Source organism: Sus scrofa, chromosome 11 (genome assembly GCF_000003025.6).
Source record: "Sus scrofa isolate TJ Tabasco breed Duroc chromosome 11, Sscrofa11.1, whole genome shotgun sequence".
NCBI lineage: Eukaryota > Metazoa > Chordata > Mammalia > Artiodactyla > Suidae > Sus > Sus scrofa.
The window spans coordinates 5,024,375-5,168,553 of NC_010453.5; the positions used below are offsets into that span (position 1 = coordinate 5,024,375).

Sequence of the window (144,179 nt, forward strand, 5' to 3'; positions counted from 1 at the left end):
AATCTCACAGGAGTTTCTCAAAATTTCGTATTTCCATTTTAATTTTTACTGTGATAAAACGAAGACCTCAAAACTGACATTCCTTTTTATGTTTGCAAAATGCAAATAACTTTGTGCTTCTGCATTCAGATAGGAATTAATTTGAGGAGTTCCTGCCGTGGCTCAGTGGTTAACAAACCCAACTAGCATCCATGAGGACTCAGGTTCGAGCCCTGGCCTTGCTCAGTAGGTTAAGGATCCAGCGTTGCCGTGAGCTGTGGTCTAGGTCGCAGACATGGCTCAGATCCCTGAGTGGCTGTGGCTCTGGCATAGGCAGGCAGCTGCAGCTCTGACTGGACCTCTAGCCCGGAAACCTCCATATGCTGCGGGTGCAGCCCTTAAAAAAAAAAAAAAAAAAAAAAATTACTTTGAATAAATGTAGAACCATGTGACATTGCAATTTTTGAGCTGCCCATCAATCTCTCTAAAACCTTCTTGGAAAACATTCACTTATATTTTATGGGACATAAAATTTTACAAAGCTCTGAATGCAACTTGCACGTGTAAAGGGTAGACAATCGGCCCTCTGCATAGGCAGATCTGGATGGAGACCAACCAATGTCAGATGGAGACCAACCAATGTCAGATGGAGAATATCTAGGAAAAATAATTCCAGAAAGTTCTAAAAAGCAAAACTGAATTTGCTACAAGGCGGTGACTATTTACATGGCATCTACATTGTATCAGGTATTGTAAGTGATCTAGAGATGACAAAGTATACGGGAAACCTGTGTGGGTTATCCGCAAACACTATGCCGTTTCATTTGTTTGTTTGATTTGGCTGTGCCCGTGGCATGCAGAAGATCCCAGGCCAGGGATCAAACCTGCATCACCGCAGTAGCCTGAGCCACTGCAAGGACAATGCTCGATCCTTAACCCACTGCGCCACCAGGGAGGTCCCACCCTATGCTCTTTTGTATCAGGGACTTGAACATTCCCAGATTTTCATATCCTTGGGGATCCTGGAATCAATTCTGGGCAGAGTTGAGAAGGTACTGTAGAGAAGTTCTCACCAGGTTTAAAGAGTTCTTCCTAAGCCTTCGAGGTGCAGAAGGAGACTCTGTGTTCTTCACTGGCATCCAAGGCCAGCTACTGAGAACTTGTCTACTAATGTCTCAAGACGGTCTCACCTGTTTTTCTCTTGCCAGAGGCTCTGGGTTAGAACTGCCTCTATTCCTACTAACTCTCAGTGCAACCTGAATTTAAACTCCTATTAAGAGACGTTCCCCTACATGACAGTCAATATAATTATGTTCTAACAATGTAAAGGTCAATTAGTTATGCTTATTTACAAAGCGTTCCTTAGCAAGGAAAATAAATAAGAGACAGATAATACAAATGAAAATAAACAACAGTATTTAGTAGAAACAGAACAGCCCTCGTGCTTTAGCAACTCTTTTGTTCTCCAGCTAACTATTTGAACAGAAAGGAAAAACTTCAAAGGACTATCAGGGAAAAAGTAAATATTTAACAATTTCCCATCCACTTAAAATTTTACACTTTGGATTTCAAGCTTGAGAAACATAGGTCTAAATATTTAAATTTCTGGGTCTTGGTTAATAATGGCAGCAAACATCACCCGGCAACTAGTACAGCAACCCAGATAATCTTTCGGTTGCCGTTTCCATGGTAGTGGATTTTAAAGGAAGAACACCTAACAGTAAAACATAATGTATTTAAGAAGAAGACAACAAAAAAACCCTTCATCTTGTTGACCCCTTTCAGTTTACTAAACATGGCACGTAACAGGTACATAAGCACCAGAAAATTCACAATTCACTCACTCCACAAATATTTGTCAATCATAAGCTGCATGCCAGGCACCAGGCCCTCACAGAGCTTGTCTAGTACAAAGGCACTAAAACAGCCAGTGACACAATTATATACAAACCAAGAAGAGTACATAGTACATTATTAAGAAAGCACAACAAGGAGGCTGAAAGTAAGCTTCCCTGAGAACAGCTGTTTTAGCTGAGACTTGAAGGTCAAGGAAGTGGAACGCAAGCTCATCACTGAGCTTGAGGGCAAGCTGGGGAGTCTGCAGGGTGAGATTAATTCACAAAGTGCCACGGACAATGCTAAGAATCTGGGTCTTTACAAACAAAACGAAGCAACTGAAGGGTTTTAGGAAGGAGCATGACAAGATGAGATGTGGCTTTCAAAAACTTACTCTGGCTATATTGAATTAAGAATGAAAGAGAAGTTTGAAAGAAGGGGGGAATCCAGTTAAAAAGGCAGGAGAGTCACAGGGAAGAAAAAGGTAAGTGGAGCCAGGACAGTGGCAGCGCGGAGGGGGGGACTTGACAGACTGAGAAGGTGAGATGGATGAACCGGAGACTCTGATGGCCGCATATCCCCGGGCTTTTTTTTTTTTTTTTTTTTTTTTTTTTTTTTGCTATTTTAGGGCTGCACTCACGGCACATGGAGATTCCCAGGCTAGGGACTGAACAGGAGCTGCAGGTGCTGGCCTACACCACAGCCACAGCCACGCCAGATCCAAGCCTCGTTATCGACCCACACCACAGCTCACGGCAATCATTAGCCGGATCCTTAACCCACTGAGCAAGGCCAGGGATTGAACCTGTGTCCCCAGGGATACTAGTTGGGCTCATTAACTGCTGAGCCACGAAGGGAACTCCTCTCCCAGGCTTTTAAAACACAGAGCTGGCAGTGCCATTCCCTAGGGTTTGGTGGGGAGGGATGAGGAGTCTGCATTTGGACACACTGAATGTGATGTGACGTCTGTGCAAAGAGGGGCGAACGCCTGCTGATGAGAGGGCAAGTCTGCCCAGGGATCCGTGCCTGGGAGCTCTTAGTCTCAGGAGGCCCTGAGACTATGAGAAGTCGGTACGAGGTCCCCTAGGGAGAGAATCCAGCGAGAGAAGAGGGCCAAGGACCAGGAAACATCAGTACTTACTGAATCCACATTCTGACTTGCACTTTGTAACAGACACTCAATGTGGTCTGCTAAACAGAGCTCCAGAGCAGCACAGAACAGAACTCATCTTGATCTTATTCAACCGACCAGTCTAAACATTTTGCTAGAGAAACAGGATCGGAATGGTTATCAGGCAGATAAGGACCAAAGAGATTCCTACGTTACACTCACAAGACTGAGACAATAAAGAGTCATCATCTAAGAAAACTGTCTGGGGGGAGGTGTCTTCCTTCAGTTTGACAAAACACAACATAAACCTGGTTGTTTGCTTTTGTTTCAAATCAAACACAAGCTCATTTCCACCAAAACGTGGCCCTCTAGCGAACGGGACCATGAGCACGCGCATGGAGGCCCTGAGCCAGAGGCACCTCACGGCCCACACCGACTCTATTATACAGTCTTATCAGTTTTATTCTGCATAATTTTGTTCCCCAACTTAACTCTCCAAGTTTTATTTCTTACTGAAGTCCTTACTCATTTCACTTCTCCAATCCACAGGTTTTAAAATGCCATGCCCGGTTTTGACTCAAGACCTCTGCGAATATTCCATCTGCGTGGAATTCTCTTTTCCACTACTATCTGCTCTTAAATAACTCTTTCTCATATTTCAAAATGTTATTTCTTAAACACACACATATGCAAAAATGCTTTTTAGAAAATGTGATTTCTTAAAAAGAGTTCCATGTGACTAGGATAGGTCCCCCGGATATATGGTCTTATAATACCGTTTCCCTCTCAGCAGTTATCACAACAATTTATTTGCATGACTATTTATTCATTTGCTTGACTGACTGACTACCTACCTATCTACCTTTTTAGGGCCGAACCCACAGCATATGGAGGGTCCCAGGCTAGGGGTCTAATCGGAGCTACAGCTGCCGGCCTACACCACAGCCACAGCAACGCCAGATCCTTAACCCATTGAGTGAGGCCAGAGATGGAACCTGCATCCTCATGGATACTAGTCGGGTTCTTAAGCCACTGAGCCACAATGGGAACTCCTGCAGGACTATTTAATATCTGTCTTCCCCACTAGATTGGAAACTCTGAGTCCTGGGCCTATGTTCTGCTCAGCATTACAGCCTGAGCATCAGGCGCAGTGGACAGCACCTGGGGAATGATCGATAATATTTTCAAATGAAACATGAGTTTTAAACCACTGCTAAATTACCCGGCATTTATAAAGGAGAGAAAAAATTTAGGCTTGGTCTCTGGCTCCAGGTCTAGAGCTTGCACGCCCTGTGTCACACCGGCTGTCTCTCTAGGTTGAGACAGGGGCTTGGTTTGCAAAGAGAAGCAAAGGGGATGAGGGTCTAGATCAGCAGCGACCCATGGAAACAGAACGTGCAGCAGATATAATTTGAAATCTCTAGAGAGGTCTCGTTGTGGCTCAGCAGGTTACAAACTCGACTAGTACCCATGAGGATGAGGGTTCAATTCCTGGCCTCGCTCAGTGGGTTAAGGACCTGGCACTGCCACCAGCTGCGGCGTAGGTCGCAGATGAGGCTCAGGATCTGGCACTGCTCTGGCTGTGGCCAGCAGCTGCAGCTCTGATTTGACCCCTAGCCTGGGAACTTCCATATCCTCTGGGTGCAGCCCTAAAGGGACGAAATTAAATAAAATTTCTAGAAACCACAGCAAGAAGAAAAAAAAAAAAGAGTGATATTAATTTTAGTAGTATATTTTTATTTAATCCAGTATAACCACAATTTTATCACTATAATTAATAATTTTAAAATTAATTATCTTATGATCTTTTTCAATACTAATTATCTTAGCCTTTTCCAATATCAAGCGTTTGAAATCCAGTGTGCATTGTATACTTACGACACACATCAGTTGGGACTAGCAACACTTCAAATGCTCAAAACCCCGTAAAGCTAGTGGTCACTACACTGGGCAACTCCGATACAAGCATCTATATCTATATAAGAATGAAAAGTGTATCTAGAGGACTAAGAGTCTTCCCTCAAAGAACTTACAACCTAAGGAGCAGATAACCGCTGCACAAGCCAAGTCTGTATGACATAGGAAGCCTCACTATAGAATCACCCAATAGGAAAAGATGCCTTTACACAAGGGCATACACATGGGGTGATGCATACTGGGTGAGCATCTGTGCATAGGATATTTCAAGCTCCAGCAGAGTGACAGCCAGAGTTGTCACTCAAATGGTAGTAACGGCAGTGATTCAGATTCACGTTCTTCCTATTTACACGTCACAACCTAACGGAAGGCAATAATACACAGGAAAACATTAAAGACTTGTAGGCTGATGCTCTTAAATTACTGAAAATAATTTACTTTTATTGCCCTCCAGATCTAACATCGTATTCTAATTGAACTTAAGGGAAAAACTTTTCCTCCTCTCCTTTTTAGAAAAAAATTGATGCATTCAACATTTCTCAAAATGAAAGTTATTCTAAGAGTGCCCACTACAAACATTAATACTATAAGGTACAATCTGTAGAACTGATGAACCCTGTAAAACACACTGAGATATTTCCAATTAGCAAGCAGATCTGTTAAACAAGGAACTTTTCTTTCGGTATTTTTACTGTAATATTTGCTACTATCCAAGCTTTTCAGGAAAATTTCGAATGTACCAAGCAGCCATTCTTCCAGGTGTAGAACCTCAGCTACACCAAAGAAGGCTGGAAAATGACTAGAGTTTACCATGTCCAGTATCCCTTTAAAAAGGAATAAACAACAGGTCATGATTTTAGTTTTTAAAAAAGTTCAGATGATCTTTTTTTCTATAATCATATCCAGCAGAGAAAACCCCTCTATGGTAATGTTTACATGTTCTTCAAGAGAATCACTTTTTTTTAAAAAAAGGTAATATAATTCAGACGAGACCAGGAGACAACTAAAAAGACAACTAAGTTAAATTTCAAAAAGATGAGCAACTTAACACAAATTTGGAGCTAACTTAAATCAGAGTACAAACAGTGTTATGTTTAAAAACATCTAGGAGTTCCCATCGTGGTGCAGCGGAAGTGAATCCGACTAGGAACCCTGAGGTTGCTGTGACTCTGGTGTAGGCTGTGGGCTACAGCTTTGATTGTACCCCTAACCTGGGAACTTCCATATGCTGCGGGTGTGGCCCTAAAAAGACGAAAAGACAAAAAAAAAAAAAAAAAAAAAAAAAACCAACCAAACCTATCTGTACAGCTACACAGTGGAGTGTATATGCACAAAACATGCCTAGAGGGATATACAAAAACCCCCTAACAGCAGTCAACTCTGCAGTGGAGCTGGCTGGCTGGATAAAGGAGTGTGATAAGACTTGTCTTTCATTAAGATATCCATTGGTTCAGGCTGACTTCTATGTGTACTGCTGTATATCAGTGCAGGAGCCGGAGGAGGTAGAAATTCTAGCAGCCATGCTCGGTTCTTACATTCATGAAACTAAAAAGCTAAGCAAACAAACAAGATGCACACAATGAACATAAAAACATTTAAATACAGAATTTAAAAAAATTTAAAGGTGAAAGACACCATAAAATTTTTAAAAATAGCAAAAACTTTTAAAAATCAAGCAATATCAAGGAGTTGATATAATCTCTTCTTCCCAAAATTCAGAAGAAATGAAATATAAAGAAACTAAAAATTTTATAGCAATTAAAAAAAAATAAAGACCATTTTATGGAGCACTGAAAATTAGGTAGTATGCCCAAGACAACGTTTTTTCTTCACTGCTTCATCTGTTTCAAAAATAAGTAAAATACAAGCCTAAATATTAAGTATCATATTTATCTATAAAGTGACTTCAGACCATAAAAAAGGGAGAAATGCAGTTACTGCCACATAATAAGAATTTTTTCAGGACACATAACATAGCTTATACCTATTCTACTCCAAAATCCAGGGTTGTAACACATTTCTAAGAATCAATTTAACATATAGCTGTAATGACACCAGCCAATACAGACAAATGTGTGTTTTCCGGTTTCTACTTGCACCACTGCTGCTTGGGGAAACCTGCAATTGCATTCTTTGTTTCTAAAAACGCACTACAACGTCAACTGATGAGTCACGGGTCACACTTCAAATTCCCATGTACCAAAGAAAACAGGGCACAAATGTCTTAAACATCAATTGTAAGGAGAGTCTAGTCAGCTGAGTTACAAATCAAAATTCTTTATGTGGTGACACAGATGATAGTTTTTTGCAGACACGTGAGAAACTTTAAAATAAAACTGCAAGAACTGATAAAATCATTTCCCCTTGTTTCCTCTCCTAATAACTGGTAGGGCTTTATTTTTCTTAATTCGGATCATAAGAATAGTAATTAAGCACTGTTGATACTGACAGGTACGAACTCAAACCCTCAGCTTCATGAAAAGCCACAGTACCTGAGAAATGATTGCCTGGATGCCTTGCTTCCTACTTTTGCTACTGGGTCACTTCACTGAGGGAGCAATCTCAGGAAAGGATACCAAAGAGCAAGGGACAGAGACGACACTGTTTGTGTCTTTTGGGAGTCCCAGCCAAGGTCTTCCCAGTGAAGCAAGCAAGTCAATAGCTGAAACAGCTGAAGCTGAGGTCGGGCTGTGGATGTCAGTGGCCGAGATCGGACCACCTCGTCTCGTTTTCTTCTAGCATTCATCTCATCCTTCCCATTGGCTGCTTACCTGTTTGTGGTCTATCTCGCCTCTGTAAGAACAGGCGGCCCACTTGCCTTGTTCACTGAGTAGGCTCACCACCTCTGGCCCGTAAGAGGCATTCGAAAGATAGCCCGTGGGGAGAAAAGACACATAATCGTCGCTTAGCTATCTTACGTGCACAATCACAAAAACACTGAAATCTATTTTCTCTTGAGACTATTCTTTACCTATAATTTATAATAATTATTATTAACTTTTGCCTTGCCAAAAAAACTCTCTATGCTTACCGTTTAAATTCCTTGTTTGCATCAAAACAGTCATCGTAATGAAACTGTAATCTGACTTATCTCAATTTCTGATTTTTTCAATTTTCTACCATCAAATAGAAAGATAGTCTTTAGGATAGAGATGTTACTATTTTTAAATTGAAGTAGAAAAACTAAGAAAATTAAGGTTTATCTTCCAGATAGATCTTTCCATAAATCCTAGCAAACTTTAAGAGCAACTTCTTTGTTGTTTTTTTAATTAACAGAGCAATTTTGTTTTCAAAAGGTTCAACTAACCAAAAGAATAATTCTTTATGGGCACACAAAGAATGCTGTATTATGAACAAACATCTTAAGAACTCCTTAATGGTCTCCTCTGCTTTCCTCCAAGACCAAATGTGATTTACTGCCTGCGAAACCAAACCATAAATAAAGAAAATTAAGTCACACTGTCATAGTCTGAACAACTAAAATCATACTGAGCAACTTTATAACATGTAAACCTTTTACAAGAAAAAAGTTAAGATACATTACTGAAAGCTGACTTTGATGTTTAAAAGTACTGAGATTTTATCATCCTTCTGTATCCTACAAAATGGATTCATTAAAAAAATTTTTTTAGTTCTTTGCGTAAATAGCTACCATACCATTAAAAAATCCAGACTCACAGAATAAATCCTAAAAGCTTTCTTAATGTTTCCATGGACCTTCAAAGGCAGACATATTCAAATATGCTAACAAATATATTCCATACACCTGGAAAAAGAACAGGTCAGAGACGCAGAAAAATTTTATCTATTTTTAACAAACTCTGAAATGAGTCTATTGAAGTACCAATTAATGTATTTCATATGTAATGAAAGCACAAAGCCTAAAATTAGAGAAATTAATGAGGTCAATAAATATTTCATATGAGATCTAATTGCTACGGATACTTCTGAAATCTTACTAAACAGCCCTGAGAGAATGGTCTTAAAAGGCGGACTCAGCAACTAGGGAGCACACAGTCCATATTCAGCAGGAGAGGCTGCGGAAGCAATCGCATGCTGTCTGATACCTGGCTTCTTCCCACCCATCACATTTTTTAGTTTCGGCTACCGACTCTTTCCCACAGGTGTCTCACAACTACAGAAAACGAAAAGGACAGAGAAATTCTCACTAGAATATGCTCAGGTTGACCCTTGAATAAATAATGTGGGGGTTGGGGTGCCAAGGCCCCCTGCCACCTCCACAGTTGAAAATCCCTTAACAACTTTGCAGTGAGCCCTCAGTATCTGTGGGCCCCTAACCGCAGGTTGGGTGGTAGTGGAGCACTATGTATTGGGGGGGAGAAACCCAACACCCACATATAAGTGGGCCCACACAGTTCAAGGGTCACCTGTGTTAAGCACCATTTGAGACGTGTGTCCCAGCCTCGACAGTGCCATTTGTCCCCCGCAGTTTAAAGCTATTTCATTCCTTCTTTCCTTCTTATCTACGTAAAGTCTGAGGAATATGTTCAAAGTATTTTGTTTGGACCCTTGTCTTACATGATATCCAATACTTGACTCAAATGAATTTAAGAAACTATAAAACTCCTAGAACAAGATATAAGAAGAAAAGCTTCATGACATTGGATTTGGCAGAGATTTCTTGAGTAAGACACCAAAAAGCACAGCCAACAAAAATAGACAAATGGGGATTACACCAAATTTTAAAAATTCTGTACATCAAAGGACACAATCAATGAAGTGCAAAGGCCACCTAAGGAATGGCAGAAAACATGTGCAAATAACATATCTGAAAAAGGGTTAATATTCAGAATATATAACAAATGCCTACAAATCAACATCAAGAATCAAATAACCCAGTTAAAAAGTTGGGCCAAAGACAAAAAAGACACACACTTCCTCGAAGATGACATTCGAGTGGTCAAAAAGCCACCATGAGAAGATGTTCAACATCACTAATCATCAGAGAAGCGTGAATCCAAACGCCAAGGGGGTATAAACAATGGATACCTGTTAGGACGGCTATTATCTCAAAGAAAGCAGAGTAACAGGGACGGTGAGGAGGTGGAGAAACTGGAACCCTTGAGCACCGCCGATTAGATTACAAAATGGTGCAGCATTCACGGCAAACAATGCAGGGGCTTTCTAAAGATACTAAAAGCAGAACTCCCACATGATCCAGCAATCCCACTTCTGGGATGGAAAAAAATCGGGATTCAAAAGAATTGAGAGCAGAGTCTCAAAGAGATGTCTGCACCCCCCACCTTCAAGCCAATGTCCATCAACAGATGAGTGATCAACAAAATGTGGCACACACACCCAGTGCAGCATCATTCCACCTTTAAAAGGAAGGGAATCCTGTCACATGCCACAGCATGGAGGAATCTTGAGGTCATTATATCATACTAAGTAAAACAAGCCTGTCAGAAAAAGACAAATTCCACATGGTTCTAATGACATGAGGTACATAAAGTAACCAAATTCAAAGAAACAAAAAACAGAATGATGGTTACCAATCAAATATCTTATTAATAATTTTTTGTCTTTTTAGGGCAGCACCCGTGGCATATAGAGGTTCCCAGGCTAGGGGTCGAATAAGAAATCTAACTGCTGGCCTACACCACAGCCACAGCAACGTGGGATCCAAGCTGCATCTGCGACCTACATACACTGCAGCTCACAGCAATGCCAGATCCTTAACCCACAGGGCAAGGGCAGGGATCGAACTGAGGTCCTCGTGGATAGTAGTCAATTTGTTGCCACTGGGCCACAACTTTCCCATCATCAAATATTTTGTGCTGATTACATGTTAATACATTTTGAATATATTGCTTTAAATACAATATTAACTTTTTAAGATATTTCGTTATGCTTTAAGAATACTAACTAGAGGGCGTGGGGTCAATGGAGTTTTGTTGTACAAAGTTTGGACTGGAGCATCTTTGCGGGCTGGTGTGAAAAAGCCAGCAGGGACAGTGATGAATTGCGGAGGGAGTTAACTGGGAAGCTCTCCCAACAGAGACTGAAGGACGGGGTCAGGGGCACAAGTGGAGACGTGAGCCTTCAGCAGACCTGAGACCTACACAGATGAGCTGGGGAGGGGACGGACACAAGTCTGCGGAGTCAAACCAGAGCCTCGTGAACGGCCCGGACGATCTGCAGACTGGAGAAGCGGGGGTTGGAGGACAAAGGCTTTTCGAATGACGAAGGTCTAGACTAATGGGCAAGTGATGAACAAGATGCTGACATGGCCCACAGGCCCCCCTGTCTGCCTCCAGCCTCATCTCGTTCCACTCTCTTCAGCGCTCTCCCACCCACCTCTTCCCTCCCCGCCAGGCCCCTCTGCCCACCGCGTCCTCTGAGGACGATTTACCTGTGCAACACCCACCCAGCCAGAGACCTGGGCAAAGGCAACTTTCTCCGGGTGAACACCCAGCTCCCCACAGACGAGGTCAGTTGGCCTCGTGACATCCCCAGACGACACCCTCTGCCACCGCTACTCAACAGAAAGCGAATATGGACCACACAGGCCATTTTAAATCTTCTAATACCATGTTTTAAAAAAAAGAAAGTGAGTGAACTACTTTTAATATTTTATTTAACCCAATGATTCAAGATATCATCATTTCAACATACAATGAACATCAAAAAATTACTGAGCTCTTTTGCCCTTTTTTGGGGACACCAAGTTTTTGAAGTCTGGTGTGTATGTGACAGAACACATCTCCTTTCAGACCAGCCACATCCCAATGTCCCTGCGTGCAGGTGACCGCGGCGCTGGACAGCAGAGGCCCTGCCGCTTCTTTGGCGCTCTGACCATGCTTCCTAACTATGATGAGTGCTACTGTGTGGAGACCGCCTCTCTCCTCTAATGCAAGCTCCAGGAGGACACCCCTGCCCTGGGAATTCTCAGCTCCGGGTCCGAGCCCTCAGCAGGAGCCAAGTACACAGAGCTGACTGGGGGAGCCGGGAGGGGCTGCTTGAGAGGCGAGTCCCTGCACGGAGGGCCAGGCCTTGTAACGGGGCTGCCAAAGCAACTCGGGGGAGCAGCAGGGTTAACGCAATGGGAACAGGCTGAGGATTGCTACCTGGCAGGCAGAGACCAAAAGCAAGTTCAAAAGAAGCCCTTGGCAGTGAAAGCACATCCCAGGTGCTTAAAGAGAGATTCTGAACTGGACAGGGACGACTCAAGGCCTACAGGGAATGGGAGGTGGGGTGAATAAGCCCTGGCCGACTGTCCCCGCCCGGGAAGAGCATCAGAATGGAAGGGGGGTGTGGGGGGCAGAAAGCAGGCTGGGAGGCTGTGGTCCGAGAAGAGGATGTATAAACTTAAGATCTCCAATGTGGAAAGCGGGGGGGTGTCAAAATACAGTGGAAGCGAAGGTCATGGAGGCGAGGAGCCAGGGGACCAGAAGCCAGGGGTACGCGTCACCCTGCTTCGAATGACTAGCCCTGGGAAGGATGTCTCTCCAGACCGCAACATCTACCAGGGCAGAGACAATCTTTGGTGTCCCGCACAGCCCAGGGGCGACCCCATCGTGCATGCTTAGGTGCCTTTGAGAGGCACAGTCCAGATGTTCAAATCACGGGGAAGAAAAGTGACAGTGGTCACAATCAAACAACGAAATAAGATACAAGTGAAGGGCGCTCATTTATGTGGTCAGTAGTTATGTAACTCAACAGAACAGGATTAAAAATTCTGACAAAGGATTAATTTTCAAGACTCACAGCCAAAATCCCAATTTTGGGGGGGTGGGTGGGGAAAGGGGCTTTTTTTTTTTTGCCTTTTAGGGCCACACCTGTGGCACATGGAAGTTCCTAGGCCAGGGGTCAAATCGGAGCTGTTACCTCTGGCCCACACTACAGCCACTGCAACACCAGATCCGAGCCACATCTGCAACCTGCACCATAGCTCGCGGCAACAGCGGATCCTTAACCCACTGAGCGAGGCCGAGGATAGAACCCACGTCCTCATGGTTAACAGTCAGATTTGTTTCTGCTGTACCACAAGGCGAACTCCAGACTTCCTTTACTTTTATCTCGAAAGCAAAGTAATAACCAACAGAGCCTCTGGCAGCTTTATTAAAGGCAGCTCCATCTTGTTTTACTTAAAACACAAGTCCTTTTAACTTGGTTATGAACGTTTTTTAAAAGGGCCCCTATTATATACTTCAGGGCAATCTATTACCTCAAAGAACTCTAATTACTTTTAATAAAGAAAAAAATTAAAACCTCCTTTGTTTTATATAAAAGTGGCATGTCTTTTAAGTGAGCACATTATAGTTCACACTATACTCATACATGTAAATAAGAACAAATTTACTACAGCATACTTGATATAACTAAACTTTTACTTGCCTGTTGCCTATTTTCTGCACTTGTTTCTATTCTCATTTCTCCTTTCCAGTCCAATTTTGAGGAAGAAAATTTCCCCCCACATAATTTCTCCAAGGAAGGATCCCGATTATTAGAAGTAATAGCTTTTATTATTATTTTTTTAATGGCCACAACCACAGCATATTAAAAGGTCCTGGGTCAGGTACTGAACCCAAGCCAAGGCTGTGACCTATGCTACAGCTGTGGCAATGACGGATCCTTTAACCCACTGCACTGGGCAGGGATCCGACCCCATCTTCACAGTGACCTGAGTTGCTGCAGTTGGATTCTTTTTTTTTTTTTTTTTGGTCTTTTGTCTTTTTTTGTTGTTGTTGTTGTTGCTATTTCTTGGGCCGCTCCCGCGGCATATGGAGGTTCCCAGGCTAGGGGTTAAATCGGAGCTATAGCCACCGGCCTACGCCAGAGCCACAGCAACACAGGATCCGAGCCGCGTCTGCAACCTACACCACAGCTCACGGCAACGCCGGATCGTTAACCCGCTGAGCAAGGGCAGGGACCGAACCCGCAACCTCATGGTTCCTAGTCGGATTCGTTAACCACTGCGCCACGACGGGAACTCCCCTGCAGTTGGATTCTTAACCCACTGCGCCACAGCAGCAACTCCAAAAGTAATAGTCTTAAATCTCAAGGCTGAAAAGATAACGTTGTAAACTACGCTTAATCCTCTCTGCCCACAACACTTCTGCTCCTCTTCTCAGCTCTTCTCATCTGCTCTGGAGTTTTGCTAATGAGAGGACAAATTCATGACACAACCGTCCTCAGTTTAACTCTCAACAAACCGATATCCCTACCTAAGTCTGTTCCTCTGCTACACCCCACAGCTATCCCAGTAAAATGGGGGAAAGGAGTTCTCTTGTGGCCTGACGGGTTAAGGATCCGGTGTTGTCACTGCAGTGGCTCAGGTCGCTGCTGGGGCGCAGGTTTGGCAACTTCCGCATTCCCCAGGTGCAGGCCTCCCCCCCGCCCCCAGAAAAAAATGGGGGAAAGGAGGGAATCATGCAAATAATTATAGCAGCTGGCATTAAAACAACTGACTCATAATAGCCATAAACTCTGTTAGAGTGCCGGTATTTTCCTGTAAGTACATGAAGTACTTCAAGCGTCTTTGCTGGCTCAAATCCCTCTTTTGTTTTCTCTCTGATCAATGATTGTTCCAAAGATTTAAGTAAATCTATGGGCCAAGACAGAGCAAAGCCAATGGATTCAATTCATTTATTCATGAATACATTAATATTTATAATTCCAAGTACTTGGAGACTCCTTGGGTGAGCAAAATAGGATCCGTGCTCTTATAAAGCACACATTCTGAAGGACAGAGCCTATAATACCTGCCTCTTTACACCACCTAGATGCATTTATCATCCTAATGTCTATCATGAATGTTTGCTTCTTAAAAATTCCTCTTGGGGGAGTTCCCGTCGTGGCGCAGTGGTTAACAAATCCGACTAGGAACCATGAGGTTGCGGGTTCGGTCCCTGCCCTTGCTCAGTGGGTTAACGATCCGGCGTTGCCGTGAGCTGTGGTGTAGGTTGCAGACGCGGCTCGGATCCTGCGTTGCTGTGGCTCTGGTGTAGGCCAGTGGCTACAGCTCCGATTCGACCCCTAGCCTGGGAACCTCCATATGCCGCGGGAGCGGCCCAAAGAAATAGCAAAAAGACAAAAAAAAAAAAAATTCCTCTTGGGAATCCCACTGTGCCACAGTGGGTTAAGAATCCAACTGCAGCAGCTCAGGTCGCGGTGTAGGCACGGGTTCAATCGCCAATCCTGCACAGCGGGTTAAAGGATCCAGCATTGCCCCAACTGTAGTGTAGATCACAGGTGCAGTTCTGATTCAATCCCTGGCCTGGGAACTTCCATAAGCCGTGGATGTGGCCATTAAAAAAAAAAAAAAAAAAAAAAAATTCTTCTTGACAACATCTCAGTTAATACGCAAAAGAGCCATTTCTTCTAATTCCGACCAACCAAAACTATATAACCACAGGTTTCTCTACTGTTTCTCCCTTTTCTAAGGAAAAGAGACATATGACAGGAAAGCTAAAGGGGATTTACTTTGAAAATCTCCAGGCCCCTTAACAGGGTCATTTTAGACCTGGCTAAGTCTTCTACACGTGTAATTTTACATGCAAGATATACAATGATTTTATATATATATATAATTATATATAATCTTATATATATAATCTTTATATACACATTTTTAGAACATTACTTCCTAAGTAAACCTATGAAATGAGACCTTTGCTTCTTCCAGAGACCTTGCTGTATTCTGATATAGGGACGTGGGTCTGGAGTGAACTTTAGCCCCATAAACAGGGGAAAGTTAAATGTCTCTGCATAATAAAATCAAAAAGGCACTTGGATTTGGTGGGGAGGGCAGGGGGCCATCAGAGAGGAGTGAAAGAGGAGGGGAGGACACAGCCTCCAGATTATCTGAGTTTGGAGTTCCCATGTGACAGAAGCCAAAATGCATCTGAAGGCTAGAGAAGCCTAAGATTCCACATCTACACTCCTGGCACTGCCACAAGGTAAACCTCTCCTCCGCCCCCCTTTCTCCGAATCTTCCATAAAGCTGCCCATACCCGCAAAGGCTCTAAGTGGACTTTTTTAAAATTTTTTCTTCTCTATTTTTTCCTAGCGCCTGCCAGACACACTATCCAACAGCTGCATCACAGGCTTCTCGATCATTCACGAGCACCTCCATGGGATCGTCCAAAACCGTCTTCCCTTCCCCACTCCCACCAAAAATGGTTTTTAAATGTTCTTTCTCATATCTCCTAACATTCCACTAGCTCATTAATGTCCTTACCACTACAGGAACAACTAATATTTACTGAGCACTGGCAATGTGCTAGGGACTCTGCCAAGGGCATTACACGCGTAATTGCTTTTGATCCTCAAACCCTACTAGGCAGGGACTTCATTTCCTAAATGTCAGGAAACCAAAGTTCAGTGAGGATAGCAATTCTAAGGGTAAGAGATGGAATTCAACCCCTGTTCTGACTCCACAGCCAGCTTAACCAGGACACTCCAATGCCCCCAAGTCAAAAACCCAGGAATCACCCTCTCCCTAATCACATCTTAGTCACTTAGCTGGAGCAACCAATTACACCTCCTAAACGATACATCATCTCTATGGCCACCGCCTTGACACGGAATAACAACGAGGTCTACCAAGGCCTTCCTATGCGCCAAGCGCCATCTAACACACCTGTCTTCAACTTTTACCCCCCAAACCCTACGAAACGGGGAACCTAAGGGAAGAAAGAAGTTACGTAATGAGTGACAGAGCCAGATGCAAACACAAACACTGTGGGTTACCTACACTATAATAGCTCCTACTCTGTCTCCCCACCTCCCATCTGGACCCCCAACCATCCTTCAGACTGCCGAAGAGATCCTTCTGGAAAGCAAATGTTACCATGACATCCTCCTGCTTAAAATTAGCAGCTCTGTATCAACTGACTGGATAAAATCCAAATTTCTTAATTTGGCATACAAAATCCTTCATGTTTCTGTTCAAATCAGTTCAATAAATATTTGAGTGCCTACCCTAGGCAAGACAAAGCCCTAAAGCGCTCTGAAATGAACCATACACAAGCATCTGACCTAAGCCCTAACCCCAGACACCACATCCTTCAAGCCAGAGTGACCACACGCAGCTCTCACACCGTGACGCCCTACAGGCTAGTCCTTTTGCCTAGAATGCGCCTCGAAAAATCACACACCTCTCAGAGTAAGTGCTGTGTGAGGCCTTTCCTAACAAACTCGAGGCAGAAACGCTCCCTCTTTTAAGTTCCCACAGCAGGTGTGTCAGTTGCTTTGTGGCAGCTGGTAGAATGAAGGTATATGGATCAGCGTCCACACAAGACTAGGAGCCACTTCAGGGCAAGAGCTGAGCCCTGCCATCAATACCTGGCATGCAGAAGGCACTCCATCAGCTGCTGAATGAATAATGAAAAATTGATAACCTGATGCGAAAAGGAGAGAGCAACAAGATGCAGAACTGGGAACGTGAACACACATGTGGGCCAAATTAAAAGTAATGTCATTCTACTTTGCTTCCGATTTGGCCTACACTTTGCCCCAGGGGAAAACTCACCAGTAGGACTTGGACAAGCTAAAAAAAGGCAACACTTTTTGTTGTTCATGGCTCAAGAAAGCTCTGACAGGCCAAAAAGGATACTAGATCAAAGCCCATTTTCTACAGGGGTGCAGCGACGGGAATCCAGTCTGTCCAAGTACATAAAATTGATCTGCTGAGATCGACTTCATCAGTACTGCGTCACAGGTCAAGCAAGAAGGAAAAAAAAAAAAAAAAATCAAAATCTGTCCTGGGACGAAGGCCAATTTACAAGTAAGTATCACTGCTGCGAGAATGTGAAATTCTTAACGTGAAGACAGTTCCCATAAACTCACAACGGTTTCCTCCTCCTGAAGATTCACACGTTCACTCAACTTCGTTTCTGCGATTTCAAAAGAAACGTCTACGCAGCTAAGCCCCTGCGTGAGTGTCCTGGAGCTCCCGGCAGACAGAGCCGTCCTGATTCATAGCCTTAAATGCACAAGACACATCAGAAGAAACAGCACATCTGAGTCCCAAGCCCTCCGTCTAAAACACGGCATGAAGCTCTGAAAAGCGAGGGACGTCTTTCCTGAACGGAGCTGTGTGTTCAACTGCTTCCAAATCGAGAACCCTATTTTGAAAGATGCCAAGTTTCTCCCCCACCCTCTCCACCCTAAAGGGAGAGGTGACAACTCACAGGCAACAGGCGGGACGGGGCGGACGACCCCTCCCCGCTCCCGTCCAGGGGAACCAGACCGGCGCTGGGCAGCTAGGGGCACTCTCGCCCACGACAACGTACACACAGGGAACAAAAAACTCCTCCCCTCTCTCTCCCCCTAAAACCGGAGCACGCCGCGCAGAGATCCGCAACACGGCGGCCGGAACAGCCAAATGGTCACGGCAGGGGGCTGCCCGCCTGCCCCGGCGCCTGCCCGGCGGCGGGCGCCCGGCAGCCCGGCGCCCTCTTCCCCGGACCTGCGCGGCCGGCCCCACACCGGGTCCGCGGCCCCGCAGCCCGGCCGGGCGCGGAGAGCCGGGAGGACGCTGCGGCGCCGCTCCGGCCGCCTCGCCGCCCCACACCCCTCGCCGCCCGCACCTGAGGCGCGGCCGGACCCGGCGAGCGGGCGCGGAGCGAGGCGGGCAGGGCAAAGTTACTCACTGGGGACGCGCGGCTTCCCGGCGCTTCCGGCTCCCGGCGCCGCAGCCCAGCGCCGGCTCCGCTCTCCGCGGCCCGCTGAGGGAGCGCGCGGCCGGCCGGCCTCCGCTCCGCCGGGAATCGCCGCCGCCGCTGCGGATTTCCTGGCAAGAAGCAAACTCCAGCCAAGACTTCACTTCTCAACCGCCCCTGCTGCCTTCCCCCGGGCGGACGCCAGGGCCGAGCCGCGCAGCCCGACACGCACCGGGGCCAATCGGCGGCAGCACAGGGCGGGAGGGGGGCGGGCCAGAGGGCGGCTCCGCCTATCCGGGAGCTCGGGGGGCGGGCCGGGCCGGGGCTGACACTCCGGGTTAGAGTGAGCCCGCTCCGCCCCTCGCCGCCCGCCCTCCCCACTCCTCGGCTGTCCCTGCCGCTCGCCTGATTCCCCAGCAGAAGACGCGCTCGGGAAGTGCCTCAGCGCTCACCGCCGAACGCTGCGAGGAGAGGGGAACAGCTGGGGGCGGCGGCGAACATCGAGGGGGATCGGGGGTGGGGTAAGGAGAACAGGTGGCGCAGGAAAGCAGAGCTGTAGGCGTGTTGGGCTGGATGACAGCGGGGGTCGAGGGGTAGGGAGCGGGGCTGGCCGGGGTGAGGAGGCGAGGGGAGCAGGAGAGCGTGGAAGGCAGAAGGATTATTAGCGAACGGGAACACTAGGGGGGCGGAGAGCGGAGAGGCGCGAAGGGAGAAGGAGGGCGGAGAGCTAGTCGGACGGTGAAAGGGGGCGGGGGCACCTGGGAACAAAGGTGAGAGGGAGGTTCCGCAGGTGAGGAGGTTTATGAGGCCAAAAGGGTAAAGGGGAAAAGGACGTCCCAAACGAGGCAGGGCGTACTCCAGGGAGATCCTAAGAAAGGATTGGGGGAGTGGGGATCGGGTGGAGATGGTTTCCTTCCAAACTCTCGCTCCTCCCCCCCAAAATAGAAAATGCGTGTCCTTTGACCCCGTTGAGGGGTGCAGCTGCAAGATTCCGGATGAGACAAATACAGTCTTAAACCCATCCTCTTCAGTTGTGAAATTCATCAAAGTGTGCTGATTAACTATAATTTAAGTACGTCGTCCCATGAGAGTCCCTTGGGGGGCAGGGGACCCGCCTGGGACTAACTGTGTCCCCCACAGGTCTAGCAGCAAGTCAGAAGGAGGCCTGATCCTCGCTCTAAGAAGGGGAGTTTGGGGGCCACAGGTAAGGCCCCGCCCCCTTCGCCCGCACCTGGAGGAAGGCACCGGGGGCTGAGCTCCGGCGCCCACCGGCCGGTGCCGGCCTTGGGGCGGGGCGGCAGCCGGACCCCACCCATCTCCCCGCTAGCCCTCCCGGGAGGACTTGCTCTGGGAGCGCAGGTGAGCGGCTCAGGCCTCGCCACGCCCTCCTCGCGCCGGGGGCGGGGCGGGTGGGCGGGGCCCGGGCGGAGCCTCCACGCCCCGCCCAGTGGCCGGGCCCTGCCGCGCCGCTGCGGCTCCTCCCCCCTCCTTCCGTCCGCGCTCCTTCCGTCGGTCCTTCCTTCCTTTCTTCCTGCTGCGCCCGCACGCTTCGCGGTATGGGGCAGAGCCTTCGGCGGGCCGGCACCACCTGAGGATCCCGGAAGCCGCCCCCGCGATGGAAGAGGACCAGGAGCTGGAGAGGTAACGGCCGGGGAGTGGGGGCAGGAGAGGCGGGCCGCGCCCTGCCCTGGGAGCCGGCGGCCGGCCGGGGCCTCAGCCTCCGCGGCCCGGCCTAGCAGCGAGGGCCTGGCTGGGAGGACAGGCGAGGAGGAGGGAGCGGTGGGCGCCAGGGTGGGGAGAGGGAAGAGGGGGCGGGAGACCTGGATGGTTTGAATGGAGGCGCTCAGTGCTCTAGATATCGAGGAAGGAAGACAAGTTGCGAGACCAGAGTTAACTGCCCACCCCCCGCGTTGGAAAAGCAAGAGGAAGCATAGCTAACGTTCCGAACCACGCACCGTCCCCTGTTACCGGAGCGATGGGATTGGTGTGTTGGTCGGGCCCAAGTCCCTCCTCCGTGTAGAGCGCTCTTTAAGCTACTCTGCGCTGAGTGCTTTTTCTCCCTCCTGCTTGATGACTCTTCTCAGACTTTCCTTTCTAGTTTCCTTACCTCCTGCACGTTGAGGAGCTTTAGTTTCTATTTTTATAGTCGCGTTTTCCCACGCCTTTCAACTCCCCTTCCATCCTCTGGCAGGGCCCACCCGTTTCTAATAATAGCCCTTTCTTGTGACTCTACCAAATAAGATTTAGCAAGCTTTTTTAACGACACTCCCCTCGTGGCCATGTGGAGGGCCAAATGGCGTAGGGAGAAATTGGAGGCGATAAATTAAATATTGGTAGAATATGTGGAGGCAGGAAAATAAAAGGTTCATGCTAACAGTTCTCTGTAACTGCAGTGCATTGGAGTAATAGCATGTTACCATTGTGATACCGTAGATGAAAAAAGCTAGATACGAAAGCATATTCAGTATGATCTCATTTTTGCAAAAAATGTGTGTAGAAAAATATCTGGATTGAAGACCCCAATGGCTGAAGGCGAGAGGAAGACAGCCCTGGAAATGGTCCAGGCAGCTGGGACAGATAGACACTGTGTGACATTTGTTTTGCACGAGGAGGACCATACCCTAGGAAATTCTCTTCGCTACATGATCATGAAGAACCCGGAAGTGGAGTTTTGCGGTTACACCACAACCCATCCTTCAGAGAGCAAAATTAATTTGCGCATACAGACTCGAGGTGCCCTTCCAGCTGTTGAGCCCTTTCAGAGAGGCCTGACTGAGCTCATGAATGTCTGCCAGCACGTGCTTGACAAGTTTGAGGCCAGCATAAAGGCATATAAGGATCATAAAGCCGGCAGAAAGGAGTCCACCTTCTAGTCCCTTATGCCCTGTCCAGGGAGGACTGACCTCTAGGAGACCGTATTGGTGCTGTGACAAAGCCCAGAAGTAAAAGTTTGCGATGACAACCTGGTCTGTCCTGCAGAAGAGCCTGCCTCTAGCTCTTAACCATTTCCGCTGTTGGAGTCCCTGCAAGAACCCTCTGTATTCTTCTAATAAATTCCCTCTTTCATTCAAACCGATTTGAGTGGTTTCCGTTCCTTTGTCCTGGAGGTTGACTATTTTAGGGTTGGTGTTTTGTTTTCCTAATTGAACCAACACTGAAAGTGAGGAAACCATGAGAAAATCAGGGGCCTAGACGAGGACTTGGATGCAGGGAATTAAAAGGAATGTGCATGCACAGCTGAGATCCGGGGAGCGAGAGCCGCAGCAGAGCCTGACGCCAGAGACACCGTGGATGGTTTAGAAAAGGAAGCTGGGAGTGAAGGAAGACTTGGCCTCTTCCTCGATGTTGTTTAGAAATTCATGAGAGAATCGCGTCCTTCGCTGCGACCGGTAGATGGGGCAAGGGTGGGGAATAATTTGAAAGAACTGTGAGAATTCTGGTTTCACGGGAGGACCTTCGGTGGCATCAGGTGCCATCTCTGTGGCAGCATTTCTAGGATAGATGCTGGCTTACTGCTTTAATTTCAGGACACTACTGTATTAGAGAAGGAGAAAACTGGGGTGACCAGGTAGTATTTTCAGCCCTTAGGCTGGTACCTCCGTCTAGCTGAGGCTTCCATCAGTGAAGCAGTATTTGAGGAGGAAGATTCTAAGAGAGGAAAAGGGTTTTTTGGAAAGCCTAAAATACTAGCGAGGCACCTGAAGAGCTGCCCTGTTTACCTCCTGAACCTTGTGTCTCCCACCTGCCCTCCCCACCTTGACTCTTAAATCACCCTAAGTATCTGTCAGCCTTTGAACCTGCGTACTCCACTCCCCAGTACCCTGAGAGGGGGCCTACCTTAACTCTGGACATCAGAGAGGCCCTTCCAGAGATTACAGGAGAGAAGGCGCTGGCTCTGCAAAAAAGGAAAGGTGGTCTAGGGAAGAGCATGTGCAAAGGTCCTGGAGCAGAGCACTAGCAGTTCGAGGAATTAATGGTATTGCAAGATTTCCGTATCTGTAGCATGGCAGGCAAGGAGGAGAAAGGCCTGCAGTAGCCTCGGAGGGAAGGTCTTTGGGGTGGTAAGGAGTTTGGGGGTGAGACGTCTTGTGAGTAACTGGTGCCAGTGTGGTGGAGTGGACTGTAGAGGGGTCAGGAGAGAAGCAGAAAAACCAAGAGTTGAAGTGGCGTGGAAAGGGCCCTAAGCTACTGTCTGAGGGGCAGACTGGTACTGGATGGCAGACCTCAGGAACTGGATGTAGAAGGTGAGGAGAGATGCCTCCTACCTTGTTTGGAGCCAAATTACTGGAACAGAAAGCTTCGAGGGGGAAACTGGTTGGGAGGTGGAGAAGGTGCCTGGAATCAAAAGTTCATTTGGAATGAGGTAGTAGGAGAAAAGAAATTTCTGCTGTCGTGGCTCAGCAGAAACGAATTTGACTGGTATCCATGGGGATGCGGGTTTGATCCCTGGCCTCGCTCAGTGGGTTAAGAATCTGGGGTTGCTGTGAACTGTGGTGTAGGTCGCAGACACGGCTCGGATCCCTCATTGCTGTGGCTGTGGTGTAGGCCGGCAGCTGTAGCTCTGATTGGACTCCTAGCCTGGGAACCTCCATATGCCGCAGGTGGGGCCATAAAGAAGACCCCCCGCAACAAAAAAAAAACCAGAAAGAAAAGAGATTTAACTCTGTGAGTTCTTGCCCCAGAGATGATGTCCATCCTTAAGAACTGGAGTATGACACAGGAGAGGGCCCAAGACCAAGGCCTGGGCCAGCTCAGTGTTTAAACTTTGGGTATAAGAGGAGCAGGTGGGGGAGTGTGGAAGCCAAGGCTTTCAAAGAGGGAGAATGATACCGAGGAGAGAAAAATGCAGGTTGGAAATAACAGGGGGAGGTCGTGGGGCAGCTGGAAGCTTCCGTGCCTAAAAAGGCTGTAACGTTAACACTTGTACAGAACATTGGCTCAGTTTGGGTTTTCCAATAAAGAAAATATACTGTGGGAGTTACCTGTTGGGGCTCAGCAGGAACAGATCTGACTCGTAACCAGGAGGATGCAGGTTTGACTTTGACCCCTGGCTTCGTTTCTCGGGTTAAGGATCCAGTGTTACCATGAGCTGGGGTGTAGGTCACTGATGCGGCTTAGATCTGTGGCTGTGGTATAGGCCGGCGGCTGCAGTTCTGATTAGACCCCTAGCCTGGGAACCTCTATGTGCCGCAGGTGCGTCCCTAAAAAAGCAAAAACGAAAAGAAAAAAAAAAAAAAAAAAGAAACTGGAGGCCCTTGGAGGCTAAATGTATGTGGGAGCAGGGATGGGTGGGGAAAGAGCCCAATCACCGGCAAGGCTGGGGAGCATTCTAAGGTAAAGGGAAGAGGCTCCGGAAAGCCAGTGTCCATGTGCGGGGACCTACAGGGCCGAGTGGGAGATGACTGCAAACGCGTGGGCGCCTTCCACAGTCCCGCCCATGAGGCGTCCCATGGGGACGGCCAACAGCGTTCGTGAAAGGATGTGTAACACCTAAGACCTACGGCCTCTGAGGAGGTGAAAGCCGGGTTTCATCAGCGGACAGAGGGGTGTGGCGTGGTGATGCTGGACTGAAGTAATGGACACAGTGCCCCCCCCCCCCGGGGGGGACCACCCGCCACATCTCATGGCTTCACTGCTCCCAAAGCAGTGATTGTCACCATGTGGCATGTGGCCTTGAATCTGCCTAGGGTAGCCGTAAACTCCCATTCATGCAGAAGCTAAAGGAAAACACAGGCCAGGCCAGGCCAGATCACCAAGAGTCACACGCACGTGGGCGGGATCTTGGCAACAAGTCTAGGCACCCGCGGGAAGGCAGAGTTAGTCTGTGAAAAAGTGAGGGAGCTCGCTGTGCATCATATTTATATAAACCGAGAAAACTTGATCCGTTTATCTGATTTGGCCTCTAACAGGGTTTCACTCTAACGAAAATCATATTAATGGTTCCAGCTCAGAAACTGTTCAGCTGTAAAGGACTGTGCCTTTTAAAGAGCCAATTATTAAGTAAAATGATTACGTACCAAAGGCTTTTAATATGTAATAATTTGAGTACTTGCCTACCATTTCCATTTTCAAAGCACTTTACAAACTAATTATTTATAAATTGCATACAGCCGTAACATCTAAGCGATCTAATTAGTCGTTACAATGCATAGATGCTCACAAAATCTCTGGTCGAGATGAAAGGTGTCTACCTAGAAGGTTGGTCCAACACTGTCGTTCTGACCCAAAGAGTGTGTGGCATTTCCAGAAATGTGAACACATACCAGGTTCTAGGCACCACCCCCGCTTCCCCGACCTTCTTTTGGTTTCCCTCAGACATGTTATTCAGAGGGAGACAGACGAGATACTAGACAAAAGGCATTTTTTGGTTGGCGTAATTGAGTCAGAGGCCATCTTTGTACGACCCTTCACACTGGGTGTCTGGCACATTTGCCCAGATCCACCAGTCTGCTCTCAAGTATTTTTGTGCTCACATTCTTAGTGTTGGTTTTTCTTTTGCCATTTGAAAATTTATTAAAAAAAAAAAAAAGTGGAGTTCCCGTCGTGGCGCAGTGGTTAACGAATCCGACTAGGAACCATGAGGTTGCGGGTTCGGTCCCTGCCCTTGCTCAGTGGGTTAATGATCCGGCGTTGCCGTGAGCTGTGGTGTAGGTTGCAGACGCGGCTCGGATCCTGCGTTGCTGTGGCTCTGGCGTAGGCCGGTGGCTACAGCTCCGATTGGACCCCTAGCCTGGGAACCTCCATATGCCGCGGGAGCGGCCCAAGAAATAGCAACAACAACAACAACAACAACAAAAGACAAAAAAAAAAAAAAGACAAAAGATGAAAATTTATAAACCACAGTTACTGTATGGTGCGTTTTTGTTTTTTTTTTTAATAATGAAATTCCTTCCAAACCTAGATTATTGATTGAGTCTCTAGACAGCAAATGTGTACCTCGTAATGGTACAGTCCTTGAGCTCTGTGTAGACGAGTAGATAAGAAATGTGTAGATGAGGAATGTGAGCCTGTCCTGAAAGCCATCTGATTTGGAGCCGGCAGACCACAGCTGAGCGCACGAGGAGGTAGCAGGTTGCTTCTAGAACCCAGTGCCCTAACGTGCAGAGTAGGGTGTTACCTACCAAACCCAGCATGGAATTGGTGAGGGATGCTCTCGAAGCAAAGATTGTTTTCATGGGCACCCACTCTGCCAGCTGCTGTCCTGGGTGCTGGACAAAGCAAACCAAAGGAGCCGTCTGCCGTCCATAACTCATGGAGCACTGAAGTAGGCAAACTTGGAAAAGAAATAGAATGTTCCAGGATGAACGGGTTTCCTCTTTCCCGGTGTAAAGAAGCCATTAAAGATTCTCGAGCTAGGGGATGCCATAAAGGTTTGGTTTTCTCATCCCCTGCCTGTGCAGGATGAGGAAGGGAAGGAAGTATCGGAAGACAGCAGCGGGTTAGGGGGCATGGGATAGTCCAGGTGCATTGTAAGGAGGGCACAGCTGTGGGCATGGGGGTTAAAAGATGGATACCAAAAAGCTGCTGGAAGAGAATTAAAATGACGTGGGGACAGTGTCTATAGGGGTGCAGGTGAGAGAGGCTGAGCATGACCCCCATCCATGTCTTTCACCCCTTTGTTTTCCTACCCCTCCTTCAGGACCAAAACCAGCACGGCAGGATTCACCATCTGCCCGCCCTGTCCTTGCCCATGGGGGCCCACCTGGCCTCCTTCCCTACCTGTCACAAGATGTGACTCCAGGGCTGTGGATGGAGGTGGGGAGGGGAACGCGGGCGGGCCGCGAGCAGAACCCCGGGGCGTGCTAGGTGCAGCCACGTTCAGATGCCGTCGGGACAGCAGGGAACAAACTGCCCCGCCTGCAGTATATTTTCCAAGGGCAGAATAGAAAGTACACGAGCATAAATATATACTGTAATTAAGGGATGATGTGACCAGGAATCACGGGGTTTGAGAAGGTGCGGGGAGTGTGAGCAGCGAGGTGACCTGTGAGCAGAAGGGAGAGAGACCAAGGAAAAATGAGAATATGCTCAGAATTTCCAGAAGGTGACCTTGGATTATGCAGCACCAATAAAGCAAAATTACGGCTTTTTAAAAGAATAAGCTGTCAGCCTTATGAGTGTAAATTTCTTATGAGTGCCTAAATTTCTATCACTTGTCTTTAATCTGTGTATGTATTTACCGACTTATATAGTAAAGAATTTTGAGTTATTGTAGGATATTGGAGGGTTGGGGACTGGCTACTAGATGGATGCGCATGAGGACAGTGGCTCTTCATTGTGTTTTTGGCATTTTTGAGAGACGCGTGTCTTTCTCAGAAGCAGAAGTGGAGGTGCCTGCGACCCTGCACGTGTTTGCAGGCTAAGGCACTGCGAGGCCGGACAGTGTGGGGCTGCACTGCTGGAATCACACTGCCTGTGTCTGGGTCTTGGCGCGGGACTTTCTAGCTATGCGACCTTGGACAAGCTGTGTGACCTCTTTGTGCCTGAGTTTCTTCATCTGTAAGATTTGGGGTAACAGTAACACTTAGCATAGAGGAGTGTTGTAACTATGAATTTAGGTGATAGAGTCAAAGGCCTGAGGACAGCATCGGGCCCATCCAGCGCGCTCTCAGTCAGAGTTAGCTTTTTTTTTGTTTGTCTTTTTAGGACTGTGCCTGTGGCACATGGAGGTTCTCAGGATACGGGTTGAATCGGAGCTATATCCACCGGCCTACACCACAGCTCATGGCAACGCCAGATCCTTAACCCATGGAGCGAGGCCAGAGTTCGAACGCGCAAGCTCATGGTTCCTAGTCAGATTCGTTTCCGCTGCACCACGACGGGAACTCCCAGAGTTAGCTATTGATGGTATTATTATAACATCATTCACTGTGCCAAGCACACTGTTTCATTCATATTTCTTCTAGGTGAAAACTTGAAAGCAAAAACCTTAGTGCTGTGTTATTTTTCTGTGTCCTCTGGCCCAAGGCAACACCAGAGTATAAAAATTTGGATGCCGTCAAAGGTTATCAGTCTGCTAAAGCCATTGCTCTTAAAAAAGAGAGTTTAAAAGAGCATTCCTGATCACTGGATGTGATAAAAATCGAAGATGAACAGCTCGTGTTTGTCTTCTTTCGGCAAAGAAATGAAGATTCCGGTGGAACATTCATAATCTTCCTCAAGCTTTAAGACAAAGGTTAAGCAGAAGACAAAGCAACTTCTGTAGCAGATGGATGCCTGGTTGGTGCCAGTATCTGAGTACTGAGTGCACGTCAGGGCTCAAGCTCCGTCCGCTAAGCATACCATGGCATGAAATAGAATATATTGGTATTTTGCTTACTGGTTCTCAGTAAATGCCATGTTCGTTACACAAGGCTCCTAATAAATGTTGCGAAGAAAAGCCCCCTGTGTGCTTTTCTGAGTGCACCCTGCAGACTGGGGCCAGACCTCAGAGCAACCGCAGCCGGCGCCTGGACCGCCTCTGTCCAAAGGCGGCCTCGAGGAAGTCACGCTGCCCGGGCATCCCGTCGGGCGGGACTGGGCCACTGGCTCAACGACTGTTGGGGGTTTGGAGGGGGTTTTCCGGGTGAAAGGGTTGAAAGAGGCTTTCGTGGGGCGTCTTTGAAGACAGCGCCGCGCAGAGGTGACGAGAGAGGCCTCTGAAGGCAGAGGGCCCGGTGTGGACCTCGGCTTTACTGCTCCCCGACGGGCAGACGGGAGAGCCGCGTAGCCTCTCTGCGCCTCACTGTCTTTATCCGTAAAACTGGCTGATCCAGTACCTACTTGGTCAGGTTACTGTGAGGAATAAATGCAGACTGAGTTCCCATTGTGGTTCAGAGGGTTAAGAGCCCAACCAGTATCCATCAGGATGTGGGTTTGACCCCTGGCCTTGTTCAGTGGGTTAAGTAAACAGCTGTAGCTGTGGTGTAGGCCGGCAGCTGCGAATACACCCCTAGCCTGGGAACTTCCATATACCACGGGTGCGACCATAAAAGGACCAAAAAGACAAAAAAAAAAAAAAAAAAAAAAAACCAACAAAGACCAACAAATGCAGTAAAGCACTAGCACAGTTCCCCGTGCAGTGAAGCACTCAGACGTCTGTGCCCTCTTCCCGCTGCCACGCTGGCTGCTGTTTCAGGCAGGCCGAGGGGCTAGAGCACGGCCTTCTGGTACTGGGTCTCGGGGACGAGTATCCCAGGGAGTCCTGCCCGTCTCTTCTTTCCACGTCCCCAGCTGGGACCATCTGCCACGCTGGCCTTCCCGCTTCTAGACCTGCCCAGCCTGCTCCTGTTTCAGTCCTGGCATTTCCTCTGCACGCCCCCAACCCTCTCCCCGGATCTTCCCACGGCTCCCTCTTCGCAGGCGTTTACGCAGACCACCCTTGGCCGTGCGTTGCTTCCCCGTGGCTGCCTAACAAACTGTCCTAAAACTGAGCCGCTGAAAGCGAACATCTCAGCTTCTGTGGGTCAGGAACCTAGTTGGAGCTTAGCTGGAGGAATCTGGCTCCGGACCTCTCAAGGCTGCAAGCAAGCTGGCATCTGGGCTGCAGCTGTCTCAAGGCCTGAACCCGAGTGACTTGCCTCCAGGCTCGCCCACTTGGGAGGCATCGGGCAACCCCCGGAGCAAGCCGTCTGGAGAGGAGGAGGATGCAAGCCAGAAGCCGAGGTCTCTGTTTCTGCCCTAACCTCAGCAGCCACGTCCCCTCTCTTCCGCCCTGTTGAGTCAGTCCAGCCTTCACTGAGGGCAGGGGTTATACACGGGCGGGAACCAGAAGTGGGGATCCTTAGGATCTAACCAGCCGAACCACCTGCTCCAAAATAACGTGCGCCGCAGCAGACAGACTCGGCTTCCTGCCCTGACCTGGCTTCATTCTGCCACAGTACTTCCTGGTAACCGACCTTATAGTGTGTATGTATCTGTTTATGTAACTCCAGTTGAATGGAGGCTTCCTGAGGGCAAAGGCTTTGTCCTTGTCTGCCAGTGTGTCCCCAGCACTCATACCCTCGCCAGGCACGCAGCAAGCTTTCATTAGTACCTAGTGAATGACTGCACGACTGAAGGTTGGTGCCTGGCTGCCACAGCCGGGACGAAGACGGGCAGGGGCACTGCCATTGTCTTGTACACTCATCAGCTGACACTTGCAGACTCAGCCACCACAGTAAATAGCTTAAAGAAGAAAAGAATTCTCTTTTTTTTAAGGTTTTTTTGGGGGCGGGGGGTGGACATGCCTGATTCCCTGGCCAGGGATCGAACCCACACCTCAGCAGCAACCCAAGGCTCTGCAGTGACAACACCGGATCCTTAACCCTCTGCCCCACAAGAGAAGTCCAAGAAAGAGAATTCCTGCGCGAAGCAAGGGAGCAGGCCCTCCTGGGTCTCTAGTGGGAGGGTGAGCTGAGCTGAGAACCTCAGGAAAGGCGCTTACAACTGACGGTCGGTCTCCTGTCTGTCTCCTCTGGGGCCAAAGGACGCACATCCCAGACCACCTGGTCCCGCACAGCTCTGGTGTCGTTTCTCCTCCTGGTCTAAAGTGCACGGTGGCACGTCTCCCGCTTAAGGTGGCTCAAAGGCCACTTTGATTCTGCAGTAACAACTGTATGGAAGGGCGACGTGGACCGTCCTTGGGAGCTTGTCCCCACGGGATTCTAAAAGTTGAGGAGTTCCGGGGACTCTGAGGTGGAATTCCAAGGATCTGATTGCGAGTCCTGCGGTTTTGTCGGTGCCGAATACAACAGCCATTTCCCGGCCTGCTGTCTGATAAATCTAGGCCATTTATTACAAGTAACACTGCTTTGGAAAAATACAGAATGTACGCATTTTTTTCCAGCAGGTTTTGTGTTTGTGTTGGTAGTGTTTTGTTTTTGTTTTTATTTTATTTTATTTTTTTTGCCACAACGTGCAATGGCTTGCTGTGGGATCTCTCAGTTCCCAGACTGAACCCAGGCCACAGCCGTGAAAGCACCAAATCCTAACCCTAGACCACCAGGCAGCTCCCACAGCAGGTATTTTTAAAGACCTGCCGTGGCCCAGGAACTAGGGAGGAAAGATGAATCGCGCTAGGTTCCTGCCTTCCCAGAGTTTGCAACCCAGTTGGACCAAAGAGCTGTGTTTTACTGAACGAGAGGAAAGGTGTCATTTTTTCTAACTCTTTCACCTTGTTCAAAACCATAGCCCCTCCCCCTGCAGTGTTTTTTAAATGTAGCACTTGCTGCCTTATAATATATTGCATTTACCTGTTGATTGCATTTATTCTGTCGTCTCTTTCTCCCGCCCCCAACCATGAGGGCAGAGATTTTTGTCTGTGTCATCACTGATGTATCTGTAACCCCTGGAGCTGAGCCTGACCCATAGTAAATGTTCAAAAAGTATTTATCATATGAATGAATAGAAGACAGAGACTCTGAACTTTTTGTTTTTGTTTTTGCTTTTTAGGGCTGCACCTGTGGCATATGGAAGCTCTCAGGCTAGGGGTCAAATGGGAGCTGCAGCTGCCAGCCTACCCCATCGCCAGAGCAACACCACATCCGAGCTGCCTCTGCAACCTACCCCACAGCTCATGACAACCCCAGATCCTTAACCCACTGAGCAAGGCCAGGAATCAAACCCACGCCTGTGGATACTAATCAGATTTGTAAATGGGAACTCCCTGTGCTTTTTTACTGAGTAGCCTAAGCGCTGAACTGGAATTTGTAAGCTTGGGAGCGGAAAAGTGCAAGTTTGTTGTTGTGTGTCTTCAGCTGCATAACCTGTCACATGGAGATGATGACACGCTGGGGCCGTCAGGAAGGACTCCGTTGGGCAAAGGCGGTCGTGACCAGAGCAGGCAGAGAGTCCCAAAGGGGCATCCTGCACAGTAGGGACCAGGCGCATCTCACAGATGCACGGACCAGGTGGCAGGCCGGTCCAGAGAGGCGGCCTGAACAAAGACATTTGGGTGCGTTGTTTGTACACACCTAAGAAGGCCGAACTTTGGGTCTGGAACACCGGAAGTGGTTCCGCTGAGTGCCTCTCACACTAGCGAGCGCTGACCCCCAAGGCAGCCACTGTGGGTTTTGTGGGCACCTGCTCTACTCTGCACACCCACTGCCTGGTTTCAGGTTTGGGGAGGTCACTGATTAATGATATTTCACAAAATAAAATCTAACAGTCAACTGGCGTACAGTTGCATAGGCTGTATTTTGCCATTGAAAATGAACTTTGTTTTGGTGGGAAACTGTGAGAAATCCCAGTCTCTATATGGCCTCCGATGTGTGTTTTCAGCACCACCAAGCAATCAATTCCCTTCCGACACTGCCTGCCTGGAGGTGGTGTCGGATCTCACTCAACCCCGCAAGACTGTGCGCCTGCCACCCCCACTTCCGATGCCAGCTGCAAATCCACGTTATTACCTGTGCTTCTGACCTACTGGCTGTGAACTGCAGGTTCTCACGACCCGCTCCCTGGGCTCAGTTAACTTGTGAGCGCGGCTCACAGGATTCAGAGAAACATTTAGTTGTATTCATCAGTTTTCTATAAAGGGTGCAGATGAACAGCCAGGTGAAGAGGTGCCGGGGGGCAAAGTATATGGGGGGAGGTGGGAAGTTCCCAGGCCCTTCCTGGGCACCGCCCCCCACGCCTGAGTTTCCACGTGCGCGCCAGTCCGGAAGAGCTCCGAACCCCATCCCCGGGTTTGTGTGGAGCCTCGATGACACAGACGCAATTGAGTACCTCATTGGCCGTCGGTGGCCAGTCCCCAGCTCCCTCCTCCCCAGAGGTCTGGGCGCAGGACTGAGAGTTCCAGCTCCAGTCACTTGGGCAACCAGCCCCCTCCGTGGGTTAGCCCGGGCTTTCCCAAAAGTCACCTCAGCAGCGTCACAAAAAGACACCGTCGTAGGGCTCCTCAGGACATTCCCGGGGTTTTAGGCACCGTCAGGAATGACAGGAAAACCAAAGCACTCTTTACTGTAAGTCACCATAGCATAAGGCCAAAACGGAGAAGTAAATGAGGCAGTCTGTAATTTGACATCTGTCACGCCATTTTTATCGCATTAGCTGAACCACAAGATGAACGGACGCCTCTGCTTTTCCCTCAGATCCTCACGGGCATTTGGTCCCCAGCTCTTCGTTTCGCACCACCACACACCCGCTCAGGGACACGGGGTCTCAGGATAAGTTTTAATTGGGACGCAGGTTTCAAGGCAAGGATCACGTATCACGGAGAGTCCTCCTCTAAGTTTACTTCAGATCCTGGCTTGCTTGCTTACTCTAGTCTGCATACTTCAGCATAAATCCTGGTGCTTGGGATACTTAACAGGGTTTTTATTCAAAACTGATCAATATAAAATCGGGGTAGAAGTGTCAGTTCTCATCGCATTCCTTGAAGATGAAGAACAAAGAATATAATCCTGTTCAGTGTCTGTCGGAGCACGAGTTGGATTTTTGTCTCCATCAGCCTTGACATCCAAGCCTTCAGGACTTGGTTCCACCATTGTTTTTCTGTGTTTGGGGTTTGTCTGTCTGTTTGTTTTTCTATATGACAAACATTGTACTTTGTCCTTAAGTGGATGGGGAAAATTGGGGATTCTAGGGCTTTAGGACTAGAAACTATTCACATGAAAAGATGCTCAACATCACTGATCATCAAGGAAGTGCAAATTAAAACTATAAAGAGTTATCGCCTCACACCTGTCAGAATGGCTGTTATCAAAAAGACAACACGATGTGGAAAAAAGGGAATATGCTTTTATGCACTGTGGGTAAGAATGTAAATTGGTGCAGCCGCTGTGGAAAACAGTATGAAGATTCTTCAAAAAATTAAAAATAGAACTGCCATCAGTCTAGCAATTTAACGCCTGGGTGTTTATCCGGAGAAAACAAAAGCACTAATTTGGAAAGATATATGCACCCCTGTGCTCAGTGCAACATTATTACAAGAGCCAAGATACAGAAGCAACCTAAGTGCTCATCAATAGATGAATGGATAAAGAAGATGTGTGTGTGTGTATATATACAATGGAATAGTACTCAGCCATAAAAAAGAATGAGATAATGCCTTTTGCAACAACATGGATGGACCCGGAAGGTAATATGCTAAGTGAAATAAGTCAGAGAAAGACAAATACTGCATGACATCACTTATATGGAATCTAAAAAACAAAACAAATGGACAAACATAACAGAAACAGAGTCATAGATACAGAGAAAAAACAGGTAGTTGCCACAGGGGAGGGAGCTGCGGAAGGGAGAGAAATAGGCGAGGGAAATTAAGAGGTACAACCTTTCAGTTACAAAATAAATGAGTCAGGTATGAAATGTACAGTGTGGGGAATATAGTCAATAATTAAGTAATTTTGTGTGTTGACAGATGACAGCTAGACTTAGCATGGTGATGGTTTTGAAATGCTTGAAAATTTCGAATCACTGTGTTACCCCCGGAGCTGACACAGTGTTGTAGTCACTTATACTTCAAAACAACCCAACAAACATAGAAAAAATGTTGCGGTGTGTGGCTTCCAGAGGCAGGTGGTGAGGGAGGAACTGGAGGAAGGCAGTCCAGGTACACACTTGCGGCCGGAAGAGAGAGGAGCACAGGGCCAACTGACAGCATGAGAAACGTAACCCACACTGCGCTGCGTCCCACAGTCGCCAATGGCCTCAGTCCCGAGTTCGCATCACAGGTAAACAAAAAAAAAAAATCTATTTTTTCAATAGTGTCTCTCTGTGAGCTGATAGATGTTCCCTGAATGTGGTATCGTTTCCTGAGGTCTCTGAGTCAAATCAGGAGGCTATGTACCTTAAACGTACACAGTGCTATAGGTCAATTACATCTCAATAAAACGGGAAGGGAAAAAAAGAAAAGAAACTCTCTTGCTGAAAATGTCGGGCTTTGGAAGTCTCCGCCTGCAGGTGTGTCCCTGCCTGCTGCCCAGACTTGCCGCGAGCTAGCCAGCGGGCCCCTTTCCTGTCTCATGTTCTAATGGGCTGGTCCCCCTCTGAGAGCCATGTGCTTCCCAACGAGCCAGGACTTGAAGCATCCAAGCAGGCTTATTTCTAGCCAGAAGCAGACAGCTCCGCAGACACGTCACCGTGACTGTCAAGCAAGACCAGCCAGGTGGAAAAACCAGTTTAAGTCTCCTTCAAGGCAGGTGATATTTTCCCCATTTATAGAAAAAGAAACTGAGGCCTGGCGACGTAGCCGACCTCAGGCTGAACGGCTGGGAAGTGGCTATGACCCAGGCCAGCCTGACCCCTGAGGCTCAGCCTCCGATGACCGGGGTTGCCTGTGTCACCCCGACCGGTTCCTGTGAAGACGGCAAGGCTTTGCTCCGAGTGAGCGACAAAACTCTTGACTAGTAATCCTTGCTTATTTCTAAGTTCAAGCTGAAATGTGTCGGAAATGGGGCTGTTTTCCATACGTCTTGACCATGAAAAGAATCCCTGAGTTAAAGACTCTGTTTTAGAACCCACATGTGAGTTTACTAATATTTGGTTCATGAAAATACCATTTTCCATATTATTAAACTTCACGGGCATTATCTTTAAATATATTAACTTTTTTTTTTTTAATCTTTTTAGGGCCACACCCATGGCATATGGGGGTTCCCAGGCTAGGGGTCGAATCGGAGCTGTAGCTGCCAGCCTCCACCACAGCCACAGCCACAGCCACGTCAGATCCGAGCTGTGTCTGCGACCCACACCACGGCTCACGGCAACGCCGGACGCTTAACCCACTGAGCGAGGCCAGGGATGGAACCTGCATCCTCATAGATCCTAGTCAGATTCGTCTCCACTGAGCCATGAGGGGAACTCCTCCCAAACACACAGACTTTGAGGTTTTCATCTGTGTTGTGCCAAAGCAGCCCTTGGTCATCTTCCCAACCTAGAGAAGAAGCTCATGGATGTTATACACTAAGGGTGTGTGGGAGCTGAGCGGACTCTGGATGTGAAGGCAGCAGTGTCCAGGTTACAATCAGGTGACCCTGGGCAAGGCGGCCCCTCTCAGCCTTGGCAGCTAACAAATAATAAGGGAGCAGTGACTTAGAAGGTGCCGCGGAGAGGCAGTGCGATAGTACGTTACGCTGTGAGTATGACACAGTCTCTTCCTGTTTTAGTTAATAACGCAACAGTCGATACTAGATACCCATCAAGATTTCTTCGTCATGCTTGACATTTGTGTCGCAGTTACGGAGTAACGACATACATAACTGTTGGCAGCCCATACTAACTCTGCAAGCGTAGGAGGGATGCCTTCATTTTATAGATGCTGTCACCAAGATGGAAAAATCACGGAGTCCGCAAGCGACAGAACGGGGCTCATCCGCACTGTACTGTGGCTGCTTCCTCGTTGTTATAAGGTGACTTGAACCTTGATTCAGACCTAGAAACTGGGAGATGCCTAGTCCCTCCTCTCCGAGCAGCAGGAGATGGGTAGCGAATGCGTAAAGACAGAACAAGTGCCGAAGTCACTGTACTCGGTCTGGATTTCTCAGGTGAGGGACTCTGCTCTCAAGCTCGACCTTGTGATACCTGTGCAGAGCGTATCCCTGTACCTGTGCCAAAAGCCGAAGAACCAGGAGCACGGACTTTCTTGGTGTACACATGAGATAGGAGCCTTTCACGTAACTTATTCCTGATCAAGTACTTCCTAGGTCATGGCAGCACGAGGGAGGCCCGCTCGGACGGGTCTCTGCCCATCGCCCTCTGAGCCCCTTCAAATCTCACTCTGTGTCATCAAAGGACATGGAGAGCTTCGTCAGGCAGGCTGATTATTCTGGTATCAGAACACAGTACACACGAAATTTCCTCTGACCTAACCATAGGAAGGAGAATTTCCTTTTATATTATTTGCAGCCATAAATAACCCCTCAGATTTTCATCAAAACAGTTACACAGTAGATGAAAATGAACATTCTGAAGGCTTTTCTTTACAGAATATAAATGAAAGAAGGAAATATTGCCATTAAAAACTTTTGTTTTGCCACATTCAGGTACAGAAGTGACCCATTTTCCCTCCCCAAAAACGTCAGTGCAAAGACAGCCCTTTTCAGACCTCATCTTTTTCAGCACCTTGAGCTTGGGCACAGCCCCTTTTCCAGCGGGGAAACCTACCCAGAGAAGGAGCTTAACTTGCCCAGAGTGCCTGGGTGGCTGGTGGCGCTGGCTCTGGCTCTGGCTCTGGCTCTACCACACTGTTCTCTGCCGTGACACATAGTTTCCATGTGAACAGCTTTTGATCTAGCCTGCTTTGAAGTTAATAATTTAGCTACTTTTATATAGGTTTTCATTTTGTATGATTAAGCAATCACAGCAAATTACTTAAAGAAACATTTTCCAAACTGAGTGAGTTCCAGTTAACACTACACCTAAGTGCCGCCAAGACCCAGTTTCCTGTAACCATCGCCGGATGGGTTCCTCTTCTTGTGTGTGTTTCCTAACACGGTTGTAGATACATGTAGTGGGGGGTCTTTGCAATGCTGTACCCTAAGGGTAGTGACCTTGGGCTAAAGTATCATAACTGTGTTCCGCCCCCTCCTAATCGCTCCCGCCAGTGACTGGAACCTGCCATCCCAGTTCTGGGGGAAGGAAGAAATGTGATTGTGAATTAAATCCCCCCCCCAAAAAAGTCAGGTAACTCTTCAGTTTTAGGCAGGTTGTTAACCTCTCTAAACCTTAATCTCCTGGGCTTTATGTAATCAAGTTAAACGAGACGACCTCTAGCAGTCGGGAAACCTCCCTTGTATTTTAGTCACACAGCATTTTAGTTCATGGGTTTTCACCTGAACATCTGCATTCATTCTGGTTTCTTTCCTTGCCTATTCTAGTAAAAAGAGCCTGGTAAATACTTGGATTCGAGGCCTCTCTGGGAACACTGAGTGTGTAGCATTAATACAGACATTCAGTTTATGGCCCGATCTCTAGCAAGCAAATGCTAAGGAAGATTGTGAACTTAGGCATTTGATGTTTCAGATGAGCTGTGAAAGCTTGGTCCTGATCATTTGCATTGAGAACACAGTGTCCCTTTTTGTAAGCAGCTGTGACACCTTGGGAGCTTGGCCAAAAGATGCTGGTTGTCTAATCAGCATGATCTATCTCGGAATTTCCCCTGCTGCCTCGGTTGGGTACCTCTTCCATTTTTAACACGGTTCTGGACTCTCCATTAACGCTGTTCTACAACTGAGCGAGTTCCAGTTGACACTACGCCTAAGTGCCGCCAAGACCCAGTTAAACCGCAACTGCTGTTCCCTCCCAAAGGAGGGATGGTATTTTAGCAGTAAAGTTGGTTCTAACACGTGCAGCTACTTAAAGCACAGCAGCAGTGCAGGGACAGGAGAAGGCTGGTCAAGTGTTTTACTATTTTGTAAAACCTGTAATGAAACATTCGCCCCAGAACACGCTCTCACATCTCCCTTCTTGGCTACACCTAAGTAATTTAAAGGTCTGAAGAATAAAATTCTTGATTCTCTTGCAGCTGGTTTCTGACGCCAGAGTCACCAGCTATATCATTCTCCATGGAATCATTCTCTTGGCAGTTGATGTGTTGTTTGCCGGGTATGAGATATACTTAAAGGTGGCTTAATCACTAGAGGAATTTTCCATGCCCTGGGCTTTTCTCCCATAGCAGTTTGTCCCCATGTGCTGGTTCCTGCCTTTCGTTGCCTCTGCAGCCTTTCTAGTGGTCCTTGTGGGCTGGTGAATTCAGCATCTCTAAGACCGTGTTTGCATTGCAGCAGAGTCTGCGACTTGTGCCAGCTCTGGGGCTTTACAAGTAAAGGTAACACCTTACTCGCACAGTTGTGCAGTTTCGGCTGACTTGTTGGGTGAGCCGTCTAAGCTCAGTAATAGTTTGAACTTTTATAAACATTTTCCTGAAAGAGACACTTACCCCAAGTTAAGTCTCTCTGTGTGTCTTAACTGCTCAGTTCCACTAACTACTACATTATAGAGACGGAGGGTTTTTTCCCCCAAAGCACATGTATGTATGTTAACTAAGATCTTTAAAAAACTAAAATGGGATTGAAAAATTGCCTTGTCCTCCTTAAATTCATCGTTATGTACATTATCCCCTGACAGGCAGCTTGAAACTTGACACCAAAGGGTTTACAAAGAATCAAGGCTTCACTGGTTGGTTTCAATAAATTATTTTGTAGATTCTTGCCCTTCATTACTGAGGTAGAAAATGCTGTGTGTATGTGCACTTTTTGTCCCTCAGAAACTCTCCTTGCCAGTTTTATAGGAGCCACCACCACCTCTCTCAGAGCCCTCCTTGATACCTAGACAGTGATAGACAGCACGCTGCTGGCGCCTGAGACGGGGCTGGGGCGGGAGGCGCATGTGGTGGGCGGGGGTGGCAGGGGTGCACCGGGCTCTGGAGTGGGCTGCACCCTCTACTTTGCCATCTCTTGCCTTGAACGGAGAGGCCCCCAGGCAACTGTTGAACCTGTGTTGGTGGCCAGAGAATGCAGGCTTTCTCTTCCTCCCACTTAACGTACACTGCTGGGTTTCTAAGCAGTGGAAGCATCCATGTTTTCTTCCTGGGTTAAAAACTGCTTAATTCAGTTAAAGTGAAAACTTAACTGATCAGAAAACCCCGCTCCTTCTGGAACTTTCTCTTCATTTTCCCCAGCCACCCCCGCTGTCAGCAGGAAGCATGGTTTATGGTCATTTGATGCATCAGACGCTGAGATCTGCAAGGGCTGGAGGCTTGTTTTCCAGCAGATCCTGCAGCCCTGGCACAACTGAAGGCACAGCTTCAGCAGCCTGACCAGGCTTTCTGCTGAATCGGCCATTCTCAGGGCTCACATCCTCGACCTCTGAAGCACTGTTTAGGAGAGTCTGCAGAGAACCACCGATCACTACATAAAGCTCCTTTAGGATTAAGAGAGTGATGCACAGACCATGCTTTGGGTGAGGTGGTGTTTCTGGTATGTGGTATGTTTATCCAAGGACAGTGTGCCAGATGTCAAGCCACATTAAAGAAAGCTGCGGAGGCAAACCCTAGAGCCTTTATATTGTAATATTTTCTTCTGTACAATTGTGATTTTTTTTTTTTTGCATTTTGAATAGCTACTTGATGAGAGTTTGAATTGTTCTTTATATTTCTGCTTTTTTAGCCTTCTGCTGCATTTTTCTTCAGTGTGATTTTTCTATCACTCAGCTGCCATATTGGCTTCCCTTTGCTCTGATACCAGCTCCCTTCCACGCTCATCTTTCTAGATGTTAAACCCTTTTATCTTTGTAGTTTTCTTATCAATTTTATACTTCAAAGCATCTGTTCTCTTAAAGAGATAACAAAGTGCTTTCATTAAGAGACCTCAATAACAATTTTGTCCTTATATTCTTTGTCTGTGTTTCTTTCTCCCACCTAATCTTTTAGTAGGGTATCTACACACTTTTAAACCGAATTGACCTATGAAACAGATATGCTGATCCTGGCATGGCATAATTCGTGGGCTTTTCTATTTAGAGTTCACTATTTTCTAAGTTAATTCTCTGCATTCCCCACCCTATCTCCACAAAGTTTTTAACTCTGATTTGCTGTTCTTCATAAATCATACACAAATTAACCATGGCACATTTAAGTAGGTCTTACAGTACCAAGTGAAACCGGATCACTGCATTTTCTGTGTGGCTCCTTAATCAGGATTGAAGAATAAATATTTGTAAAAACACTACCTTAAAATGAGGTTATTTCATGATGAGGCCATTCCTAAGGTGAGGTCTGTGAACTGAGAAATATGGTTTCCGTCCAAGAACTAAACTCTTAGGCATCAGCCCCCGTGCAGCAGATGCCTTGGGCACCTGTGATGGGGAGCCGTGGACCCCTGAGAATGTGCGTGTCTAGGTGCAGGGCTGGGCGCAGTGCCCCACTGCAGCAGTGCCCCACTGCGGCAGTGCCTGTCATAAGTACAAAGTAGTAGGTACACGGTGCTGCCTCCCCTCCCCTGGCCTGCCTCTCTCGGGGCTGAGCTACCTGTGGGCTGGGCTCGTGCCTTCTCTACGGCTGTAGTGTCAGGGATAGTTAAGAGGCAACTGCCTGGCTTCAGATCCCAGCCCCAGTTTCTCCACTTTTTTTTATTTTCTCATCTCTTCGTCATTGAAAGAGTAGTTACCCAGAGGAGTTGTGAGTCCAAGTGTAAGAGCCGTGGTACAAAGACACAGTTGCCATTACTTTTCATCCTATACCCAGCAGTGCAGATGAAATGATTATAGCCACATTCAAAGGAGAATGTCCTGGAGTTCCCGTCGTGGCGCAGTGGTTAACGAATCCGACTAGGAACCATGAGGTTGTGGGTTTGATCCCTGGCCTCGCTCAGTGGGTTAAGGATCCGGCGCTGCTGTGAGCTGTGGTGCAGGTTGCAAACGTGGCTCAGATCCTGCGTTGCTGTGGCTCTGGCATAGGCCGGTGGCTATAGCACCAATTCCACCCCTAGCCTGGGAACCTACATATGCCGCGGCAGTGGCCCAAGAAATGGCAAAAAGACCAAAAAAAAAAAAAAAAAGGAGAATGTCCTTGAACTAGGGCAGCCCCATGAATCACACTGATCCCCGCATCAGTGCAACTCCTACCCTAGGAAACATCCTCTTCGTGTTCTGACCCGTGTCCTTGAATGAAAGATGAAACTGGAGTCCGTGGTGACCGGGGAGCGACGTGCCCTGGTGATTTCAGAGCAGACAGTACTTTAGCGTCCAGAAAGGGTTTGACCAGCGCCAGTGTTCAGAGGAGAAAATGTGGTGCGTGAACTGTCACAGCCCTCTTAGCAGCATGAATGCGATACGTTTTGCCATAAGAAAACCCTGTCTCCCATTTGCTTGCTTGTCTGAGGGTTTCAGTTCAGTGTTCTGTCTGGACTTGGTACCGTAGGAGGAATGGCCGTACGATGATAATGTTGACTCATGTTACCCATACATTTGTACATGTGTAGGTCTTAGAGAACATACAAGAAGTTTGATTCATTAATCAATTCATAGGGAAAGTTTAAAACATTCAAAGTTTAGGTTTTCAATTTTTTTTGCTTTTTAAGAGCCACATCTGTGGCATGTGGAGGTTCCCAGGCTAAGAGCTGAATTGGAGCTACAGCTGCCGGCCACACCACAGCCTCAGCAACGTGCGATCCCAGCCGCACCTGCGACCTACACCGAAGCTCACGGCAATGAGGCCAGGGATTGAGCCTGCATCCTCATGGATACTAGTTGGGTTCGTTACTGCTGAGCCACAACAGGAACTCCTGAATATATTTTATTTAATGGTTTTCTTAACTTATTTCATAACTTCTAAATATTCAGAAATATGGCACACGGGCCTTTATTTGACCCCTGGTGGGCCTGGTCCACCAAGGAGATAGATTCTGAAAGAGAAACTTCGTAACTAAGGTTGTCAGATCACAGCTTTCATTGCCTAAATGACGTCAGTGTCCTAACAGCATCCCATTGGTTAGAATTTCAACATGTAGGTTTGGGGGGGATACAAACATTGAGTCCGTAACACTCTCTTCACCATTTCTCAAGAAAGTTTGTGTAAATGATGTCTCTTTTTGAGTCATTACTTGATATTTACCTTCTCTGGTACTTTTTTAAAATCTCATTTTCTTATGTTCATTATTTCATTTCTGGGGTTTCATTTTAGTTGCCTTAAATATCATGCTGCCCCTCTCTGTACATTTATGTGAGTAAAAAGAAAGACAGACCCAGTTAACTCAAAACTAATTTGTTTGACTTTGGATTTTAAGACGATTTTGCACCAGATTTGCGTTCCCCCTCGGGTTTTATTTAAGCGGCTAGTCTGATCAGTTGACATTCCTTCAGCGTGTACCAGCTGGCTGATGGAACGAACAGGCAGGCCTGAGGAAGCTGCAGCAGGATGGAAAACTGTCTGTAGATAATACACACACAAGGATCGTTGGAAACTGACTGCAGTTTGTTCCTGTGCCCAGAAAGCCGTCCGCCTAATGACTTGGCTTCCTTGGACTTCTCGTTTGCACCGAACTGTATATTCTGATAGAATGAACTTGTACAAAGAAACCGTTAAGATGTTAAAAGGCTCAAAGTGCAAAAATTATGGCACCTAAATGTGTCTGGATAACTTTCTCATTGTTCACGTCCTCTTTGTACTTAATTCTAACATATTCTCCTACCGCTTGCTTTGCCTATTTTTTTTTTTACTTTTAATTTATTTTTATTTTTTTTACAAACTTAAAAATATATGGCTTTTTTTATTTTTTCTTTTCCTATATTTTAATTGCACTTTACACTTCTGTTTCATGATCTCATTAAAAACGACCTTGTTTCATGATGCTGGTGTCTCAGAGTCCTTGACAGTTGAAGTATCTGCCTCTGTGCTGCTGGCTTGGTTATTTCCTTACCCAAGGATTCACGAGCACAAGTTCCAGGGAAACAGTAGAGGCGCCAGAGGTGAGGAAAACCACCCGACTTGCTATTTTCTTCCCTTCGATTTTGAAGGTGATGTTGTGATTTCGTTGTCAGAACCCATGGTTGCTGGAAGCGCGGTTTTCCTATCCAGGAGTAAAGCCCCACAGAAGGAGCTCCTGCAGACCTTGGGCTGGGAGGCGGTCTGTCTGCCCTCTTAGGACAGACAGAGCAGCTCCCCGACCCATCTGTCTCCCCAGCCCTGTGTGAGTGAGCCAGGAAGCAGGGGCAGTTCTGCCAGGCCTTCCCCTTCGCCCCAGCCCCCAGCCCCACTGGCTTTATTAGTTGCCTCTTCATGATGAAGAGGAAACAGCTTCTCCGGGATTTGGAGCGCAGATGTTTGTGCAGGAGATGGGACGTGTAACAGGAAGGGGGAAGGCACGTAGCTTTACACGCGGGTCCTTTTGTCTCGTTTTTGTCCTGCTTCCTGCTCTCTGATCGTAAGCCGAGTACCACGTCCCCAGCACAGTCGTGATAACTCTGTTGGCGTGTTCCGATAGGACAGCACTTTGTAAACCCTGAAGCTGGTACCAACAGGAGCTGCGTAACCGATACGCCCCCGCCCTGGGTGGGCTCGGGCCGGCCCCGCCCGTCTGCGCCCCGCCTCTTCGCTCTTTGGTCCCCCGGGCCCTCTCTGTCATACTCATATCATCTTTTCTCTTTGTGGTGGTTGTAATCAGAAGGTATCCTTAATCCTGGCAGGAAAAGTTAAGGACAGCGTTCCCCCTCGGGTTTTATTTAAGTGGAGAGTTTTAAGAGAAATCACGGCGCATTCGAGTCGGACTTCATCCTCTTCCCTGACGGTGCCTCGCACAGGCCTTCAGCCTCGCAGCAGGGGTCTTGACCCAGTACTGCTTCCCCGGATGGAGTCTTTCAACTGTACTAGGACACAGACTGGCTTTTGCAGGCATGTCCAGAAAGCTAGGCAAGGGTTTGAACAGTTTTCATGGGGAAATACATTCTCGTTTATTTGTAACGGATACATAAGCAAGTTTTTTCCCCTGACGATTTTTAACTGTTTCTGCTGTCAGGAGAGAGGACATGTGGGTGGACCCAGGGCTGACTGATTTCCTGTCCCCGCCCCCCCAAAACTCCCATTCACTCTAATTAGTGGAAAGGTGGGGTCATATTTGGAAAATTTTTATTTTGTTTTTTTTGCTTACATCTATAAGGGTGAACAAGACTTCTGTTTGGGAGCAGATAGGCTCAGTTTTCCCTGAAATACTGTATGAGACACATCACTAGGCTGTGTTACTATTTCAAGAGATGGAAGAAGGCTATGTGGGAATCACATGCACTTGGAGGCTGGGCTGTGAGGCCTGGCTGACTGAGTCCAGTGGTAGGACATGGGCAAACTGGTCAGGGTTTCCTTTGTTTTACCTGCAGCATATGGAAGCTCAAGGCTCGGCGTGGAGTCACAGGCCTAAGCCACAGCTGCGCCTGATCCAAGCGCGTCTGTCACCGACATCCCAACTTGTGGCAACACTGGATCCTTAACCCACAGAGTGAGGGCAGGGATCAAACCCGCAACCTCATGGACACTATGTCAGTTTCTTAACCCGCTGAGTCACAATGGGAACTCCAGGGTTTTGGTTTCTCATCCGCCTGTCGGGGGCCCTCCCAGGGTGGATCGGAAAGTATCCATCCGCTGAGTGAGCAGAAATGACATTTCTTAAAGCTCTCATTATTAACAGTTGATTTTTAAATGTATATGTTTGGAGTTCCCATTGTGGTGCAGTAGGGCTAAGGATCCAGCACTGCTGCAGTTGTAGTACAGGTTGCAGCTGTGGCTTGGTTTGATCTCTGGCCTGGCAACTTCCATATGTTGCAGGTGTAATGGAGAAAAAAATGTGTAAGTTATAGAAAAAGAGCCAGACATATCTATTGAGGATTAAGAGGGTGGTGGACCAGTTTGAAAGAATACTGTTAGAAATGTAAATACTAGGAGAAACAGATAAAAAGGAGGTGCGATTGGGTTTTTTGGTGGGTAGGGAAGGATGATGCAGAAGACTGCTGGAGTTCACTCTTAAGTCTTTAAATCATCTTTTTCCCTTTAAGCTATGTGCCTGTTGAATAGAATGAGTCAATATAAAGTAAAACATTCTTAGAAGCTAACAGAATGGTAAGGACTGTGGGAATAGTACCGAGAGTAGTAGTATAATAGTGTGGTTAGGTGTTTGATTATAGAATCAACATATAATTATCCAGTTTCAAACTCTGGATTCGCTTCCTGGTTGTGTGTTTGTTATATTTGTCTTCCACATCATTCCTCTCTTTCCCTGAACTTCGTTGTGGGCGTAGCAGAGGTGAAATTAAAGGCAAGGATGACCGCCTCCTAGCTTACTACCCCCAGCACCTGGCACAGCATCTTGTACACAGTGAAGTCTTGGAGTTTGGTTGATAAATATATTTACTGTTCTTTTTTTTAAGTCTCTTTCTAAAAATTACACAAATAATATAGATTTATTCTAGAAAAAATAGAATATGCAGAGAAGCAAACATAAAAATTTTTCATGACCCCAAAACTCATCTTGCCATTTTGATAACATCCCTCCAAATGTTTCCCTGTGCCATATACACATGAAATAAATTTGAAGTAAAATTCTCCTGTACACACTCTTTTGTACCCAGATTCATATACATAGTAAGCTGTGAAGCCTTTCTGTGTCATTTTAACGACTGCCTGATCGCCACCATGTGGATATGTCAGGATGCGTTTCACCGATCGGGTTTTAGTAAACATTTAAGTTTTCCATTGCTTTTCTTCAGTTGTTAACAAGGGTGGACTGAGTAGCCTTATACGTATAGTTTTAGGTACTTCTTTTAGGTCAAGGCACAGGTTTTACTTCTGAGGTTCTGTGTCATGTTGCGAACTGTCCTCCAGAAACGTCACCGCAGTTACAGTCCTTGTTAGCCAGTGTCCCTTCCTCTACCCCCTCGTCAACTGATCAGCAGAAATAAATTTTTCTAGTGTAACAGTGCATTTGAACATTTTAACATGGACCTCATTTGCCTTCAATTTTCAGTGCTTTTCTTCTTTATGGAAAAGGTTTTTTTAATTTTTATGTGTTCAAAACTATCAACCACTTAAAAACACTTTTTAAGTTTCTCTCCCAATTTTGAAATTTTATGCTTCAAAAAGCTCTTCCTTTCCCAGGGTCACATATGTGGAATAAATTGATCTTCAGAATTTAGTGGGGTGACTCTCAGACTTTTTCCTTTTCCCCCCAGGAAAGCAATAGAAGAACTACTTAAAGAGGCAAAACGTGGAAAGACGAGGGCAGAAACAATGGGACCTATGGGTTGGTAAGTCCTAGAGTCATCTTCCTTAAAACTTAAAGATACATATATTAAAGAGAACACTTGTCGTGGTGTCTTCACGCCTTTGGTCCACAAGTCCCCGGAGATACAGGCATTACTACCTCCAAAGCCCCCCCGGGTGAGAGTGATATTACAGCAGTGGTCACGGTTTAAGAATTTTTTAATTATAGTCCTTAGGAAGTTAAAATTTATTTTTAAAAATTCTAAGTGTTTTGATTTTGTGACAGTTCAGCTGCATAGAACCCAAGTTCACCTTTGCAGTTTTTACACAAGATAGAGCTTGCTAAAACCTAATACAAATAAAGGAAGAATTTAACCTTAAGAATCCAGTCCACTCATCTAAGCATTACTTTAGCAATAGCATTTGCATCCAATAAATATGCTAATTTAGATCTTTTAACTACAACTTAAAATTCACTATGGGCCGTTAAAAAGTGTAAAGTGTAAAAATGGGACAGAAGTAGAGTCTATGTGCGTCTGGATGTCACTCTTAGAAGCACGCATAGGATTTACATCAAATAGAAAACAAGATTAAGTCAGAGCGAAAGAAATTGAGGGAAAAGGCAATTCCTAAAAATCAAGCAGAATAAAGTAGATGGACTTCAATAAGCCATTTAGTGGATGGCTTAGCCACAGACGGAGAACAAGTTCAGGTGATCCAAAATTTGACTCTTATTTCCAGAAAAGAAAAAAGAACTAGACAGAAATCCTAACTTGATTTCAGTCGTCACACTGTTAACAAAGCCGATAGATACTGTTCTTCTGAAAACATTATGTGGTAGGTAGGCTAAAGCAAGTAAGTAACTGTTTATTTGCTATAGATGCCCACGTTTTCCATATGAAAGATGCAAATACAAAATCAAAGATATAAAAATCTGTAATCCTAAATTTTAATTGGAAATAGAATGAAATTGTGCTAGATTTTCTCTCTAAAAGAGGGAGATGGTTTTCTAGCTCTGTTCACAGAAAAGTCCCAGAATCAGTGACCATCCACCCAGTAGCATGAGCTCTTTAAGCACCATTGTGAGACATAAATACCCTTCCTCAGAGAAAGAAGAGACTGCAGAGCCTGGAGTCAGCCAAACCGCAAGCTAGATGTCGCGGTCTCCACCACTGCCCTCACTTCTTGCACCAACTGCAAGTTCAGGGAGTTCCCACAACTACCCTCAGCTTCAGAACCTCACTAGAAGAATGCGTACAATTCACAGAAAGTTGTTATACTTATGGTATGAAGTATAATTATTACAGGGGAAGGATGCAGATTAAAATCAGCCAAAACATAATAAGTGCACCGGGCATGGCCTGGGAAGGATCCAGACACAAAGTAGCCGTGGTCCACTCCCCGTGGCGGGACACTCTAAGCTCCCAGCATCAACACAGGACAGTGCACGTGCCACACTGCCAACCAGGGACGCTCAGCCGAGCCTCTGCGTTCAAAGTTTTCACTGGAGTTCCACTGCTTAGGCATGGCTGGTTGATCCGCTGCTTGCATGGTTGATCTCAGTCTGCAGGTTGACCAGCACAACATGCCAAACCCCATCCTAGATACATCCTGGTTTCTCTCTGGCATGGCCAGCCCTCCCTCTAGGACCATCAGGGGTGGCCAGCCCCACCCTGAGCAAAGATGGGTGTGTCTATCAGGGTGTTTGTACCGGGTGTGAGTTAACTCCCAGAACTGAGATCACCTCCCAGAAGTCCGATCTCTCTGTGGGTCAGGCCAGACTGTTTACTGCACAGTCAGGGGACGTATTAGAGGAGCCACAGTAGGAGTTCCCTTATGGCACAGCAGGTTAAGGATCTGGCATTGTCACCGCAGTGGCCCAGATTCCATCCCTGGCTGGGAACTTGCACATGACACAGGCATGGCAAAAAAAAAAAAAAGGAGACAGAATAGCTTATAGCAGAAAGTAAAAGAAACTGGCAAAGACTACTGTAGTGACATCCCAAAGACTCGGGGGCCAACCTGAAAGGCCTCCTACCAGTCAAAGACGGGACAATTTAGACATCAAAAAGAACAAAGCTATAATGACTGTGATCCCTAAAATGTGATGAAGTCCACAAGGCCACTTCTCCAAAGACGACATACAAAGGGCCAAAGGCACATGGAGAGACACTCACCATCACTGATTTCTAGGGGAATGCAGATGGTCACACCCGTCAGGTGGTCTCATCAGAAAGTCTACAAATAATAAATGCTGGAAAGTACGGAGAAAAGGGAACCCTCTTACACTGTTGGTGGGAATGTAAATTGCTGCGGCCACTATGGAAAACAGTATGGAGTGTCCTCAAAAAACTAAACATAGAGGCGCCATATGATTTAGCAGTCCCACTCCTGGACATACACCCGAACAAAACTATAATTCGGAAAGATACATCCACCCACTCTGTTCACAGAAGCATGGCTATTCACAGTAGCCAAGACATGGAAGCAACCTAAATGTCCATCAACAGGTAAATGGATAAAGAAGATGTGTGAGTTCCCATTGTGGCTCAGTGGGTTAAGAACCCGACTAGCATCCATGAGGACTCAGGTTCGATCCCTGGCCTTGCTCAGTGGGTTAAGGATCTGGTCTGCTGTGGCTGTGGTGTAGGCCAGCAGCGGCACCTCCAATTTGACCCCTAGAACGGGAATTTCCATATGCTGCAGGTGTAGCCCTAGAAAGCAAAAAATAAAAATAAATAAATGTGTAGGCACATATGTACAATGGAATATTACTCAAGTCATAAAAAAGAATGAAATAATGCCATTTACAGCAACATGGAAGGATTGAGATTACCATAATACACCAAAGTAAGTCAGAAAGAGAATGACAAATACCACATGATATCACTTATATGTGGACTATAAAATATGACACAAATGAACATATCTACCAAACAGACTCAAAGACGTAAAGAATAGACTTCTGGTTGCCAAGGGGAAGGGGGAGGTGAGAGGGGGAAGGATCGAGCGTTAGCAGATGCAAACTAGTATATATAGGATGAGTAAAAACAAGGTCCTACTGTTTAGCACAGGGAACTATAGTCAATATCCTGTAGTAAACCACATGGAAAAGAATATGTACATGTATATGCACACACACAAATATATATACACACACACGTATGTGTGTATGTTTCCAGGAGAAATGAACACAACACTGTAAATCAACTGTATTTCAATAAAAATTTTTTAAATCCATAAGGTCCTAATAATAGTCACATCGAGAAACTTAGTTGTCACTTTTGGATCATGCTAAGGGACCAAATCATTATTTATAACTGGTAAATACTGAGGAAGAATCAAGCATTTATCCTGTTCCTTGTACAAATTATACTTCAAAGTTACAAAATAATTGATGAAAGAAAACATCCTTATAGGATTGCAACTGTTAGGACTACAGAATAAGATTATCATTCCTTGAATTCTTAACAACCCAATTGTAAGACAAGCAATCTAATTTAAAATGGACAAAAGATTTGAATTAACACTTCACCAAAAATGATATCAAATTGGCCAATAAGCACATGAAAAGATGCTCAAATCATTAGTTATCAGGAAAATGGAAATTAAAACCACAGTTAGTTATTCACTACACATGCACTAGACTGGCTGAAATAAAAAAGTCACAGCACCCAATAAAGAGAAGGATTTGCAGCAGCTAGAATGCTCACACATTGTTGGTGAAAAACGCAACATCACACAGCCACTTTGAAAAACAATTGGCAGTTTCTTATAAATATCCACTCACCATACAGAATTCCTCTAACCACCTAGCAGAGAGTCAACCCCACAAACACCTGTAATGTTCCTAGCAGCTGCATTCATGATAGCTCAAAACTGGAAACAACCCAAATGCCCACAGCTGATGACTGGAGACAGTTGTGGTTAAATCCATCTATTCCCTCCTAATCAGGAACAAAAAGGGGCAGAACTGCTGATAGACACTGCATGGAGCAATCTCAGAAGCAGTACGCCCAGACTGAAAACATTACACCGTGTAAGATTCCGTTTATATGACATTCTAGGAAAGCCAGAACCACAGGGACAGAAAACTCATCCCTGGCGGCCAGGGGGTGGGGGTAGAGGGCCTGCGGGTACTGCAGAGCTTTTCTGAGTGATGGGCATGTTCTCTCTTGACTGCTGTGCTGATTGCGTGACTACACAATTTGCCAGAACTCATCACACTATCTGCCTAAAAGGAGGAATGTTATCCTGTGTGCACTATACCTTGGTAAAACTGATTTAAAAATGAAAAGCTCCTTCTTCTGCAGTCCCTAGTGACAGGGCTGGATCTAGGCAAAGACCATCAATGGCTGCACATCTGTCAGGTGAAAAGCAGATGGAAACCTTCTTGGGTGAGTGGGCAGGCTGACAAGAGCTCAACTCATGGGTCAGTCTTTATTATATCACAGAAAGAGGAGATGGGAACAGCACACTACCCCTTATGACACAAGTTCGTGCTAAGAACTTGAACCCAAATCTGATCATCTCTAGTGAGCACTACTGGTTTGTAGCAAACAGAGGTCAGAGGAACATACTAAATGACACTCTAGGGATAAAATCGCAAAAATCCAAAAAGTAGGAGATTGTATAGGACAAAAAACCTAGTTCAACAAATGAAATGCAAAGAGAAGAGGAGGACTATCTTCCGAATTCATAGATTTGAGACACATTTAAGGGTACACCTTGTTGGATCCTTATCCAAACTAACTGAAACAAGGGTGACGATATGAAGGAAGTCATTGTGGTGTTTTTAGGTCCGCTAACAGTGTGGCTGTTTATTTTTTTTTAAAGCTGTTATCTTCTTGAAATGCATTCTGATGTATTTATGGATACAGTGATATAGTAACATGAAATGATCCAATGTGATCTGGGTCTGTATGTAACACAGGTAATCATTCTAGATTCAATAAAATATCAACCTCCTAGAAGGAGGATTATAAAAACTGAATGGGAGTTCCCGTGGTGGCGCAGCGGTTAACGAATCCGACTAGGAACCATGAGGTTGCGGGTTCGGTCCCTGCCCTTGCTCAGTGGGTTAACGATCCGGCGTTGCCGTGAGCTGTGGTGTAGGTTGCAGACGCAGCTCGGATCCTGCGTTGCTGTGGCTCTGGCGTAGGCCGGTGGCTACAGCTCTGATTCAACCCCTAGCCTGGGAACCTCCATGTGCTGCGGGAGCGGCCCAAGAAATAGCAACAACAACAAAAAAGACAAAAGACAAAAAAAAAAAAAAAAAAAAAAAACTGGATGATTATATGTTGGAAACACTCAGCATGGCTCCTGGCATGGAGCAGTCAGTTAGTAAATGTTAGTTAAATCTGCTCTTAGCTTCTTTGTTTGTTTGGGTTTTTTAGTGCCATATAAAGTGCCATTTAACTGGTCTGAACTAAAATACATGTTCCAAATGTAGCAGGTTCAATGGCATGAATATCAGTTTCAGTACCAATTTCAGACAAAGAATATTCATCGAATGGTCATTTCCTACCATTTCTATGAATTTTTCCTCAAATACAGTTTTCATGTATAAACTTAAATGCCCTATTTTAAAATATCCCACAAAATTTTTGGATGTGACATTGCTATTTTTGAATTGCAGTTACAGATTTCATTTGTCAGTGAGAGAATTATGATTTAACTCCTTAAAAATTATAAAATTGTATTTAAATGAATGAGTACATCTTTTTTTCCTGGTTGGAAATATGGAGGAACAGATTTTTTTCCCATATTAAAAAATTTTATTGGAGTTGATTTACAAGTTGTGATGATTTCTGCTATACAACAAAGTGATTCAGTTACACATATACACACATCCATTCTTTTTCAGATTCTTTTCCCATATAGATTATCACAGAATATTGATTGTGTACAGTTCCCTGTGCTGACAGCAGGTCCCCACTGGCCAGGCATTCAATATACAGTGTACATGTGCCAAGCTCAAATCCCCAGTCCACCCCTTCTCCCACCCCACCTGTCTCCTTTGGTAACCATAAGTTTGTTTAAAGTCTGTGAGTCTGTTCTGCAATAATTCATTTCTATCTTTTCTTTAGATTCCACATGTAAGTGATATCATGTGATGTTTGTTTTTCACTGTCTATCTTCACTTAGTATCTCTAGGTCCCATCCATGTTGCTGCAAATGGCATTATTTTATTCCTTTTTATGGCTGAATAATATTCCATTGTGGGTGTGCTTGTGTACCACATCTTCTTTATACAGCATATATATGGGTCTTGTTTTTGTATCCATTCAGCCAGTCTATGTGTTTTGGTTGGAGCATTTAGTCCATTTACATTTAAGGTGATTATTGATATGTATGTTCTTATTGCCTTTTGTTAATTGTTTTGGATTTGTTTTTGTCATTTCCCTGGCCCTTTATCTCTTGGCCTTTTTTCTTCCCTTTTGTTCTCTTGTGGTTTGATGACTATCTTTAGTGTTGTGTTTGACTTGCATCTACTGCAGATTTCTGGTTTGTGGTAACCTTGAGGTTTTGATATAGGAGTCTATATATACACACAAGATTGCTTTAAGTTGCTGGTCTCTTAATTGCAAATGCATTTCCAGGATCCTGCATTTGTACTGTCCTCTTCTCACAACTGCTGGTGGCATATTTGTGTGGCTGATTTCCTACCTTTACTAATGTTTGCCTTTACTGGGAGCCTCCTCATTTGTAATTTTCTTCTTTCTAGTTGTGGCCTTTTCTTTCTGCCTAGAGAAGTTCCTTTAATATTTGTTGTAAAGCTGGTTTGGTGGCACTGAATTCTCTTAGCCTTTGCTTGTCTGTAAAGGTTCTGACTTCTCCTTCAAACCTGAAAGAAAGCCTTGCTGGGTAGAGTAATCTTGGCTGCATGTTTTTTTCTGCCATCACTTGAAGTATATCATGCCACTCCCTTCTGGCCTGCAAGTTTCTGCTGAAAAATCAGCTGATACCTTATCGGGGTTCCCTTGTATGTTATTTGTTGCTTCTCCCTAGCTGCTTTCAATATTTGCTCTTTGACTTTAATGTTGGACAGTTTGATTAATATGTGTCTTGGTGTGTTTCTCCTTGGGTTTATTCTATATGATATTCGTTGTGCTTCCTGGATTTGAGTGAGTGATTCCTTTCCCATGTTAGGGACGTTTTCAGCTATTATTTCTTCAAAAATTTTCTCTGGCCCTTTATCTCTCTCTTCTCTTCTTGCACCCCTATAATGCGAATGTTGGAGCGTTTAAAGTTGTCCCAGAGTTCTTTTAGACTGTCCTCAATCTTTTCATTCTTTTTTCTTTATTCTGTTCCACATCAGTGATTTCCACCAGTCTGTCTTCCACCTCACTTTTTTGATCTTCTGCCTCCTGTATTGTGCTATTTTCTTCTAGTGAATTTTTTATTTCAGTTATTGTGTTGATCATCTCTGCTTGTTGAATCTTTAAATCTTCTATTCCTTTCTTAAACGTTTCCTCTAATTCATCGATCTTTGCCTCTATTTTTTTCCTGAAATCTTGGATCGTCCTTACTAGACTTACTCTAAAGTATTTTTCAGACAGGTATCCTATCACCACTTCATTTACCTGTTCTTCTGGGGTTTTGTCTTGTTCCTTCATCTGACTCATGTTTCTCTGACTTTTCATTTTGTAGAACTTTTTGTGTGGTCTCCTTTCAGCAGGTTAGAGGGTTGTAGCCTCTCTTTCTTCTGGTGTCTGCCTCTTTGTAGGTGAAGTTGATTGATACAGGGGCTTCCTGATGGCAGGGACTGGTGCCTGCCCACTGGTAGGTGGAGCTGATTCTTATCCCTCTGGTGGGTGGGGCTTTGTCTCTGGGTGTGATTGGGGGCAGCCTCTTTGCTGATGTGTGGAGCTGTGTTCCCACCCTGTTTGCTGTCTGGCCTGGGGCTTCTCAGCCCTGATGGGTGTGGCCAAATTCTTCCAAAATGGCAGCCTCAGGGGAGCTCACATGGATAATTATTCCTGGGACCCCTGCCTCCAATGTCCTCCCACAGTGATCCAGGGCCACCCCTGCTCTCCCAGGAGACCCTCCAAGACCTCCCAGTGGGCTTGATCCAGATTCTTTGTCCTGCTTTGTCCTGTGATCGAGTGCACGTGAAACCCTGTGTGCCCTCCCGGAGTTAAGTCTCTGTCTCCCTGAGTCCTGTGGAGCTCCTGTGCTTAAGCCTCACTGGCCTTCAATGCCAAATGCTCCAGGGGATCCTCCTCCCAATGCAGACCCCCAGGCGTGGGAACCCCATGTGGAGCTCCAAATTCTCACTCCTGTGGAAGAGCCTCTGCAATGTAGTTATTTTCCAGTCTGTGGGTCACCCACCAGGCAGTTATGGGATTGCTTATATCATGAAAGCACCCCTCCTACCATCTTGATGTGACTACTTCTTTGTCTTTGGATATAGGATATCTTTTTTGGTAGCTTCCAGTCTATTTTGTTGATGGTTGTTCAACAGTTAGTTGTAATTTTGGTGTTTTTGTGAGAGGAGGTGATCTTGAGTCCTTCTACTCTGGAATCTTGTCTCTGTATAGGAGGAACATAGATTTAATGGTTTGACTGTTCAAGTTAAATATCAATTTGTCAGATTTCCTATGTATATATGACCACCTACCTATATGGTTGACAGTGTTTTATCTTTTTACTTTTGACCTCCTTCACCCACCACCCCTGCCTCTGGCAACTACCAACCTGTTCTCTGTATCTATAAGCCTGATTTTTTTTTTTTTTGAGATTCCATATATAAGAGAGATCATATAGTATTTGTCTTTCTCTGCCTGACTTACTTCATTTAGCATCAGGCCTTCAAATTCTATCTATTATGCTGCACACAGCAAATTTCATTCTTTTTTATGCCTGCGTAATATTCCACTACATATTTAAGCCACAGTAATCCTTTATCCATTCATCCATTAATGGACACCTAAGTTGTTTCCATATCTTGGTTGCTGTAAATAACACTGCAGTGAACATGTGGGTGCCTGTATCTTTTCAAGTTAATGTTTTCCTTCTCTTCAGATAAATACTCAGGAGTGGAAGAGCTGAATCATATGGTAGTTCTGTTTTTAAATTTTCTGAGGAAACTCCAAGCTGTCTTCGCTATGGAAAAGCAATGGCTGTACTAATTTACATTCCTATCAACAGTGCACATTTTCTTCACATTCCTCACCAATACTTCTTAAACTGCTCTTATCTTCTTTCCAGCCCTCCTCTGCCCTTAGAGAAATAAGGTGCCTCTACTAATGTGAATTAGACTAGTACAAATGTTGGTAGGGGCAGGCTGCTTTGGTGTAAGGTAGGACCTTGATTGGCTGACAGTGGTCATTGGTCCAATCTAATACCTTACGTGAAAAACTCAGCTGAAGTTAAATCATAAATTCAGATGACTTGACAAGTAGGTAAGTCCAGGTTCCTGCTGTGTGAGGAGTGGTCAAGGGGGTCACTTGCTTCTGGGCTGATCCGGCAGAAGTCATTTATCCTGACAACCACAGTGCCACTTACTGGTTTGGTCCAACTTGCTGGGGGTGAAAGAACTAGTCTGTCGACACCAGCACTGCTTCCCTGGGAGGAGCTGCCATGTGCACAGGCGAACTTGAGCTTGGAGGGCACTGACCTACTCTCTCTGGGTATCCTGTGAGTTACACTGGCTCCCTACAGGTATACTGAGGACCCAGGTTCCTTCCAGTTTTCCAAATTTCCAAACCATAGGGTATGACCTTTCCTACATTTTAGTCAGCAAAAAAAGGACGAAGAGGAAACACCTCCCAGAAGTTGTGTGCACCATTTCTAGTCAGAATTTCCTCTCATGTCCACACCCAGTTACCAGGCCAGGCATGCCTCAGTCTTTTTTCCCCAGACAGTCACCTGCCGGATAAAATCTGAAGGTCTCTTGCTTATTATAGAAGAAAGAAAGAATGGATATTGGGGGACAACTAGCAGCCTCGTCCCATGAAAGGAAGAGAAGCATGTTGAAAGGGACCCAAAAAATGGCAACGTTAGATACTCTGGATTCATAAAAGGTAGATCCTGTGGGAACAGGATGTGAAACTTATGCTTTCCTATTCGTCTACAAGCCAAGAATTCCTGGTGACATTTTTTTCAATTGTCTTATAACAGTGGTTCTCAAACTTTTTGGTCTTGAGATCCTTTACACTCTTGAAAATGTATGGAGTACCCCGCAGAGCTTTTTACATGATTGTGTCAATTGACATTTACTGTATTATTTCACATGAGTTATATCCATTGATATTTACTGTGTTATAAATTAAAATTGAGCAATTTTAGAGAATTTATTTTTATTTTTATTTTTTGGTCTTTTTGCCTTTTCTAGGGCTGCTCCTGCAACACATGGAGGTTCCCAGGCTAGGGGTTGAATCGGAGCTGTAGCCGCCGGCCTATACCAGAGCCATAGCAATGCAGGATCCGAGCCACCGTCTGCGACCTACACCACAGCTCACGGCAACGCCGGATCCTTAACCCACTGAGCAAGGCCAGGGATCAAACCCGCAACCTCATGGTTCCTAGTCAGATTCATTAACCACTGAGCCACGACGGGAATGCCTAGAGAATTTATTTTTAAAATAACAATAAACATGTTACATTGTTAATATAGTTTTAATAAAAATAGCTGTATTTTCTATTTATATATATTTGACAGTGGCACTAATATTTTTGCAAACCTCTTTAATGTCTGGCTTATCAGAGACACCTAGATTTTTATATCTGTCTCTGCAGTCCATCTGTGGTACTATGCTATTTTGGTTGAAGTGTATGAAGAGATTCTGACCTCACACAGATATATATTTGGAAAGGAAGAAATATTTCAATAGCCTTTTCAGAGAATTGTGGTATTCTTTAATCCTGCATCACAACTTTGCAAGTAACCTCAACAAGTGGTAGTTTCTTGATATTCTTTTTAATAGTGTAGACTTTTCATATGCTGTTAGAACAATTTCTTGGTCTACCTTGCACCCTGACCGAGTCTTCTCCTCATGCATGATTTTGTAACATCATCAGCTGGTCATCTGGAAAATCCTGGTTCACTGGGTTATGAAATTCCTCCAAACACTGACATATTTCGTTATATAATATTTTAAAAACACATTCGTTAATATCACCACTCATCTCATCAGAAAAGTCATTCAAGTGATGGAAATATGTTGAGTTTGCAGTTTTCCAAAAGCCTTCGTTTCCTTTTGTTTGCAAACTCCAGTTTTATGGCAGCCTTGATGAGTACTGGGAGTTGTTCTCCTCGCATCGGAACAGGCAGCTAGTTCGCCTCTCGGGGAGGGCTCTGAGCGGAGGTCTGGTCCAAGGAAAACCCAGACTTGCCTGCCCCAGTGCCGGGACAAAGAATGTCTCAACCATCACGGCCCTTCTGGCAGAACGTCCGGTTTGACATCTGTTTAAATAAATGCGTGTGCACCCATCTGTATGTGTAAGTAAAAAATCCACTGGTTCCCAAACTTAGGTGCACATCTGAAATCACCTGAGGAGCTTCCACAAATACTCACACCTGTCTCCCACCAACCAAGATCATTCGTTTGGGGTGTGGCCTGAGCTTTGGAGTTTTTAAAAAAAGATACCCAGGTGCTTCCGAAGTGCACACAAATGTGAAAAACACGGTACTAACCCCACTTATTAAATAAAAAGCCTGATACCGACCTGCTCCGCAGAATTCGGAGCAGTCCCACCCCCTCCCAGGAGCAGAGAGGTGGCCAGGTGGGCAGCCACAGGAGTCCCAAGACCCTCCCTGTCAAGTGGGCAGAAACCTAAAAGGAGCAGACAGCGGGTCACCTATTAGCGAAGGTCGGCTTTTCCAAGCAGCTAGAAGATCTCTGCATTTGCTCTAACATCTAAAACAGCACTAGAGTGGCTGACGTCACGCTTTCCTTTGGATATTCCCTGAGAGCTGAGAGCGACAGGAGGAGAGGGAGTTGGGCAGCTGCAACAGAGCCCGCGGAACTCGAGAAACGCAAGCGGGATGCCAGGTTTCTACGACAAAGAAAGAGGCCATTTGGTGCCGTGTACTTCCTTGGATTCATGTCAGCAAAAGAATCTCCGAGAAGCCGTAACTGACAGAGCCTCAGAGGAGCTGACGTCACGGCCCACATGAGCTCCTTTTACGCAGCATAAAGGGGTTTGTAAGCGCAAATTTCAGAACCGTGCTCAGCTTCACTGTCTACAGCGCTGTTTTGATCCCGGCCACACGCGCCGCAGCCCGATGTCATATGCTCTCCTCGAGTGCCTGTGACTTCGGCCTCATACTTGGGAAGGCTCCTATTTCGGTACAGAAAGTTCCCCGAGGGAATCTGACAGAAAGTGATGCTTTGGTTCTCTTCACCCAGCTCTAAGGGGGTGATGTCTGGGGCTCTGATGTCTGGCTAGGGGTCCGTCTGGTGGGTAAGGCGGGCCACCTACCTTTTCTGCCACCTGAGTGGCATCAGCTTCCGATGACCCAGAAGCATATCATCCCCCAGGCTTCGCCCAGGCACGTGGGGTTTTTATTCATTTGAACACTCACTCCGGGCCCGTAGGGGTGTGGCGAGGCCAGATACAGGCAGCAGTGAAGACGACTCAGCCTCCTGGCCTCAGAGTTGTTTGGGCGCTGGCGCCTGACAGGTGGGCCGGTGAGCGCCAGGCGGCGTGCGGGACCAGCAGGAAGGCCCGGCAGGATTTCAGGGCGCAGAGGTCCACGGCCTTTGCTTTCCAGAGAGAGACTGAGGGGCCCAAGAGGTTTCCCGAGACCCCAGCTGGGTCCCTGCTGACCGCCCCAGACTCTTCTTGTCTCAGCTGAAGGCTCTGCTGCCTCTCAAGGGTGACCTGTCAGCAGACACACGCCCTGCTGCCCGCCTCTGCCTCCCATGCGCACCCCCTCCTGGCCAGTTGTGAAAGTGGATCGGGGGCCCTGAACGAGCTGTCCCTGGTCACAGCATTGAGGATGACCCGTGCTGCTACGGGGCAGGAGGCAAAGGGTGGTGCCCAGCCATCCACTCCCGGCACCGCTCCTCACACCACCGCCCTGACCCTCGCCTCGTCACCCCTTCTGTCCCTCTTGGCAGCGTCTCCTAAACAGCATACACACACACAGATAGTCTGGTGTCTATTTTTGCCACAGGACCTGGCATAATGCCTTATACATGAAAGATCCTTATTTTTAAAAATTATCACAGCCTTTTATATACATACATGGCAACGATTTTTCATTACTTCCAGGAGTGGTGTTGGCGACGGAGTGTACTGAAAACCTACCTTGGGCCTCGGGAGTATTGTATGCAGAGTAATTAAGGATTAAGAGGGTAGTAATGGGGATTATAATGTGATGAAAGAACTTCTCAGGTGGCCTCACGCTGAGGCATTTGACTGCCAAATTATAAACCATAGCAGCGTGTGTGGTGATGGTGCAGTAACCAACATGTGTTGTCATCAACTACGATATCAAGACTGAATTTTTTTCTTGCTTTTTAGGGCCGCTCCCATGGCAAATGAAAGTTCCCAGGCTAGGGGTTGAATCGGAACTACAGCTGCCGGCCTACCACAGTCACAGCAACAGATCTGAGCCACGTCTGCAACCTACACCATAGCTCATGGCAACGCCAGATCCTTAACCCACTGAGCAAGGCCAGGGATCAAACCCGCAACCTCATGGTTCCTAGTCGGATTCGTTTTCGCTGCACCACTTGAAACTTTTAGAAACCAAAGTGGCAGGTCTAAATCTGTAGAATGTTAGATATTACTACTTCTGTCCTTCAGCAGCAGAGAGACACAAGTATTAAAATCAGGGGAAAAAAAATACTACCTTTGTCATCCCCTCCTGTTCTCTAGGTTTGGTGGGTCCATGTCTTTCAGAGGTTGAGGGCGCTAACTGGGGAGAAAGTGCCTTATTTTTGCAAACTGCATCACACCGCGTTCCTACTCAAGAAAAAGGGAACGCAAGCTGAAAAGCTTACAGTCCTGGCCTCGATCCATCCATTGTAGCCGCTCCTGTGGCAGGCAGGACCCTTCATCTCAGCTTCTGTGCTGACGGCGCTGCAAGTAGAGGAAGCGGCTTCATTTTCAGGCTTCATGTGGACAGAGCGCCGGTCCTGAGTCTGACAGCCCTGCCGGGTTACTTTGCGAAGCAGTTTTAACCAGTCTCATTCTGTTTAGAGTTGTGTGTCCATTTCTGTTGCTAGCACCTTAATAAAGCAGGCTCTTCCCAGCTAGTACAAGTTTCTACATTCGAAAGGTAAAGCTAGCTGGCTGGGGAAGGACGTCAACATTGTGTGGGTCAGAGCTCCACACAGGAAGAGGCCTCCTGTGCCCCCACGCCACGTCCCTGGGCCCAGCCAGTGACAGCCTGTGCAGCCACACCCAGCAACCTGGCCTGTGCCCCGGTTGGGGTGGGGTGGGGCTTTTAACTCCATCCAAAAAAGGTTTTAGGACAGTGGAGGATCTGATGCCAGCTTATCATGCCACCTCAAATACGTGGGGCATGGCTCTAAAGGAGGGCTGAGAAACAGCAAGACGGAGCGCCGTGTCGGGAAGGCCATGGAGGAGAGGAGGGCAGCTCACAGACACGAGCGAGCGGACAGTCTCCAGGGGGAAGGGACCTCCGAGACCCCCTGCTTGCTCGAGCCTCCAGTGTCCTACCTGAGAACCACCTGTACACAGTTCACAGGCCACTGGGAAATGCAGACGATACACTCAGAGGGACACCCAGCAGCCCACTGACTCTGGTATCAATGGAGATGGCCTGGAAGGTGAAACGTGCTCACATACAAGCTTAGCCATTTTTATGAATATTTCTGTAAAACATTTTATTAGGGTTTTTTGGTATGGCTCAGGGTGGTCTTTTTTTTTAAGTCTTTTTTTTTTTTTTCATTGAAAAACATCAGATAGTCCGTTCTTGATTAACTTATCATCCTAGGTGGCTTGAGACTTAGTAGTCTTGCGTTTCCATCATGGACAAATCCCTGATAGATTGACTTGAGGGCTGCATGTATTCTTTCTCATCATGAGAGAGCTAGTAATACAGATTCCCAAGCCCTGGGTTAAAGCCCTCGGATCCGGGGACGTTTCTAGTTAACTATCTCCACGCTTTAGAAAGGCACTCCAGCACAGACGGCGCACACAACCAATGCCTGCGTGGTGCTGGTGGAACGTGTTCCCGTTTCGTCAGCAAGGCACAGGAATGCCTGCCCGACGCGGGCCACAGACTAGACACGGTGCCCAGCCTCAGGTTAGACAGGTCGGGTGTGACTGCCTCATGAGTTGAGGGTGTCAAACAAAGAACTTGGTTTTCAGAGATTTTTAAATTTGAGAACAAGCGTATGAAATCATAGGTCGGGAGGTACCACTCACCGGAGCTCGACTACGTGCCAGGCACTGTGCAAGGCGCTTCAGACACCATCTCCTTAAATCCTCGCAACAGGGAGGCGCTTCTGTTACTTCTGTTTACAAAGAGAAAACTGATGTAACCTTCCCTTGGCCCCAAGCTAATTCGGCTGTGGGAGTAGGACACGTTTTACTGAGGCTAAAGGGCTACACTTTACCAGGTGCTTGTCAGGCATCGGGCATTGTCCTGAGCGCATGCCCTCACCCTCTGAGCTGCATCCAAGCCTCCCAAACCGTCTCCATTATTATCCACTATTAAAAGATGAGAGGCAACGGAAGATGATTTACCAGGCCCAGGGCTCGGTCTGGTGGATCGCATGACTCCAGAGCACGTGGATAAACTGTGTTGCACGGGGTTTGCAGCAATCCACTGGCTGGCGGTGAGTTGATGGCCACATTAAAGGCCTGAGCCGGCCCTGCCAGTGAGCTCCTCAGCCTCACGCTCCGTCTCTTAATGCCCGAGCGTGGAGCCATTTACTACATATGCCCCTTCAGTCGCCCGCAACTGCCCCCCCATTTATTAATGCGTGTGGGCGGGCACTTTTCTTCATCTCTAAGATGCGTCCTGCACCAACATGCTTGGAAAGAGTCGCTTTCATACCCCACTCCAAGAAAACCGAGTTCTCGCCAAGCCATCCTCCACGTTTCACCTTGAATAGAACCCCAGGCACAGCCAGCATTAAAAGTTGCACCTCTGATGTTTTGTTTGTTTTTTTTCTCCCAACACTGGCATCTCTGATGTTAAAGAGATGTCAAAGCCAGTTTTCTTGTGGACTTTCTTCTAGAAAACCATCTCATTCCAGAATAGCTCTTTTGGAGCTCCCATCATGGCTCAGCAGAAACAAATCTGACTAGAGGGAAAAGGACGTGGGGTGTGGTGGATGCAGCCCGACGTCAGGTGGTGGCGGCCCTGGGGGTTTGGTTTGCTTTCCTTTTCCGGCTGGAGTTTAAAACCACAGTGAATGAGATGAGGAGCAAAGAAGAAAGGCAACAGCAAAGAGAAAACGCTTCTGCAAGGACAGGACACACACTGTTGGGCTCCCTGCAGCCCCCAGGGCTTTGCTTGTCTTCCAGGAAAGTACACTGGCTTGATGCTGGAGATGGGGGAGTTCCCATCATGGCTCAGTGGAAATGAATCTGACGAGCATCCATGAGGACACAGGTTTGATCCCTGGCCTTGCTCAGCGGGTTAAGGATCTGGCGTTGCTGTGGCTGTGCTGTAGGCCAGCAGCTACAGCTCCGACTAGACCCCTAGCCTGGGAACCTCCATATGCCACAGGTGTGGCCCTAAAAAGACCAAAAAAAAAAAAAAAAAAGAATAGCTCTTTTGGTGCCCATGTTGAGTCGATGGGTTACACATGCAGCAGGAAGCCAGGACACCTCCTCTGACACATGGCCCCCTCTCAGCACGAAGCCTGCAGTTTTCCAGCTGAAGAAGACCGCACTCCATCTCAGGCGCACACGTGGTATTAAAGATGGCCTCATGTGGAAGGTGGTGAAACACGTCCAATTCACCAGCAGTTTCCAAAGGTTTTAAGATCCTGGGTTATTGCACCGCCTGGCAATAATCCCCTTCCTTACTCATTTATTCCAGAGAGGAGCTGAGCAGTTTTTCCAGCCCTGATGAGCCACTGCACTGAAAACGCCCCACGGTTCTTCTGAAGCCGGCTGGCTTTCCCCGGCTGGCCCGCCACGCCCAGGGGAGATGGTGGTCCTGCAGGAAGCCTGAGCCAGAGCTGGCAGAGAGGGCCGCTCGGCTTTTCCTGCTCTTTTGTTCCACAATGAAGGGCAGCCTCCTCCCGCAGGCTACTGAGGTTGTGTTTGCTATAACACACCAGTGCGTCCTGCTCTCTTGATTTTTTGCTAAGTTTGCAATGCGGTGGCTCAAGGATCGTCACCCCATCGATGCCTGAATTCAGTGATAACCTAACCTGGTCACCGAGGGAAGAGGCTGGCTGGCCCTCCTAACTGAACAGAGGGTCCTAGGGCTGTACCTCTGCAGGGCACACCTGGCTATGCCTTGTATGCCTGGCCATGCCTGAGGCAGCATCAAGCCAGTGTACTTTTCTGGAAGACAAGTGAAGCCCTCGGGGCTGCAGGGAGTCCAACAGTGTGTGTCCTGTCCTTGCAGAAGCATTTTCTCTGCTCTTTTGCTGTTGCCTTTCTTCTTTGCTCCTACCTCATTCATTGTGGCTTTTAAACTCCAGCCGGAAAAGGAAAGCAAACCAAAGCCCCAGGGCCGCCACCACCAGACATCGGGCTTCGACCTCCGAGCCCCACGCCTGCCACGCCTGATACCTGCTGGGTGCGAGACAGCTTATTTGCAGCAGGAGACATTTTCCTGTCTTTCTCCTCCTCCTTTTCCTTCCAGATTCAGTGCCATTCTGGTTGCCTGAGGGGGCCTGACCTCGGAACACGGGGCACTAGGCTGGTGAGCAGTTTGGTCTCTCCCCCACGAGGGCAGGCCAGAAAGTCACTGCAGTGCGTGCCCGTGTTACGTGGGATTCGCCTTGAATCGCAGTTTGATAGAGGCATGGAGATCACGGACGCCTACATTCACTTTTGTTCAACACCAGCCTCCCTGAGTAACACCATCTGCAGGATCAGCATCCTCCTAAAATAGCCCTGCGTACAGGCAGATGGCTCAAGGCCAAGAGAAATACTCAGGTTTTATTTGTCTGGGGTTGTCTTTCCTAAAATGAAAGATTTACTACACCTGAAAAATCAAACATCCTGAGTGTGCAAGCAGAGCAAAGCATGTAAACTATGCTGTGCCTGGTTGCACCCTTCCTTCCGGGTGAACTTGAATCATGACACCACTGAAACGGAGGCAGCACAGAACCTCCCTCGGGGTGGACGTGGGAAAAGGCTCGCTGACAAGGCAAACTCAACACACAGTCTCAGAGCAGAAAGTGTGAGCCTTTCAGAGGGTGAATGAGGTTACTGCAGCCTCATGGAGTCTTTAGACAGCTTCTGTTTCTACGGTAGCTCGTTTCCTCCGGGAGGGACTTATTTTTGCTCTTTGATATTTAAAAACAAGCCGCCACAAAATTTAACTCGAAATGCGGATGACGGTCAAATCAGGGACTTGGGGTGTAAGGAGACAGTGTTAAACGACTCAGGCAGTCGGCGCTGTGGTCAGTACCTGTACACACCCTCTGGTAGGGTCGGGGCTCGTCGCCTCTGAAGTCTTGGGAGAAGGGCCCGCGGGTCTCCGCAGGCTCTCCTTGCCCTGTACTCGGAGTTTACACTAGGTGGCACGCAAGGGAAGCTCACAAGTCGGGAAACTTGCTTCTGTGGAAGCCGCTTTCTTTGCTGCTCCGTGGGCTCAGCTCTGGAGTCAGTGTTTGATGTGTGCCTGTCCTGTTTCCCCCCAGGATGAAGTGTCCTCTTGCTGGTACCAATAAGAGATTTCTCATTAACACAATTAAGAACACTCTGCCGTCCCACAAGGAGCAAGACCATGAACCCAAAGAGGCCAGTGCGGAGCCTGCGAAAAGCCAGAGCCAGAAGGAGGAAGGCCGGCAGAAGCACAGACCGCATCCGTACAAGCCGGGCGGCCGCGCAGGAGGCGCCGCCCGCCGCTCCCCGGGGAAGCGGGGCCAGGAGAAGCCGCAGCCGCGCTCCCACACGCGGTGAGGCGGGGCGAGGGCTCGGGCGTCCCCGCCCCCGGCCCGGGGATGCGGAGACCCGGCGAGGACCTGCCCGCGGCCGCCCATGCAGGACGTCCCGGCTGCAGCAGCGCGTCGCCGAGGCTCGTGCTCTGCAGGTGCCCCGGCAGCGAGTTCAGGCTGCCTCGCGGGGCAATAGCCCTGGGTATTGTTTCCATTCTACTTTGGGAGCTGGCTTCAAAATAAAGCTAGAACTTAAACGTTTTCAGAGATTGCTAAAACTAGTTCCACTTTTCTGTTTGTTTGGTTTTTTGGGGTTTTTTTTTTTTTTTTTTTTGGATGTGCTGCAACTTGTGGTCATTTCTCAATGTTTCTCGAAAAATAAAGAGTTATAAAATCTATACTATCCAGGGCGACAAATTTAAGTGTTAGGAATCTGGCCAATAATCACATTTATGAAAAGCCGTAGCCCTCGGTGGGCTAGAAGTCTACCAAGACACCCTGACAAGTCTGTACTTCTGTCATGTAAGTGAACAGTGTAGGAACACCTCAAAATTCCTGTGAATTGAGTGCTCCCTCTCAATAACCAGCTCTTAAAAATCAGCTCTGCTGTTCCTCTGTGCATCCTCAAACTCATTCCTGAGAGAGAACAACTTTTCTATATTTAAGTTGGGGGGGATAATGTACATTTTAAGTGGTGCTTTAAAAAGAACCTTCCAAAGTTAAAATGCACATTATTTTCCTGCTACGTCTTATTTAGCTAAAGACCTATCATACCATCCTTAGTATAGTTTCAGAAATCTGAATTTTAAATAAAAGTGTTTATGACGCCTTTTCTGTTTGTCAATATCAGTGTGACTGAACAATTACAGTCCTTTCAGACCTATATTCTGCCTATATTCTGCCTTCCACACTCCAGAAAGTATCTCTCCAAGCACCCTTCGCCCATCCACAAAAGGAAGAAGCAGCTAGAAGGAATCTGTCCATAACCACCCCGCCCCCCATCTTCCAAAGCATCTGATCTGCCTGGCAGCCCCCGCCCCACATGCTAGAAAGGCGCACATGGAGAGCAAAGTGAGCTTTGGGGACTTGATAGCAAAGCCGGAGGGAGGCGTTCTGCTCCCCACCCCCACCCCGCCACCAGGCTGCCACACCTGCTGGGTGTCTGCTCTGAGCCCGAAGCTCAGGGGTCCAAACGCGGTGCTTCCCTGCTCTCTGCACCCCCTCTCCGCTTACAGCTCCTCCAGATGGAGTAAAAACATCCTTTCCTTTCAATCATTTGGTTCATAGGAGTTTGTCCAAATCTAGTCACGCTGTATTATTTGTTTTAAATTTGAAATGCTTTGTATTCAGGTGTCTATTAGGAAAAGCACAGAGGCATGGTTTTTAAAAATTCTTGTGATAAAGTGAGATACAGTTGAATCACCTGTCTCTGCTCCGTAGTTAGAGCAACCTGGCTAGTTCATCCTTGAAAAGGGGGTGGCTCTCACGAGCACGTCCTTCTGCTCAGAAGGAAGCGGTTTAGCTTAATCACCTTTCTCGGTCACGTTACAGGACAGGCGTTCCACACAACCATTTCCCTCAAAACCACTGCCCCGGGGAGTTCCTGTGGTGGCTCGGGGGTTCCCAACCGGACTAATCTCCATGAGGATCCAGGTTGGATCCCTGGCCTCGCTCAGTGGGTTAAGGATCTGCTTTGCCACAAGCTGCAGTGTAGGTCTCAGACATGGCTCGGATCTGGTGGTGCTGTGGCTGTGGTGTAGGCTGGCAGCTCCAATTTGACCCTTAGCCTGGGAACATCCACGGGCCGCAGGGGTGGCCCTGAAAAAAAAAAAAAAAAGATAAGCCCCCCCCAAAACAAAAAAGGCACTGTCCTACTTCTGAAATTCCTATTAGAACCTTTAAAACTCTCATCAGAAGCAGTGACGGTTTCCTGTATATAAATGTCAAGAGCAAATTCTCCCTCCGTATCTGTATGTCTACAGTGGGTGTAGGGCGGGCCGGCCCTGAGACGCACCCCGGCTTCCGCGCCCTTCTGCGGGTAGCTTGCAGGCACCTGGCTGTTACCGTTTCTACCCACTCTCCAGGGACAGAGCCCAGGGGTCCCACAGCCCTGGAGGGAAGGTGGAAGGGCTGACCCCCACCCCCGCCCCTCCTCACTGCGGGGCCTCAGCGGAGACCCTCCCTGCACTGCATCCTCCTCAGCTGCACACCAAGATGCTGAACCAGGTTCAAACAGGTTCCACCTTAACCTTAGGAGCTACAGTTCATGTTTCCATGTGGAAACGGAAATGCAGCTGAGCAGAATTCACCTTCTGGTTTACCTCGTCTCTAAAAAAAGTAAATGCGAAGCCAGGGTCTCTGCCGTGTCCTGTCACCTGCCAGTGGCCAGTCTTTCGGAACAGCCCAGACACGAAGGGCGGGCGAGGCAGCCAGGGTGGGTAGTTTTACCTAAAGTAGGCTGCCCACTCTCCTCAGGCCTGAGCCTGGACGGTGGCCGTGGAGTTTTTCATTTCTCTCTGATTTGGGGGGCAGAGGTGGGTAGATCTGCCTCAAATCTACAAGGTGGAACTTACTCTTTCAGTGATGACTGATGTGACTTCGCATGGCCCTTGTGCGTTTGTATATTACATAACATCCGTCACTCCTAGAAGTCATGCCACTGTCTTCAGATCACAAAGAGTATCTGGTAGGGAATCAGTGCTTATTTAATAGACTTTACCCGAGATGAATTTTTAAATTTCTTATTTTATTTTTTTCTATTTTATGGCTGCATGTGTGGCATATGGAAGTTCCTGGGCCAGGGGCAGCACTGGAGCTACAGCTGCCAGCCTACGCCACAGCTACAGCCACGCCGGATCTTTAACCCACTGAGTGAGGCCAAGGATCAAACCCTCACCTGTTCTCATGGACACTATGTTGGGTTCTTAACCCGCTGAGCCACTACGGGAACCCTGCCAGAGGAGAATTTCTGATCAAGTAAAGCCTCGCCACTTTCCTAAGGAGTATTAAACCCCTGAGTATTCTCGCCACCAGGAGTTGCAGGCTACACTGGAACCGGGTGGACAGTGTCACCAACGGGCAAGTGTTCTCAGGCCCCTTTCCCCCAGCTTCCGGACACGTCACACTGGGTACGTTTCAGGTCTGCAATATGATTTGACAAAAGTATATACTGTGCAGTGATTACCACAATAAGGTTAGTTAACACACTCATGACCTCACGCTTACCATTTTATGCATGTGTGGTCAGAAGTTCAAGATAGGCCTTTAAAAACCCTGTGTCGGAGTTCCCGTCGTGGCGCAGTGGTTAACGAATCTGACTAGGAACCATGAGGTTGTGGGTTCGGTCCCTGCCCTTGCTCAGTGGGTTAAGGATCCGGCGTTGCCGTGAGCTGTGGTGTAGGTTGCAGACGCAGCTCGGATCCCGCGTTGCTGTGGCTCTGGCGTAGGCCGGTGGCTACAGCTCTGATTCGACCCCTAGCCTGGGAACCTCCATATGCCGCGGGAGCGGCCCAAAGAAATAGCAAACAAACAAACAAACAAAAAAACACCCCTGTGTCCACATGGTTATCTTACAGCCCTAAGAAGACGGTGCCACCACTCCCATTTCACACATCTGGAAGCTGAGGCGAGGGTAAAAGTTGGCCCAGTCACCGAAGTAGCAGAAACCCTATCTGAAGCCAGGACCTATATTCTTTCCTCTGCCTTCTGCTGCACAACTTGATCCAAAGCCAGCTCCCCCAAAACACAGGACTGGGATGGGTCATGTCTGTGTATCCCAAGGATTCCCAATTTAAGAGCCTAAAGAACCTCTATAACCAGTGCACCTCACTGGCTACAATTTACACTCAGGGACCGGAAGCCACGCCCAGAGAACCTCTGTCCTGGGGCAGTGTTTTCCCCTGGGCCAGTACAGACAGCCATCTAAATCCAAGAGGAAAGCCCTCACCCTTGTGTGGCTAAGTGGTTAAGCGGCAGCCCCTGGATCAGACCAATACGAGAAACGACACTCTCCACGGAAAGACATATTCTAGGGAACTCGCACTGCGCCTCTTCTGTTCTCCACCTGCAAGAACAGCAAGCCTGAAGAGTGAGGAAGTCTTTGAGTCGAGGCCTCTTTGGTGCTGGAATCAGCATCCTAGGCCCCAGGGAAAGCACACCGCCCCTGCCTCTGCCGCCTTGGCAAGACCAGTCTGCAGATCACAGATGGCACCCCGCCCTAGAGCTCTGCTAACTCTAAGTAATGAGCGGCAGAGTGTGCCAAACGGAAACTCTTGTTCTCAGTTTGGAAAAGACAGCCAAGACGCAGGCCCTCAGACACAGGGACACATTTTAAAAAGCAAATTAATTAATTAAGCTACATGAAACTGGCATGACAACACAGTCAACAAAATCCAGACAAATGTTATAAATAAATCGTTTTGATTTGGGTTGCCATGCTATTAATCTCAGTGGAAGGCCCTGGGCATGATGAAAAGGCCAGCAACAGACACAGATGTAGGAGCAGTATTAATAGCCAATTACGTGAGCAACTTTCCCCATCCATATAGCCCTGTAATTTTTGCTGTAGCTTTATACAACTTCTAAAAATTTCCTAAGTGGGACATAAAGTCCAGATGGAACATATTTCATGAAATACCAGAGAGAGAGGTTTCTCCACCAGGCGAATGGAGAGCCTGCCCTCAGCAGTGGCCCCCTGTCTCTCCTGCATTGCTTTTTCTCACTGCATTCATCAGGCGCAATCCTCCCAAAATGAACTAGAATACACGGTCCCGTTACGCATCTCTATGCACTCCAAGTTTCAGCTCCGTCAGTCTGACAGGTAATCTTTCAGAGTTCAGTGTCGGTCTACAAAGAAAAAAGTGCGAACCTGGCTTCTGATCCTCCCTCTCTCCTACACGAAGAAGAAACCATTCGCCTGCTGACTCACTCAGGAAACAACGAGAGACGCAAGCACATACAACAGACACATGCTGGGCCCAGAGCTGGGCAATTTCACTCCTGTCCTCAAAATCCGCTAGGGGAGGCTCCTGTCTGCCAAATCCAAAGCTACAGAGCATCTGTCCAGCACCAGAGCTGCAAGAAGATTTGCGGCCTGCCTGCAGGTATTCCCATCGTCCACAAGAGAAGCAGCTCGTGGTTCTTCAGCAGCACAAACCAGTGCTCTGACTTTCAGTTTTTAAAAGTTTTTCATTTTGATGAGTCCTAAAAATACGTGCACATCTGATGAATCTTACAAATCGCATCCGTGTGCCAGATCCTTAACCCACAGCATTATTTACAATCATCAAGACATGGAAGCAACCTAAGTGTCCACCAGCAGACGAATGGATAAAGAAGATGTGATATATACGTAATGAAATAGTATTCGGCCACAAAAAAGAATGAAATACTGCCGTTTTCAGCACCTGGATGGACCTAGAGATTATGATAAGATAAAGACAAATATCATATGATACCCCTTACATGTGGAATCTAAAAAATGATTCCAATGAACTTCTTTACACAAAAGAAACAGACTCACCGACATGGAAAACGAACTCAAGGTTACTAAAGGGGAAAAGGAGGGGAGGAGTCCGAGATTAACATATTAAAACTACCATATATAGATAACCAACAAGGATCCACAGTATAGCACAGGGAACTGTACTCACTATCTTGTAATAACCTATAGTAGGAAAGAATTGGGAAAAAAAATATATATGTATGCCTGAATCACTCTGCCGTACACCTGATACTAACGCAACATTGTCAGTCAACTCTACTTCAATAAAAACCTTTTGAAGAATTAAAAACAAAAAGTAGAAACCAATCAGCACGTGGGTAAAATGTCTCAATAGTTCCAGGAATCTTTAAAACGTTCTCTTGTGTTAACGAAAAAGCCCTCCTCTGCTTCTAAGAGTTTCACAATTAGGTTTGGTGTTCAGTTTAGTATAAATCCATGCTTAGGTATTTGATAAAACTACCTCTTCTCAATTACTTGACTTTTTGTTCACGTCCTTGCTTTAGAACTATACGAATAAACTTTAGCAATAATATCAATGTAAAAAGGTAAATAGGCGTTCCCGTTGTGGTACAGCAGAAACGAATCCAACTAGGAACCATGAGGTTGCAGGTTCGATCCCTGGCCTTGCTCAGTGGGTTAAGGATCTGGCATTGCCATGAGCTGTGGTGTAGGTCGCAGACGTGGCTCGGATCCTGCGTTGCTGTGGCTGTGGTGTAGGCCAGTGGCTACAGTTCCGATTTGACCCCTAGCCTGGGAACCTCCATATGCCATGGGTGCAGCCCTGAAAAGACAAAAGACAAAAAAAAAAGTAAATAAACCACAAACTTCTTTCTTACCTGTCAATTATGTTCAATTTCCCATGTTCCCTTGCAGTCCTGTCCACTCGTAAGGAAGTCTGGATGGTGTCTCGCAGGATGCCGTTGATGGCTCTGAATTAGTGACCAATAAATTATTCTTCCTCCCCTAAAGCCAGAACATGAGAGGAGGGTGTGAAAACGCTAAAAATGGAAATTAACTGATTTCACTCGCAAAAACATGAGCTTCCTTATTCCTAAATCTCAGCTCTGCAGGTCTGATTTAACACCCACTGGAGAGAGTCCTATACTTGGGGTCCTGATAGTGGTTCCACTGAGTTGAAGTTAAGACTACCCAACGGCAGGAGTTCCCGTCGTGGCGCAGTGGTTAACGAAACCGACTAGGAACCATGAGGTTGCGGGTTCGGTCCCTGCCCTTGCTCAGTGGGTTAACGATCCGGCGTTGCCGTGAGCTGTGGTGTAGGTTGCAGACGCGGCTCGGATCCCGCGTTGCTGTGGCTCTGGCGTAGGCCGGTGGCTACAGCTCCGATTCGACCCCTAGCCTGGGAACCTCCATACGCTGCGGGAGTGGCCCAAGAAATAGCAAAAAAAGACAAAAAAAAAAAAAAAAAAAGACTACCCAGCGGCAACTTCAGATGCCCCCTCTCAGATCCCACTGCTGAACTGGGGACTTGACCATGAAGATTAAAACTGGCACTGTATCTTGGAAACTGGAGGAAGCTTAAGAGGAATCCTGGTCCGCCTCCATGAGTGTTTACGCTCAGGGGTCAAGATTAGTGAAGCTTATTAATGCTTCACTTGGTCACGGCCACACAGGCCTAGTCTGGAGTCCGGATGATGGCTTCACATGAGCAAGAGCAAGACCACACTTTGATTGCCTCGGCCTGCTGAGCACAAGCAGGATTCTGCTTCCATTGCCACGCTCAGCCGGGAGCCCTGTTGCAGGTGCCATCACCCAGGGTTCCAAGCAGTAGCCCTACCGAGAACTCAGACAGCTCACAAGTGAAGGTTGATGCTACCGCACTAGACAAAGAGCCCCGACCAGCCAAGGGGCTGGCTAAAGGCCACCGGGCCATGGAGTGAGCAGTCGAAGACAGAAATAAGAAATGCCAGCTCTACCATGACGACCACTTGAAGAAATAAAGATGACATCTTTTGATGATTTAAATGAGTTCTCCGTTTCTTTCTTCTTCCTTGCCCTTACGATTGTATACATAATGTCTTGGTGGTAGTGTGATGTTTCCACTGGTGCACAGAAGTGAGTGAACACGAAGACAGAGCTAGAAGCAGAGCGAAGTCAGGTGGAGACCCTCTGGAGTCCAGACATCACTTCCAGAAGCGGTGTTTTACCTGCGATGCTCGTGTTCCTTTTGGTGAAGTGAGTGGATGGATGTGTGTGTGTGTGTGTGACAGTAGCACTGGGCTCAACTGGGGTATTTTGGGACTGTGCATGTACCACTGAGGTAGTCTGAAATGACTTTCTCTCCCCAATACTTCTTTCTCTCCACTTTGTGAAAGATTCTGTTCCAGCTATTGGAGTGGTCACATGAACCAGGCTGTGCCAAATAGACTCCTTCGACTTTGAAGCCAAAAAATATTCATCCGAGCAGGGGACCTGACCAAAGAAAGTGCAGATTAAGCTCATCGAGCCTGAGCAAAACCTACAGAGAGAAGGCCCTTGGAACTGGAGTAACTGGATGGTCCCTGGGTTTCTGCTTCTAAACTCCCAGGGAACTCTCATTCTGCCCTTTCCAACGCTTGTGAAGGTTGTGAACCTGTTTGCCAGTTTCCTTCCAAGAAATTCCCTTTGTGCTTTAATTCATTATGTAGGTTTCTATTGCTTGCAACAAAAGAACCTTACTTAATACAACTATGCAGATATTAAAAGAAAAGAAAAGAAAAAGAAGCTCCTAAATAAAGTGAAAAGAGCAAAATACAGAGTGGAGTATATAGTATGTCATAGTTTGTGTAAGAAAATGGAACATCCCTGCATAGGCATAGACTATCTTTGGATGTGGCCATGCTCAAGAAACTAAGCAGAGTGGGGGGAATGGGGTGGAAGGAAGGCCTTTTTTTTTTTTTTTAACTATACCTTCCTGAAATTCAAACCATGTACACTGTTTTGACACTTATTTTATTTTTTTGTCTTTTGTCTTTTTAGGGCCGCACCAGTGGCATATGGAGGTCCCCAGGCTAGGGGTCTAATCGGAGCTACAGCCGCCAGCCTACACCAGAGCCACAGCAACGTCGGATCTGAGCCGCATCTACAACCTACACCACAGCTCATGGCAACACTGGATCCTTAACCCACGGAGCGAGGCCAGGGATCGAATCTGCAACTTCATGGTTCCTAGTCGGATTCGTTAACCACTGAGCCACAATGGGAACTCCTGAAAATTATTTTAAATAAAAGACTTAAGTAGATATATGTACTACTATGGAAATGATAAAATGCTATCACTTTATCAAGCAAGCTGCAGCACTTTAAGCAAAATATGATCCCATTTGTGTGTGGCTCTGAAGAGAAAAAAAGAGTGTTTGTGTGTGTGGGTACGAGCATACATGCATATGTGTGTAGGAGGGTGTGGGACAGTTTATATACTGAGAAAACCATCTGGAACAATACCTACCAAACTGACAGCATAAACACCATATTCAATGGAGGGAAATGGAAAGCATTTCCTCCAAGATTAGGAACGAGAGAAGGATGGCCACCATCGCCACTCTTTCTCAACAGAGGACTAGAAGTCCTAGCTAGAGCAATTAAACAAGACAAAGAAATAAAACACAGCCGAAGCAGAAAGGGAGAAGTAAAACTGTTACTATTTGCAGATGATAGGATTCTGTATACAGAAAAATCCCAAAGACGCAAACCAAAAACTGTTGGAACGAATAAAAATCTTTGGGTAAGCTGCAGGATACAAAATCAACACACGGAAATTAATTGCATTTCTATACACTCAGAATGAAACATCTGGAAAAGAAATAAAGGAAACATCAGAAGAGCATCAAAAAAATGAAATACTTAAGAATAAATCTAATCAAGGAAGTGTAAGATCTGTACAATAAAAATACAAGACTTCGGTGAATGAAACTGAAGAAAACACACACAAAAGGAAAGACATCCTCCGCTCACGGACTGGAAGAACTGATATTGTTAAAAGGTCCATACTAACCATAGCATCTATAGAGTCAATGCAATCCCATCAATACCAATGAATTCTTTACAGAAATAGAAAGAACAAGCCTAAAATTTGTATGGAACCACAAAAAACCCTGACTAGCCAAAGCAGTCCTAAAGGAAAATAAAGCTGGAAGTATTACACTTCTTGATTTCAAATTATACTATAGAGTTTAAAACAGTATGGTAGTGGTGCAAAAACAGACATATAGACCAATGCAATAGAGAGCCCAGAACAGAACCCTGCTCATGCGGCCAACTAATATTTGACAAGGGAGCCAATAGCTTTCAATGGAGAAAACATAGTCTCTTAAAGGAACAGTGTTAGAGAAACTGGATAAATGTACGCAGAGCAGTGAAACTGGACCCCTATCTTATACCACTCACGAAAATTAACTTCCACTGGATTAAAGACCAGAAGACATAAGACCCAATATTATAAAACTCCTAGAAGAAAATATAGGAGGGAAGAAACGCCTCAACATTGGTGTTAGCAATTTTTTAATATATATATATGACATCAAAAGCACAAACAACAAAGGCAAAAATGAACAAGGACTACATCAAACTTAAAAGTTTTGCACAGCAAAAGAAACAATTAACAAAATAAAAAGGCAGCCTACAGAATGGGAGACAATTTTTGCAAACCATGTATCAGATATGGGGTTAACAACCAAAATATAAAATCTCATACAATTCAAAATTAAAACAAAACAGTACAATTGAAAACAAATGAGCAGAAGAACTAAATAGATATTCTTCCAGATACCAACAGGTACATGAAAAGATGCTCAGCCTCACTAAGCATCAGGGAACTGTAAATCTAAATCACAATGAACTATTACCTCACACCTGTGAGAATGGCTATCATCAAGAAGACGAGAGACAACAGATGCTGGTTCCCAAGCCATTTAACTGCACTTTAGAACAAAATTCAAGTATGGCAAAATTCACAATGTCTGGTACCCAATCAAAAATTAGCACACATGTGGGAGTTCCTGTCGTGGCTCAGTGGTTAACGAATCCAACTAGGAACCATGAGGTTGCAGATTCGATCCCTGGCCTCACTCAGTGGGTTAAGGATCCAGCATTGCTGTGAGCTGTGGTGTAGGTTGCAGATGCAGCTTGGATCCTGCGTTGCTGTGGCTCTGGTGTAGGCTGGTGGCTACAGCTCCAATTAGACCCCTAGCCTGGGAACCTCCATATGCCATGGGAGCGGCCCAAGAAATGTCAAGAAGACAAAAACAAAAACAAACAAACAAACAAAAAAGAATCTGACTAGGAAACATGAGGTTGCAGGTTCGATCCCTGGCCTCACTCAGTGAGTTAAGGATCTGGTGTTGCCATGAGCTGTGGTGCAGGTCACAGATGAGGCTCAGACCTGGCACTGCTGTGGCTCTGGAGTAGGCCGGCAGCAACAGCTCCGATTAGACCCATAGCCTGAGAACCTCCATATGCTGTGGGTGTGGCCCTAAAAAGACACAAAAAAATGAGTAGACCTGCAAAGAAAAAGAAAAATACAAGCCATCATGAGTAGAAAAATGAATCAATAGAAAATGATTTGGAGATTCTATCAGAGATGACAGACTAAAGACAACAAATATTATTTCATATGTTCATGAAGCTTGAGAAAAGCTTGAACATGTTAAATAGAGACATAGAAGGTATTTTTTAAAAGACCCAAATCAAATACAGATGAACTATAATGTCTGATATGAAAAATATACTGGATGAGATTAATGGCAGACTAGACAATATAAAAGAAAATATAAATGAACTTTAAGACATAGCAGTAGAAACTATTCAAAATGAATAGAAAAATGACTGAAAAAAGAAACAGAGCATCATTGAGATCTGGAACAAATTCAAGTGACCAATACACTTGTAACTGGAATTCTCAAAGATGATGATGGATAGATAAAAATATTTGAAGAAATGACTGCAAATTTTTCAGTTATAATGGAAAGTATAAATGCATGGACACAAGAAACTCGATGAGTTCCAAGCATTAAAAAAAAAAAAAAAAAAAAAAAAAAAAGAAAGAAAGAAAGAAAGGAAGGAAGAAAAGAAAAACAAAAACCACATCACAGCATCTCAAAACCAAACTGCTTTAGGAGTTGCTGCTGTGGTGCAGTGTGTTAAGGATCCAGCATTGTCTCTGCGGTGGCACAGGTTCGATCCCTGGCCCAGGGCAGTGGGTTAAAGGGATCTGGTGTTGACGCAGCTGTAGTGTAGATCACAGCTGCAGCCTGGATTCAATGTTTTGGGTATGGCCATTTAAAAAAAAAATCAAATGGCTTTCAATTATTATGATGAAGAAACTATTATTAAAAGCAGTCAAAGAAGAGAGACAGTACATTCAGAGAAACAAAGATTCAAATCAGATCTCAAAAATAGAAGCTACAAAACAGTGAAAACATATTTATAACACAGAAAGAAGAAAACAATCACTGACCTAGAATTTTTTACCCAGTTAAAATATCTTTCAAAAATGAAAGATACTTGCCCACACCCTCATCCTCACTGTCAGGGAATCAACGGCCATGCCCTTCCTAGCACAGTGGGTCTTATGGCCATGGGGTCAGAGTCCCCTGCTGCAGCTCTCACCACCTTGAATCCCTTGTGAGCACATGTGACAAAAAAGAAATGGATAGGGTCAAGATGAGGCAAGGTTGGGGACTTTTTAAATACTTTTTTTTATTACAAAAGTTACATACTTTTCAATTTTTAGCAGAAGATACAAAAAAAAAAAAAATGTACAAATTACACTCCACTCCTTACCCTTGCTTAATGGTGACAACCTGAATGTTCTCTCACATAAGATCAAGGATGTCCACTTTTCACTACTTCTATTCAACAGTATCCTGGAGGGTCTAGCCAAGTGCAATAACTCAAGAAAAAGAAATAAAGGGCATTTGGATGAAAATGGAAGAATTATAACTTTCTTGATTTGCAGCTGACACACTTTTATGTGGAAAATCCTCTATTATCTGTAAATAGCTAGCAGAGCTGTTAAGAAAGTTTAGCAAGGAGGTAGGATTTGAGTATACAAATGTTAATTGTATTCCTAATATAACACCAAACAATCAGGACCTGTACGCTGAAAACTGCAAAACACGTCTGAAAAAACTGAACATCTAAGTAAGTGGAGAAATATATCATGTTCACAAATTGGAAAGTTCAATATTTTTAAGATAATATTCTCCCAAACTAGTGATGAAATAAAAATTCATATTCTAAGACAAGTCAAGGAAAATTTAAACATACCCCAAAAATGTTTTTCTTCTTTTTAGGGCCACAACCTAAATATTGAGGTTCCCAGGCTAGGGGTCAGGTCAGAGCTGTAGCTGCTGCACTAGGCCACAGTCACAGCAACACCAGATCCACGAGCCATGTCTGTGACCTACACCACACCTCACGGCAATGCCAGATCCTTAACCCACTGAGCGAGGCCAGGGATGGAACCCGCATCTTCACAAATACCAGTCAGGTTTGTTTCCACTAAGCCACGATGGGAACTCCAACACACAATTTTTTTTCTGTCCTTTGGCCTCTTCTCTCCCCTCTACTGTGCATTACGTATCTGCCTTGATCAAACCTCCCCATTGGCAGAAATACCTGCTCAACCATAAAGAGCAACATTCTCCTAGGTTTAAGGCAAGTCCTTAAAAGGTAACAACACTCCTTGATCTTGTAAGGGGTCACGATAACTTACCACTTTATACTTATGGATCCAGATTATGCAAACTATCTTTTGTCACTGACTGTACACCCTCTGTCTTAATTTATAAACCTTATATAAATGCCTTGACCTCTGATGGGTGGAACAGATCTCTGAGCTTTCTCAGAGGCTGTTTCTAGGTTATAACTCTCAATTTGACTTAAATAAGATATTCCATTTCTTTCTTAGATCAACTGATTAATTTTTCTTTTCTTTTTTCTTTCTTTTTTTTGCTTTTTAGGGCCATACCTGTGGCATATGGAAGTTCCCAGGCCAGGGGTCGAATTGGAGCTACAGCTGCCAGCCTACGCCACAGCCACAGCCACACGGGATGCAAGCTGTGTCTGCAACCTACACCACAGCTCACAACAATGCTGGATCCCCAACCCACTGAGTGAGGCCAGGGGTGGAACCTGCCATCCTCACGGATCCTAGTCAGATTTGTTAACTGCTGATCCACGAAGGCAACTCCCTCATTTTTCCATAACAGGCATATAAATTCAACACAGTCCCAATATAACAAGTTCCTTCTAAAATAGAAAGGTTCCTTCTAGCATGGAGACGTTCAGGGCGCTCTCAAAAATAGCACAAGTTGTGGTGGAAGATAATTGAGAGGATAGTGGTAGATTTGTTGAAGTTACAAGCTAAATTGAAGACTGCTAGTTTGCAAGGAAAGAACTGGAAGAAAAAATAGCTGGAAGTAGCTCTACTAGGGTAAGAACAAACATCAAATACTGACCTCAGGAACTACTACCTCCTTGGAAGAAGCTAGGATTTGACTGATTTCGCCTCTGGAATGGTTGATGCCCCAGGGCATTGTTGAAAACAATACAGCAATTATCCCACAATTTGTGGAGTTTAACAGCTGGGTGTGATGGGGAAAGAGAGAGCTAAAAAGAGCTCTGCCAAGAGTGGCAGTGGGCACACCCAAGGCTCCACACCCTTGGTTGAAAAGCAACATCAGAGTCTTGATGCTGTGTGTGTTTACTAACATAAAATAATTATCACTATACAGACTTCACTAACATAACAACTGGTCGCTAAACAAGTAATCAAACAAATGGGGAGGAGGGGGAACCAGAATCCAGAATTGCTATTAGAAATTAACTAAAATGTCCAATTTCCAACAAAAAACGTATGAGACATACAAAGAAATAGGAAAACACAGCTCATACTTTGGAGGGAAAAAAAGTAGGCAGTAGGAACTGCTTGTGAGCATGACCAGATGTTGGATTTAACAGATGGAGACTTCAAAGTAGTTGTAAATATGTTCAAAGAACTAGTGGAAAGCGTAATTTACAAGATAAAGGAAGGTATGCTGACAATGTTACATCAAATAGTATCAAGAAAGAGATACAAATTATTTTAAAAGAACCAAATAGAAATTCTAGTGTTGAAACATAATAATTGAAAAACTAACTTGAGGGGGTCAACCTCTTGCATAAAAAAGAATTAACAAAGTTGAAGATTAGATTGACAGAGATTTTGCCATCCAAAGAACAAAGAGAAAAACAAAAAACCAGAAATAAAGAGAGGTTCAGGAAATGGGGGATAATACCATTAAGCAAACCAACATAGATGTAACAGAAGTACCAGAAGAGAAAGAAAAAATATTTAAAGAAATAATGGCTGAGAACATCATTCCACATTTACTGAAAAACACTAACCCACACCTTCAGCAGCTCAACAAATTCCACAGGGATCCACAAAGAGACTTGTCACAGTTGAAAAACAGAAAGCCAAATTCAAGGAGAAAATCCTGAAAGTGGCAAGAGAAAAATGACTGGCCACTTGTAAGAAATCCAGTAAGAGGGAGTGCCCATTTTGGCACAGCAATGAGTCTGACTAGTATCCATGAGGATGAAGGTTCAATTCCTGGCCATGCTCAGTGGGTTAGAGGATCTATTGTTGCTGTGGGCTGTCGTCTAGGTCCCAGATACAGCTAGGATCCTGGAGTTGCTGTGGTGTAGGCTGACAGCTCTAGCTCCAATCTGACCCCCAGCCTGGGAACTTCCATATGCAATAGGTGCAGCACTAAAGAGCAAAAAAAGAAAAAAGAAATCTGATAAAAATAGCAGTTTATTTCTCATCAGAAACTAGGGGCCAGAAAGCAGTAGATAACATATTCAAAGTGAAAAAAAAAAAAAAAAAAAAAAAACCCAAAAAACTTGTCAATCGAGAACCTGATATCCAGCAAAGCTACCTTTAAAAAATGAAAACAAAATAAAGACATTACCAGGTAAATAAAAATTGAGAGAATCTGTTCCTTAGTTCACAGACCAGTTTTGGGTTCTTTGGGGTTTTGTTTGTTTTTGGCCACAGCTGTGGCAAGCCAAAGTTCCCAGGCCAGGGATCAAACCTGCACCACAGCAGTGACCCAAGCCACTGCAGTGACAACACCACATCTTTAACCTGCTGTGCCACCAGGGAACTCTGAGAGGTATTTGTTTCTAGCACACACACCTTATAAGAAATACTAAATGGAAGCTCCCTGGTAGCCTGGCACTTGAGGATTTGGCATTGTCACTGCGGTGGGTGGGTTCAATCTCTAACCTGAGAACTTCTGCATGCCATGGGCACAGCCAAACAAATAAATAAAACTATTTTTTAAAAATACTAAAGGAATTTTTTCAGGCTGAAAGCAGTGACCTCATATAGTAATTTTAATTCACATGAAAAAAGACAAGAGCACTAGTAAAGGCAATTATGTAATTATAAAATACCTTAAAAATACATTTTTGTTCACCTTTCTCCTTTTAAACTATCTGAAAGGCAATTGTATAAAACAATATGTACATAATGCATTGTTGGTCTTATATAGAAATGTAATAATTTTGGAGTTCCCATCGTGGCGCAGTGGTTAACAAATCCGACTAGGAACCATGAGGTTGCGGGTTCGGTCCCTGCCCTTGCTCAGTGGGTTAAGGATCCGGCGTTGCCGTGAGCTGTGGTGTAGGTTGCAGACGCGGCTCGGATCCCGCATTGCTGTGGCTCTGGCGTAGGCCGGTGGCTACAGCTCCGATTCAACCCCTAGCCTGGGAACCTCCATATGCCGTGGGAGCGGCCCAAGAAATAGCAACAACAGCAACAACAACAACAACAGACAAAAAGACAAAAGACAAAAAAAAAAAAAAAAAAAAAAAAAAAAGAAATGTAATAATTTTGCCAATAACAATGTAGAGGTAGAGTTCCTGCTGTAGCTCAGTGGAAATGAATACGACTAATATTCACGAGGATGCGGGCTCAATCCTTGGCCTCGCTCAGTGGGTCAGCAATCTGGTGTTGCTGTGAGCTGTGGTGTAGATCACAGACGCAGCTAAGATTCTGCATTGCTATGTCTGTGCTGTAGGCAGGCAGCGGAGGCTCTGATTAGACCCCTAGCCTGGGAACCTTCACATGCAGCAGGAAGCGGCCCTAGAAAAAGGCAAAAAAAAAAGAGAAAGAAAAGAAAAGGACTCCAGATAGTAGCTTGAATTCATAAGAATGAATTGAGATTCTGAAATGATAAATAGGAAGGTTAATTAAGAAAAGATATAAATATAGGCATTCTCATCGTAGCCCAGTGGTTAATGAATCCAACTAGGAACCATGAGGTTGCGGGTTCGATCCCTGGCCTCGCTCAGTGGGTTAAGGATCCAGTGTTGCCATGAGCTGTGGTGTGGGTCGCAGACTCGGCTCGGATCTGGCATTACTGTGGCTCTGGCATAGGCCGGCGGCTACAGCTCTGATTTGACCCCTAGCCTGGGAACATCCATATGCCGTGAGAGTGGCTCAAGAAAAGGCAAAAAGACCAAAAAAAAAAAAGATATATATTTTCTCCTCCCTTTCTTCTCTCGGCTTCTTTAAGAGTCACAAATTATATAAAATAATAATTTTACATTATTATAATCAGATCTGCAACTCTGATTCAACCCCTGGCCTGGGATCTTCCATATGCTGTAGGTGCAGCCATAAAAAGGAAAAAAAGAAAGAAGAAAAATTATACTAACATGATTGTCACATTGATAGAGGTAGTATTATTTATAGCAATAATATTACAAAAAGGGGGAAAGAGATACTGGCTATATAGGAGTAACACTGCCATGTTTCACTGGGTTTAGGTTCATAAAAACCTAAAGTTGATTCTGATGAGATGTCTAGGGTAAGCTCTAAAGCAATCACAAAGGAAATAACTCAAAATATTTATTGAGGGAGTTCCCGTCATGGCTCGGTGGTTAACAAATCCGACTAGGAACCATGGGGTTGCAGGTTCAATCCCTGGCCTTGCTCAATGGGTTAAGGATCCGGCGTTGCCATGAGCTGTGGTGTAGGTTGCAGATGTGACTTGGATCCCACGTTGCTGTGGCTCTGGCGTAGGCTGGCGGCTACAGCTCCAATTCGACCCCTAGCCTGGGAACCTCCACATGCTGTGGGTGTGGCCCTAGAAAAGGCAAAAAGACAAAAAAAAAAAAAAAAGTATTGAACAAGATCACTAAAGGAATTAAAAAGCAAATCAGTGGAGAAAGGATAGTCTTTTCAGCAAAGAGATCTGATCTGAAACAACTGGATGTTAACATGCAAAAAAGCCTAAAACTGAAAATAATAAAAGATAAAGTATTAGCGAGGGTGTGGCGTAACTCCAGCTCTCAAACACTGATCACGGGATGTAGAATTGTATAGCCACTCTGTAAAAGTCTGACAGGTTCTTGAAAAGTTAGGCACACACTTATATGATTCAACCAGTCCACTCTTGGGTATTTCACCCAAGAGAAATGAAATCATAGGTCCATATAAAGACTTAGTCATGTCCCTGGTAATAGTAATAGTCAAAAATTGGAAACAACGCAAATGCCCATTACATAGTGAATAAATAAGCAAATTATGATAGCTCTATACTGTGTACTACTACTTAGCTGGAAAAGTAATTTTTTTTTGGCCTGCACCCAAGGTATGCAGAACTTCCCAGGCCAGGGATCAAATCTGTGCCTTGGCAGTGACCTGACCCCCCATGGTGACAATGCCAGCTCCTCAACCTTTTGAGCCACCAGGGTACTCCAAAAATAATTCATTCTTGATTCATGCAATAAAAGGAGTCACATGGATGAATGTGAATAAATCTCAAAGTAGTTCAGCTGAGTCAAAGAAGCCAGACCCAAACAGAGAACACATGGTTCTTGCTTCCATGTACAGAAAATTCTAGAAAATGAAAACTTTTCTACAGAGACAAAGCAGATCAGTGGCTTCTTGAGGCAGGGGAGGGGGGATGAAAGGAAGGACAGGTGTTCATGCTCGCAGCGACGAAAGGCTGGGGGAGAGACGCTTCGGGATCTTGACTGCAGTGACGGCTCATGGGGAGATTCACACATCAAAGCTCACAACGTTTTATACTTTATTTTATTTTTGTCTTTTGTCTTTTTGTTGTTGTTGTTGCTATTTCTTGGGCCGCTCCCACGGCATATGGAGGTTCCCAGGCTAGGGGTTGAATCGGAGCTGTAGCCACCGGCCTACGCCAGAGCCACAGCAACGCAGGATCCGAGCCGCGTCTGCAACCTACACCACAGCTCATGGCAACGCCGGATCGCTAACCCACTGAGCAAGGGCAGGGACCGAACCCGCAACCTCATGGTTCCTAGTCGGATGCGTTAACCACTGCGCCACGACGGGAACTCCCCGTTTTATACTTTAAACAGAAGAAGTTTGTTGTGTCAATTATACCTCAATATAGCTGGTAAAACACGTTATGGGGGAAAAAACCTCAAGCGAAATAAAGAGTCAGTGAGCTTCTAATGTTTTCTGCATGTACGTTTTTCTAATGAACAGAAGTCATATTTAAGAAAAATTCTTGGGAGTTCCTGCTGTGGCTCAGCGGGTTAAGGATCCAGCACTGCCAACAGGCCACAGCCAAAGTCACAGATGCAGCTCAGATCTGGTGTTGTGGCTGTGGTGTAGGCCGGCTCCAATTCGATCCCTGGCCTGGGAACTTCCATATGTCACAAGTGCAGCCGTATAAAGAAACATCTTGGCATCCCAATGCTCAGGACTCCCAGAAAATTTGCAGAAGTGACAGTCCAGTCTCACTCTCCGAGACTCATTTTCGCCCAGGTCCTTGAAGCCTGAGCCATAAGGGAGTTAAATGCAGACTGACAGGAAAGATCACCTCTGCACCTTTCAAGCCTTTGGGGATCGCATTCATCTCTGAGCTTCCCCTCAGGGATTCAGTATCGCTTTCCGTTCATTGTTGGAAGGGAAGGACAATGCTAGGTTCTTCCACTTGGTTGTTCCTACCATCATAACTCTCTTTTATGACCGCACCTGCAGTATATGCAAGTCCCCAGGCTAGGGGGTCAAATCGGAGCCGCAGCTCCCAACCTACACCACAGCCCCAGCAAGGCAGGATCCGAGCCACATCTTCATCTACACCTCAGCTGGCGGCAACCCGGATCCTTAACCCCCTGCGGGAGGCCAGGGATAGAACCCATATCCTTACGGACACTGTGTCAGGTTCTTAACCCTCTGAGCGCCAACAGGAACTCTCTACCATAAGAACTCGTAATACCAAGGGTCAGAAAGCCAATGGGGGACTTCTATCAGCTGTCAGGTATATCTATTCTAAGCATTCAATCAGGAATGAGATAAATAATAAGACAGGTTTATGGATCCCCCAGACCAGCTGGGAGAAGGACTCAGCCTAATTCCATCTATCACTTCATCGCCATAAACCTCCTTTCTGACTGGTGGCCTACAGTGGAGTCCTAGGTCCCAAGGAATTTGCCTACAAAGTTCAGAATTCCTGGAAAGTCTGGATATTTCCCTTTTGCCGGTGCAGTTATTCTAACAAACGGCTTCAGGTCCTTTGGAGAGAATGTTACGAGGAAGACGACACAGTCCTTCAAGGGTGTCTGGCCTCTGTTGGTTTTGGGGGGTCAAGTTTACCGAAGAATAATTTACAAACAATAAAATTCACTTCTCAGAGTGTAAAGTTCAATCAACTTTGACAAATGCTTATAATTACACAACTAGCACAGGTTTTAATGTCGGTTGACAAACAGCCCAAAAGGCAGAGCAAAGCTCCAAAAACTAACATGACAATCCTGACTCAGGAAAAGCATGACAATTTTGTCCTACTAGGTATGAGGACTTTGAGGGTTTGGCTTTAGAAGTGTATACCGTGCGGATACAGGTGGACTCCTGGAACAGAAGAGAGGCCGGATGCAGACTTAAGCCTTTAGGGCTGCTTTACGTATGCCAGAGAGGGCGGGCACGAGAAACCAAAGAGGAAAGATGAACTATTCAATCAGCAAAAAGACCATATTTAAGAAAAACTCTGTGGGGCATAACGCAGAGATATTTTCCAAGCCATTCTCTATATCCCAATAAAAGTACAAATTAAAAAAGCAAAAACAAACAAAAAAAGAAAAAGTCTGGCATCCCAACCCTCAGGACCCCTAGAGAATTGGCAGACGTGGCAACCTCCTGATTTTTTTTTTTTTTTTTTTTTTCCATTTCCTGGGCCGCTCCCGTGGCATGTGGAGGTTCCCAGGCTAGGGGTCTAATCGGAGCTGTAGCTGCCAGCCTACGCCAGAGCCACAGCAACGCAGGATCCGAGCCACATCTGTAAACCACACCACAGCTCACGGCAACGCCGGATCCTTAACCCACTGAGCAAGGCCAGGGATCGAACCTGCAACCCCATGGTTCCTAGTTGGATTCGTTAACCACTGAGCCACGACGAGAACTCCAACCTCCTGATTTTTTTAAAAGGCAGATCCCTATCCTTTGAAAGGCAAATGCCCATCAACCTCTAATTATTACAACCCTCAACCTCCAATTATTAGGACACCTGGTTATCTATATGGGAAAATAATGGATCCCTCTATCTCCTATGATATATACTATATACCATACTAATCTATAGTCCAGATGGATTACAAGTTTAAATGGAAAAAGCAACCTTTTACAACCTTTAGAAGAAAATGTAATCTACACATAGAGAAATATTTCTACTTTTTAAAAATAAAGGACCAAACTGAGTATTTGAATTCATAATTTTAAACCACATAACAAAAGACACCACAAACCAAGTTAAAACAGTTAAAAGACAAACCACTGGGTCTGCCTCTGGGGAGATGGAGAAGCAACTGGGTTTTTCTCTATTCCTCTCGCTAAATATAAGTAGAAACTCTAGACAGCATACATAAAACAAGCATAACAAGTCTCTGAAAGGTGAAGAAGGCAGACCGGCTAAGGACTTTGGAACTCCACCGTAATGAGCTCCTGGGTATGCCTTTTGCCTCATGTATCCCGAACTTGGAGCTGAAGAAGCCAGTTATAAATAAACACCAACAGTGCTGACTCAAAAAACTACCCTCAGTGAGACCTTGCTGGACAGCACAGGGAACTCCACCTAGTCACTGGTGATGGAACATGATGGCGGATAATGTGAGACAAAGAATGTCTGTGTGTATGGCTGGGTCACTCTGCTGTACAGCAAAAACTGACACAACACTGTAAATCCACCATAATTAAAAAAATGAAAAACAAAAAAAAGCTCCACCCCAACCCACAAAAGCCTACTCTCCAGCCAGAAGACAAGGAAAACGGCAGCCCAAGAAGACAGAAGCTGTCTATCTTAAGACATAAACTGTTCCATTGTTTCAAATGCTACAGAGAACTAGGAGGGTACCCTCTCCCAGGCCAGCAGAGGCTGAGTGGAGACCCTCCACACCAGCCCCGGCCCCAGAACCCAGTCCAGCAACTACAGGAAGCAAGGCTAACTCCCGGCCCAGGTCTGACAACCCGCCAGCTAAAGGACTCCCTCTGAGGCAGGTCCCAGGGAAGGAGGGCTCACCCAGCATACGTCCCATTTACCACTTCTGACCCGGGAAAGTAGGGGGTTGGGGGGAGACCCTGAGGGGCTCCTGGATCGAATTAGGGGATTGACTGGGGAGGATCCCAACCTGGGCTGACACCAGAGCCTCCTCTGTGTACTCCTGACGGGGAAGAAAAGGCTGAGGTCTTTTTAAAAGCCCAAGAGGTGGGCATCTATCCGGACAAAACTCTACTTAAAAGAGACACATGCACCCGCATGTTCATTGCAGCACTATTCACAATAGCCAGGACATGGAAACAACCCTAATGTCCATCGACAGATGATTGGATTCGGAAGAGGTGGTATATATACACAATGGAATACTACTCAGCCATAAAAAAGAATGACATAATGCCATTTGCAGCAACATGGATGGAACTAGAGAATCACATACTGAGTGAAATGAGTCAGAAAGACAAAGACAAATACCATATGATATCACTTATAACTGGAATCTAATATCCAGCACAAAGGAACATCTCCTCAGAAAAGAAAATCATGGACTTGGAGAAGAGACTTGTGGCTGCCTGATGGGAGGGGGAGGGAGTGGGAGGGATCGGGAGCTTGGGCTTATCAGACACAATTTAGAATAGATTTACAAGGAGATCCTGCTGAGTAGCATTGAGAACTTTGTCTAGATACTCATGTTGCGACAGAACAAAGGGTGGGGGAAAAAATGTAATTGTAATGTATACATGTAAGGATAACTTGATCCCCTTGCTGTACAGTGGGAAAAGAAAAAAAAAAGAAAAAAGAAAAAAAGAAAAAAAAAAAAAAAGCCCAAGAGGAAGCAGACAGAATAGAAACAAGGCAGGTCAGGCCATTTGCAGGCAGGAATTAAGGAGTCCCAGGGAACAAACCCACCTGGGACCACAGGGACAATGCAGAGGGGGTGACAGAGGCTGACCCTTTATGAAAATGTGGCCCTCATGGGAACCCAGGCAGCAAGAAACAACTGGAACAAGATAAAGTCGACCAGGAGCCAAGGGGACCCCTCAGCACTCCTAGGGCGCCTCAGGGAATGCCTCAGTCTACACACCAACCCGGGGTCACTGGAAGGGTCTGCGATCCTGAGGTCCTGACTCAGTTCCCAAAGTGCCCCGGATATTAGGTGCAGACGCCAGAAACCGGAACTAGAACCAGATACCCCAGCCTGCTCGAGGCTGCCTGCTGGGTGTTTAACAAGGAGACAGAGGAAGAAGCCAGGGGAAAGGCCCCGAGGCAAGCCATCCTGCTGGCCGTGGCCTTCCAGGGTCATCCAGTCAGCACAGGACTCTGGACTGACCGCCCACGGAAACTCTCAGCGCCAGTGAGTGACCTCAGCCCCCACCAAGGGAGAGCAGGGCACTAGGGCCCAATCAGTGCGTCACATGGGAACAAGAGGGACCCTGGAAAAGAAAATGTTCTCGCCACCCACAGAGGGGGACAGAAATGGCAGATCCCGGCCACCAGCCTCCAAGGCAGATGGTCCACACAGATGAAGGGTGGGGCCAGGAGGCTCCTGAGCTGGCCTCCAGTGACCCCCAAGCAACCCTGGCTGACATTGGACTTGGGGGGAAAGCCTGGTGAATTCCTAGAAAACACCGGTACCACTTATTCAGTTCTGAACACCCGATCGGGCAAAGTCAGTCACAAGAGCCGTAAAATTCTGGGGGTGTCAGGGAAGGCCCATGAGTGGGCGTCCACAGAGCCATCAGAAGGCTGAGTGGGCCACGCCACGCTCACCAGCCCCTCCTATTCGACCCTGAAGGTCCTAGACTCCCGTTAGGAAGACCTAACGTGAGTTGGGAAGATTTACATAAATTGGAAGATTTACATGAACTGGGGTGACTACCCGCCTAATGGAAGACAAACTGGAGACCGGTGTCCCCGGAGACCAAGGGCACAGGTGACAACGCTAATAGCTGAGGCCAAACCTCCCCGGAGTAAATCCTGAGCTCTGGGCCCTGGGGCGGCTGGGATGAGCTGCAGGAGCCGCTCCTGTGCTCTTCCATCTAAATCCCAGACAGACATGGCCCAATAGAAAACAGTACCCCTCGGTCAGGAGGCCTTGTTGGGCCCTGTCCCTGTGGTTCAGGGCCTAGCTGACCGGGGCCTTCCTGGACCAGCCAATCAGCCTGTGACACCCCCCTCTCCCCGTGAGGAAACCCAGTGGGGAATGTCGAATGATACAGACCTCAGGGCAGTGATGAAGCCGCTGAGGAGACACATCCAGTGGGCCCTCATCCCTGCGCCCTGCTGGCCACTCCACCGTCCACCAGGACCCAATATTCTGTATTAGATTAAAAGATGTCTTCTGCACTCCATTAACTCCAGAGTCACAAGAAATTTTTGCTTTTGAGTGGCAGGACCCAAACACACAACAGAAACAATAACACTCTGGACTGTCCTGCCCCAAGCGTTCAAAACCCCCCACCATCTTTGGGGAGACTCAGCGAATGGCCTAAAAGATCTGCATCCAGGAGGTAGACGACATTCTGATGGCAGCCCTACCAAGGGGCCTCTGAGAAAATACTGGAACCAGCCTGAGCCACGTAGCCGCTAACGGTTATAAAGCGTCCAAGAGAAAGGCTCAATGTCACAGCCTCGGGTGACCTACCCAGGCTTCCTTCTCCCAGGTCGGAGAAGCCCAGTCCAGGAAAAGGAAGAAACATTTGCAGCCTCACCCCATCTAAAACCAGAAGCAGCTCAGGGTTTCCCGCAGGTGGCTGGGTTTTGCTGCGTCTGGATCCTTAACCAGAGTCTGATAACTGGGCCTCTGCATGAAAAGCTGAAAGGAAAGGTGATCCTGTTGAATGGAATCTAGAATGCGAAGGGGACCTTCAAGAATAAAAAGCAGATGCTTTTGCTTTTTAGCACAAAGAGATCTGGGAGGCCATGAGGGACTACTTAATAAACATGGGCAATGCTTTCCCAGGCTGCAGCCTGTACGCCATTAGAGGCTCGTCAGAGGACTCGTGACGGGAGAGAAGCCCTACCTGATCAGCCGAGGTCGAGGTAACTCTTGGCATGAAAAGCATAACTGGTTGGATAAGCCGTGCCCCAAGTGCACAGTGAACAACCCCAACACCTGAACCCCCACCCCCACCCCAGAGGCCTCTAGACAAGGCCCATTCAGACCAGAGGGACACATCCTGGAGAAGACTGGCCAACTGATTTCACCATCATGCAGAGGCAAGCTGGCAATGTCAGGGGCTGGCCTTTCTGGGTGCATGGAAGCAGTCCATGCTAAGACTGAGACAGCAGCTGAAGTAGCCAAGGCTTTACTAAAACAGATAAAACCTCCAGGTTTGGGCTCCCGAGAGCCCTGCAAAGTGATAATGGCCCAGCATATGTGTCTCCAAGGACGAGGGAGATAACAAGTGCCCTAGGCATAAAATGGACCTTGCCCTCAGCCCAGACACCCAATCATCAGCGAAAGCAGAGAGATCCAATTGACCGTGAAACTCCCTTAGCCAAGTTACACCTGGAAACTCCCATGGCTCCGCAGGCACTGAGCCCCCAGTGATAAGTTCAAGTTAGGCACACCTGAACTCCATGCCCTAAGCTGCAGAGAAGGGACACCTGGGTCCCCTTGAAATGGAACAACTCAAGTCTGCCCTCCAGGTGAGAAACCATGAAAGCTCTCACCAGGTGTGGCAGGCACCTCCACCCCCCCCATCACCACCACCTGATCCTCCACCCCTTCCAGCCGGGAGCCTCCATGTATCCCAAACCTGGAAAACCAACAGCCACAAGACCACCTTGGTGGAACAGACCCCACTCCCTGACCCTAAACTCCTGCTGCCCTGAAGTTGCAGGAGCCACTCCCTGGGGACACTGAATTCAAATGAAGAGGCCCTGAACCCCAACCTCGTCAAAGACGACCTGGGGCAATGGCCCCTTGACCACTGGTGGGAATGGCTCTCTGACCTGGAGCTTCTCCTCCAAAATACAACCAAAGGGCAACCAGGGACCCTCAGGCCGGGTGTTTTAGGAAAACGTGACCATGAGCAGAACTCTCTGGCTGATATCTGGGCCGCGGATCCTCAATTGCCTGGGGTCTTGGGTTTCCAAGGGGTTAGACAAACTGAGCGGAGCTTGGGGGCCTCACACACACCTAAGCGGGGGGGGGGGGGGCTGTGTGTGCAGCTCGGCTCCTCCACCAGCCTCACCTCGAGGCCCGCAGCCCAGCAGGAGGCAGTCACAGAGGCTGGCACGCCCTCAGGGTCCCTCAAGAACGAGCAGCGGGACAAAGGCAGCGGAGAGACGGGAAATAAAAGTAGAATCTGAGAAATAAAGTCCAACCTGTTTGCGTCTTGTCCTCTGTGCCGAGTCTAGTCTCATTGGCTCGCGGGCACCCAAGGCAGAGCTCACGCACCGGGCCCTTCAGACCGCGGTCCAGGAGCCGAAAAGCCCCACCCACCGTGCAGAAGCCCCGCCCACACGCTCCTCCCCGAGGGCGGCGGGCCGTGTGCAGAGAGGCTGCACCTGGCTCTGGATCCGCGTGAGCAGCTCCTGTGCGCCTGCGCTGAGTGCGTGAGCACCCCACCCCCTCCCCACTGAGGGATCCCTATAAACCAGCCCCACCCAGCCAGTAGGCTAGAGCGTCCCTAACCAGCCTCTCCTTAGAGAATAACGTCTTTCTTGGCTGCTGAACTGAATGGGACATGCTATTGGCTCCAGGCAGAAGGGCCTTTGTTGGGCTCCTTCGAGGGTGGTAACACTTGGACTTCTGTTCCCACCGCGCAGCAGTGAGGAAGCACCTTCTTTCCACTGCTGGGGTGGTATGAGATGAAGCCAGATAATACATGAGATGCAAATAAGTCCCCGAAGCTTGTAATAAAATACTACAAATGTCCAGGTTGCAATAATAAATTGCTCATCCCACCAAGAACCAGGAGGATCTTAAACCAAATAAGAAAGACAATCGATAGATGCCAACATCAAATAACATAGGTATTAGAATTATCTTATGAAGATTCAAAGCAACCACATAAGAAAGCCAGGCAATTACAAGCACTCTTGAAGTTGAAACTGAGCAGGGCCCAGTGGGGCTCCTGGGCACAAGCCTTTCTGTGTTCCCCATTTCTTGCTTTTAGGGAGGACTTTTTCAGTGAAAAGGACAGCACACATTCTTTATTTTATCACATATGCTTTTTTATTTTCTGTAAATGAATAATACCTTAAGTAAATCATCATTTCCATAATTGTCTCTTTTCAAGGATTTCCTGTTTTATTTTCATTGTAATGATCTTAGAACTTTCAATATAAAGATTTATATTTTTCCTTGAATAATGATGTATAAGTTTCCTTGGGAATAAGTAGGTACAAGCTGGAGTTAGCATCATGGCCCAGCGGAAACGAATCCGACTAGGAAACATGAGGTTGCGGGTTTGATTCCAGGCTTCACTCAGTGGGTTGGTGATCTGGTGTTGCCGTGGGCTGTGGCGTAGGTTGCAGATGTGGCTAGGATCCTGTGTTGCTGTGGCTGTGGTGTAGGATGGCAGCTGTAGCTCCGATTCAACCGGTAGCCTGGAAACCTCCATATGCCCTGGGTGTGGCCCTAAAAACAAAACAAAGCAATATAAGCACCATTCTCAGGCTAAACTTGTACATATCTACATAAGACTAAGTTTGCCAACTTACAATTTTATTGCAAACTTGTATAAAAATGCAAGTATTCAAACTATTGATTTTTTTTGCTTACAATATTAATTAGTTTGTATTTTCCACCTGAAAACACAGAAAATCAGGAGGAAAGATTTTAGTGGCCATGTGTTCCTTTTTTGTCTTGAATTTTATTTTTTCGTTTCTCTTATGGTTTATTACAGGATATTGACTATATTTCCCTGGTTATACAGTAGAACCATCCTATAGATGATAGTTTGCATCTGCTAACCCCAAACTCCCAATCCATCCTTCCTCTCAACCCCCTCCTCCTTGGCAACCACAGGTCTGATCTATACATCTGAGAATCTGTGCAGATCAACTGAGCTAAGCTGGAGCTGAGTTTCCAAGGGTCCCCTTCCAGGACGGTTCAGGGGCAGGGTGGTTGCTGGGGAAGCCTGGGTGTGACTTGAAAGGGAAAACCGAAGCCTCGCCGTCCAAGCGCAAGATGCGGGCAGAGTACAGGGCGGCCGCAGCACCTGCCCATGGTTGCAGATGGGCAGCGTCCTCCTGGGGCAGGGCGGTGGCTGCGTCCACAGCTCCCTGGCTCCTCTAACGTCCTGGCCAGGCCCCGGGCAGCTCCTAAGGAGCCAGCAACTTCTTCTGCAGGTCACCAGCCATCCAGGGGAGAGTCAGACACGGGTTCCAGGCTGTCTTGGTGGGATCTGGTGGTTCTTGCAGGTCTGGCTTGTCTTGCCCTGTCCTGTTTCAGTTCAAGGCCTTTTCCTGACTGTTGTTTGCTGACCTACAGCAAGGAGAGACGCCCTAGACAACGGGTTAGACAACGGACACAAGCTTCCTGTGGACACTTCACCAGCTCCCACAAGCAGAAAAAGTCCAATGTGGACAAAAGTCCTTTATTCCACATCACTTGTCATGGCTCTGCTTCCCCTGCTGCACCCTGAGCAATACAGCTGGGCTGCTGCAATGACCCTGTCTGACTGAAAAGGGGAAAAAGCCTTTTCATGACTTTGGAAAAGAAAAATCCAAGAGATTCGCTTATTTTAAAAATTTACAGGAAGTTCTTATTGTTGCTCAGCGGTAACAAACCAGTGTCCCCAAGGACGTGAGTTCGATCCCTGGCCTCGCTCAGTGGCTTAAAGATCTGGCATCAGCATGACCTGCTGTGTAGATTTCAGACCCAGCTCAGATCCAGCATTGCTGTGGCCGTGGTGTAAGCCAGCAGCTACAGCTCTGATTTAACCCCTAGCCTGGGAACTTCCATTTGCAGTGGGTGTGGCCCTAAAAAAAAAAAAAAAAAAAAAAAGACAAAAGAAATTTTTGCAGAGCTCTCCGCAAAGAAGTGGATGTTCCTTATCTTTGAGATTTTCTCCCAGAGTAACTCTTGAGGACTTCGAACTGCAATCTAAGACATTATTTCTTGATAAACATAGCTACTCCATTTCCTTTAAATACTTTGCAAAAAATTCTAGACTTTTAAGAAAATAAGTCAACCCACCAAGTATAACATTCACCGCAAATTATTTTTCTTTAGCTAAATCCTCCCCCACCCCCACCCCCCGGTCCTTACAAAGCCACTTGAGAAATCCCATTTGACAAGGGATATTATTACAGTTTGTAATGCCCAATATCAGGGCAAGACTTTTTTTTTTGGCTCTTTTGTAAAGCCAATTTGAGTTATTTACAATGAACTTAAAAACCATGAACTTTAATGAAAAAGCTTGACAGGTTTGATGTATGATAGACTCAAGTTTCAAAAAAAAACCCAGGGAAAAAAAAAATGTTTTTTTGTCTTTCTGGCCATGGCATAAAAACATGGGTCCAGCCAGCCATTCGGAGCCGCTTCTCAGAGAGCAGTGAAATAGAGTTGCTTATAAAAATTTCTACAGAAAACTCGTTCACAAAAGAGATGTAAATGTTTTTGCATCAATGGAATAATGTAGCAGGAGGGGGCTGCGTTTCTCCCAACAAACAGAATCGGGTTTTGTGTGTTTGTCTGCGAGTGGTACTTGGTGGAGTCTGTCCCTGGAGCTGCTCCTAATTATTTTCCAGGAGAACCATAAAGTGGATAAGGTGCAGGGCAGCCCGCAGAAGAGTCTAGATTCTGGGGCTGATGGCCTGAAGGAGAGGGTGTTTCCCACACACTCTTCCAGGCTTTCCCTGGCATTGCCCCCCTCCCCGCCCTGTTTTGTTCACGTCTTCGCAGTTGTTGTAAGCAGTTGCTCCAACGTAATCTTCAGCCAGTGTTTACTTTGACCGCAGACGGTTGATGGGGAAGGAGCTCCTTTTTCAAAGGAAATCCCTCCACTTTTCCTGTGCCTAAAGGCCAGAGAGAATAATTGTCGTGGCACCCGGCCCCGTGTGTTTAGAGCTTTGAAATGATCACAAAATTACTTTTCCCCTTTCATTTATTTTCCTCTTAAATCCTGTTTTACAGTAATCATTCAAATGACTTCACTACATGGTCAGCCAAATAATGGCTTTTGGAGGCTGGCTATTTTAAAGACCGAGGGACTAAATAGCCACTTCTCAGTACAAACCTTTTAAAAAGTGTTTGTTTAAGGAACAAGAAAGGTCTAGAATATGAATGAAAACGTGTCAAAAATACAATCGCACTTTCTCTAAAACCCTTTTAGGCCAGAAAAATGTAGATTTCACTCCTTCTTTGTAACTTTCTTGAAGATTATAAATGTCCCTTTGCATGAAATGAGAAACGAACAGGGCAAGATAGAAAGAGAAACATCTTTTAAAAGTATTCGTTTTAAGGACAGACTGTTTAATTTTAAATCATTAGTATAAAAATAAGAAAATAAAAGGGCGTACTGATTAATGTTAAATCGTTAAAGACTTACTGATTAATATGAAGTCGTTGACCTTACAACATAAATACCAAATCAGTTACTTAGCTGGGAGAGAGTCTGCACCCTGCCTTCTCTCCCTTTCTTTGACTCTATTAACTTCATTCTTTGGGATGGTGTCATTCTTTCTTTGGCTGAGTTTAACATGCAAAGTACAGAAAGAATAAAACCTGGCTTACTCTAAATTGGGTTTGACTCTTCCTTCAGTTTGCTAATTCCTGTTCAATAATCCCTCCCTCCTTCAATATTATTCAACCATTAAAAAAAAAAAAAAAAAAAAGGATGAAGAGCTCCCACTGTGGCTCAGTGGTTAACGAACCCAACTAGTAATCATGAGGACGTGGGTTCGATCCCTGGCCTCGCACCGTGGGTTAAGGATCCAGCGTTGCCGTGAGCTGTGGTGTAGGTCGCAGAGGTGGCTCAGATCTGGCCTTGCTGTGGCTGTGGTGTAGACCGGAGGCTATAGCTCTGATTAGACCCCTGGCCTGGGAACCTCCATATGCCGAGGGCGCAGCCCTAAAAAACAAACAAACAAAAGCAGACAAAAATAAGAAACTGTGAAAAATAACCTTTGCACTTTTGCAGCAACACGGATGGACCTCAAGATGATCATACTAAGTGAAGTAAGTCAGAGAAAGACAAATATCACTTCCCTTATATGTGGTGTCTCATAAAGAGGATGCCAAAGAACCCATTCATAAAACAGAAACGAACACACAGAACTGAAGACCCGTCTCGGTTACCACAGGTGACATGGTCGTGGGGAGAGAGGAAGAGGGAGGGCGGACTAAGACATTCACTCTCCCGTGTAGAACAGAGGAGTAACGAGAACCTGCTGGAGAGCACAGGAACATCTACTCAATAGTTTGTAATAACCTATGTGGGAAAAAAGAATGGAGATATTTATAAGTATAATTGACTCACTTGGCTGTACACCTGAAATTAATACAACCTTCTAAGTTAACTATACTCCAAGAAAATTAAATTTAAAAAAATAATCCCTCCCTCCTCAAACAATGACAAAAATATCAAACAACAATTGGGATGCTGGGTGAGAAGGCACTTCCTGCGGGGCCTGGAAGGAAATGGACTCAGGCAGCCCTTTCTTGGCACCTAAGGCACATGGAGGTCCCCAGGCTAGGGGTCGAATCAGAGCTGTAACCGCCAGCCTACACCACAGCCACAGCCACGCCAGATCTGAGCTGCATCTGTGACCTACACCACTGCTCATGGCAATGTGAGATCCTTAACCCACTGAGCAAGGCCAGGGATCGAACCCACAACCTCATGGTCCCTGGTCAGATTCATTTCTGCTGAGCCATGACGTGGAGTCCTCAGGCAGCCCTTTAATTGCTGAATTGACTCACAAGCGTGATGGTGTCCCAGAGGCAGGTGGAGCTGCATGTACTCACCTACACTCAGGAGGAATTTAAATAATGGATGAACTGTGTCATTTAAAAACTGTATCAAAGTTTGGGGGGGGGCGATACTGCTTGGTTTGGAAAACGGCCAGATGCAGGAAGAATATGCTAGAATCAGAAAATCACCATCTGGCCGTAACAGTTTCAGGTAAGAATCATCAATGGCTACTCAAATTCACGCACAAAAGCAACGTGAGATAAAAGATGGTCGCATGGTTTCAACATATCCCCCCCTCCAATGCCTATTCATTACAAAGGGGAATGAGTCAATTCCAGTGGAGAAGGCTGGCCTCACTGAAATCAGCTCTCTTGCCTCTTTCCTGCTTGCCCATTTCTGTTCCCCTCTATTCCTGAAAGAACCTAATTGACCTGTGGATTCTTTGCCTAGATAAAAAGAAGAAAGAATGAAGAATTAGGTAGTTAAAGAACACCCAGCTCTCAACCCCCAATTCCCCCCACCCTCCATCATCAATCTTGCGGGCAGATCACACAGGCAAGACAACATCTGAGGAGAGAATCAGCCAGGCTGCAAGCAATGAAGGTGAAGAAGGACCAGAACCCAACCTCCTGCCTGGAAGATTCACTAAGGTTCCTCCCCCTCCCCTTCCCTGTAACAGCGGTCATGGTTGGGAGTTCCCATCATGGCTCAGTGGCTAACCTACTTGACCAGCATCCATGAGGACTAGGGTTCAATCCCTGGCCTGGCTCAGTGGGTTAAGGATCTGGCGTTGCCGTGTGCTGTGGTGTAGGTCCCAGACACAGCTCAGATCTGGTGTTGCTGTGGCTGTGGTGTAGGCTGGTGGCTACAGCTCTGCTTCGACCCCTAGCCTGGGAACCTCCATGTGCTGAGAGTGCGGCCCTAAAAAGACACACGATAAAAAAATTAATAATAAATACAGATTGTCCTGGTTGGAGTTCCCACTGTGGTACAGTGGGGTAAGGATCTGACATTGCCAGCTGTGGTATAGGTCACAGCTATGGCTAGGATTCAGGCCCCAGCCTAGGAACTTCCATGCGCCGAGGGTACAACCGAAAAAGAAAAACAAGACAAAACAAAACACTGTCATGGCTGAGCAGCATTTCTGGAGTTGGTCTTGGGACGTGAGTCTGCCTTCTCTCCAGATTACCAGGCTTTCTGATTACAGCACCTTTCTTTCTGTTGACACGCACCTCTTTTTTTTTTTTTTATCACTCAATGAATTTATTACATGTATAGTTGGGATCCCCACCTCTTGATTATCGGCTTTCGAATGGTGAGCAGCTGAACCTGAGTTTGGTGACATCACCACCGGAACCGAAGGTCAGGGTAAACATGACCCATCAGGGAACAAAGCAACACGTGCCTCCAAGCAGACACCTGGGTCTGATCATGGAGAAACACAAAAACATCTGAACTGGGGCACGCTCTACAGAAGCGTTGGCCTGCACGCTTCAAAAGTGTCACAGAAGACAAAGATCGGCTGCTTTCTGATTAGAGATGACGAAACAGATGTGACAACTAAATGCAAGTCGCTGCAGAAATTGTCATCTGCCTGCTGTAGAGGGAAACAAAGCTGGAGACTTTCAGAGACCGGCCTACACAATCCGTGTACGACGTGGCCCGGTCTGTGGCATTCAGACAGAGGGCTACAGATCCAGAAGGGCAGGACAAAAATGGCTTTCGCAGGAGGCAATTTTGTGTAGTGAACACCTATGGATTTTCTAGAACAAAAGTCATGGACCGCTGAGTCCTGTGTTGTCTGCAATACACAGGCTAAGCAGGGGTGTAGAAAGAAAAGACGCTCACGGGGGGGACATCAGAGGTGGTTCCCCTTCACCCCCCCGCCCCAGCCCATGGATGCTCTGCCAGTCCATCCTGGAGGCAGGAAGGTCCCCACACCATGTGCAGGTCGACATTCTCCTGTAAATAAGAGATAGCCTTTTTTGGTTTTGTTTGGTTTTCTACTCCATCAAACTCTTTCATAGGGTGCAATTTAAAGGAAATAAATGTACCTTGCTAATTCTGATTTTTTGGTAAGACAATTGATATACAAAATGTTTTATGGCACTAAAAATATGAGGTTTGTGTAAACTGTTTTTCATTTTCAGATAATCCCAAGACTTTTTTTTTTTTCTTTCAGGGCTGCACCTGTGGCATACGGAAGTTCCCAGGGTAGGGGTAGAATCGGAGCTGTAGCCACTGGCCTACACCACAGTCAGAGCAATGGGGGATCTGAGCTGCATCTGTGACCTACACCACAGCTCATGGCAATGTGAGATCCTTAACCCACTGAGTGAGGCCAGGGATCGAACCCACATCCTCAAGGACACTAGTGAGGTTCATTACAGCTGAGCTATAATTGTAATGAACGCTCCCCCACCACTCGACGTTTTGAATAGCACAAAACAACTGACATTTCTTCAAATAATTATTATGAGTTTTCTAAAATGTCTGTACTTTGAAAACAGTTTCCTACCCCTTATAAAATATATTACATATCACGTCTTACAGAAGAATACTTTAAAAAAATCTTCCTGCTATTTTGGAGGGAAGATATCTAAATCCCAGCCAGACGGTTGACATGCAGCAGGGTCCCAAACATACCAGGTCAAACTATTTTCTGTGTATTACCACCCTCCCACAGGGCCAGTGTGCTAATGCAGAAAAAAGTTTGTGCTTTGGAGCTGGACAGACCTAGCTCTGAATTCCAGCTTTAGTGCTTCCTATGAGAAGCTGGACAAATGAGCTTTCTGAATCAGTTTTCTAATCTGGAAAATGACGATAATAATGCTTACTTCTCAGAGTTATCGTGAGGATTAAAAAATGCAGATAAAGGGTCTGGCAGAGAGTGTGACACAAAGTACAAAGGCGGAATTAGTTCCTTCCCTCTTTCCTCTTATAATCCATGACTGGGACAATTTACATATCAAATTAGCATGCGATAACCTTCACCTTGGCTGTTGAGTTCATGAATGATAACTACATCATGAAAACCGGATTAATTAACTTTTCTATGGCCACAGATACGGAGGTTCCCCGGCCAAGCATTGAAATGGAGCCACAGCTGTAACCTACACTGCAGCTACAGCAACACTGGATCCTTTAAAGCCACTGTCTCGAGCTGGGGAGTGAACCCACACCTCCACAGTGACCCAAGCTGCTGCAGTCAGATTCTTAACCCCCTGTACCACGGTGGGAACTCCTAAAACCTGATTAATTAAAGCAGGTCATGCATGAATAATGAAAATTATCTTTTTTTTTTTTTTTTTGTCTTTTTGTCTTTTTAGGGCCACACCTGCAGCATATGGCTAGGGGTCTAATCGGAGCTATAGCTGCCAGCCCACAGCACAGCTACAGCAAAGCCAGATCCCAGAGGCATCTGCCACCTACACCACAGCTCATGGCAACGCTGGATCCTTAACCCACTGAGCAAGGCCAGGGATCGAACCTGCCACCTCATGGTTCCTACTCAGGTTTGTTTCCGCTGTGCCATGACGGGAACTCCGAAAGTTATTTTGAACTCTGGATTATAATTAGTCCAATTCTGTGTACCTGACGCCCAATATAAAATTACACATGAATATGTGTTCAATCAGTTTTCCTTTATCCTGAAATTTCAGCATTTATGTTAAAAGCAAAAAATGTTTTTGCAAGGTTGCAAGGTCAGAAATCACAGTTCTGGGAGTTCCCGTCGTGGCGCAGTGGAACCATGAGGTTGCGGGTTCAGTCCCTGCCCTTGCTTAGTGGGTTGACGATCCGGCATTGCCGTGAGCTGTGGTGTAGGTTGCAGACGCGGCTCGGATCCCGCGTTGCTGTGGCTCTGGCGTAGGCCGGTGGCTACAGCTCCGATTCGACCCCTAGCCTGGGAACCTCCATATGCCGGGGGAGCGGCCCAAAGAAAGAGCAAAAAGACAAAAATAAAATAAAATTGGCCCACTATCCTTCATCTGCCCAACACTTGCTTGTTCTCCTAGCCAGCTGATAGAACCATTGCTTTCATCTGGTTCCACTGTAACCATGGTTCCCAAATTGTCCATTACATAATTTAAACAGAAATTCTACAATATTCTTTAAAAAAAAAAAAAAGAAAAAAAAACACAGTTCTGGAAGTAAACTGCTAACATGGACCAAATACACACAAAACCTTACAAGAAGTGAATAAGTACATGAAAAGTCATTAGCCTGGTGTAAAAACGGAATTTTATCTGTATCTCTAATGCACAGCCATGAATTCAGTAAACGAATAGGATGGGATTTATACTCAGTCACTCACTCCACAAATACTTATTGACTGTCCACCATCTGATGTCACCTGCTCTCCAGAGGATAAAGAACAGACCGCTGATTTGGGCAAGTTGGAGGTCATGGGTAACCTTGACCCAGCAGATCAGTAGAAGGGTAAAGCCAAAAGCCTGACTGCAGTAGGGTTGGGTTTTTTTGAGGGGGGGCTGCACCCTCAGCATATGAAAGTTCCCAGGCTAGGGGTCGAATTGGAGCTGCAGTTGCCAGTCTACGCTGCAGCTCATAGCAACATCAGATCCTTCACCCACTGAGCGAGGCCAGGGATTGAACCTGCATCCTCATGGGGACCAGTCGGGTTGATTTCCACTGAGTCACAACAGGAACTCCTTTTGTGTGTGTGTGTGTCTTTTTTAGGGTTCCCAGGCTAGGGGTCTAATCGGAGCTGGAGCTGCTGGCCTAAAGCCACAGCCATAGCAACGCCAGATCTGAGCCACGTCTGCGACCTACACCACAGCTCACAGCAACGCCGGATCCTCAACCCACCGAACGAGGCCAGGGATCGAACCCGCAACCTCATGGTTCCTAGTCAGATTCGTTCACCACTGCACCACGACGGGAACTCTGTCACAATGGGAGTCATTTAACGAGAAAATGGAGGGAAAGAAGCGAGGAAGCGGGTGTGGGAAATTTGAGAACTGCTCTGCGGGAGAACCAAAATGTTGGGTTTGAGTTGGAAAAAAGCATGGAGTCAAGTAATTCTTTTTAAGGTGGAAGATATCACAGCATCTTTGTAGGCTGAAGGGAATATGGCCCAGTGGAGAAGGAGGAACTGATACTGCAAGAGAGCAAGAGGGAAGTTTAAGAGCCAACACCCCAGAGAGCAGGAGTGGCATTCTGTGCCAGTGGCGGCGTTGCCTTTGGGGGACGAGGAAAGGCAGCGGTGAGGGTCTGATGAAGACTTGGGCAAGGGAAGAGGAGCTCTTTTTTTATCTGCTTCTATTTTTTTTTTTTTTTTTTTTTTTGGTCTTTTTGCCTTTTCTAGGGCTGCTCCCTTGGCCTATGGAGGTTCCCAGGCTAGGGGTCGAATCGGAGCTGTAGCCACCGGCCTATGCCAGAGCCCCAGCAATGTGGGATCCAAGCCTCGTCTGCAACCTGCACCACAGCTCATGGCAACGCCAGATCCTTAACCCACTGAGCGAGGCCAGGGATCGAACCTGCAACCTCATGGTTCCTAGTCAGATTCGTTAACCACTGCACCACGACGGGAACTCCTGCTTCTATTTTTCAATGACGTAATGGAAACACGGAGAGAGCTCAGTGCCTGGGTTGGTGTGTGTGTGGGATCGGAGGTCTGAGACAAGAGAGGAGGCTGCATGGACCAACCCCGTGGGAGAGAAGAAATCAATCTGATGGAGACATGGAGTGAGATGACTGCCTGGCGCCATGCGTGGTCATGAATTTAAAGTGACACCTGTCCCCAGGGGTGTGCTGTTTCGAAGATTCATCCAGCTGCTCAGGTGCCCATCTAGAAAAGGCAGAAAGGTGGGGCTACCCAGAGGTGGCTTTTTTCCTCCCAATAATGCAGGCAATTATAATGGAGGAGAAGCCAAGAGTCTACACCACAGACCTAGCCCTGGAGGAGGACACACGGGGGTGACCGACAGGGAAGAACTGAAGTCGTAAGGTCCTCCTGGGGGTAAAAATGTAGGCATGGGGGTGTTAGAGTCAATGCCAGCTGGAGGGGGAGGGGTGCATGTGGGAAACGTGCCTTGGCAGGTGGTGCAGGTCTTGGTGAGGACGAGGGGAGAGCAGGGCAGGGAAGACGCCAGGGAGCTGGGAGGTTGCCATGTTGACCAGGGCATTAACTTGGGTGCTGATGCCAGAGCAGCTTCTAAAGAGAAAAACAGTGTTCTAAGGGCCGGAGTCCGCAGCAAAGATGGGGAAGGACCCAGAGATTGTGGTTGGGGACGAAGGCTGACGTCATGCAAGTCCAAGGAGCTGGGAGGCTGGAAGGAAGGTGAGGGAAAGGCACTGAAGGGTCAGAGAGAAGCAGAGACCGTCCAGAAGGAACAGAGCGGAAGCAGTGTCCCTGGGAGGAAGCCAGGTTTCTGTCACAGCAAGAAGGCGCCGTAACAGGTTATGAATCAAATTACTGTGAGATGGTTGAGCTTTTAAAAAACGGAGGAGTCTCCTCATGGATCGGTGGGTTAAAGATCCAGCATTGTCACTGCTGTGGTTCAGGTTATAGCTGTGGCGCAGGTTCGATGCCCGGCCCGGGACCTTCTGTGTGCTGTGGGTATGGGTTTTGTGGGGGGAGGGGAATTGAAAGAGTACCTATATATAACAGCGTGGAAAATACCAGAGCATTTCTGATAAACCCTAGCTATTGTTCCATAGGGTCTTAAAAATTTGTGGATGTGAGTGCACATGGCGTGTGACTGTGGGTTTGGGTGTGTTGTATGTACTAGGCACAGACCTAAAATGCATTCCTTACTGTAGCCTGGAGGAAAAAAGTTTGAAAGCCCCCAGATCAGGGGACTATGGAACCCTATGAGGGGGTTCCCATCATGGTGCAGCGGAAACAAATCTGACTAGAAACCACGAGGTTGCGAGTTTGATCCCTGGCCTCGCTCAGTGGGTTAGGGATCCGGTGTTGCTGTGAGCTATGGTGTGGGTCGCAGACACGGCTCGGATCCCACACTGCTGTGACTCTGGTGTAGGCCGGCAGCTACAGCTCCGATTAGACCCCCAGCCTGGGAACCTCCATATGCCACGGGAGTGGCCCTAGAAAAGGCAAAAAAAAAAAAAAAAAAAAAAAAATTAATTAAATAAAATAAATAAGAAAAATAACGTCTAATCTGAAAGTAATACAACCTGGGGCCCTGGTGATACAGAAGCCTCAAGAAGGCCTCAGCTTGATTCCTTGTGATTAACTACAGAGATACCCAGGAACAGCAGCAGCACAGAAGCACTAATTCATCTGAATAGATTGCTTTTAAACTCTGGTGCTAAGTTTTCGTGGACTAGCTGGGTATTTTAGTTCCACTAGTCAGAACTTGCTATAAGGCGGTCATGACCATGAATCCAATCTCCATAAATAGACGATTTTTCCAAAAAATGATACAATGGCGGACTTGGTCTGAAAGTCTTCTTTTAGCCACAGTCAGGCCCTGGTCACAGAGACGACCAACAGGACTTGCAGATGGTTCAGGGCACATCCACCCCCTCTGATGAGTTTTTTAAATCATGGCATCACCTTCCGATAAGTAAGGCAGAACGTGATGGAATTTCCCTCTCTCTCTTAAGCAGGGCTGATGCTTAAGGGTTTCCTATAGGAAATACTGCAGGAGACTGAAAGTCTGATGCTAAGACTGGCTTCTGCCAGCGCCACTGGAACCCTGTCTCTCTGTAAATGACAGCGCTAGGCTCCATGCGTTTGTATGTGTCGGGCGTTCTCACACATCACTTCCTGCGGGGCCCTTCCTACCTTTCTTGGGAAGAAAAGGACAACAAATCCTATGGTTCTCCATTGACTTTCACAGGGCTTTTCCCTTTATGAAGGTGGAAGAAGAAAATGCATTTCTTCCCCCGCCCCCCAGTTTGGGGAGGACAGATTAAAATCTCCAGGTGGCAAGGTTAAGAAGTCACTTTTCCATGGCAGGAAAATAGGGAAGCTGGGACGTGCATGCTTCCTGCTTTGGGATTACTGTCTTGGTCCCTTTAATTCTGTCTCCTTTCGGCTACGATATGAGATTTATGTGAAAGATCCCTCTGGGTTTTGATGGCCTGGGTCCAGGACACAGAACAAACTTCAGCAGCATGTTTCCGATGGACAGTCGCACCCGTAGAGGTTGGGTCTTTGCAGAGGCCCCTGTACAGATGCAGACAGAAGCAGACGGCTCCCATCTATGGTCACGCTTTGCTGTAGTATCCGAAAGCAAAACTATTCCAAGGGAGAACATTCAATAGTGAGAATTTAAAAAGACCTCCAGAGGCGTTCCCACTGTGGCTCAGTGCCAACAAATGCAGCTAGTATCCATGAGGACGTGGGTTCGATCCCTGGCCTCACTCAGTGGGTTAAGGATCCAGTGTTGCCATGAGCTGTGGTGTAGGTCGCAGACGTGGCTTGGATCCTGCGTTGCTGTGGCTGTGGCCTAGACCGGCGGCTGCAGCTCCAGTTTGACCCCTAGCCTGGGAACCTCCATATGCTGCAGGTGCAGCCCTAAAAAGACCAAAATACATAAATAAAAAGGCCTCCAGAGCCAGGATGGTACCAAGTGGGCATGCAATGATGTTGCATCCAAGCCGGCCAGGGACCAGGAAAGACGGCTGGACACATGCTGATTCTGTCCCATTTTAGCCAATTTCTTCGTTTGCGCCTCATTAGTACAAACTTCCCCCGAAGGAGCTAAGGTTCGCTAAGGCTTTTCATTCGCAGGGGAGGCAGCGTGAAGCGACAAACTGGGGGAGGCCGGCCTAGCCGTGAATTGTTCCAACTATATCTCTGCTCAATGTGTCCAGTACATTCTTGAGGCAGGTGCTCGAATTCACAGGCTCTTTAGAGAGAATTTAGCAGCCCCAGGAATATACTGGTTCAGAAGAAGAAAGGAGGGGCTGGGGGCGGGGGCTGGGGGGACACAGAGCATCAGCTGCTAGAGGAGGAAGAACGCTAATCACAGCAACTTCGCTGCTGGGGAGAGGTGCAGCTGTCCCCCCAGTAAAAGGTAAATGAGCCTCAGACTAAAGTGGATTTTGCAGGAGAACTGCGTTGTCTGATAAATAGGGGAGCTTGAACCCCAGCACCATCCCGCTACTCCGCGGCAATGCCCCATTTGGGCGCTGACTGGGTGGTCTTAAGCCCACTGCCAGCCTGGCTACACCGGCCACACCAGTCAAGGCCCCGCAGCTGAGACCCTGGCTGACCTGCCTCAGGAGGCTTTTTCAAACTCCGATTCACTCATTTGTGTGGGATGCTTTTTTTGCTACTTTATTTATAGGATTACATAAACGAGCCATTAAAAATGTAAATCTTCAGAACAGTGGAATAATACAGATTTAAACAATACGCTCGGGGCGGTACAGTACAGAAGCCGCCCTGCACCCGCGCTATTGCCCCATCGTGACTATGGCAACGATAGGGGGTGAAGGAAGGGACAGAGCAGAGGGAAATAAAACAACCCGCATTGTGGCTGTCCTGGGCACCACCGAAAGATTAGGGTTTTTTTCTTTTTTTTTAAAGGGGTATTGGAACAATGATGAAGATGTGCCATTATGACCAACAAAGGGCGGGACACCCCTCACACAGCGGCGCCAGGACAATCAGGCACACCACAGACTCGAGGAGTTGATCCCACCTCGTGGCAAAGCATTTAACCCTTTTGTGGCTTTGTGCAGAAGCAGAGGACAAGAAAGGAAAGGGGGGATGCTGGGAGGATCACTCCCATTTCCTGATCGAGTTGCGATAGTCCGAGATCAATTTCTTTTTATTTGCCTGCTGTTCCTACACGGAAATTCTCTGGGACCCTCCCATCTGCGGGGTGCTGCCAGCACCCACGCTTTCCTCCTTCTGCAGCAGGCAGGGCACCACTGCAGGGCAGCAGGGGCCCCGTGGGGTGGCCTGGAGACCCGGGGTCCCCCAAGCTGCACCCTGAGGCCCCTCTGCAAACCACCGCCCACTGCAGAGTCCCCCACCCTGGCCTCGGCCGTGACCATCCGCTGGGCTGACACCTAAAGGGCGCCATGGTGAGTGAGACAGGGGTACCCGACAGAGCAGGGGCCCCAGGAAGAACAGACGTGGCTGCGAGACCAGGTGAGACTGCCCCATGCTTGGTGCCCAGGCAGCCCTGTCAGCAGGTGGAGGCTTTGAGCCTGAAGCTCTGTTCTAGCGCAGGACGCAGAGATGACACAAGCAGTGACCCCAGGCTAGGGGTTGAATTGGAGCAACAGCTGCAGGCCTACGCCACAGCCACAGCCACGTGGCATCTGAGCTGCATCTGCGACCTACACCACAGCTCATGGCAACACCGCCAGATCCTTAACCCACTGAATGAGGCCAGGAGCGGAATCCACATCTTCATGGATGCTAGTTGGGTTTGTTACCACTGACCCACGACGGGAACTCCTGAAACTTTTTCTTATTAAATGTATCGTGGCAGACTGGGAGTCTTTCAAGGGCAGAGACTATGATTTTTTTAATAACAAGTTAACTTTGGTTTGGTTTGGCCACACAAGTTCCTGAGCTCGGGGATTGCTTCCATCACAGCAGTGACAATGCTGGATCCTTAATCCACTGACCCACCAGGGAACTCTGAATAATTTTTTATTCTACTACAAAAGAAACTTGCTTATATAATAAGAATGTTGCATTAACCTTTGCTGCATCAACTAAATAAATGATTTACTTACTCAGAAACTTGGGGGGGGGACTAAAGAACACTCCAACTATCCTGAGGTCTGTATTTCCTTATTCAATCAGCCCCCCACGCTTTTGTACAGTTGGTTTCATCTATTTAGAATGCTCTTCTCTGGTGATTGTTGTACAACTATAAATGTCATAAAATTCATTGAGTAATTAAAAAAAGAAAAAAACAACTAAAAAAACTAAAATAAAAAATTGAGGTGTTCCCGTCACGGCGCAGTGGAAACGAATCTGACTACGAACCAAGAGGTTGCGGGTTTGATCCCTGGCCTCGCTCAGTGGGTTAAGGATCTGGCATTGCTGTGGCTGTGGCATAGACTGGCACCTGTAGCTCCGATTGGACCCCTAGCCTGGGAACGTCCATTTGCCGTGGGTGTGGCCCTAAAAAAAAAAAATAGAATATTTTCTCTGTCATCCCTGCCCTCTCTTCCTCCTCAATCCAAATTCCAAGCGGCTCTTTTCATCTTTTGGCCTCAGTGCCCGGCCCTGTGCTCCATGTAGTACATCCAGTTTCTGCATAAATGAATGAGCGACCGCAGAAATATCTAAGAGGGCATGTGTACACAGTTAAAAGGTCACTTAGGAATCCCAGTGGTTCTTAAGTAAAGAAGTTATTGGAGAGGTTTTTTCGTTTTTAGGGCCGCACCCAAGGCATATGGAAGTTCCCATCCTAGGGACTGAATTGGAGCCGCAGCTGCCGGCCTACACCACAGCCACAGCCACGCCAGATCTGAGCCATGTCTGCAACCTACACCACAGCTCACGGCAATGCCAGATCTGTAACCCACTGAGCAAGGCCAGGGATCGAATCTGCATCCTCATGGATATTACTTAGGTTTCTAACCCACGGAGCCACAATGGGAACTCCCTGGAGAGTTTATTTTTTACAAGTTTTGTTTCCCTTCCTATTTTGGTTTCAAGTGAATTTTAAATAAATGAATGGAGAAAATGACCAGGATAATAAAAGTAATCACCACATTATGTGCTTACCATATTCCAAACTCATCTCTTAAGCACTTTACATAGAGAATATTTTCCACACCAGTCTTTTTTTTTTTTTTTACGGCCACACCTGCAACATGTGGAGGTTTCCCAGGCTAAGGGTCGAATTGGAGCTGCAGCAGCTGGCCTATGCCACCCCCACAGCAATGCAGGATCCAAGCCATATCTGAGACCTACACTGCAGCTTGTGGCAACGCCAGATCCTTAACCCACTGAGCAAGGCCAGGGATCGAACCCCCAACCTCATGGATACTAGTCAGATTTCTTAACTGCTGAGCCATGATGGGAACTCCTCTACATCAGTCTTTATGTTTGGGATATATTATATATATATCCACACACCCATCTTCTGATGAGAGGAATCTTGATTATTTATATTATTGCTTAAATACATTAACACACTTAGTGAATTTTTTTGTTTTGTTTTGTTTTTTTCTAGGGCCACACTGGCGGCATATGGAGGTTCCCAGGCTAGGGGTCCGATCGGGGCTGTAGCCACTGGCCTACACCAGAGCCACAGCAACTTGGGATCCAAGCCACATCTGCCACCTACACCACAGCTCGCAGCAATGCCAGATCCCCAACCCACTGAGCAAGGCCAGGGATCGAACCCCCAACCTCACGGTTCCTAGTCGGATTCGTTCACCGCTGAGCCACAACGAGAACTCCCCAATTTCTTTTTTTTTTTTTTTTTGTCTTTTGTCTTTTGTTGTTGTTGTTGTTGTTGTTGTTATTGTTGCTATTTCTTGGGCCACTCCCTCGGCATATGGAGGTTCCCAGGCTAGGGGTCCAATCGGAGCTGTAGCCACCGGCCTACGCCAGAGCCACAGCAACGTGGGATCCGAGCCGCGTCTGCAACCTACACCACAGCTCACGGCAACGCCGGATCATTAACCCACTGAGCAAGGGCAGGGATCGAACCCGCAACCTCATGGTTCCTAGTTGGATTCGTTAACCACTGCGCCACGACGGGAACTCCAACTCCCCAATTTCTAACAAAAATTGAAATCATCATGTGAATTTAAGGAAAGATATTTTCCTGCCTCAATTTATAGCTTGTACTGATGTGATTTTTATATGCAATAGATCCCCTCAAAAGAGCTAGGAAACAAATGCTGTAGGTCTCAAAGAAAGTTGGTTTCCATTAAAGTTGCTGCTGTGAAAGCTGCTTTTTGATCTTATTATATATAAATCAGGGCTAGGGAAGAAGACAGGATAACTTGTCCAAACCGGGTGACTAGATGTAAACGTTTTCATTTTCTAAATATATTTCCATGATGAGAGAAACGAAAACTTCCTAATTATGAAAATCATCCTTGCAGGTTCGTCCTATTGTCAGGTTGAGGAGTATTGTTAAGTGACGTGGAATTCATAGGGTTGGATTTTTACTGTGAGATGAATGGTTTACAGATTGAGAATTAGGCTCGAATAGGTTGATGTCTTTTCTTTCCTTTTCTTTTCTTTTCTTTTTTTTTTTCTTTTTCTTTTTTTTTTTTTTTGTCCTTTGTCTTTTTAGGGCTGCACCTGTGGCATATGCAGATTCCCAGACTAGGGGTCAAATCAGAGCTGTAGCTGCTGACCTACACCATAGCCACAGCAATGCCAGAACTGAGCCGCATCTTCGACCTACACCACAGCTAATGGCAACACCACCAGATCCTTAACCCGCTGAGTGAGGCCAGGGATTGAACCCGCAACCTCAAGGTTCCTAGTTGGATTCGTTTCCGCTGTGCCACAACGGGAACTCCTCAGATAGGTTGATTTCTTATTGCTTCTCCAGTTCTCAAGTTGGGAGAGAAGGCTTTCAGTGACATGATATAAAAAATGGTGTCTTCTACAGACAACGGCCTAATCTCCAAATACAAACAACTCATGCAACTCGGCAACAACAAAAAAACAACCCAATTGAAAAATGGGCAGAAGACCTAAATAGACATCTCTCCAAAGAAGACATATGGATGGCCAACAGGCATATGAAAAAATGCTCAGTATCACCAATTATTAGAGAAATGCAAATCAAAACTACAATGAGGTGCCACTTCATACCAGTCAGAATGGCCATCACTATCAAGTCAACAAATAACAAATGCTGGAAAGGGTGTGAAGAGAAAGTTACCCTCTTCCACTGTTGGTGGGAGTGTAAATCGGTACAACCACTATGGAAAACAGCATGGAGGTACTTCAGAAAACTAAATATAGAGCTACTATGTGATCCAGCAATCCCACTCCTGGGCAGATATCCAGACAAAACTTTCATTGAAAAAGACACATGCACCCCTATCTTCATAAAGCACTATTCACAATAGCCAAGAGAGGGAAACAACTTAAACGTTCATCTACAGATGAATGGATTCAGATGTGGTACATATATACCATGGAATATTACTCAGCTATAAAAAAGACAAACATGCCATTCGCAGCAACATGGATGGAACTAGAGACTCTCATACTAAGTGAAGTAATTCAGAAAGAGAAAGACAAATGCCATATGATATCACTTATTTGTGGAATCTAAAATATGGAACAGACGATCCCATCTAAAACAAAAACAAAAACAGATTGTGGCCAAGGAGAGCAGACTTGGAGTTCCCAAGGCGGAAAGGGAAGGGAATGGGATGGATGGGCATTTGGGGGGGCGGTTGGATGCAAACTGTTATAATTGGAATGGATGGGCAATGGGACCCTACTGTACAGCACAGGGAAATGGGTCACTTTGCTGTACAACAGAACTTGATGAAACACTGTAAATCAACTACTACTTTAATAATAAATTTTTAAAAAGTGGTGTCTTCTGCCAGAGTTGGGTTAATCTGATGAAGGTGATGATGGTGGTGATGATGGTGATGATGATGATGGGGATAATGGAGATGATGATGATGATGATGATGGTGGTGGTATGATGGTGGTGATGGTGGTGGTGGGATGATGGTGATAATGATGGTGGTGATGATGGTGGTGGTGATGGTGATGGTGGTGATGATGGTGGTGGTGGTGATGGTGATGATGATGATGATGGTGGTGATGGTGGTGATGGTGGTGGTGGTGGTGATGGTGGTGGTGGGGATGGTGGTGATGGTGATGGTGGTGGTGGTGATGGTGATGGTGATGGTGGTGATGATGGTGGTGGTGGTGATGATGATGATGGGGATAATGGAGATGATGATGATGATGATGGTGGTGGTATGATGGTGGTGATGGTGGTGGTGGGATGATGGTGATAATGATGGTGGTGATGATGGTGGTGGTGGTGGTGATGGTGATGGTGGTGGTGGTGGTGATGGTGGTGATGATGGTGGTGGTGGTGATGGTGATGATGGTGGTGGTGGTGATGTTGGTAGTGGTGGTGATGGTGGTGATGATGGTGGTGGTGGGGATGGTGATGGTGGTGATGGTGGTGGTGGGGATGGTGATGGTGGTGATGATGGTGGTGGTGGGGATGGTGGTGATGGTGGTGGTGGTGGTGGGGATGGTGATGGTGATGGTGGTGGTGATGGTGGTAGTGGTGGTGATGGTGATGGTGGTGATGATGGTGGTGGTGGTGATGATGGTGGTGATGGTGGTAGTGGTGGTGATGGTGGTGGTGGTGGTGGTGGTGATGGTGGTGGTGGTGGTGGTGGTGATGGTGGTGGTAGTGGTGGTAAAGAAGAAGAAGAAAAAGAAGGGGGCAGCGATGGAGGACTAGCATAAGAGCTGCCAATACAGCTGTGGTACACATATCCCCCTTACGCTGCATTTATTGGTTAGCCTGGTGATACCATTGATTATTTTTTTCTTTTTTTCTATTTTTTGGTTTTTAGGCCCACACCTGGGGCATCTGGAAGTTCCCAGGCGAGGGGTCATATTGGAGCTGAAGCTGCCAGCCTACGCCACAGCCACGGTAATGCAGGATCTGAGCCGCATCTGTGACATAACGCCGAGGCTTGCCGCAATGCCAGATCCTTAACCCACTGAGCAAGGCCAGGGATTGAACCCGCACCCTCCCAGAGACAACATCCAGTCCTTAACCCACTGAATCACAGTGGGAACTCCTGGTTATTTTTCCTAATACAAGCCATTCTGTGAAACTCCGGAATATTCTGAAAGAATTCCCATTTGGTCTTTTGTGCCAACTCAGGAATATTCACCTGGGTGATGCCCTGTAGTTTTGTTCATTTTTCTGGGCCCTAAGCACTTGGCAGGCAAAACAAGAATTTGGAGGGGTAGATTTTTAATGACTTTGGCAGGGTGGTTCTGCCCAGGATCTCTCCGCCCCGTTCCCACTGAGCAACCTGGATTGATGTTTTTAGTTGTTTACCCCAAAATGCATACACAAAAGCTAGCGAACACATTGTCTCTCCTTTCTTTATCATTTGCTATTTTGAGGCGATCAACATTTTAAAAGTTACCATCAATTCATCTTCTATATTTTGCCTCCTTAAAGGAAAAAAAAACAAAAAACAAAAAACAATCCAAACCAAAGCCCACTAACTAGTTTAAAAGAGATGACACGAACAAAGCAGGCTTTTTCCTCCCCAGGAACTGTGTACATAATTACTTGAGTCACGTTGAATTTCACCCATATGCTGGGGAAGGAAAGAAAAAAAAAAACCCCACAGCAAAAATAACTACTGTGAATTCAAACTGCAAGTGAATGGAACCCGCCTCATTCATAAATGTCATATGAAGCTTTGGTTAAAAAGGCAAGTCTGTCATTCCAGGGACAGCAGCTGTTGTTATGTTGAACAAAATGGATACAAATGGGTATTATTTTAAAGTGAAATGTTTAATTTCAGGCCTAACAAGCGCCCTGTCCTCTGTGCAGCCCCTGTGTCACGCGAGCCGTGATCTCCGGTAGAGGGCTTGATTGTACAGGAAATGAAGCTCGCAGGCTGCGGCCGACCAGACCAGCAGACGCACTGGCAATGTTTGAGTTACTATGGCAATGGCAAAATGGGAAGGCCTTTTCTTCTCTTTCCCATCTCTGCATGCAGCCGCAGCCTGCTTCTGAATAGGCCACATCTGCAAAAAGTTTTAACACGGTACTCAGATAAAGAAAGGCTCCCAAAAATGAGCACTGACCCGTCTCAAAAAATGTTGCAAATTTTACACACAAGAATTGGGGAGCCGGGCCACTCTGCTCAGGTTATGTCATCATGCAAACACAAAGGGATAAAAGCGTGTGAAGGCTTTGGCTGTCAGATACTGAGAGGAGGGAACAGCAGAAGTAAATGACAGCTTAAATGCAGATGTAAGGAGAAAAGTCAAAGATGGGTGACAGAAAGTTACTGGTCAATGAATAAGGGAGAAATTTCAAACACAAAAAAACAGACAAAAGGGTAAAAATACAATAAAATCTATCTATAGAGATTTACTGAGAAAACCCCCCAAAGCATATTTAGCAAATCTTAGCACTATGAAACCCTGTGAAACCAACACATGGCCCTTCAGACGGGGTCTTTGTAGGCTTTGGGCGTCCCACCACTGTTTCCACGCAACCTATGGCAGGCGAGGGTGTTTTCAGACAATGGCAGAGCCCTGGGGAACTGATGGGCGAGATGCAGCTTGGGGAGAAAAATGCATGTTTGCTGATAAAAACTATATAAAGACAGGTATGGAGGATCCTTGGAGAACACGCCTTGCTGGGAACGCAGGGACCTGCTCAGGCTAATTCCTGCGTTAAGTTTTAAGTTGAAAAGACACACCCCCGCCCCCGCCCCCACCAACCTTCACTTCACTATACACTGTAAAATGTGACACTTTGTCAGATTTTACCGGCCCCCTCGTCATCTCTCCCGAGTGTCAAAGTGATGGGCCGTTTTCTGGAATGGTGCTTCCTGCCCGTGCCCTTGGCCCAAGGGCACCGTCTTTAGGCTTCAGACCAGAATGGCTCCTGATCCCACAGTTGACTTCCCAACCCCATTCTGTGAGCCACAGGGTCTGAGAGGTTGCCACCCCTCTGGAAAAATCCAAGTGTCAAGAAGAAGCAAAGATGCTGGAACGGACCGCCTCTTCTTTTAGCTCAAGACCTATTGTTCAGGGAGGGAAACAGGTGGAAGAGACTGGGGCTAGAAGGCGCCGTGTGCAAGAGGGGAAACTCGGAGGGAAGAATACATTTAAACAGCATGAACTCGCCACAAAAAGTCCACAGGCCTGAAAGGCGTCCGGAGTCCAGTAAAACTGACACAACATCGCCCATTCATTGACTCTTGTTCTTTGGGGGGAGTTTGCGTATGAAGAGAAAGAGAGAGTGGCAGACAATAGGGCTCCCTTATCAAAGTTCATTCAGGCAGCTATTTCAAATACTTTTAACTGCTTGTCAATAGGTCTTGCGAGTCTCTGAGATTCTAAATGTTCTGTCACATTTGTGTACTAACCACTTAAAGTTCTGCTAAAGCTTTGTGACCTGGTCTGCCTTCCCTTTATGTGGGTCAAAATGCACGGCGAAGCCATTGTGTTAAACGGCCTTCATTAAATTCATTGATTTGACCTGTATTTCAAAGACCAAAAGTCAAATGGAACGGGGGAAGTTAAAGTTCCCATGCAAAATCTTCTCCTGGGCACTCCGTGGCTTCCCTGAACTCCCTGGTGTTGGAGGCAGAGACGTTTTAGGGCTGTTTGAAGTCTGGCATGCAGCTAGACCAGCTTTGAGGAGAAAAGTTGGGGTTTGTTTTTCACTTTATGCAAGGGGGAAACAAACGCTAAGGTTGAAGGAAGCTGTTATCTTGAACTTGATTTTCTTCCCAAAGAGAGAGGTGGGTTTTTTTTTGGCTTTTTTGTTTGTTTGTTTAATGCCTTTTAAGGGCTGCACCCGTGGGATATGGAAGTTCCCAGGCTAGGGGTCGAATCCGAGCTACAGCTGCCATGCTACATCACAGCCACAGCAACACAGGATCCGAGCCGCTTCTGAGTGGCGTGCCAGCCTACACCACAGCTCATGGCAACGCCAGATCCTTAACCTGCTGAGCAAGACCAGGGATGGAACCTGCAACATCATGGTTCCTAGTTGGATGGTTTTGGCCACTTTATACATCAGTCTGCTCTGCACTGGCCTATCTGCTCCTGTTCAGAGCTTTCTGAGCGCCAAGTGTCATGCTTTTACTCAATAGGCACTTTGGGGCTTAAAATTTGGGCATTTTGAGGCATGTCGGCAATTTCAAAGCCCTATCTTTTTCTGGTGAGTGTTTTTCGTGCAAAAATGGCCACGAATAGTGCTCATTTAAAGTGAGGGGTGGGTGGAGGAGTTCCTGTGGTGGCTCAGCCGTTAGCGAACCCAACTAGCATCCATGAAGATGTGGGTTCGATCCCTGGCCTCACTCGGTGGGTTAAGGATCTGTGCGGCTACAACTCCAACTGGACCCCTAGTGTGGGAACTTCCATATGCCGCAGGTGCGGCCCTAAAAAGACAGAAAGACTCCCAATAAACAAATAAATAAGTAAATAAAGTGGGGGTGGAGCTTAGGCAGGGGTGGGAGGCAAGGAAAGAAGAGGAATTTTCAATGAAACCCCAGAGAAGTGCCCTTTAGCTGCAAGTTCGCCTTCGCCCGCTGTTTCTTCCCCCTCCCATCTTTAGCCCCCATCCCTCTCCTGTCCTTTCCACTTAAAGAGCAGAAGGACCAGCCATCCATTTCTTTGTGGAAAGATGACACGAATCAAACTGCTGGTACCACTTACTACATTAGCTGGAGACTTTTTTTTTCCAGCTAATTCTATCAACACAATTGGGCCAGGACAGAAAATTCCAGACACACCAGCAAGATGTGGATGAGAGGTCTGAAGCTCGAGGAAATCAAGTGCCTGAGAAAAGCAGAGCAGAGTGAATGCTGAGGCCCCAAGTCAAACCAACAAGGCGGCAAGAAGCCCAGTGAGCGAACGAATACACTTGAAATCACCAAACTTACTGGACTGAGTTCTTGAAAGTCGTGGAGAAATATCTTTGTGCTTAAAAAGGTCATTGCTAATGGTTGCTGGCTGCGATGGCAGTATAACAACACAGCATCATTGCTGAAGGAAGTATTCTTTTTTTTCTTTCTTTTCTTTTTTTTTTTTTTGGCTGCGCCCACAGCACACGAAGTTCCTGGACCAGGGATCAAACCTAAACCACAGCAGGAAAATGCCTTAACCTGGTGAGCCACCAGGAACTCCTGAAAGAGACATTCTTTTTTTTTTTTCCTTTTGAGGGCTGCACCTGCAGCATATTGAGGTTCCCGGGCTAGGGGTCGAATCGGAGCTACAGCTGCCAGCCTACACCACAGCCACAGCAACACCGGATCCAAGCTGCATCTGTGACCTACACCACAGCTCATGGCAATGCTGGATCCTTAATCACTAAGCCGGGCAAGGGATCAAACCCGCATCCTCAGAGAGACAACATCAGGTCCTTAACCTGCTGAGCCACAATGGGAACTCCTGAAGCAGGTATTCTTTTTTAAAAAATTATTTTATTTTTTTGGAAGTGATTTTTTTATGACAATTATAGTTGTACAACAATCATCACAACCAAATTTTATAGCATTTCCATCCCAAACCCTCAGTGTATACCCCACCCCCAAACCTGTCTCATTTGGAAACCATAAGATTTTCAAAGTCTGTGAGTCAGTATCTGTTCTGCAAAGAAGTTCACTGTGTCCTTTTTTTAGATTCCACATGTCAGTGAAAGCATTTGATGTGGGTGTCTCATTGTATGGCTGACTTCACTTAGCATGATAATTTCTAGGTCCACCCATGTTGCTACAAATGCCATTATTTCGTTCCTTTTAATGGCTGAGTAATATTCCATGGTGTATATGTACCGCATCTTCTTGATCCATTCCTCTGTCGATGGACATTTATGTTGTTTCCATGTCTTGGCTATTGAAAATAGTGCTGCGATGAACACTGGAGTACATGTGTCTTTGCGAGTCGTGGTTTTCTCTGGATAGATGCCCAGGAGTGGAATTCCTGCATCAAATGGTAGTTCTATGTTTAGTTTTCTGAGGAATCGCCATACTGCTTTCCACAGTGGTTGTCGCAATTTACATTCCCACCAACAGGGTAATAGGGTTCCCTTTTCTCCACACCCTCTCCAGCACTTATTGTTTGTAGACTCTTTGAGGATGGCCATTCTGGATGGTGTAAGGTGGAACCTCATCGTGGTTTTGATTTGCGTTTCTCTAAGAATGAGTGATGTTGCACATCTTTTCATGTGTTTCTCGGCCATCTGTATGTCTTCTTTGGAGAACTGTCTGTTTAGATCTTCTGCCCATGTTTTGATGGGGTTGTTTGTGTTTTGGGGATTGAGTTGTAGGAGGTGTTTATAAATTTTGGAGATGAATCCCTTGTCGGTTGTGAAGCAGGTATTCTTATCCTCACTTGATAAAGGGGAAAACTGAGACTCAAAGGCCAGGAACCTTTCCGAGGTCACACAGCAAATAGCGGGACAGAACCCAGGTCTGTGTGATCACAAAGCCCACGCTTAGGGAGATGCTGTAAAAATCTTCCAAACAGCAGTTCCTACGAAGCTGTGAGTTTGGCTGAGAAGCGTGAAAGAATATATTAAATTAAATGAAGAATATATTAAATTAAGTATTGGGACGCTCCGATAGGGGTTAATGTGGTCAGATGAGGCTATCTTGAAAGTAGAATACAAATACAATTCTTGGGACAGGGGTAAACAGAAGCCAGGAGGCAGACCAAGGAAGTGAAGTGTTCGCTCTTCTCGCCCCCACAGAAGTCATATCCACACCCACGTACTGATCCCCCGAGTATGTCCCCTAAGGCTGGGACCAGGGTGGTGAGATGAGTCCCAAGGGGCAGGACAGTGGCTCCCACCCCATCCCCCTACTCAGTCTATGTCACTCTGCTTACCTGAGGATTGCGGCATCTTCACCTCCTCTTAGGACCAAATATGTATCGATATTTAACATTTCTGGAAAGTTACCACCTTTCTTTGTATTTTTCCCATAGATCCTATTTTTTCCCTCCAACAGAGGGTGGAGTTCAATATCCACCCTGGAGTTCCCATTGGGGCGCAGTGCGTTAAGGACCCGATGTTGTCTCTGTGAGGACTCGGGTTCAATCCCTGGGCCTCGCTCAGGGGGTTGGGGATCCGGCATAGCCGCAAACTGCACGTAGGCCGGCAGCTGCAGCTCTCATTTGACCCCTGGCCTCGGAACTTCCATGTGCTGCAGGTGTGGCCCTAAAAAAAAAAAAAAAAAAAATCCATCTTTTGGCGATGAGGAAACTTGAGCTTAGAGACCGTTGAGGCTTAGCTTATTGCCCTCCATGCTGGGCATGTGACCTTGAGTTTTAAAAAATTAAAAAAAAAAAAAGCAAGCCGTTTCTTCTCTTCCTGCAGCAGAACCAAAAGACAGAGGGAATCTTTGGATTTGCGGCCACTGTTTTTGTTCATTATTAATTTAAGAAACCCAGGACCAGGGCCATCTTCTCAGTCCCAGACAGGAGAGGCCACCGCCCTGGGGGCCCCAAAGCAAGACCATCCCAGGGGCCCTGGAGGACAGAGCATGGAGCCAAAGGGGAATTTGCTCTGCCTGGTTCTGCACATACTCGGAACCCATGACGCTTTCTTCCTTCTGATTTCCCCATTTCAGAATAGCAATGGCCATCCTAGGCCTGCCCCACTGTTGGTTTTGGTTTTTTTTTTTTTTTTTTTTTTTTGCTTTTTTAGGGCTGCAGCTGAGGCATATGGAGGTTTCCAGGCTAGGGGTCCCATCTGAGCTACAGCTGCCAGCCTAGAGCCGCGTCTGCGACCTACACCACAGCTCACGGCAACGCTTAACCCACTGAGCGAGGCCAGGGATCGAACCCTCAGCCTCATGGTTCCTAGTTGGACTCGTTGCCTCTGTGCCACGACAGGGATTCCCCACTGTTGCATTTTGGAAGCACATAACTTACTGTCTGGTTCACAGGTTCACAGCTAGAGAGAAACGTTACCTCAGGGTGAATTATTTTTTGAATCTCACTCATACCTGATTTAGATGGTCTGTAGGTGAGACTTTGGATACAGAGTTGATGCCGGAATGGGTTGATTTGGGGCAGTTGGGGTGAGATGAATGCATTTGCATGCAATGAGGACATACACTTGGGGACCAGAAGGCAGAGACTTATAGGCTCAGTTGTGTTCCCCCCAATTCACACTGTTGAAGCCTTAACCTCCACTATCTCAGAATGTACCTCTATTTTGGATATATGGGGTTTTTTTTAAAGATAATTTACTTAAAATGAGCTCCCTCGGATGAACCCTAAGCCAACCATACGGGTGTCCTTATACGGTGGGGAAATTTGGCTACAGACACGCAGAGAGAGACCATGTGACGACACCGGGAGAAGATGACCACCCACGAGTCAAGGAGGGGGTCCCGGAAACCAGCAGCCCTGCCACACCTCAGCCCTGGACCCCCAGCCTCCAGATCTGTGTCCCCCCAATTCCAGGGGACTTTGCTATGGCAGCCTTAGCAAACAAAGACACTCTGCATCCGATGCTGCTGGCCACCATTCATTCTTGTTTTTGTTATTTCTATCATTTTCGACTCGTATTGACGACATCGGAACGCTAAGAATTTTCTACAGAACGCGTTCATGTTCTATAACAAAGAATGTGGCCTTCTCCCTGGTCCCTGATAGAGGAGCTCTAAATCCTTGGAATTTCCTCAGTGATGGGAGAGCCTTTGCTACTCCTGGCGGGCCCTTCAACCACCCCGGAGTTTATGCTAATGAGGCGACTCAGGACAGGGACCGGTGATGCCGGAAAGACGCATCATTGGACCAGAGGGCTGGGACTTTGAGCCATGTCCCAGGGCTGGGAGGGGAGGAGTGCTGGAGATTGAACTCGGTCGTGCGCCGTGATTCAATCAGTCGTGCCCGCATAGTGAGAGCCTGATGAGAACTGGGACCCTGTAAAGTCTCTAGACTCTCAGGCTTGGGTGCATTTCCTGGTTGCTAAAAGCATCCATGTGCCAGGAAGGTGAAGAACCCTGATGCCACAGGGAGAGGGCATGGAAGCTCTAAGACCTCCCTGATGTCTCCTCCTTTGATGGGTCCCGATCTGCATCCTTTAAAATAAAACTGCAATCATAAGCATAAGCACAGTACTTTTCTGAGCTTTTTGAGTGGTCCTAGTGAATTATCAAACCTGCGGGGGTCATGGGAACCCCCTCAGAAGGGTGGCTGGCCAGGGCCCCCCAAACTGGCAGCTAGAGTGGGAAGTGAGGATGGTTTTGCGGGTGACTATGCCCTTAGGTTGAGTCTGTACCAACTGGGTGGTTAGTGTCAGAATCACATTGCCATATTGCCGTGTATAAGGCTGGATACACCAACCAGTACTTATGGAGTTCATTTTCTTGAAATATCATTCACTTATTTTACTCTGATCGTAAAGTTACACATATCTTTTGCAGAAAATATTTTAATATGGGAAACATTGCCCAGAAAATACAATGTAGCCATAATCCCTTAAGAATGAGAGAACCACTGCTAAACGTCACTCTATTTGAACCGTGTCATCTATCCACCTGCCAAACAAAACTGGAATCATTCCACAGTTTAGATTTGTTAACTGTGATTTTCACTTACCATAATTTAACATTATCATGTTTTCCCACATTGTTAAAAATTCATCAGACTTTTTTTTTTTTTGGTCTTTTTAGGGCCGCCCCTGTGGCATATGCAGGTTCCCAGGCTAGGGGTCAAAGCAGAGCTACAGCTGCCGGGCTACACCACAGCCTCAGCAATGCCAGATCCAAGCCACATCTGTGACCTACACCACAGCTCATGGCAAAGCCGGATCCCCAACCTGCTGAGCGAGGTCAGGGATTGAACCCTCATCCTCATGGATATTAGTCGGATTATTTCTACTGTGCCGCACTGGGAACTCTGGGAATTTTTAAAAATTAAATTAAAAGCAATTAAATATACAAGATAGTGTCAAGTTATGACAGGCGTATGAAAAAAGATAAAGCAGGGAGCTCCGGGTTAATGCAATGGATTAAACACATGCATCCAATTTAACCCTCTGGAAACACCACTGAAACCACATAAAGTGAGTGATTTTTTTTTTTTTTGAGACATAACCCCGTGAAACCCAAGAGAACAAGAGACAAACCAAAGTGGAATTTAGAAGTCATAAATTGTAGAGACAGATAGTGCTCAGTATTGGAAAACCAAGCAAAGCCAACCCCCACATCCACTCCGTTTGTATCACAGCATCTGGAGGCTCCAGGTATTTCTAGAACTGGGGATGAAGGAGAAAGACTGAAATGGAGAGGACAGGCGAAACCATTTGAGAAGTAGTTCTAGTTCCGGACCCCACCCACGTGGCATCTGGGCCCCCTGGCATAAGAGAACTTGGGGGGATGCTTGTTATGTGAAGGGTAACTCTGGACACAGAACGATGCTAAGAGGCAGATCAGGTAACCTTGTGCTGAACGCACCCCAGATGCTAACGTTTCAGCTTCCCCTCCCCCCCACTCCCCTCCCCCTAACCAGCGACATTCTCCCGGCCAGCTCCCAGAACAGGAGGGCCCAACGCTTTTCTTTTCTTTTTTTTTGCGGCATATGGAGGTTCCCAAGCTAGGGGTCGAATTGGAGCTGCAGCTGCTGGCCTACACCACAGCCACAGCAACACGGGATCCGAGCCGCGTCTGCAACCTACACCACAGCTCGCGGCAACGCCGGATCCTTAACCCACTGAGCAAGGCCAGAGATCAAACCCGCAACCTTATGGTTCCTAGTCGGATTCCTTAACCACTGAGCCACAATGGGAACTCCAAGGAGGGCCCAACTCTTACCCTCTAGACTGGAGATCTCCCAGCCCAACAATGAAAGAGAAAGATACTGACATCGGAGGCTCCTCCACATCAGACCCTCCAAGATCCCCATGGAGTGAAACTTCAGGTCATCGAGTCCACTCACAATCAGAGCCGCCAAAGAGTTTACCGACTCAAGTCTAAATCACTACCAGAGGTCAAGGGCAAACAGACACCCAACGACCGCCCCAAGTGGGAAAGTCATTTGGAATAAAACGGACACCAAGAAGAGGGAAATTCTACACACTTACTGAGGATCACACAGGAGCCCAGGCGGACAAATCCCTTGCCCTCACGAGTGTAGAGGCTGCCGAAATAACCCAGGAGGGACCTGCTGGCAGGTTGTGGGGAGGGGCCGAGGCAGGGAAAGGTGAGAGGCGGTCGGACTCTGCTGCAGTCTTGGGGTGGGACTAGTAGGATGCGCTGATAAGTCAGGAGCAGAATATGAAAGAGGGGAGTTCAGGGTGGGCTACGGATGACGCCGAGGGAAGACATAATGAAGACGGACACGGTTCGGGTCTTCCGGAATTTGACATGCTTGCGACACGTTCCGGCAGAAGTGCCATCAGGCAGACGGATGTAGGAGTCCGGAGGATGAGGGAGACGGCCAGGCTAAAGGTGCAAACTGGGGCAGTTCCCGTCGTGGCGCAGTGGTGAACGAATCCGACTAGGAACCATGAGGTTGCAGGTTGGATCCCCGGCCTCGCTCAGTGGGTTAAGGATTCAGCGTTGCTGTGAGCTGTGGTGTAGGTTGCAGACGTGGCTTGGATCCCGTGTTGCTGTGGCTCTGGCGTAGGCTTGGCAGCTACAGCTCTGATTGGACCCCTAGCCTGGGAACCTCCATATGCCACAGGAGCGGCCCTAGAAATGGCAAAAACAAACAAACAAAAAACAAGATGCAAACTGGGGAGTCTCCATTCTTCCTTCTCTGCCTTTCCATGCCCCACGCTCCGGATCAGCCGAGATCATTCTTTCCATCAGGCGGAGGACTTCTGCCTCGAGCTGCCCTTGTGAGACGGAGACCAGCGCGAACCCAGAGGCAGGAAATACATGCAGTTCCTGGCCCGCGCGACAGCCCTGCCAGGTGTTCCGCAGAAGGACATGGGCTCCTGTAAACTCACGGGGAAGCTGACACCACTCTTTCCTTCTTGGGGCCTCTGCAGAACACGCATCCCCCCACCGCCCTTTCCTTACAAAACGAATTCTGTGCATGCTACTCAGATTTTCAAAAGGAAACCAATATACGAGGGGGGGATACACACACAGCCTTCAAACAGCAGAAAAGCAAGGGGATGGTTAACCTAAAAGTGAGGATACAGATGCGTCTCGGAAGGAGAGAGAAGCAGGCACCTGGGCAAGAGCCCGAGGTCCTGGCAACTCTCTGTTCCTTAATGGGGGTGAAGGGCACATGGGTGCTTACTTGACAGTGTGGTTTTCATGGTCATACACCTGTACACACTTCTGTGTGTGTGCTGTATTTCTCCATAAAAACACTTAGAGAGAGGAGTTCCCGTCGTGGCTCAGTGGTTAACGAATCTGACCAGGAACCATGAGGTTGCAGGTTGGATCCCTGGCCTTGCTCAGTGGGTTAAGGATCCGGTGTTGCCGTGAGCTGTGGTGGAGGTTGCAGACCTGGCTTGGATCCCGCGTTGCTGTGGCTCTGGCGTAGGCTTGGCAGCTACAGCTCTGATTGGACCCCTAGCCTGGGAACCTCCATATGCCGCAGGTGCAGCCCTAGAAATGGCAAAAAGACAAAACAAAACAAAACACTTAGAGAGAGAAATGAAGTAAGGTTAGGGGCCTGAAGAGTGATGGAGACAGGGCTGTTTGAGATAAGGTGGTCAGGGAAGGCTTCTCGGAGGAAGTGACAACTAAGCAGAGAGTGGAATGAAATGAAGGCTCAAGCAAGGCAAAGGAAGTTGGGTAGGTGTAGGATCAGGCAGAGAAGAGCAACCCCAAACATCCTGAGATGGGGACGAGCTTGGTATTTTCAGGGAACAGCAAAAAGGCCAGGGAGGGAGGCAGGGACAGGAGGTCAGAGAGAAACCGGAGCCAGGGGCAAAGCATGTTAACTGTTCGCATCAGAAATACTTTTAAGAGTGACATTATGCCCAGTGGATGGAAGGCCACTGGGAGGTTGTGAGCAGAAGTCAGCACAACAGTGAAAATCAACTCTACGCTAAAAAACCCCCCAAAACCCAAAAAACCAATGGAAGACAGGGAGCACTTCAGAGAAGCTACTGCAACCATCCCAGCACACACGAGGCCACTCCAGATGTTTGGCTGTCATGAATATAACTCATCTTTCCAAGTTCCAAGTGAGGTAACCCTAAAATGTGTCATATATAACAAACTCTACTGATAGTCTAGCCCAGATTCATTTTTCCCTTTACCTAAGAGAGGTCTACTTTTATTCAACAAATTTCCTCTTCCCTACAGGATTAAGTGGAAGCAAATCCCACCCTCAGCTACAGAGTAGACCCTGCCTAGTCTGAGCAAACCGGTGGGTGGGGTCCCAGACTATCCTTTCAGGTATAGTTCTGGCCAACAGAAGACAGGGGAATGTCAGTCAGGGCTTCTAGAAAAAGTTTTCCAACTCTTAGAAAAAGTGTGCCTTCCTTTTTTCATCCAGGGCATGACAGCATCCAGAAAATGGGGGCTCCAACCTCTTTCTGGGCCTTCAGCCTCAAGCACGGAGAGGGAGGCAGAGCCAGGAGAACCAGGGGAGCAGCCATGTGAGGGCCTGATGTGCCCTGCCAGGGACTGCTCCTCTGTGGGAGTCCTCTGCATTGAACAAAGTCCTTCGTGCTGAGCCCGCTGGGAACAGGTTTTCTGTTATTTGTAGCCAGAGGTGCCCTAACCCATACAGCCACCTCTTTCTGGAGGCTCAACAGCGCCTATGAGCTGGTCCTCAACCCTGAACCTCAAAGTCTTCTCCTGGGAGACTCTAGGAGCGATTTACAGGTGCTTGGGGACATCAGGAAACTTTTTTCCTTTTCCATCTTTCTTGGGGGGGGGGTTGTTTACTCCCTAGTTCCTTGAGGAAGAGTCTTCAGAGGACCACTGCTGCTGGGGTCCCCTGTGATGGCAACGTGTCTTGATGCTCTCAACGAATCCACTGCCAGAGGGGGCAACAGTCCCCTCCAGCCTTCAGTGAGAGACACCAGGGCCACGCATGCCGTGAAGAAAAGGAGAACACAGCTTCCTCCATCGTCCTTGTCATCAGCCTCTGCCCCAGACACCTATGCACCCAAACTTCCAAGAGTCACTACCCCTCCCACCACATCGACTTGTGCAAAGTGTATGCGGAGGTAGGTTCAAGGGTCAAGACACCAGGCTCACCTAGTCATTCAGCCGAATGCCAGACTCTGAACCCCAGCTTCGGATTCTTTGGAATGACCTTCTATGTAAGCTCGGATTTTGTTTGCCTCTCTGATGACCAGTTTTTTCTGAAGACAGAATCCTAGAAACCGGAGTGATAACACTTTGCTTGGTAAATACGGACACATTTTGAAACATTTTCCAGGATTTAAAAGGACACATCGCTCCATCTTGTTTCAGTCTGGATTCTCTGAGAAGCAGCTACCAAGACAGGATTAAATGTGCAAGAAGATTGTTTTTGTTTGTTTTTGTCTTTTTGCCATTTTCTTGGGCCACTCCTGCGGCATATGGTGGTTCCCAGGCTAGGGGTCGAATTGGAGCTGTAGCCACCAGCCTAAGCCACAGCCACGGCAACGCCGGATCCTTAACCCACTGTGCAAGGCCAGGGATTGAACCCGCAATCTCATGGTTCCTAGTCAGATTCCTTAACCACTGCGCCACGACGGGAACTCCAAATGTGCGAGAATGTTGTTAGGGGAAGTGAGAGAAACTAGGGAGTTGGCCGAGGAAACCTGGGAGGGCTGTCAGCCGATTGGGGTCTGACCCTGAGGGAAGGGGAGGAGGAGGATAAGGAGGGTATGGAAGCATCTAGGCTGCTCTGGAGTCTAAGGAAGGCTTGAAAAATCTCTCGAGAATCCTCCAGTCACAGTCAGCTGTCCCTCTTAGAAAAAACACGGGGCTCTATATTGTGGCCTTGGATTCAGCGATGGATTCTTAGATGTGACACAAGGCTCACGCAACAAAGGAAAAAATAGATAAACTGGATTTCATCAAACTTAAAAACGTTTATGCCTCAAACAACATCATCAAGAAAGTCAAAGACATTCTTTAGGGAATTCCCATCGTGACTCAGATGTAACGAACCCAACTAGTATCCATGAGGATACGGGTTTGATCTCTGGTCTCACGCAGTGGCATACACCCACAGCTGCAGCTTTGATGCAACCCCTAGCCTGGGAACTTTAGTATGCCGCAGGTGCAGCCCCCAAAAGAAAAAAAGAAAAAAAGACAATCTTTATAATGGGAGAAAATATTTACAAGTTATATACTTATCTGATAAGGGACTTTTATCCAAAATATGTAAAGAACTCTTACAACTAACAACAAAAAGACAAATAAATTAGGGACAAAGGATTAAAATTAAACTATGGGCAAAGGATTTGAATCGACATTTCTCCAAAAGAGATACACGAGTGGCCAAAAAGCACATGAGAAGATGCTCAACATTGCTGGTCATTAGGGAACTGCAAAGACAAACCACAGTGGGGACCACGTCACACCTGCCCGGACGGCGGCCATTTTTTTAAAAGAGGAAGGGAAGTGTTGACAAGGATGTAACACTTACACATCGCTGGTGAGTGTGTAAAATGGTTCTGCTGCTATGGCAAACAATGGTTTCTTAAAACGTCAAATATATAACTACCATATGAGCCAGCAAGTTTATTCCTAGGTATGTGCCCCAAGAGTTGAAAACAGGTACTCAGGCAAGTACAAGAACACACGTTTCACAGCAGTGCTACTCACAACAGCCGAAAGGGATTCAACAGTCCAAACGCCCATCACAGATAATGAATGAACAAATTCGTGTGTGTGTGTGTGTGTGTGTGTGTGTGTGTGTGCGCGCGCGCGCGCGCGCACGCACGCAACAGATTGTGATTCAGCCATAAAAAAGCACGGACACCTGCTACAACCCCTGGGAACCCTGGAAGCATAATGCCAAGTGAAAGAAGCCAGTCACAAAAGGTCACATGTTGTATATTTTCATTTATGTGAAATGGCCAGAATATATAAATATATATATATACACAAATAATTATATATGTTATATACATATACATATATGTTATATACACATTATATGTTATATACATATGTTATATAACATATAATGTATGTTATATACATATATGTTATATAACATATAATGTATGTTATATACATATAATGTATATGTTATATATACAACAAAAGGTCGCATGTATGTTTTCATTTATATGTTATATATATACATACATATATGTTATATACATATATGTGTGTTATATAACATATATGTGTGTAATATATATACAAAAAAGGCCACATGTTGTATATTTTCATTTATATGAAATGGCCAGACTATATATAAAATTTGTATATTTATATATTTATTATGATAATATATTGTATGTATTCGTATATTTTGTATATATTTATATTATATATTATTATATATAAATAAATTTATGTTTATTATTAAAATTATATATATTATATATTAATATATATTTATATAAATGGCCAGAATCTATAGAGAAAGAAAGCAAATTGGGCATTTCTAGGGACTGAGGAGGGGAGAGAAGGTATGGAGAGTAAGCGCTTAATGGGTGTAGATCTTTCTGGATTTTTTTCCTCAAAATACGATACCTGGAGAAGCGTAAGCTCAGAGAGGCTTGATGATGATGCCACAGGCAAATCCTACATCCCACTCGGGTGCAGAAAAGTGTGTCTGTGCTGTGAGACAGGACGTACTGTAGCCATCGGCTTCTGTTTCAAACTTGCCTCTGCTTCTCAGGCACCGAGAATCCTGTAGACACAGGCTACGAGGCTCAGGCACTGGAGGGCCCTAGAATAAAGCCCTGGAAGGGTGGAGTGGGTGGGATTTGCTTTTCCTCACTCTGTCACCGTCACTGTCCTGTATGCTCCGTGACGTACTGCCTCTTCTTGGGGACTCAGGTGGCCCCGGCGGACTGAGCTGAACCATTGCTCAGGCTCCCTGTCAAGAGCACGTGCACCTGAGCCCCCACCCCCGCCACCAGCCATCCCTCAAGGGACAGACACCGGTCCCCAAACTCGCTGGGCTGCAGCCGCAGCTGCCCCGCGGGTCTAGAATGCTGGGTTCCTTGTGGGGCACCTGTCCCCAAGAGGCTGTGAAGAGAAATTTGGGTCGTTTCCTGTTTTTCCTCTTCACCACTGACGTCCAGTGGAGGGCAATTCCTGAAACCAATGCCGCTAACCATCTAAAGGGAAACTGGAGAGACCCCATCACAGCACAGCGGAAATGAATCTGACTAGCATCCATGAGGACGCGGGTTCGATTCCCGGCCTCCTTCCGTGGGTTAAGGATCTGGCGTTGCCGTGAGCTGTGGTGTAGGTCACATCTGTGGCTCAGATCTGGTCGAAGACACGGCTGTGGCTGTGACATAGGCTGGTGGCTACAGCTCCGATTCGACCTCTAGCCTGGGAACTTCCACATGCTGTGGGTGTGGCCCTAAAAAGAGAAGTAAATTAACAAAGGGAAGCTGGTTCCCAGGTCTCCGGGGGCTGCCTGACCCCCTCTCTGTCCCACTCTTCAGGAGTGAGAAAGTAAGGAGTGACAAGGAGCAACCCCATTTTCTTTCTTTTTTAAGGGCGGCACCTGTGGCCCATGGAAGTTCCCAGGCTAGGGGTGGAATCAGAGCTGCAGCAATGCGGGATCCCAGTCACACCTGCAACTTACACCACAGCTCACAGCAATACTGATCCTTGATCCATGGACTGAGCCCAGGGATCGAACCCGCATCCTCATGCATGCTAGTCAGATTCTGAACCGCTGAGCTACCACGAGACCTCGGAACATTTATTTTCAAATAGGTATAACACTCCGCGTTTGCTAAGTAAGGGGTGATTTACAAACGTGACTCATTAACTCTGGCAGCCACTGTGACCCCACCCTCCCCTAGAGGACGAAGCCAGTGTTCACCCCAACTGAGCCACTCAAGAGCCCTGCCCTTCCATGTGGAACTAGAATCAGGACACGCAGGATCCCCCAGGTGCCACTCAGAGGCCACGTGTTCCACTGTGCCCACCGATACGACAGAGGAAGCCCGCGCGCAGAGAGCAAGGGAAGGCGGAAAGACCCAGAAGAGCGGGGTGAGTGGCGGAGAGAGGCCTCAAGTTCAAGATCCGGCTCCCAGCACGTTCCCCAAACCAGGCTGCGCCCTTGTCTCTGGAACCCCCGACTCGGTCCTCGATCTTCACAAAGAATTCTCACGTTTGGCCCAAGACACTTGAAGTTGGTTTACATTTGAATGACAACAGGATACTACTGTTTGTTACTGAGCCGGTGCACAGACTGTCTTTTTTTTGTTTGTTTGCTCTTTAGGGCCGCAGCCGAGGCATATGGAGGTTCCCAGGCTAGGGGTCCAATCGGAGCTGTAGCCGCCAGCCTACACCAGAGCCACCGCAACGGGGGATCCGAGCCACATCTCACGGCAACGCCGGATCCTTAACCCACTGAGAGAGGCCAGGGATCGAACCTGCCGCCTCATGGTTCCTAGTCAGATTCATTAACCACTGAGCCACAATAGGAACTCTGAAGGAGGCTCTGTACTTTAACACTCTGAGTCCACAGATATTTGCCTTCTGCAGAGTTCTGCTCTTCCATGGTCTCCAACGTTTATCCAACCAACACTTATTGGAAGTCTGCTGCATTGCAGGTATCAGTCGACACTAAGATAAGATGGGAAGGGCACCAATTATTATTATTATTATTTGGCCACACCCACGGCATGCAGAAGTTCCCCGACCAGGGATCTAACCCACACCACAGCAGTGACAACGCCAGATCCTTTAACTGCTGGGCCACTAGAGAACTCCTACACTAATTGTTTTTATATCAGCCCATTTTTCATTGACCCCCAAGGTCTTTCTTCTTAAAGACCGAAAGAGCATGTCCGTTTCACAGCAACAGGAGCTGATCTTGATGTGGCCCTGCTTATGCTCCTGGCCCCATGCTGGCCCTTTCTGTGCCTCACGTCAGGTGCACAAGCGGCGCCCCAGGGGGAGGGTACTCTAACTGCCTCTGTCTTACCTCCAAGGACACCGAGGTGCAGCGTGGAAGGCTAACTCACCCGAGGACAGAGCTAGTGGATACAGACAGCCCGACCCCACGGCCCGCGCTCCCAAATCCTAAGCAATCCATTATCCAGGGGTTGCGACGCGGTCTAAGGGTCCCCTGGTGGAGACGGAGAAGGAGCCCTCCACTGCAAAAGACCAGGTGGAGAGGAACCCGGCCTCCTGCGCTGGTCCCAACCTTCCGGCTTCAGACAAATACCCCCGGAAATGCCCCGTGGCCACCTCCGCGGCCACCTGTCTGGGCTCCCTTTGGAGAAGACGGACTGCATGGGAATCCATCACGGGCTGCCGGCGGCGCCGGCCGGGGCCTCTCGGGCTTCTGCTTATCTCCATCAACTTCATCTGGGTCTCAGGCTTTTCCTAATTAAGAGAGGTTCCCACCAGCCACAGCAGAAATCCTCACCACCTCTTTCATTATCTCAGCTTTTCTTCCCCTTAATCACTATTGAGCTCCTGGCTGATTAAATTAGTTTGTCGAGGTCCTTTCTGAAATCTTGGGGAAATTATCTAAAAATCATGAAATCAATTCCCTTACGCTGTTTTAATCTTTTATGCGCTGCCCTCAAAGCAGGAACGGGCAGACAAGAGCAGGCCCTCGGCGGAGTGTGCAGCGCTACACTGCCTGCCAGCCTTCTAGGGCCTTTGTGGACCATCTGGGTCAATTTCCTTCCAAGTAAATGAAATGCAAATAAAAATTCCAGCAGTTTTTCAGCTGCCGGCTGCCCAGCTGATTAGCATGACAGAGGCTGGGAGATGAGGCCTGACCCGGTGCACTTCCCCCTCAGCTCATTAAGTTGTAACTCCACCGCGGCTGCATTCATGGTGTTTATTGACGCTGAAAGGCGTCTTTATCCAAAACTAGCTAAATTCACATTCAGAGTTTTTACTGGGAAGTCTTGCCTGCTCCAGCATCCACATGAAAGTGAACCTATTGTGGCTGGCCCATGTGTCCTGCTGCTTCTGAAACAATCTGGAGGTTTCCCCCAAAAAGGTTTATTTCACAAGTTTCTGTCCTTCCATCTTCCTCCCCCGGCCTCCAAATGCGCAGGGGTGCCCCGTGCAGGAAGAGGTAGGGGGAGCGTGGGAGGAATCCTCAAGTCAGCTTCTGGGATGCTGGAGAGGGCGGGTCGGGGAGAAGGCAGTCGGGCTGGACGGTTCCCACATCTGCAGGTACAGCGGCGGCGGGTCAGAGGTTTCTTACGGGACTCAGTTCCCACCTCATCTCCTCTCCGATCCCCCTTCTTCACTCGGCATCTGAAGGGCAGCATTCCCCCAGCCTTAGCCACCTGCCAAAACATCCAGACAGCAGCCTAGGCATTCCCTCTGTGGCTCAGCGGTTAACGAACCCGACTAGCATCCATGAGGATGCGGGTTCGATCCCAGGCCTTGCTCAGTGGGTTAAGGATCCGGCGTTGCCATGAGCTGTGGTGTAGATTGCAGACTCAGCTTGGATCCCGCGTTGCTGTGGCTGTGGTGTAGGCTGCCGGCTACAGCTCTGATTAGACCCCTAGCCTGGGAACCTCCATATGCCTCGGGTGCAGCTCTAAAATAGTGGTGGGGGGGGAGACAGCAGCCTAGATTGCCCCCTGGGGGTTTGGGGGACAGTGTCTCCCTGTTTTCTGGCTGGACATTTGCATGCCAGGAACATTTTGCTTTGCTTGGGGTCCAGGCTGGGAGGCCCCAGGACGCTGAGACCCTCCTGCGGTTTCAAGAGAAAGAATTCCTCCAGAGCATAGGCTTTCGAGGAGAGAGGAGGTGAAATTCAAGACAGGGAGGCAGTCATTATTATTTGCAATTCTCTGGTTGCCTCCCCTCCCACACACCCCCAGAAAAAATTATGGTCAACACCAAGCGTGTCTTTCTGACACTGTTGGGATTGTAGCTGGGAGAGAGCTTTGAAATCAAGCTGAAGGAATAATCTGGGTGATGAGTGACGTTTTGATGTGGAAGTAAAGCCTGAGGATTCTGATGGGCAGAGACTCCTATGGGTGCATGGTGGGGGGGTGCCCAGCTGGAGACCAGCCACCCAGAAGACTTTCTTTAATCAAGCACAATGACAAACAGGGACACAAGGTTGGTCCTGTTGCAATGCTTTCTGAGTCTCGATCTTTGGCCTCCCGGGATCTGTGCTAACTGTTATATTTAACAGTTTTTGTTAAAATCTTTTCCTGTACTGTTTTCTTTTAGGGTTGATTTAGTAACTCAGCAGGTTGGTGCCTCAATGCAAATATCTGGCTTCCTCTTCTCCAGGCCAACAGGTCGGGGTGGGTGGAGCCAGGGCTGGAAGGGGTGACTGTGCTGGGGACCTCGGGCAAGGCAGTCAGATGTGCTCACCTGGCTTGGCTACAGGTGTCTGGCCAATCCCACGAGGGCTGCAGCCGTGCAGGAGCAAAGGAGAGGGCCAGGGAGTGGTGCAGGCAGGAGACAGGGCCAGCCGGGGCACGGCCACCTTACCACCTCTGGGCTGCAATGCAGGAGAGTCAGGTGTGCCAGTGGAGAGGTGCCCGGAAGGGGAGGGCGGGGATTATGAGGGGGCAGTAACCCAAGTGAGCCTGCCTATCTGGCCAATGGAGTGGATGCTGCCTTCCAGGAACTAGCAAAACCCAGCCAAGGTGCTTTTTTTGGGGGGGGGGGCTTTTTAGGGCCGCACCAACGTCATATGGAGGTTCCCAGGATAGGGGTCGAATCAGCGTTGCCGCTGCTGGCCTACACCACAGCCACAGCGACAAGGAATCTAAGTCACGTCTGCAACCTACACCACAGTTCACGGCATCCCAGGATCCCTACGCCACGGAGTGAGGCCAGGGATTGACCCCGCGTCCTCATGAATGCTAGTTGGGTTCGTTACCACTGAGGGGACGGGAACGCCATCGAGGTGCTGGCTGACGGTGTGTCACCCACTTCGTGCCTCATGCTGAGCCTGCATGCAGGTCACAGATCAGAGAACTGAGGCCACTGCTCCACGGGCAGCCACACAGGGGCTCGCTGTCCCAGAGCTGTGCCCGGAAGCTGCCCGCGGGGACCCCTGAGTGCACACTGTGCCCAGTGTCCTTCCCGCCCCCTCCACACCCCCTATGCCACATGCTGCCCATGTACTTCTGGTTCAAATGTGGGGCAATGACGTCTCTCAAAGAAATGAAACCGAGGCCACCACGGCTGCCCCGGCAGAAAGAGCAAGGTACGGCCACCAGGAGAAGGGACAACAAGAAGGACCGCTGTATCCCACGTGGCACTATACGCCATATCCTGCCACAGGCCATAACGGAAAAGAATAAAAAAAAAGAATGCGTGTATAACTGACTCACTTTGCTGTGCAGCAGAAATTAACACAACATTGTCAATCAACAATCCTTTTAGGAGTTTCCGCTGTGGCGCAGTGGCTTAAGAATCTGACTGCAGCAGCTCGGGTCACTTCGGAGGCTCTAGTTCGATCCCCAGCCCGTTACCGTGGCTTAAAGGATCCAGCATTGCCGCAGCTGTGGCTCAGATTCAGTCCCTGGCCCAGGAACTTCCCATATGTTGTGCGTGCAGCCATAAAAAGCAATAATAATTTTTAAAAATTCCAATCAAATACATTTTTAAAAGAGAATAAAGGCCCTCAATGCCTTTCTCATATCCACTGAGTACTGCTGCACCCCCGCTGGGGATGTGGGGCCTGGGCCGAGGCCTCAGTCAGTTGGCTTTGGCTTTTCCAATCTTCCCTGCAAGCCAGGCTCCAGCAGGGCCCCCAGCGGGCCGGGCCACGGCTCTGCGACTCCCTGCCCCCCGACCCTCCGTCACCTGACCACCCCTCACCATCCCGCCTGTGGGCGAGGGCATGACCACCGAGTGTCACACGAGAACTCTAATGCGACAGGGCTCCGGCGCTGGATCCGTGAGAGCTGTCACTTATCACGTCCTGGAAAGGGAGAATCAACTTCGCCCCAGTTGGCATCATACGCAATAACACAGTATCCAAGATAAGGCTTTCAGTTCATCCCACATGGATAACAGAGCAGTAATAGTGAGAGGCCGACTACACGCCAGGCGCTGTATTAAATACTTTACAACCGTCTCGAGTGTTAAAGGAGGGGAGGCTATCGTGCTGGATCCAGCACCAACTGGGCCACGGTCGACCCTGCTCTTCAAAGGGCAGGGTTGAATCAACTGCATCAACCAGGAGCTTGTTAGAGAAGTGGAATCTTTACTTTTTTAGGGCCACACCCGCGGCATATGGAGCTTCCCAGGCTTGGGGTCCAATCGGAGCTGTAGCCGCCAGCTTATGCCACAGCCACAACCACACCAGATCCGAGCCTCATCTGTGACCTACACCACAGCTCACGGCAACGCCGGATCCTTAACCCACTGAGCAAGGCCAGGGATCGAACCCACAAGCTCATAGTTCCTAGTCGGATTCCTTAACCACTGCGCCACGACGGGAACTCCTAAACCTACATTCTAACAAGATTTTCAGGCGATTCATATGCACTTAAAATATGAGCAGCACTGACACAGGATTCTTTTTTAATCTGGGATAAAGGAAAGAGTATGTTGGTTTTTTTTTTTTTTCTCCCCCTCAGGGTTTTTAACTCAAATGAGGCTCTACATTATATGTATGTAACTTCTGAGCATACTTGGAGCTCCCTGAATTTATGTTTTCCTTATACCTGGTAAGCGGATTTTTGAGACTCCTTGTAAAGTGTGTTATCCCTCTCAAGCTTTGATGAGCACAAAACTTTTCTCCAACAACAGCCAAGCAAGGATAGGAAGCGAATAACTCTGAACACCCTCAGAGCTGCGCTGCGTGATTCATCTCAAGTCATCTCCACAGCAACCCAGGGAGCTAAGTCTTTTTGTTGCTGTTTCTCTGTTACACGTTTTTTAAAAACCAACACTGACAGAAGCTAGACTCAGAGGCACTCACTGGTTACAGCAGAGCTGGGATTCACACCCAGGTCGCCCCAATGTCAGTGCCCACACCTTTCCACTCTGTGGCCAAGCACAGCAAAGTCAACTTAAAAAGGGTCCAAATCCTGTATATTATGAGGCTTTTATCTGGGAAGAAAATGTTTTAAAGCCAAATAAAAATGTTGCAAGCACAATTCTTGCTCTATATCTAAAGAGCAAGAAAAGAGGTCTTGTTTCCTTTTTACTTATAATGCTATTCGGGTCACTGCGAAAGGGACTGAGACCTGAAGGAAATAATTCGATGAGATCTTTTTAAAAAAAAAAAACACACTCAAAAAAGAGACGCTAGGAGTTCCCGTCGTGGCGCAGTGGTTAACAAATCCGACTAGGAACCATGAGGTTGCGGGTTCGATCCCTGGCCTTGCTCAGTGAGTTGGGCACCCGGCGTTGCCGTGAGCTGTGATGCAGGTTGCAGATGTGGCTCAGATCCAGAGTTGCTGTGGCTCTGGCATAGGCCTGTGGCTACAGCTCTGATTAGACCCCTACCCTAGGAACCTCCATATGCCGCAGGAGCAGCCCTAGAAAAGGCAAAAAGACAAAAAAAAAAAAAAAAAAAGAGACACTGTATATTTGTGTCTCTACTTAATTTGCTAGCCATCCTGGGACATGGCAGCAGAAATCTGGTATAAGAGCAGTGACAAAGAGAAGATGCTAGCACATGTATATACAAGATAGGGAAGCTTCCGGACACTTCACGTCCATCACCAGGAGCAGGCACTGCTGTATCAGCAGCTCTAGTCATTGCTCTTAGGAGCTCGTGGCCAAATGATCAAGAGAGAGAAAACCTTTCATCACACAGCTTTGCTCTTTTCTTTTTTCTTTTAGGATCCCACCCACGGCATATGGAGGTCCCCAGGCCAGGGGTCTAATCAGAGCTGTAGCCACAAAGACAGCAACACAGGATCCTAGCCACGTCTGCAACCTACACCACAGCTCACGGCAACGTCGGATCCTTAACCCACTGAGGGGGCCAGGGATGGAACCTATGTCCTCATGGATACTAGTTGGAGTCATTTCTGCTGAGCCACAACAGGAATTCCTGCTCTCTCAACCTCAACACTGGCTGGGTCAGTGACTCCACATGCCCTTGCAAAGAGAGGGTAAGTACTTCTGGAGATTTGGAGAAAGAGAATGATTTCCGGCTAGAATCAATAATTCTGCAGGGAGTTTCTCACATTCTCACTTTGCCGGGCCCGTGTAAGGATGCCCTTGAAAGCTGGATAGCAGAATCGTGGAAGGATTTCTTTTTTGCATCAAAATTAATAACCATCCAAATGAACACACTGTACTGAAATAACTAAATCTCAAAGACATTTTCCTTGAGGAGAATTAGCAGGAAAGTATAAACATGGCCTGTAGGTCCAGGTAAAAGTCTACCAAGCAATTAGGAAGTACACTATTTTTCAAACCAGCTACTAAAATATAATTCGATGGACAGATGAGAAAAAGGGTGGTCCCTGACATTTGACCAGGTGAAAAAAGTCTTCAGAGCCGTGATTAACGTGGACATGGCATTCAAGAGGAAGATGATTTACTCTTTCATAAAATATTTAAAGACTTTGACTTGATCATTTTGTTTAAGTTCCAGGTTAGAACTTTTCCCATCTCTTTCCATATTCCTTTCTCACTATGCCAGCTTCCCTCCCAAGGGCCCAGTGCTGCCTGGTGCTTCCAGGTCACCGGAGGGTCCCCCATCCAGAACACCTCCACTCTTCCTTCCACGAAGCACCTCAGGGTGCAAAATACACTCTCCCTCTTTCTCCTTCCACCCCCTCCGAACTCCTGCTCAGCAGCAATGCAAAGTTAAGGGCTGGAGAAAAATTCGGCTCCCTCAACTAATTCAACACTAAGCTGTGAAGGATTGATAGCTGCATACACGGCCCCACCTAGTTCCATTTTAAAGGATCTTAGGCATCCTACTACAGCTCTAGTTGCTTGTATTTCAAGGTAGGCCAGCAGAGTTATTGTTGCCTTTGCTTTTTAGGGCCGCTCCCTAGGCATATGGAGGTTCCCAAGCTAGGGGTCTAATCAGAGCTACAGCTGCCACCTACACCACAGCTCACAGCAACGCCAGACCCTTAACCCACTGAGTGAGCCAGGGATCGAACCCGCACCCTCATGGTTCCTCGTCGGATTCGTTTCCACTGAGCCATGACAGGAACTCCCTGTTGTTGTTTTTAAACCACGTAAGCAATGTGGAACCTGTCATATAAAGGTTAGACCTTCTCATCCCTTCGAATCTCTTCATTGGTTTAGTGAGAACCCTCGGAATTGCATTGTTATTTTCACGGTCACATACAGAAAGTTCTCCTGGGTCCCCCTGTGGGCAAAGCAACTTGATGAAACAAACAAGTTCTCGGCACCTGATCCCTACAAATCTAGGCCTAGACTAAAGGGGGTGTGTGTCCGTCAAGCCGCTCTATCCTCGCGGGACCAGACAGAGAGGGGCCCAGGTCGCCAGCTGGGCTGCACACAGGTCACGTCTTCGGTGGCCTTTAGCAAGATGAAGACAGAGACAAACTCAGGCTTATGGGACAGTCCTGCACGGCTCCCTGCCCCCTGCCTTCCCGTAAATTCTGCTGTAGCTCCTTGAGCCTCTGATCTGAGGATTTGGTTCCACTTCTGGAATCCTGGGCCCTGCGTAGAGGGGCTAAAAGGAATCCCACATGGGTCGCACTCGGAAGACCTTCACTCCTTTGGAGCTTTCGTCACTGCTGTCCTTCCATTGCGCATCCCTAACAAGCACTGGGCACCGCCTCCCCTCAAACCTACGGAGCAAAGAGCATGTCCCCCACTTTACAGATGATGGAAGTGAGACTCAGCAGTTAAGCCGCTTACCCAAAGGACTGAAGCTAAGAGAGGACAGAGCTATGATTCAAATCTAGATTTAACTCCCATCCCAACTCTTCCCTGCTACATTATAGTCCACGCCGCCAAAGGAACAGCATGATCTTAGAGTCACTTTGGGAGCTGGGCCTGTTCCGCTACGGCTCCCAGTACCTTCAGGCTCATAACAATGTTTTAATGACTTTTTTTTTTGGCTGCACAAACAGCAGGCGGAAGTTCCCGAGGCCAGGGATCAAACCCAAACCATGGCAGTGACAAGTCTGGATCCTTAACCCACTGAGCCACCAGGGAACTCCAGACAATGTTTTAATTTTATTTTTTTGTTTGTTTGTTTATTTTGTCTTTTTAGGGCTGTACCTACAGCACATGGAGGTTCCCAGGCTAGGGGTTGAATTGGAGCTGTAGCCGCTGGCCTACACCATAGCCACAGCAATGCCAGATACAATCTGCAGCTGCAACATACACCTCAGCTCACGGCAATGCCAGATCCTTAACCCACTGAGCGAGTCCAGGGATCGAACCTGCATCCTCACAGAAACTAATCAGATTCATTTCTACTGAGCCACGAAGGGAACTCCCTAATTATTTTTTAAATCAAATGAAAAATTTAACTTTTAGGTTGGAAAAATGTTTCATTAAATATTTTATTGAATATATTAATAAATTAATTGTGTTATTATAATCATATATTATTGTATTTATATTATATTATGTTACATTAATGAATTAATTATGTTATTATAATTAATGAATTAATTATATTATTAAATATATTAAGAGATATATAATTAAATATATTTAGATATTCACCTTTATACCAACAGTCATAAAATACCACTTTCTTTTTAGGGCCACACCTGCGGTATACGGAAGTTCCCAGGACAGGGGTTGAAGCAGAGCTGCAGCTGTCAGCCTATGCCACAGCCACAGCAACACCAGATCCTTAGCCCACTGAGCAAAACCAGGGATCAAACCCATGTCCTCAAGGAGACTTCATCGGGTCCTTAACCCACGGAGCCACAATGGGAACTCTGACATTTTTCTTTATGGGGGAAGAGGCCAAGAGGGCAGATGTACCTGGAGCCTGTGAGCATCACAATGCAGCCCAGCTCAGACCTGGTCTCCCCAGCAGTTTCTGCTGCTCTGCCACCTGCATCACTGTCAGCTCTAGGAACAGCCTCAGAAGAGAGGTGGTACTGTTACCCTGGTGTCAGAGGGGAACACATGAGCAGAGAGGCTAAGTAATTCTCTCAGAATCTGGATATCAGGGGAAGCAGCCTGACCCCGACTCGGCTGATCCCTGGAGCAAGCATCTCTCTCTTTTTCTTTTTTGGTCTTTTTAGGGCCGCATCCACGGCATATGGAAGTTCTCAGGCTAAGGGTCTAATCGGAGCTGTAGCCACAGGCCTACACCGGAGCCATAGCAATGCCAGATCCAAGCCACTTCCATGATCTATACCACAGCTCATGGCAACACGAGATCCTTAACCCACTGAGCGAGGCCAGGAATCGAACCCCCAACCTCATGGTTCCTAGTCAGATTTGTTTCCACTGCGCCATGACGGGAACTGCTGGAGCAAGTGTCTCAGTGGGAGTGGGCTGGTCTGCACCTCACACCTCGGGGCTGGAGGTCTGAAGAAGACCCCACCCCACCCTGCAAACCAATCATCACCCAGTTCTAAGATCCCAGACCAGTGGCCTCACTGCAGGTGCCACCAGTTCCCAGATGGTGAGACAAGGTGAATGGCTCTTTGCCAGCGATCCAAGCCAGGGTCTCATCTGCTTGTCCCTGGGAACCCGACCAGAGAGGGGCCCCCACCTCTGAGATAATCAAAGAGATTCACAGGCTGGGCTTTCTTCTGGGACTAATTCCTTTGCAGGCGCCAGCAGCCTACCAGTTCTTTGAGAACGCTGTGCCAACGAGAAGGGCATCACATGCGAACAATAAACTGGCCTGGAAAAAGCCAACTGGAGGGAGTTCCCATCGTGGCTCAGCGGAAACGACTGACTGGTATCCATGAGGATGCAGGTTTGATCCCTGGCCTTGCTCAGAGCATTAAGATCCAGAGTTGCTGTGGCTTTGGTGTAGGCCAGCAGCTGCAGCTCTGATAGGACCCCTAGCCTGGGAACCTCCATATGGCTCAGGCACGGCCCTAAAAAGCAGAAAAAGAAAAAGAAAAAAGAAAAAGCCACCTTGAGTGCCAAACACCGTATTCCTTTCTCTCTCCTTTTCTTTAAACTAAAGACTACTACTCAAAGGTAAATGGCAGTGTTCAGTGCTGCCTGAGAAGAGATGCTGAGCTATAGTGTGGCCATGCTGGTTCATGAATTTAACACATAAAACATTTATCCAAGCACATCCCGCTTTACAGGAGACTTGCTTAGATGCCCTCAGTGCTGTAGGGCAGGATTTTGCAAACTGAGACTTGTGGTTGGGAGTTTGGGGTTCACAGATGCAAACTAGTCTGTTTAGGATGGAGAAGCCAGGACGTGCTACTGTACAGCACAGGGAACTATGAACCGTCTCCTGGAAGAGACTTTGCTGGAAGGTAAGACAAGGACTGTACATATATGTAGGACCGGATCGCTTTGCTGTACAGCAGAAATAGGCACAACACTGTAAACCAACTATACTTTCATTTTTAAAAATTGCTAATTTTTTAAAAAAGATTTTGCAAACTGAGTAATATGTTAAAGCTACCCATGGGTTGGCTTCTTATCAGAATTCTGAGAGGATTCTTTTACAAGTTCAGGACATTCTGAAGCGTGCCCAACTGTGTTTATCTCTATATCTAATAAACGTGAATTTTAATATATCAAGTTTCTCTGAATAGAACACAAGTTATTTGAGTTTCTTGAGGTCAGTCCTGGACTCTAACCCATAACAGCCATATAAAGTATTAAAATGGTGTTCATGGAAATTAAAAAAAAATAAAGACTGTCTCTGGAATAGAAACCTAAAGCTTTGAGGGGAAAGTACTAGAACTGTAAGGAAAAAAAGCTGAGGCTGGCATCCTCTACTTGGGAAGGAAAACAATTTTCTGGAATGTTCCCTGGAAGGTATGTTCTTGTAAGTTGTTTTTTCATGGGTAGCATAGATCTAACCCCTGGATCCATCCTCTCTATTTTTTTTCCTTTTTTCTTTTCTTTCTTTCTTTTTTTTTTTTTTCAGGGCTGCACTTGCAGCATATGGAAATATCCAGGCTATGGCTTGAAATGGAGTTGCAGCTGCCGCTGGCTTATGCCACAGCCACGGCAACACTAGATCCTTGACCTACTGAGCAAGGCCAGGGATCAAACCCATGTTCTCATGGATACTAGTCAGATTGGTTACCACTGAGCCACGATGGGAACTCCCATCCTCTCTATTTTTGAAATAACATCATATTTCTGCAGGCTTTTTTGGGCCACACCCATGGCATGCAGAAGTTCCAGTCAGGGATCACACCTGAGCCAAAGCAGTAACAACAACAGATCCTTTACCTGCTGCGCCATCAGGGAACTCTTTTTGCAGGCTTTGAGAGCAGCCTGTGCTATGGTGATATAAACACTGTTACATGAAGAATATAATCCCCCATCAGACCGCCTGACTTCATTGATGCATTGGACAAATGGTCATTCTGTAACCAGACAGACTAGTCCCTACCCTTCTGGAAATTACACTCTAGATGAAGACAGGATGAATATAACCAGGCTGTTCGTTAAGACAATGCCTCATGCAAACGACAGCAACATCTTCTCAGATCCACCTCTTAGAGCATAGATGATAAAAACAAAAACAAACAAATGGGACCTAATGAAACTAAAAAGTTTCTGCACAGCAAAGGAAACCCTAAACAACAAGAAAAGACAACCCACAGAATGAGAGAAAATCTTTGCAAGTGAATCAACTGACAAGGGATTAATCTCCAAAATTTGTAAATACCTTCTGCAGCTCCATACCAAAAAAACAAACAACACCATCAAAACATGGGCAGAGATCTAAACAGACAGTTCTCCAAAGAAGACATACAGATGGCCGAGAAACACATGAAAAGATGTTCAACGTCACTCATTATTAGTGAGATGCAAATCAAAACCACGATGAGGTACCACCTTACACCAGCCAGAATGGCCGTCCTCAAAGAGTCTATAAACAATAAGTGCTGGAGAGGGTATGGAAAAAAAGGAACACTATTACCCTGTTGGTGGGAATGTAAATTGGTGCAACCACTGTGGAAAGCAGTATGGCGATTCCTCAGAAAACTAAACATAGAACTACCATTTGATCCAGCAATCCCACTCCTGGGCATCTATCCAAAGAAAACCACGACTCGCAAAGACACAAGCACTCATATGTTCACTGCAGCACTATTTTCAATAGCCAAGATATGGAAACAACCTAAATGTCCATAGACAGAGGAGTGGCTCAAGAAGATGTGGTACATATACACCATGGAATATTACTCAGCCATTAAAAAGAACGAAATACCGGCATTTTTAGCAACATGGATGGACCTAGAAACTATCATGCTAAATGAAGTCAGTCATACAATGAGACACCCGCATCAAATGTTTTCACTGACATGTGGAATCTGAAAAAAGGACAGACTGAACTTCTTTGCAGAACAGATGCTGACTCACAGATATTGAAAAACTTATGGTCTCCAGAGGAGACAGTTTGCAGGGAGGGGGGTGTGCTTTGGCTGTGGGGTGGAAATCCTGTGAAATCAGATTTTGATGATCATTATACAACTACAGATGTGATAAATTCATTTGAGTAATTTAATTAATTAATTAAAAAAGACAATGCCTCATGTGCCCCATTCAGTGGGGCTTTGGTAGTCATTAGCTAGAGTGTGATATAAAAATATAAGAGTTACTGCTGTGGCACAGCATAAGGATCTAGTATTGTCTCTGCAGTGGCACAGGTTCGATCCCCGGTCCAGACCACTGGATGAGGGATCTGGCTGGCGTAGGTCACAGCTAAGGCTCTGATTCAATCCCTGGCCTTGGAACTTCCGTATGCCACGGGTGTGGCCAAAAAAGCAAAAGAAAAATCCATTCTTACTAGCTCTGGGCTGGTGAGAAGGACAGACATACAGCCCTGTCTCTCTGGAGACAGACAGATTCTGTTCTCTACTTCGTAATATTTGCTTCCTGCCACATAGTATGAGCTAGTATTATCAATAACTCTTTGAAGCTGCTATCATCTGCATTTTATGTAAAACTAAATCAAGATTTGATGATGATTTGTGACAAAAATCACACAGCTAGTAAATTGCGAAGCCAAGATTCAAATTCAGGAATCACTGACCTTTAGGCTTCATTTTCTTTACATCATTTTTTCCATCTTGTATCCCTCCTCCCCATTTCTTCTTCCTTGACTGTAACAATTTTCAATCTTTTAGCTGGCTTATTTTATATTTGTATCCATATCTTTAAATAACATGTTCATATGGCTACTTCTTAATTTTTTTTTTTTTCAGTTTTAGACATTGCCAAGGGACATCCCGCTTGGGAATATAAAACTTTAGCCATCTTTCCTCCTATCCTCTCAATGTAGTGTTTTTAAACACTTTGCCTACAAAATTCAGTGTTTACACAGCTATGACAAGGCACAAAAGCAGAGTGAGAAGTTTGGCAAAACCTCTTTACAAA

At 46.9% G+C, this 144,179-nt stretch overlaps 2 protein-coding genes and 1 long non-coding RNA gene across 3 annotated transcripts; 2 read left to right on the forward strand and 1 right to left on the reverse strand.

Annotated features, from left to right (window-relative positions):
* On the forward strand, window positions 19,900–21,547 carry POLR1D (RNA polymerase I subunit D). Its single transcript, XM_003357811.4, has 2 exons — window positions 19,900–20,112; window positions 20,969–21,547. Exons 1-2 carry the CDS (start codon window positions 20,087–20,089, stop codon window positions 21,342–21,344), a joined length of 402 nt encoding a protein of 133 aa, XP_003357859.1. The 5' UTR covers window positions 19,900–20,086; the 3' UTR covers window positions 21,345–21,547.
* On the forward strand, window positions 19,986–65,393 carry LOC106505238. Its single transcript, XM_013980406.2, has 3 exons — window positions 19,986–20,112; window positions 46,084–46,158; window positions 64,876–65,393. Exons 1-3 carry the CDS (start codon window positions 20,087–20,089, stop codon window positions 65,135–65,137), a joined length of 363 nt encoding a protein of 120 aa, XP_013835860.1. The 5' UTR covers window positions 19,986–20,086; the 3' UTR covers window positions 65,138–65,393.
* Window positions 54,597–91,591, reverse strand: LOC110255798. Its single transcript, XR_002336629.1, has 3 exons — window positions 91,468–91,591; window positions 71,452–71,578; window positions 54,597–54,649 (listed from the first exon to the last, which is right to left on the reverse strand). It is a non-coding gene; the product is annotated as an uncharacterized LOC110255798 (long non-coding RNA).

Bases quoted from the DNA above. Each gene is read 5' to 3' on its own strand.
- LOC106505238 (XM_013980406.2), top strand. From the start codon at position 20,087: ATGGAAGAGGACCAGGAGCTGGAGAG. The intron at 20,113-46,083 runs GTAACGGCCGGG...TTTTCCCCCCAG, and splicing joins GAGGACCAGGAGCTGGAGAG to GAAAGCAATAGAAGAACTAC. The intron at 46,159-64,875 runs GTAAGTCCTAGA...GTTTCCCCCCAG, and splicing joins ACAATGGGACCTATGGGTTG to GATGAAGTGTCCTCTTGCTG.
- POLR1D (XM_003357811.4), top strand. From the start codon at position 20,087: ATGGAAGAGGACCAGGAGCTGGAGAG. The intron at 20,113-20,968 runs GTAACGGCCGGG...AAATGTGTGTAG, and splicing joins GAGGACCAGGAGCTGGAGAG to AAAAATATCTGGATTGAAGA.